General features: G+C 43.5%; 2 protein-coding genes across 2 annotated transcripts; both read right to left on the bottom strand.

The window, feature by feature from the left end:
• Positions 1 to 36,612: 36,612 nt before the first annotated feature.
• Positions 36,613 to 46,751, bottom strand: LOC148515282 (uncharacterized). Its single transcript, XM_088480265.1, has 4 exons — positions 46,725 to 46,751; positions 44,208 to 44,239; positions 41,717 to 41,765; positions 36,613 to 37,661 (listed from the first exon to the last, which is right to left on the bottom strand). The coding sequence occupies exons 3-4, from the start codon at positions 41,760 to 41,762 to the stop codon at positions 37,288 to 37,290; spliced, it is 420 nt and encodes a 139-aa protein (XP_088336391.1). The 5' UTR covers positions 41,763 to 41,765; positions 44,208 to 44,239; positions 46,725 to 46,751; the 3' UTR covers positions 36,613 to 37,287.
• A 4,015-nt stretch (positions 46,752 to 50,766) lies between these two features.
• LOC148515283 (cadherin-related family member 3-like) lies at positions 50,767 to 112,011 on the bottom strand. The gene is made up of 16 exons (XM_088480254.1): positions 111,932 to 112,011; positions 99,563 to 99,750; positions 93,424 to 93,592; positions 88,053 to 88,144; positions 82,287 to 82,381; positions 82,093 to 82,197; positions 80,336 to 80,484; positions 79,693 to 79,882; positions 73,972 to 74,143; positions 65,703 to 65,805; positions 65,481 to 65,579; positions 60,541 to 60,770; positions 58,522 to 58,693; positions 56,772 to 57,016; positions 50,903 to 51,078; positions 50,767 to 50,833 (listed from the first exon to the last, which is right to left on the bottom strand). Exons 1-16 carry the CDS (start codon positions 111,975 to 111,977, stop codon positions 50,767 to 50,769), a joined length of 2,298 nt encoding a protein of 765 aa, XP_088336380.1. The 5' UTR covers positions 111,978 to 112,011.
• Between the last annotated feature and the right edge of the window lie 16,029 nt (positions 112,012 to 128,040).

The following is a 128,040-nucleotide window of genomic DNA, read 5'->3' on the forward strand; positions in this document are numbered from 1 at the left end:
ACGTATAGTGACCCAAACTAGATGTAAAACATAACTTTTATTACATCCTTAAAATAAGGCCAACGAAATATAAAAAGAAAAACCTAAATTAATTACATTTTTATTATAACTAATGTACAAGTGATTTAAAAAGTGTTTTATTCACTATTTGTGTCTCATTATTTGTTCACTAGTGTCTTTACACCACACTGTAAGCGACATACTCCAACAGATATCTGAAGTGTTATCCAAGTCCCATGTCACTTCTAGGACTCACTGTCGAAATGTGAGGATAAACTCTAATTGACATGCCACATAATAAATTGTTGTAAAAAAGAGACAATATGTTCCCAAGTGTGATATTTGGTATTACATCCTCCTTCAATAGCATATAATTAGGAATTTAGAAAATCCCACATTGAACTGTACAATATTCATTTAGAGCATAGATTCATATCTCATGTATATTTAATTACTCACAAATCAGGACCTGATACTTAAGGATTTGAAATATAATTGCTCAGGGCAAGTATACTCCCGGTGTTATATTCCCTCAAATTCCACTGCTTATAGTACAGTCCTACTTGGTTTCTAATATCATATCACACTGTGGGTCATTGTTACAGAGAGAGAGAGAGAGATTACCCAATTTTATAGTTCCTGGTATGTCAATACAAATGAGTCTTTCAAAGTTAGGAATTTAGCAACTCCCATAAATTTATATATATAATGATTGAGTAAGACATTGTCGAAGCTGGATAATTGGCTGAGACAAGATCAGTTTAAAATTGAATCGCAGCGACGCCATCTTGCAACTGGCCGCAAGACACCATCTTGGAAATGAGATCGCAAGACGCCATTTTGCGAATGGCTGCCCAAGCACCATTTTAGAAAAACTCACAATTAAGTACATATGGTGATATTACTATTAGCACCATGCGATTGCATCTTTCATCATTTCTCATACACACATTAATACGCACAATTGCGCTGTTAACTAGTCGCATATTAGCGAATGCATAAGATCTTGTATGAAAACGCTGTTTTATTAGCTTCATGCGCACGCATCTGCCCCAAGTTAACTAGCATCTTTACATCACACCCCGCATACTTACACATTACATATCCACATAAAAGGTTTAATAAGCTTTAAGGTATAAGATTTAAGTTTGCTCAGTTAGTATAAATGCTGTGAAATAAAGATTATTTGGTAATTAAGGTTTTATACATGATAAGTAAGCCGTGTTTGGTATTGTACTGATGCGTACTCTTTCAATAGAATTCCGGTATTATCGGTGTGGAGATCGCATCATGCATTCTCAACTTATGGACCGCAGAGACTTCAAGCAACAAAATGTATATTGTATGAACAACTGTTAGGATGCTGCATGGGGCGGGAAACCAGAGACCCTCAGTTGTTGGAGGCTGGGTTGTGTCTATTTGCATCAGCCTGTTAAATGCTCTGTAACAGATGGATCCCCCTTGAGCACCAATGACATCAGCAACAAACTTCTCTATTGTGTTGTTTATTTCTGGGGGGTATAAATATGTGTGCTCCAACACTGGGTCTTAGTCTTCTTGCTGAATGCTGATTGACGAGGGGTTTCTTGCTGATGCCTACATCTGGACCAGAAGCGCTGCGTATGTATACTGTACTTGGGTCTGTATAATTCCTTTGCGCTGAATTGTGTCTGGATCAATAGCGTGTAACTGACTGTACTTTTACTTGAATAATACTTTGTGCTTTGGAACCACATGTTCTAAGTCTGGAGTCTCTATTTATAGTATGACTGCGTATGCAAATTAGCGTCATCCTTAGAGGTTTATAGGTAGGATATTAGAAGGTATAGACAGGGGTATATAGAGGTTCAATTTCAGTATCGTTAGTTGGGGGCTCGTAGTAGTGAGGTCACTTACCTGCTCACACGGCACATGCGGCTATCGATATCTCAGCAAAGGGTGGAGTGGCCACATGCAGGGTTTACCTGCAACCGCTTTGTGCTGAAAGATCGCTATCCGTTTTTGTGTGAGCCAAGGAAGCTGACTAGAATCCAGGGACAAGAGAGGAAAAAGTTTGTTTTCCTTTGTTGATAGAACCTAACGTTAAAGGGGTGCCGCAGTATTGAGCACGCGGCTGAGTCGCAGTTTTGCGCACAGTAAAGATGCACTTTTGCATACGCAGCTAAAAGTTGTCATACGGTTGTGTGGTAGTCGCATTATTGTGTATGCGCAGGGCCGGCCCACCCGTTACGCGGACTACACAAGCGCGTAGAGCGCCAGCCGGCAGAGGGTGTCGTGAAGCCGCCGGGCCACAATTCAGTTCCCGGCGCTGCCACATCCGCAAATACATCTAATTAATGTCCGCCCGGTCAGGAATAAATTTGCTGACCAGGAGGACTATGGCTGCCTTGTAACTCTGCAACATTGCCTCCTCTGGTTGCGCAACGTGGCTTGATGACATCACGCCGGCGCAGCACCCCCGCCCACTCACTTGCCTGCTTATGCGCTTCACTGCTGCGCAAATGATGGAAGAGCTGCACACAAACGCTCCAGCATCATCGTGGGACGCCCACAAGGTGAGCAGTGATCAGCACCTGTCAGGCTGCCTGTCACTGGCCTAGAGCCTGGAGCATGTTGCAGCCTTGGGGGAGGGGGGGTGCATTATAGTTTTAGTTTAATCACTCAGTGTAGTGTTTAATGAAAGGATAATAATGATAAGATATTTTTGTTTAAACTCCCAAATGTGTAGATATATATATATATATATAATCCAATGCACAGGCACTGCTGCACTCTGTGTGATGGGGCATATAGCCCTAGCTTGCTCCGGTGCCCTCCAAGGAGGACAGCACCCCCAAATTATAATAGCCACAAGAAACAGGCAGCACTCGGAGTCTAGTAAACAGAATACCCTCACCGGAGGGATTTAATTGGTCAACGTTTCAAGGTGCAGTTCACCCCTTCCTCAGGACAACAAAACATGTGCCGTCTGTTTCTTGTGGCTATTATATATATATATATATATATATATATACACACACGTTCCCAACAGCTTTTTTTCCCAATAAATATGTTAATGCCTGGTCTTTAAAATATATACTGTGTCTCTCTCTTTCTCTTCTATATACACATTTTTAGTGGAAAACAAGCTATTGGGATATATATGTATAGATATATAGAGTGTTGTTGGACTGAGACACTTGATGGTGTGTTCGCCCACCAGGGGTTAGAGCACTGCACGGCACTACAGGACTTTGAAGCATATAAAAAAATGTATTTCCAAGTCCTGTAGTGCCGTGCAGTGCTCTAACCCCTGGTGGGCGAACACACTATCAAGTGTCTCAGTCCAACAACACCCTATATATATTTGTTTTGAAAGTGGATAATGTTTGTTGATATCTTGCTGTTTTTTGTTAGCTATTTGAATTTGAAGTGGACATATTGCTATGTATTTCTATCACAGAAATACTTAACTTCAAATAGAGGTATTCTATAGTATGTATGTTTTCTATGAGGTAAATTTACATATTATCAATTATTTATATAGCGCACACATATTCCACAGCGTGTTTACAGAGAATATTTGGCCATTCACATCAGTCCCTGCCCCAGTGGAACTTACATTCCCTAGCACATGCTCACACTAGGACCAAACAGCACTTTTCGCACTGCAGTCAGGACGCTTTGTGAGGCTAAACCTGATGCTTTTGGGTGTCTCTAGGGGAGGCCATCATCTCCGGGAGTGCTGGGCACATCCCCAGAGTGAAGAAACGGTGTTTCGAGGCAAGGCCATGCTCCCTTTGCGGACGGCTCGCACTGTGTCCAGAGATTAAATGTATGGCTCGTAGATACAGCTTTTCCCACAAGACCATGCCCCTTTCCTTTTTTCAAGCTTGTGTCTTCTGTACGCGCATAGTCCACCATGGGGCGCCAAAATCTATCTTCGCTTACCAAAAAAATAACGCTCGGGCCGGCCCTGTGTATGCGACTGGTCGCACAATAGCGTATACGTACTTCCGGTTGTGCTGCCACGTGTTTAAATAAAGCCGTTGAGGTTTACATTTTTCAATTGTTATCAATATCTGGGTTAACGTGTATTTTTCTGCGCAGGAAAAAGTGTGTAACAGTGAGTATTTGTTGGTAGGGGTAACTTGTTCCCTACAGTTAGAGGTACCGTATGACCTTTAAGGGCTAAGTGCTAGTCGCTCGGTAAGCAGCTTACCGTTCTATACACAGTAGCAGGTGTACATGTTGTCTTTGTTGTAGAGAGGTGCGTGGAAGTAGCCGACTTAAACTTCCATAGGTGTGGAAGTTGCCTTACTAAATCTTATCCGGGTGTGGAAGTTGCCTTTTTCAAATCTTATCCAGGTGTGTGGGCGCCGCCACTTAAATCGTCCACAGGTAAGTGAAAGTATCTTGATTGTCTTTCACCAGTTTAAATCTTTATTGAAAAGCGTAGGAGTTGTCTCAAAATGGGAGCCGCGCAAACAATAAAGATGTTAGACAATGATGTGCTGCTAATGGAGGCGTCGATCGGATCGGCTCATCGTATTGTGCATACTAAGTACGGTACTTATGCAATAAGGTATTGTGATGTATGGTTTAAAATGATGATGAAGAGTGTTAGACCGTTTCCCAGAATTGGTAGTTTTGATAAGGATGTATTAGATAATGTCCGGGATCACATCAGTTTGATGCACTCCTGAGAGAAAAAGGTAAAATATTATGAATGTTTAAAATTGTGGCAGCATGAAGGGGATGCGTGGCTTAAAATTGTACAAGCGATGCAAACTAGCGTTGCGAGCGCATTGCCAGAAAATACATCCGCAACGCTAATTGCAATACGGGCGAGCCGAAAATGGCACGCATGTGCGGCAAGGTAGCGTTGTGGAGAGTATTGGCAGCAGTTCATGCTCACCTCCCCCATCTTATGTGGATGGAGATGCCAGTACAGTTACCAAAAATACCCATAAAAATGTAACAAGCAATTTGTACCCTCTCTTAAGCAACCATAAAGAAAATGTTTATGATGTGGATGATGAGCCTATTGTAATGTCTGCCATTTCCCATGCTGTGCAAATGATAGATGCTGCATCACCACAATCACGAGTGGTGCCGCCATCTTCATCGGTAACAGCAAGGGAAGTGTTAACACACTCTGCACCCGTAGAGGAAGTTGTTAATACTATACGTAGCAGCAGCAGATTAAACCCCCAGCCAGGTAACCAGGTCAAAGGTAGCAGCGCTGCCGGTCTGCGTCCCATTCGGACTACAACTGTTCCGAATGGAAATGCAGATGCGAACGGTTTAGTGCCCACGAGGGAAGTAGTAATGCATTGTCCCTGGACAAGAGCAGAACTAAATTCCATCATAAATGATTTCCCCGATCCCAAAAAGGAACTAGCCAAATGTCAAAGATTTTTGAGAAATTTGGGTAGTTCACATGAACCAACTAATAAAGATTGGCGTGTGGTGTTAAGGGTCTGTCTGCCATGCAATACCGACGTGACAAAATTTATCAGGGATTGTGTATTGGATGGCGACGTTCCTTTAACAGATCAAGTAAACCAAGGTAACATTTCCCGCATTATAACTCAATTGGGTACATATTTTCCAGTAGTAGTTAACTGTAACAAAATTTTCACCATTAAGCAAAAGGAGAGTGAATCTGCAGAGGATTATTGCGACCGGGCTCTGCAGGCTATCACCCAGTACACTGGGATAGAAGATATTAAAGATAGCACTCACCACAGGGGAATGATAGTCACGGTACTCATGGACGGTCTGAAAGAGAATTTAAAGACTCGGGTTCAGACCTCGCAGCCTGGCTGGAGGGGATTCACAATAGATACCCTCATAGAATCTGCCATAGAACATGATAAAAACATCTAAAAAAAGAGAGAGACCCAGACAGAAAAACTTATGGCTGTCGGTATCCAAGCTCTGGAGGGAATGACGGTAACAGCCAACGGTCACACTCGCACCTGCACACACACTTACACCTGAACAGTTATATGCCCTCACTAACCCCATGCAACAACAAACACAGCTCTATTCCACTAACCCAATACAACCACAGGTCCCATACTCATATCCCCCACAATACCCTTACCCTCCCTATCCTTACCCATATCCACCACGTTTACCCCCTGCTCAAACCTCACAACAACACATATTACCCGATCCACGGACATGTTTTAATTGTAAACAAACAGGACACTTAGGTAGAAACTGTACAGTAAAAAGAGTAGGAACCCCAAATCAGGGAAGACCTGGATATCCCCATAAGGAATATGCACAGAGACCAGCAAATGTTCAACAGGCACCAGCTCCAATTGTGGCCGTAAATGCTTTATTGGAGAATGGTAGCCAACGCTAGGGGTCAGGTCATACCTGTAGTCTACAGATAGTCAGGTTAACGGGAAGTACTAGGGAAGAACCGGTCATGATGGTTGATGTAGCTGGTTCTGAATATCCTTTTCTTGTAGACACAGGGGCGACCAGGTCAGTGATGAAATCTGCCGTTAATTTACAGGTGACCAACGAGACAGTACCAACAATGGGTTTAACAGGTAAAGTGGAACATTATCCTTTAACAAAGTCCACAGAGGTTACTATTGGGCCATTGCATACCAGGCATTCTTTCCTTCTGGCTGCTGTGACTCCTACTAACCTGCTGGGCAGAGACTTGTTATGTAAGATGGGATATGTTATATATTACACCCCTGATGGTGTATTTTTAGATATCCCAGAGAGAGTTGCACACGAGGTGCGGGATATGTTGGACACTTCTCAAAGGATAATGTATCACTCTACAAGTTTAAATGAAAAACCATCACAGGTAGATGAAATGTTGTCCCAAATTCCAGATTCCCTTTGGACTAAGGATGGACAGGACACTGGATTAATGGCAAACGTAAGCCCTGTAATGGTAGATTTAAAAAGCAGCAGGCAAGCTCCAAAAATTCCCCAGTACCCACTAAAACAGGAGGTAGAATTAGGGGTTTTTCCAATAATTGAGCGATTATTGCAGCAGGGAATTTTAGTTCGTACCGCTAGTGTAGCCAACAGTCCCATCTTTCCAGTGAAGAAGAGTATTGGGAGGGGTTATAGGCTGGTACAAGACCTTAGAGGTGTTAATAAGGTAGTAGAGAGCCAATTCCCTGTAGTGCCAAATCCAGCTGTCATCCTGATGCAGATCCCACCAAATGCAACCCATTTCACTGTCATTGACCTCTGTTCTGCTTTCTTCTCTGTGCCTCTCCACCCTGACTGTCAATATCTATTCGCATTTACATACAGAGGTGTACAATATACATGGACACGGTTACCCCAAGGTTTCATAGACAGCCCCAGTATCTTCTACCAGGCATTGCACGACTGTTTACAATCTTTTCAGCCTGCCAATGGATCTGTTCTAATTCAATATGTGGAGAATTTATTGCTATGTTCTGACTCGTTTATGTCATGTTTGAATGATACTAAACTTTTGTTGCTTCATCTCTCGCATACAGGACACAAGGTGGCTAAGGACAAACTACAGCCATGCCAATCCAGAGTAAAATATTTGGGACACTGCCTAACCCAGGGGTTACAACATCTTACAAATGGTGTACAATATACAAGGACATGGTTACCCCAAGGTTTCATAGACAGCCCCAGTATCTTCTCCCAGGCATTGCACGACTGTTTACAATCTTTTCAACCTGCCAATGGATCTGTTCTAATTCAATATGTGGACAATTTATTGCTATGTTCTGACTCATTTATGTCATGTTTGAATGATACTAAACTTTTGTTGCTTCATCTCTCACATACAGGACACAAGGTGGCTAAGGACAAACTACAGCCGTGCCAATCCAGAGTAAAATATTTGGGACACTGCCTAACCCAGGGGTTACGACATCTTACAAATGATAGAATCCAAGCCATACAAAACATGACACTGCCGCAGAATCAACAGCAAATTCGTACCTTCTTGGGAATGCGTGGATATTGTAGAATGTGGATCCCAGGTTTTTCTATTTTGGCCTTGCCTTTACAGGAATTAGTCTCTTCCTCAAAGCCCGATCATGTCATACACACAGAGGAATCAGAGCAGGCTTTCCTTAATCTTAAGGATAGCCTGACAAAAGCTCCTGCATTGGGAATACCTGATTATGAAAAACCTTTTGATTTGTATTGTACGGAAGCCGATGATTGTGCTGCAGGTGTCCTTACACAAAAACATGGTGATGCCAGTAGGCCCGTAGCATACTACAGTGCCCAATTGGACACTGTAGCAAGATCACTCCCCACTTGTTTGAGAAGTGTAGCAGCTACTGCTCTATTGGTGAGTAAAAGTGAGGACATAGTACTTTGTCATGATATGATTATCTACACTCCCCATGCTGTATCTGCTTTGTTGAACTCAGCTCAAACCAGACACGTCTCTTCAGCTAGGTTTACCAAATGGGAACTAGCTCTAATCGCACCCGCAAACATCACTGTTAAACGTTGCAGCACGCTGAATCCAGCAACGTATTTACCATATGTACAACATGATGTACAAAGGGTGGAAGGAGGCGAGTTGCTGGCGGGAGGGGAGTTCAGTGGACATAATGATACGCACGATTGTATGAAATATCTGAATCAGACCTTTACTGCTAGACCTGACATACATGAAACACCTTTAGAGAATCATAGAAGCTAAACCTCTTGGTCCTCCTCACTCAGCCCAGGTGGCAGAGTTAGTAGCACTAACTAGAGCGTGTGAACTGGCAGCAGGCAAATCTGCTAACATTTACACTGACTCGAGGTACGCATTCGGGTGGTGCACGATTTCGGAGCTCTATGGCGTCTGAGAAATTTTATGACAGCAGCAGGCACACCAGTTGCACATTCCCGACACATAAAACATCTTTTAGAAGCAATCCAACTGCCCAAAGCAGTGGCAGTAATTAAATGTAAAGCCCATACATGTGAGGGTGATCCGGTGTCACTGGGCAACAACAGAGCCGATGAAGCTGCAAAATAGGCGGCAGGGTTAAAAATGTTTTCTCCAACTGAAAAAATTATGTCTTTCCAAACAATTGATATGCTGAAATTTATTGAGATGCAAAATTTGTGTTCAATTCAGGAAAAATCCATTTGGAAGTCCAAGGGATGTGGGCAAGAGTCCTCAGGCTCTGGAGGGACGGACAAGGTAAACCAGTAGCCCCCAAGGCATATTACCCCAGCCTGGCTGAGGCAGCACATGGTCTGATTCATCTGGGAAAACAAGGTATGTGCAAGTTGGTGAGAGCATACTGGTGCGCACCAAGTTTTTCTTCACAAGCAGAAAAGATAGCAATGTCCTGTCTGACCTGCTTGAGGAAGAACATAGGGAAAACGATCCCTACCGAACCGTCCCACATTCCATCGACTGATGGACCTTTCCAGGTGATACAAATTGATTTCATCCAATTACCACCCTGCAGGAACCTTAAGTATGTATTAGTGTGCACTGATGTATTTTCTAATTGGGTTGAGGCCTACCCAGCGGCCACTAATACTGCTGCGTTTACTGCCAAGAAAATAGTCTAGGAATTTGTATGCAGGTACGGTATCCCTAAAATCAACGAGAGTGACAGGGGTACTCATTTCACAGGTGATGTTTTTCAAAATATGTGTAAGCTGATGGGTATTAATAGCCGACTTCATACCCCCTACCGACCGCAAGCCAGTGCCAAGGTAGAGAAGATGAACGGGACTATTAAAAATAAGTTAAGTAAAATAATGGCAGAGACTGGACTAGGATGGCCAGAAGCATTACCTTTGGTCCTACATAGCATAAGGACCACTCCTAGACCCCCTCTAAATGGTCTAAACCTGTCCCCATTTGAAATACTGTTTGGTAGACAACCAACCTCATTTGTTTATAAGTCCACAGGAAGACTTGAAGGGTAACAACGAGGTAACTGTAAAGTATCTTATATCAATGGCCGAGAGAGACACCTGGGTCCATTCCACTCACTGCAAAAAGGTCAATCAAACGGTGGAGAAACAAGTCGGAGACAAGGCAAGCTTGTTCCGGGAGGATTGAATAGGTTGTAGTGAGATACCTGAACTGAGAGAAATTTGCAGGTCTTGTTATGACAATGGACGGGCCTGCTATGTTCATTTTCATATTCTCTTTTAGAGTGTTCACCATCCTGGTCGGTTCGGGGATATCCAGTGTCTGTGATGGGGGACCGATTGAGGAAACGGGAGCTGATGGCAGTGCTGATGGAGTGGGGTCAGGAGGAATGCAATGCCAATCAGGGGAGTGTCTGACCAATCTTAGTACTGTTATTGTTAAGAGAGCTGTCATTCCGGATACTCGGGGAAGGTGTGGAGGTTTATCGTCTGAAGATTCCTGTATTTGTGAGCTATGTGGGTCCCTATTTGATGAGAACTGTATCCAACGGTGCCAACCTAAATATAACCCGTACTGGGGTGGTTATCCTTTAGAGGATTATCATAGCATGGTAGGCAAAGTGTTAAATCAAACTGATTGCTGGGTGTGTTCACACGTGCCACAGGGACAGCATAACGTAGGGTTGGTGCCATTTCCACTGAATATCACGGAAATTTTAGAATTACAAAAAGGGAAAACATTGGATGGAAATTTCCTCTCATCCAAACCACCTCATTTCAAACTCTATCAATTCCAAGTAGATAGATCACTTTTGTGTTTAAACATAACCAACCCCAATAAACCCGGGAGTTGGGAAGTGACGGGGAATAATCAGATGATGACCTTCTCACAAAGAGCCGATAATGAGTCCATAAACCATGATCTGTTACGCTCATGTAAATCTAGTGGGAAACATTTTAGGTATTGGTATACATTGAGTACCACCAAAGAAATTATTGGTAAGGTGCCAGATGGTTATTGTGCTAAAATAATATAGCCAGAGACTTGCATGAACCAGATGGAAGACCAGAAATAGGAATGTTTGCAAGAGAAATATGCTTATGTGCTTAATGATAATGATGCATACCATCCCTTATGTTCTCCCTGATAATGTATATTTTATATGTGGAAGAAAAGCATATAAATGGCTCTCCCTGAGTTCCGAAGGTTTGTGTTACCTGGGAAGAGTAGTCCCAGAAGTTATGACCCTCACACATGTTGAAATGCTTGGTATACATAAAAATACACCATCACCATATCTTCACACGCAATATGAACACAGAGGCAAAAGAAATATGATACCTGGTGACGTGCATAAAGCCACTCAGTTAATTAGTGAGACAACTGGCTTTCAAGTTTTAGTCGCACTGGATCCCACCAGGATTGCTCGGGGTACATTAAAAAGAAAGAATTGGTGCAACACAGGCTAGTGTTGAATTATTTAACTGCTGTTACCTGAGGGTATTGCATAACGTTGGCCACCCAATTTGGAGTAAAATGTTGCACCTATGTCACCAATGATACTAGCGACCCCAAGGAGGTGATAGACCGGAAGATGGATGAAATCCTGCAGCTAAAATGGGAGTTTTGTAAGAACTATAACGCTTCAGTGGCTGAAGTAGGGGAGAAGATAGAAGGATGGGTTTCATGGCTGAACCCAGTAAAATGGTTCTCAAGTCTAGGGGAATGGGTCCAGGAAATGATCGCCAGTATAGGCAAATTCTTGATCCTTATACTGATTGTCATCATAATAATTGGCATATGTGTCCGGTGTGTTCTTATTGTGTTGAAGTGTGGAAAATGTAAAAATAGAGTAAAACGAAAGAACGAAATTATGATGGTGGCCAGCATGAATACGGAGGTAAATACAGAACTGCATTAGAACCCTGAACTAGGAAATACCATCATTTAATGTATCATATTTAGCCATGCATAAAATGTATTATTGAAATGTTATTTTTAAAACACCTCAGATAATGTAAAGTCTCAATTCCCCTTCAAGACTGCTTTTATAAGACTGGTGCATTCCCACACCTTTCACATGATCTTCCAAGATCTTCCAGTGTGCGTATAATAGTAGTTTTATGCCCCCACTTAGAGACACATTACTGATGGATTAAGAACCACCTTGTGCCATCCCATAATAACACTAAATAATATGTAAATGTAAGCCTAAATTAAATTCCAACAGCAGATTGTGATAGCATGTTGTTTGCTATCAAAGGGTGGACTGTCGAAGCTGGATAATTGGCTGAGACAAGAACAGTTTAAAACTGAATTGCAGCGATGCCATCTTGCGACTGGCCGCAAGACGCCATCTTGGAAATGAGATCGCAAGACGCCATTTTGCGAATGGCCGCCCAAGCGCCATTTTAGATAAACTCACAATTAAGTACATATGGCGATATTACTATTAGCACCATGCGATTGCATCTTTCATCATTTCTCATACACACATTAATACGCACAATTGCGCTGTTAACTAGTCGCATATTAGCGAATGCATAAGATCTTGTACGAAAACTCTGTTTTATTAGCTTCATGCGCACGCATCTGCCCCAAGTTAACTAGCGTCTTTACATCACACCCCGCATACTTACACATTACATATCCACATAAAAGGTTTAATAAGCTTTAAGGTATAAGATTTAAGTTTGTTCAGTTAGTATAAATGCTGTGAAATAAAGATTATTTGGTAATTAAGGTTTTATACATGATAAGTAAGCCGTGTTTGGTATTGTACTGATGCGTACTCTTTCAACAGAATTCCAGTATTATCGGTGTGGAGATCGCATCATGCATTCTCAACTGATGGACCGCAGAGACTTCAAGCAACAAAATGTATATTATATGAACAACTGAGGATGCTGCATGGGGCAGGAAACCAGAGACCCTCAGTTGTTGGAGGCTGGGTTGTGTCTATTTGAATCAGCCTGTTAAATGCTCTGTAACAGATGCATCCCCCTTGAGGACCAATGGCATCAGCAACAAACTTCTCTATTGTGTTGTCTATTTCTGGGGGGTATAAATATGTGTGCTCCAACACTGGGTCTTAGTCTTCTTGCTGAATGCTGATTGACGAGGGGTTTCTTGCTGATGCCTACATCTGGACCAGAAGCGCTGTGTATGTATACTGTACTTGGGTCTGTATAATTCCTTTGCGCTAAATTGTGTTTGGATCAATAGCGTGTAACTGACTGTACTTTTACTTGAATAATACTTTGTGCTTTGGAACCACGTGTTCTAAGTCTGGAGTCTCTATTTATTGTATGACTGCGTACGCAAATTAGCGTCATCCTTAGAGGTTTATAGGTAGGATATTAGAAGGTATAGACAGGGGTATATAGAGGTTCTATTTCAGTATCGTTAACATATACCTATTGTCAACTCTATTTAGATAGTGATTCGGGATTAATAGTTTGTACAGATGTGTCCTCTTGCATCTTTGCTGCGTACACGACAAATCGCACCCACGAGCAGATACGCACACTGAGTTCGTACCCGCGACTCCATAGGATTGCATGGTGTGATCGCAGTGTGCGCCATAGCGTACCTTAGCGTATGATGCTGCGGGTAATCGCATGGCGCAATGCGTGCACACGTTTGTAGTGTGATCGGCAAAGATGTAGGACACATCTGTAGGTATGGAGTATTGGTATTCTCTCTCCTCAGAAATATACCTCTTTAAGTATAGGAACAATTAGTTATCTACACCAATTAGTATTATGTTATTAGGGATTTAGCAAATCTCATATATTTGATGGTTAAGGAAAAATTCTTATTATCACCTTTATTTAAATAGTGACTCCCATCAGGGATCTCATTCAATTAGATAATTAGTTTATCAATATATCAGACAGAGTGAAATTGTGCATTAACTTTACATCTCTGTACTCAGAATAATTAACACATCTGTTTTTACTTTGTTTGATACTTAGCATATCTTTCTCCTTTATATCCTTCCTTTTTTTTCCCTTTTCTTTTACCTATATGATTCCATGTATTACATTATTAATATCACTCTAACTAATAGAGTATACTTGGTTAGAATTTATCTAAATGCTCAAATATTCGCTCAAGTGTGTACGCTTACACACTGATTTGGAGATCCAGATCCTCTATTCTTTATTATACCTGTCAATCTCACCATACAGGATGATGATTGGCTAGTTGTGAGGATTTAACACACCACCAATAGGCTCTAACTGGTGAACAAGCCCACTTTCAGAAGGGTGAAACACGCGTCCAGTGAATACCGGAGCTCCCACCGGTGCCGATGGGGACTCTTTTCTAACCTGGGAGAAATCAGCCTATTCATTGATAAAGCACAGGTATCCTTTCCTCCCTTTCTCAGTAGTTACTCTCTCATTCGGTCCGTGCGCAGAACCCTGCAAGGCATTCGCAACAGGGTCTGCACCAGTTAACTATCTACACGAAAAGCAGAAGTGACATTTCTTTCTTCCAATGGCAACTTCTGCATTACTTACCTTGTTAAGGCCTGTTCACTGCTCATAGCACACAGGCGCTACCTTGGTCTAGCGTGCAGTGTTATTGCTCTGTTCTTTTACTGAATCCTTCAGCATACTTTCTATGTGAGTATACAGAGACGTCTGGCTCACTTACTAATTGGGTTTATATTAAGCCTTATCTTTTGGTCTTTTAAATAATCTTGTTATTCAGATGCCTTGCACACAATAATATATCAATACGCTGTTGATACCATTTCCATGATTTTAGCAACACCGAGGTGCATATCCTGAGGGGACAAAATTCCTTTTTCCCCATGATATATGTATGATACACTGTATTGTTGCTATATTGACATTGCTAAACACCAATCATTGTGCTGACAATCTTTTGAGAATTATGTTGCAATTTTGAACAGCCTATTTAATTTCTGATGTGCCTTACAGGTGGTCATTTATTCTATTACATTGGGGATAATAGGCACAAAACTGCCAACCAATCTTTATTGTATTGTATTGCGGAGTTTTATTCCTCATTTACTCCTTGATTCTTTTAAATCATGTTCATACCACTCTGTACTAAGTTGCAAATACTATTATCAGCACACATTTATTTATTCAATGGTAGTAGCTGACCCCATGATGATCTTATTTGCCATAGACCTCTATTCTATGTATATTCATTGAGAAGACAATTGTGTGAGGTCTCCCTTTCTCTCCCAGGCATGATCTATTTACGATTTATTTGGCTACAAACGGTATTTATAACCTGAGTATAGCCATCATGTTTTCACCCATCAAGTGGGCAAATTACTATCTTCATATCTAACGTTTTGAGATAGGACTCAAGTACCTATTATGAGAGATATGAAAACCTAAAAAAAACGTTTCCTGCTTACAAAAAGATTTGGTGATTTTCATCTTAAGTACACACGATTGCAGGCTGATCGGGTAAAACTGTCCCAATCAGCCGTGCAGTCTGTCACCAGTGTGACCCCCTGTCAGCCGCGTACACACTGTGTAGATATAGCACACTGTGTACGGGCTTCTATGGGAACGGGAGGTCGACGCGTTAAATATTAAACCGTACGTAAGATGCGACCTCCCGCTCCCGACCATTGCAGGAGCGTTAAAAGCCGTTTATCGGCTAACGCTCCCATCAGGACAGCATACACACCTATGCAATCCAACGGCTGTTCTCTCGATATTGGATGAACGGCCCGATGATTGTATAGGTGTGTACCCAGCTTTAGTTGGTGAAATACTGTCAAGGGACTAAGCCTACCATTACCAAACGGAAGTCCTGATTGTTATATATTATCTGTGTTGCAGTGAATTTGATTATGTGTTTATTTGTTACTTTTATTTTTTATTTCTATTATATTTCTTGTACGTTAAATATTACTTTGTTTGTCCCTTTTAGAATATATTGATTAAAAATTATATTTTACACTCTACTATCTTTCTAACCTACAAGCTGTGCCCCCAAACAGAGTTCTTCAGCAAAACAAAGACCGGAAGTGAGGCCAATCACGACCTATTAGTACAGGGGCTGGTAACCAAGGACACACACCCACGCGTAGCTTGGCAGTCTTTCCCCTGATTATCAAAGGGACTATGGCAACAGAGAAGGCCCGAACATTTCCATGCACACAACAGATGCGGACTAGTTCGTGGGGCAACAACAACTCTGGGGACAACAAATCCCTTTGTATCAGGGTAGTAGCAGATCTACAGTCCACCAAGCCCTCGACCAGTCTGTTATCGACTTGCACATGTACCTATATTCTAGGCGGAAGAAGGCAGGTCTTTATAGCCATAAAGACACTGGAAAAAGAGCAATTCTTCTGTGGAAACACTATTCTTGATGCCCACCTTGGCCACATGAGGAACACATTTGAACTGGAATTATTGGGGAAGTCCTCAACTCTGGAATTCCATCTTCTGGAAAAAGATTGGCTATCTGTGTGGGGTATTGGTGCTTATCCGATTCCATACGTGGGGGCATGTTATCCCAAGACAACACCCACTGTGGAGACAGATGGGGAGACTCCAGCGTAATTAGAGATGAAAGTTTCTCTATACCATCCTGTGCCAGCAAGGCATTTTCCACTAGCCAGACAGCGGGAATCCAAATTCTCAACTTGATGCAGCTGGACCCAGTGAGCAACTTTAGCAGGGAGAAGTGCAAAAAACTGTCCAAGAGTGACCAACTCTACCAGCTGGGCGGAATTACGTAGGTCCGGCTGCAGACATTTAACTGCGAGGTTGTCCAGTTTCTGGGCCAGGACACATGGCCTTCCATCAGGATCATAGGACACAGAACTGAATTTCCGCTGGTATGCTTCTGGATGGAGGCCAAACCAAACCGCTATGGCAACCTTCACTCAGTCATATACTGTATTTTTGCATATTCCAGTGAGAGGGCAGTGTATGCAGCTTGGGCCTCCCCCGTTAGCAGAGGAGCAATCCGTATGGCCCAGGAATCTTTGGGCCATGCATGCAAGGTAGCAACCCTTTCAAAAGTGGTAAGAAAGGCCTCCACATCATCTCAAGCCTGCATTTTGAGAAGTACTGGATCAGTTACCACTGCTTGCTGTTGTTTAAAGAAGTCCAACATTTGTTGCAAAACAGCTAACATTAGCGGACGCTCATTGGCTGGGACCCACGTGGAGGAGCCGCTCATTGGCTAAGCCCACGTGGGTCCCAGCCAATGAGCGGCCACTAATGTTAGCCGCCACTGATTGGCCGGCGTCCCGGGACTGATGTGAACTCGTTCCCATGAGCAGACATTAGTGCAGTGTAATAGCATGCAGAAGCTGAGGTTTGCTGGGACTTGGGAGAATATTTGAAAAAAAGAAAAACGCAAATTTACAAAGAATCGAGTTTTGCCTGATACGAGTTTCCCGATGGTGAATTACATCGAGTTTCCCCACGAGTTCACTGTGTCTAACCACAGACAACAACACCCGTACATGCAGCATGCACATATCAGTGAGATACGTGCAGGCTGCATCTGTGTATTCTTTATTAAAAATTGTTAAAATATAGAAAACAAATGGTGTGGGGCTTCCCCCAAAAGCATAACCAGCCCTGGGTTCCTGAGCCAGTCCTGGTTCTAAAAATACAGGGTACAAAACATGTAGGGGTCCCCCATATTTTATGAACCAGTACTGGGCTCTGTGAGCCTGTCCTGGTTTTAAATATATGCAGAAAAATTGTGTGGGGGTCCCCGTATATTTAAAACCAGCACCGGGCTCAAACTAGCCAGAGTGTAATGCTGCAGCCAGGGGACCCTTTTACCAGGTCCCCAGCCAAAGCATTAACACCTCAAACTAGTCAGCCCAGAACGGGGATCCCAGGGAGGTGGGAACCCCCCGATAAAGAGGTCCTCCCTCTCCCTGCACCTCTAGTCGGTGTGTGCATGGGTAATAGTGTTAATAATAGATGTATACTATTGATTATTTACAGCTGGACTACTACCTTGGCACTTGTGAAACTACAAGTGCCAGCAGGCGGCCGGCACCCGTACTCCCACTGTAAAAAAATATGAATAAAAAGACAGAACATACACACTGTAGAAAGTATAATTTTATTACACACTAAACACAATCACACATACTTACCTTCTCCCCGGTAATCTGTCCCCTTCTCCAGTAGAAATCCAAGGGTTTCACAAAAACAAAAATTAAATACTCACCTATCTCCTGGCGCAGGTCGGTCCTCTTCTTCATGCTAAAATACAAACCGAATAGCGCAGACCCCTCGGACATGGAAGAGATGTATTTATTTCCCCATATATATCTTCCCCGGTAAATGACGGAGCCCTCGTGGTTCACATCTTTTGCCGGGCCACCAGCCAATCAGAGGCCGCTCTAGATTAAGCGGCCACTGTAAGCCGTCTGGCTGTCAATCAATATTGCGATCGTGGCTGAGATTAAGCATGCAGGTAAAAACATGCTAATGAATGCAATCGCAAAGTCGTCGCACAGCCAGCATAGAGATGCCCACTACCGATATCTCACATCCGTAATACCTTGCAGTCCTGTGTATACATCGGGAACATCGAGTAACATCAGCCCCTAAAGCACAATTACAACAGGTCTGACCTTACTCAGAAATTGCTAACCTCATCGCACGCAGTGAGTACGCAAGCTGCGTACACCGTCGCAGTGGTTAATTTATGCATGCCCATGCAACGGCATTCAATCGGACAGGCACGCCTGCGTTTCTGCAACCACTCCCCCGTCACCACCCGCAAATGCTGACATCCTGTCTCTAGGTCTGCGATGGCTTTGTTTCTGCGTAGGTGATCGCAGTGCAATCTCAATGCTAACTGATGCACGCGCACTGGGGTGCATACACAGTACGCACCATCGGCCGATCTGCATATGCTGTTGCAGTTATGATCCGTGATGAATCAGGCCCACAATCAAGGATGTATCTAGAGGCCTGGCGCCCCTCACCCCATTGGCAGTTAGTAAACAGACTTCGTAATGGCTGTACGAGTGTCAATCGCCCCCCCCCCCTCCGTCGCTGTCCAGCAATGATGCTTACCACTGGGAGATCAGACTTTTGACAGAACTGGCCAGTGGCGAGTGCAGGATCTTTAGTGGGGGGTATATATATATAAAAAGAGGGGGACAAGGACAAGCACCTTATAGTGGCAGAGGCAAGTATTAATAAGGAGGCAGAGCACATACAGTATATATATATATATATACACATAAACACTGATCATACACACACAAACATTCAGTACAACACGCATAGCATTCACAAAGCATACACACACACACACACAGAGAGAACATACTTACATACACACGTGTGGGCTCTGCTGCTTGGACCTCCTCCTGTCGGGCTGCTGTGCGACCGTGATCCACCTTCTCCCACGACGATATGCTCCCTCTGAAAGGTCTTGAACTGCAGCACAGGCACGCTACCCTGACCCTGCCAGTTCAGCTGTCAGTGCTTCCGCGTCAGGTGGTATGACGCGGAAGCGCTGACAGCTAAACAGGCATTGGCCGGGCAGCTCTGATTATGGTGGGTGGCCTGTGCCGGTGGAGTCTCTAAGAAAACAATTTGGTCCGTCAAGGGGGGTTCCGGTACTGCTGGCCGCGGGTGGCACTGCCGGGTGGTGCCAGCGCCCCCAACCGGCTGGCGCCCCTGGCAAGTGCCATCCTGGCCAATAGGGAAATACGCCCCTTCCCACAATACGGAACATGAAAGATCTTCCAGAATGTGTCCAGAAGTGCAGAATATTTATGTGGAAGAGGAGTACTGCTTTCCACTACGGGTGAGGCTCAAGCCAGGACTTGTCCATTCTCAATGAAATTACAAATGCTACCTTTGTCAGAAAAGATAAAGGCTCAAAATAGATAGTTCATGTTAGCAACAGCAGATGACGGCATTTTGTTTGTGAATATTTAGATTCTCTGTGGCTGATGCAGAGTTACGTGCAAGTCGGCTGCAACTGCACTTACAAACGTTTGCTATGGGTCCATCAATACCTACATACTCCCCTGCGTGCACAGAACTAAATGTGGGTATTCGCCTGTATATTGAGTTGAAGGCATCTATGCGACTATACTGCTCCTATCCATTCAATTGTCATCAATAGCAGCGCACACTTTCACCAATCCTATCTGTTTTTCTGAATGCCATCAAGTAAGTTTGATCTCGAAGAAACTCCTGTTTACTCAGAACCATGGGTGTAACTTCCATAGGTGTATGGGGCGCAGCTGCTATGGGGCCCAGAGCTAAGGGGGCCATCTTCCTTGTCAAAGTTACATGTGTTATTATATACATATGGCTGGTACATAGGGGCCCTTACAAACTTTTGCTATGGGTCCTTCAAATACCTACATACTCCCCTGCTCAGAATCAACTATTCCTTCTCCCAGATTTTTACTGTAGTGCAATTCAATATATTCACACATTTACTACAGCACAAATGTCTGGGTCAATGTCTCAGAATATGCCTCTACGCAAAACAGCTGTGCCTTATGCTGGTCCATCAAATCATTTATTGTGGGTTCATAGATCCAATGCCTAGGGATTTAAGTTAGGTACTTTCAGGGCAGAGAGATTCACACAAAATATGCTACGCAAACTGCAAAAAGGAACACTGGTGAGTACTATGTATCAGCCTCAATGTCTTTTTCAACTCCTATTTTCCAGTGTATTTTAGGGGCCTATTCATCATCATAGGCTGTATGGCCTCCGATGAAGAAATTTTGAACTCACTGCGAGGGATACTTAAGTATCCAACTCATAGCGGGGGCAGCGTGACACCGGAGCAATTTATCATAGCACCAATGCGGGGACTACTGCTCCGAAAAGCAGTTGTCCCCGTGGTGAGTATCACAGCTACTTCTGTAGCTGTGTTACTTACCTCCTCCCCGTCATCCTGGATACGCATGCATGACCTCGGGTCACACATGCGCAAAGCAGCCGGGGAGGTAGTGAGGAGGCAGCGAAGTGATCCCTCTTCGCATCCGAGAAGGGGATCCGAGAACGGAATCAGTATGTAATACCGCCGGCCGCAAGGCCGGCAGTTCGATTCCCGGCAGCGTCACGGCAGCCCGACAGCGCTGGAAATCCCGTTCGTCCCTAGGTAAGTATTAACTAACCTAACCTACCTCCCTAACCCTAACCCTCCCTTAGGGGTGCCTAACGCTAACCTCCCCCCAAGTGCCTAACCCTAATCCCCCCTCTAAGTGCCTAAACCTAACCTCCCCCCTTCCCTGCTGCCTAAACCTAAGTCCCCTGGGGGAGTGCCTAACCCTAACCTCCCCCCCGGGAGCCCTAAACCTAACCCCCCCCTGCAGCTGTCTGCTCGCTGCGCCCGGCATCGGTGAATTAAGCAGCGTCTACATCTAGACGCCGGGCATTTCACCCTTGCCGGGATATGACAGTCGGGAAGCTGGCTGTCGGTATAATGTCAGCCAGCTTCCCGATTGCATCCCCTGAGAACAAGCGCCGTCTTAAGATGGTGCTTGTTCTCAGCAGCAAACTTCGCTGAATACCAAGGGGGTCCTATCGGACCCCTGATAATGAATGGCCCTGTAACTTAAATATGCTGAAACTAGCGTTTCCGCATGGTTACCGCATGGCCATTTATCGTTTGATGAACAGGCCCCTTAGTCTTCAACACAATTGATTCATCCTAGCCATTATTCTGTTCCAGGGGCTGAATACCTTTTAGCAAGATACAGTAGGAAGAAAGTTAGACAAAATTTTGTGTGACAAGTTTTGATAAAGGAACAAGACATTTTTAAAGTTCCTACAATTTTAGATTCCAGTTAATCTTGTGAAGTGGAAGTGGATCCTGATTGAGAACCTCCATGCTCTTACCAAAAACTTTTGCCTTTCAAGTCTAACTGATGCGCTGATTTGACTTTCAAGAATTGAGAGTTAATATCAGATTTCAGAATGCTCCAGCTTCCCAATACATTCTCTTACGCCACTAGGTGTTGCTCTGGTTCAAAGACTGCATTAAGAGCCGGCCCTCTGGGTTTGCACTATTTGCTGTCATTTTGGTTTGGCTTTTAAATCCCGGCTAATTTGACCTTGTGTGTGGATTATTATTTTGCTGTGCTGCCTTAATGTTCCATACTGTACATGCTGAATTTTCAAAGTGAAGTTCTCTCAGTACAAATTCCTCATTTCGGGCACAAGCACAAAGTAACAGGAAGTTGGCACCTCAGATGGCTAGCCAAAATAATCACATCACTTGTATATATCAATATAAGGCCAAAATTGGTTTTAGATGCCAACAAGCAGGAACATCATTGCTCCCTATGAACAATGGAGTGTATGCTTTGCTCTGCCATGTTTGTCCTCTGTTTTCATCACTAAAATAGTGCAAGGAAAAGTAGTTTGGACATAAATATCTGTGTATTTCTATTGGGGGAAGCAAACAACAAACTGAAGTCTGATTACAACACAAGGAGTGTCTGTAATGATCAAGCATGTTCATTCATGTGTGTGTTTGAATTGCACTTGTCTTATGAGTGGGAAGGTGTTTTCTGCAATACAATAGTCAAAGATAAAAAAAATAAGCCTTAAATCAAAAAGGTGTCTGTGTGGTGTAAAGTATGACTGTTTTAGCCATGCAAACAAAGGTTGGTCAAGGACGTCATGCTGCAAATACTTGTTACATAGTTACTATCAAAGCATCAGTCCATCCATGGCAACTAGAAGTTTTTAGTAAACTGGTTGCATGCAGTCTGGATTATACATTACTATAAGATCTTAATTATTAGCTATACAGTCTTGTAAAGTTTCATTAAAACTCTCTGAGGTTATATTTACACAATTTGTATAATTAATACTCACATTGGGGGAGATGCGCTAAGCCTTGGAGAGAGATAAAGTGGAGAGTGATAAAGTACCAACCAATCAGCTTCTGTCAGCTTACAGTCTGTGTTTGAAAACCTGTATAGCATTAACCAAACTAACTAAATTTCCAAAACATTTTTGTTATTTAAACTTGCCAATCTGAAAAACAAAGGTCTGGTATAAAATGTATGTTGCAGCTACTTCAAACTATACAATTGTTTAGGTCTTCTAGATATAGTGCAAAACCACAATATTATTTTCAGGGTCTGGAATTCTAAGATGGTGCTATTCATATCATGCCACAGAAGACAGGGGATATGTTTCAGCTGAGGTCCCAACCCAGTGTTTATACTCTTTTTCTCCGGAAAAGTGATCTTGTAAGTTAAACGTAAAAGGTATATCTTGTAAAGCCATTGATTTAGTAATTTTTTAAATTAATGTGTCTGCAGTTTCAGGGTTAAAAGCTCTTCAATTTTCCCATCCTATCAGATGAGTCTTCACTTAAATCAATAGTTCTCTCTGAAGAAACTCTTAATACATTATCCAGACCTATGCCTACTTGTGATCTTGTCCTTTTAACCTAATGGACAATTTATTTTCCCCAAAACCTGTCAGAAATTGTCGGGGTTTTTTATTTAATAAAGTTTAGAAAGTATAAATTTTTTTATATATTTCAATATTTTATTGAAAAAAAAAATATGCATAGGCGTGTCTCACATTGTACAATTACTTCCCACCCCAATTGGCAATAGAACCCCCAGATTGCAATTGCTCTCCATTAGCATTACCCCCAACTCCCTTAGTGGTAATAGATCCCCATTTGTGTAAACCAACGTGTATTAAGTTGCCATTTTGCACATGGCAATCAGTGGTGAAAGCATTTGGATGCCAATTATGGCTTTTCAACTTTTCAACATAAACGTGCAGTAATTTGCAGAAAACGTAGGCTCACAGCAAAATTAATCAAATTGTGTCAATTGAAAATGTGGGCTCATTTCTTTTGCATGTAATATGAAGAGGGGCACTACACTGTGGCATAATATAAATTGTGGGCACTCTGACCTATGGGCATAATGTGAACTAGGGGCACTGTGATGCATAATGTGAACTGGGGACACTACAATATGGCATAGTAAGAACTGGGGACACTGTATGGCATAATGAACAGGGGACATTACAATGTGGCATAATGTGAACTGGATGCACTAGAATGAGACATAACAGGAGACACTATAATGTAATACAATGTGATATGAGGACACGTTGTGGTATTATGTGAACTGAAGGCACTGTGGCATAATGTTAAATGAGGGCATGGTGTGGCATAATGTGAACTGGGGCACTTTCTGGCATAACATGAACTGGGGTACTTTAACAAAATGTGAACTGGAGCACAGTAAGCATAATGTGAACTGGTTGCACTACATTGTAGTGTAACGTGAACTAGGGCACTACTATGGGACATAAAATGAACTAAGGCACTATTATGGAGCATACAATAAACTAGGGCACTACTATGGGACATAAAATGAACTAAGACAATATTATGGGGAATACAATAAACTGAATGAATGACTGCATAGTGTGTGTCTGTCGGCTCCTCTTCTCTTTCAGTTTAGAAATCGATTCCCATGGACACACTCAGCAATAATAAAGTCAGCATTTAAAAAAATAACCAAGTGTTATAAGAAAAGCATATCATGTATATATCTGCACATACTGTAAAAGGTTTTCTTTTGCTTGTGTTTTCAATGTTTCGGCCTTGGCCCTAACTTCCTGCATTCAGTTACATACCACTGAGACAATAGCATTAGTGCTAAGTCTTAAGTACATTAAATAGACTTTCATGTTTTCAGAGCCTAGAAGAGTCAAAACTGGATATGCCTGTCCTTGGAAGTATAGAATTCTGTGGTAACAACTCACAGGAAAGTATTCGGTGTCTGGTAACCTGATCTTAATATTACTAATTGCCTCTTCTCTTGAATAAAAACCAGTCACTCCAGTACTGATTGAAATGTTTTGTTAGATGAATCTTTTCAAACATTAAGGAACAAGCTTACAAGATGGCAATATACATTAGATACTTAAGATTATAATAGAAGAAATAAAATGTCAGCAAACACATATTATTATTTACTTGTGAAGCACACGTCATTTTAAAAGCTACTTTATATCCTAATTATTTAATCATTATGGAGACATGACATTAAAGTATATACACAAACAAACACTGTGGCAAAAAAATAAAAAACCGCTTTGAATAACCTTGTAACATTATCCGAATACCAACAAAGCAGGAATTCAGGGTGATAGACTGGGGATTGACATTAGCTATAAAAAAATGAGCAACCTCAAACACTGGCACCAACTAAAACAGTACAGTATCTACTACAGACCTTATTTCTTTTATTAAAATAATTCTATGGGGGCAATTCAATTGAATTCAATGTTGAACAGTGTCAGAATGAGTTCCCGAAGCTATTCATTTGGCCGCACAGTAAACCCACGACCATAGGATTTCTGCTAAACTAGTGCCCCAATGCTAGTTGCGGGCTTACTGCGTGTGCTAACAGCATCGCGTCCCGCACAAGTCAGAAAATGCAATTTACCGTGACTAAACTCATGCTAGTCGCGACGTGGACAATTGAATAGTCTGGGCACTCAATCCTGGCACTATTCAACATCACATTCTGTTAAATTCTTCCCTATATGTTTTATTATTTACACAGACATATGTTTTAACTGTAAACTGTCTATATAATAAACTTGCAATATTTTAAATTAGGCTACAATTTAATTTAATAAATGCAAAGCACAAATGGAATTTGCAGAACTTAAAGAATTAAGGCCCTCATATAGCAGTGCACTCTAGTGCATTGCTGAACGCAGATTTCCGATAATCGATAGAATGCGATCCCGCACGTAGAGTGGCAGCAGACTGTCATTGATGGACAGTCTGCTTCTGTTTGTGGGCATGACGGCACCATTGGGGGGGGGGAGGGAAGAGGCCAGGATCTCCGTCGACTGACGGAGATTTCCTGGCTTCTTCCACTCATCTGCCGCAGCCGGCTGGCCCCATGGGTCACCTTAGCTGGCCGATGTTCCGCAGATTATCTGATGCTGCGCTGAACAACGCAGCTTGGATAAATAATGTAGCAGGAGGCGTGATGCCTCCTGCTGCATCACCATATATGCATAGACGGAATTGCAAAGTTTCTTGCGAGGAGCTTTGCAATTACGTCCGAAGCTGAATCAGGCCCTAAAGCAGCTACTTCTAGGATATCTAACCATAGAATATTTTAATTTTTTATAAATGTTTACTAAACTGTACCAAGTGTTATAATAATGAGTGTGAGTTTCCATACAGTGTATTAGTGGGTCTAAAGCCAAAAGAAATAAATAAGCAATGAAATGCTGGATATATTTTGCTGTAAATAAAATTTTTGAATAAAGCATTTGCTAGACATGTGAATTAACTTGTATACAGCAAAAAAAATGACCAAACATATTTTGTGAAATTTATTTTTTAAATATAAGTACTCAGACTTCATCCTTCAGATTTTTATGTTTCCATGTTTGAAAGAAAAACAATATAAATTTATTTAGTACACAAATTTAAAAAAAAAACATCTTCATGTACCCCAATGATATACTGATAAGAGACTCATGCACCAGGGCATAATTTTGTTTGGTTAATGACCCAGAACATTAAATCCATTGAGATCCATCCCAGTTACTTTTATTATATGTTAAGTAATTTGCAATCGTCCTAAAAGTAATTTGGGATCAAGGTTTTACAAGCAGAGCCATAACTAGACTTTTTGGTGCCCTGTGCCAGAGAGAGCATTGGTGTCCCCCCCCATTTTTTTAAATAGGGACATAACATAGTGCACCTGAAAAAAGGCCATGGCCTCACGGGGAAGGGCCAGGGAAGAGATAGGGGAGGCCAGGAGATGCTGGGGATAAAAGAAGAGGAAGCTACAGTACAAGTGAGAATGATAATAAACAGGAAAACAGGCCCAAACAGCGCCCCCAGCCCTGCGGTGCCCTGTGCCATGGCACTGGTCGCAATACCCTAGTTACGGGATCCCGGCGGTCAGAATCCCGATGCCGGTATCCCAACTAGATTACCATCCTGATGGCTGTATGTAAGTGTCCTAACCTAACCCCTAACCCTACTCCTAACCCTAACCTCTCTCCCCGGTGCCTAAACCTAACCTCCCCCTCCCCGCACCTTAAACCTAACCCTTTTCCCTTGGTGCCTAACTCTAACCCTCCCCCTAGTGCCCAGCCCTAACTCCTAAGCCACCCCCCATCCCCGTTATTTACCTTCGGGATTCTGGCGGTCGGAATGCCGGCACCTGGACTCCGGCATCGGTATTCTGACCGCCGGAATACACGCTATCATATTCCATTATTATGCACATGTAAGCTCTCACGAGCAGGGCCCTCTTCCCTGAAGTGCTTTTCCTTCTCTCATTTACAGTATGCATACCATCATCTCCTCCCCTCTTCCAACAACAGCACCAAACCTTTGGGACTGGCTGTCCTGTTGCTTATTTGGTCTTATGACTACCAGTGGCGTAACTAAGGGGAGTCGAGCAGGGCGTGTGCCCAGGGCGCCGTAGGATGGGTGGCGCGGGGGGGGCGACACTGGCCACAGTACTGGCCCGCCCTATTTAGGCAGTGTAGAGCCGACTGCAGTGTATGCGGTCAGCGCTACACATTTACACAGGACCGGCGCTAGGCTTCCCTGCTCCCAGCGCCGGCCCTGTGCTGCACATCTGAGCACCTTCCCTCCCCCTGAGCGCTTACCCAATAGCGCCAGGAGGAAGGTGGGAGGCGGGCTCAGGCTGTGCAGTTTAACACACACATCGCCGCCAGCGCGGCAGCGATGTGTGTGTTAACCAGCAGCCAATGAGAGTCAGACAGACTTTCATTGGCTGCTGCACACACATCACCGCCTCACGACGGCGGAGATGTGTGTGTTAGCCAGCAGCCTATGAGTGTCAGACAGACTCTCATTAACTGCTGCAGCGCCCACTGCAAGAGCTGGGCTGGAGCTCACTCACGAGCTCCGCCTTCTGGCTCTTGCAGTGGGTAATGGGAGAGACGTCATGACGTCTCTCCCATAATGCAGAGCGTGCCACCCAGGAGGACTGACGTGCGGCGGCGGGAGCAGTGACCGGAACGTGGATTGAGGTAAGTGTATTTTTTTTTCTTACTTGTGTGTCTGCACTACGGGGGGGGGCACCATTACTGGGGGGGGACCTCTATTGAGGGTGGGGCACTACTGGGGTCTACAACTGGGGGGCTACTACTGGGGCACTGCATCAGGTGGGGGAACCTCTACTGGGGACTACTACTGGAGGGGAGAACTACTACTGGGGGCACTATATAAGGGGCTTACTACTAGGGGACCACTACTGGGGGCACTAAATAGGGAGGACCACTACAGGGGGCACTGTATAAGGGCACTGGATAGGGGGGATCACTACTTACGGCCTGCATAAGGGGAACCTCTACTGGGGGCACTGCATGGGGGGGACTACTATTGGGGGCACTATATAATGGGCTTACTACTAGGGGCACAAGGGGCACTGCACTGGGGAGGACCACTACTGGGGGCACTAAATAGGGAGGACCACTACAGGGGGCACTGTATAAGGAGCACTGGATAGGGGGGATCACTGTTGGGGGCCTGCATAGGGGGTACCACTACTGGGGGCACTGCATAGGGGGGACTACTACTGTGGGCAATATATAAGGGGGACCACTACTGGGGGCACTTCATAGGGGGGACCACTACATGGGGCACTGCATAACGGAGACCACTACTGGGGGCACTGAATAAGGGGAACTAATGAGGGGCTGCATAAGGGGGACCACTACTGGGGGCATTGCATACTGGGGGTACTGTATAAGGGGAACTAATGGGGGGCTGCATAAGGGGGCCACTACTGGGGGTACTGTATAAGCAGCACTACTATGGGCCTGCATAAGAGGGACCACAACTGGGGACATTGCATACTGGGGGTACTGTATAAGGGGCACTACTGGGGTTAAGGTGCATATGGAAAGGAATGTTCAGTGACGATAAAGGGGTGTGTGTCATGTTGACACGTCCCATTTTTAAGTGACCACGCCCAGTTTTCGCTGCACGCGTCTTCGGTGCACGCACATGGGGGGGGGCGTGGGGGCTCCATTTTTAAATTTGTCCTGGGCTCCGAATACCCTAGTTACGCCACTGATGACTACTGCTTATGTTTATAAACCTTGTCCATGTTCTGCTATGTTCTGTATTGTAAGTCACTTTTATTGTTCTGTTCATATTGTTTTTGTACTTTGTAAAGTGCTGCGGACCCCTAGTGGCGCATATAAATAAAGGATAATAATATTATTATTATTATTATTATTATTATTATTATTAACATGTTTATTGCACCTGCTATCATTAGGCACTGATTACTGTTACATCACTATTATATTGCCTTCATTTTCTTCTCTACAATCTTGCTTGCTATCTATTTGCTAAAGCACTTTTTAAAGAGTTGAATGACTACAAAGAATAGAACTTTGCCACTATGCCTATAACACTTTGTGTTTTATTATTGTTTTCAAAAATTAGAAATAAATGTGTGGATTTTACATGACACTCTAGAAAATCTACCTAGGGCTGCAGAGAAATAACTAATACTGGACCTGCACTTTTAGGTGTAAAATGTCTTAATTAACCAGTGACTGTCACTTACTGTGTCATATGTGTATTCTAAAGTTACATGCCACAATAAAATATTTTGAACAAACTGGATACTGCGATGGGGCTACGAACGCAGCGGCTACGCAGATCCATCGCAGAGTGATTGACAGGAAGTGCCGTTTGTGGGTGGTGATGGGGTGTGGTCAGGGAAATGCAGGCGTGCCAGTGCGTTCGCACGCCGCTGCAGGTGCGTGCACAAATTAGCCACTGCTATGCCATACGCAGTCTGAGGTCTCATAGTGTGCACTAAAGTAAGCAATTCCTGAGTGAGTTCTAACCTGCCTTAACTGTGCTTATGGGTCCGATGTTACCGATTATTTTGCTATGTTGCCTTAGTATACAGATGTGAGTAAGGGGAAGTGGGCGTCCTCATGTTAGGCTGCAATCACAATGCAAATGCAGACATTTAAATTAAAAAAATCTTGATTGTGGGATAGCGCTGGATATAACAAACTATATGGTTAAGAAACGATAAAAGGAAAAAATGAATGATACTCAGTCCTTAATATAATATTTGTTGATAATTGGTTCATATAATAATAGAGTAATATCCGTAGCACGTTTAAACCTTCCCGGTGTTCCTCTGAGAATATATGTAGAGCAAAATACATAAAACACAAAACAAGAAGGTTCTTAGTGAAAGATTATTTCTATCAAAGAAAAAAAATGTCTTCCAATTTTTAAGCAGCAATTTTCAATGAATAAAATTATAACACACCCGACTTACAACATAGCAAGTGGGGGATAATCACATCAAGGTATCTTTAGGGTGTTTTATGCCTCCCAATCTTATCAAGGAGATATTAACCAGATAACTCGCTGGGGAAATCAATGATGGATGCGTACCCTACTTACAAGCAGGGTGGTATGTTGTTTCGTATCAAGGTTTCTTTTAACACCTTCCCAGGTTTTTCCAATTTTTCCCAATTTTTCATGGACAAACTTCAAAATTTCATCCTCCTCATAAGTGATGCCATACACAAATAAGGAGAAATGAAGTCCGTGTCAATGACGTAAAATTTTAATGCAAAAGAAAACATAAAACACATAAAAAATGGTATACAAGATGGAAGGTATCGACCTGTGAGTGGAGTTAATGGAGTCCGGAAATCCAAAGTCCATACACAGACAAATGGTTCCAAAGGGTGACTTGTGATACAGTTCATATAGAAAAAGAATAGTCCCGTTAACCAACGCGTTTAAATCTGCTATCAGCTGGTCTTCCTCAAGGTGTATGGGACAAGTGCAATCGGGGCATCTTAAATATCCAAAACAATCTAGGCAAATTATGTATAATGACCTAATTAAATACATAGCCCCTGCCTATGTGTATATATAATATAACAAGGGGTGAGCCTGTCTAACTCAGTATGGACTATACGTGTTTTTATTCCACGTGTTCCTACACTGACCGGGTTGATGATGACATATCCTGGGTGTCACTAATCCAAAGTTTAGCGGTTCCATACAGCACTGGATGGGTAAACTAGTCAATTACCCCTGTTAGCCAATGATCGGTTCACTGACGGCCTTCGTCAGACTTCCGGTGGAGGCTGGTGTAATTCTAAAGTCAGAGGAAATGTGTGTAGAGACTATCTCTCTCACGCGCCTTCCTGGAAGTAACATCCTGGGTTTGCTTGTGCGTGTCCAGAGTTTAGTGATAGGTTATTTGGTTTGTTGCCATGGTTACAGCGGAAATTATGTCCTAAACAGCTGACGTACTTCCGATACTGGACTGGACTTTGTTGGTCTGAATGCAGACATTTTCATATCACTCCTGATATTAGCAACTGCGTTGCCTACGTACAAGCAGAATAGCGATCCTTGCTGAATCAGGCCCAGAGACGGACGGTAATGCAATTGCGTATTCGTACACAATGCAGTTGCGAAAATATGTCAATGTCAGCAAAGATCACCTGAGCATTAAGACACCCACTGCTACCTTCTTACTTGTGTGCAACTATGCATACCTATGTAAACATCAGTAACATCAGCGGCCATCTTACCCTTGCAGAATGTCTGACCTGCCGCAGCCATGGGAGCTCTTCTGACACGCAGAGCTGCGTATGCAATCGCAGTGACTAATTTATGCACGCCTATGTAACGGCATTTAAACGGACAGACACATCTGCGTTTTTGTGACCACTCCCCATTACCGCCCCCAAACACTGGCAGTCTGTCACTCACTTGGCGATGGACTCTTCTGTGCATGCATAATCGCAATGAGATCGCAGCACATGCGCAGTGCGGTGTATACACATGCACAATGGCAAACAATCGCTCGATTGGCAAGAAAATTGCATTGGCGTCCGTCTCTGAATCAGGCCCATAGCAAAGTAAATTACATATATTCTCTTGTTTATGAACCACCAGAAATATGACAGATGTAACAGAGCTATTACATTGCATATACAGTACATCCCTGAATATACACAATAACCCTCAAGGCTACTTTGTCTGCAATGCCCTCCTGCCACAATGTTTCATGGTCCAAATCACCAAGACCATAAAAGGTATAAAAATAATGCAAATAATTCAGCCCATATTAAAGTACGTATTTGTGTATAATCTACATTACAATTTTTTTTAAATACATAAACAATACAATAATTTTGATGTACAGCAGAGGGTCACCCCTGCCGCCCTAGTCACAATTTCAGGCTCTTTCATTTGCCATTTCTTCTTTACATCCCTTATAATGCATGGAAAACCTTAGCAAATGGCAAAGGCTCAGTAAATCCTTCTAAAAGGAACATTTCATGTATTTTTAAATTTTTTAAATTTTCAGGGATGCATGAAAACTTGTAGGCAATTCATAAACCATAGAGTACTGTGACTGCTTATATTGCTTTATTGGAAGAATCATGTGATACATCCACCTGTAGTAACTATTGACACGTGATATATACCGCTCAGAAGTTGGTCAGGATTGGTGGTCATGTGAAATGCATCTATGGATAGCCTTCTCCTGAACAGTATAGTGCACATTTGTACTGTTAATAGATCCCAGAGCTATGAGTAGGACTAGATTAACATTGGGGCAGATGGAGCTATAGATCCAGGCCTCCACATAAGATAGGCATTTCATCATGAGTATTATAGTTGTATTTCTAAGTTTCTAACAAAATTATGAAATGTTACTATTTTTATGTATTTAGACATTGGTGCTGATAATGTAGGGGGGTACACACCTACATAGCACTGGCCACACCCACACGCAGGGGCTGGCTGGCAAATTTAAATCTGTCGGTAAAGCCCACAGCACAAAAAAACAAAAGATATAGGGAAGGCCACCAAGCGCTGACAGATGTACTATTTCTTATTTTTGTAAGAGAAGAAATGGGGAGAAACTGAATAACCAGTAAAACATGAAATATGTATGTATAAATCCATTGTTCAAAAGGAGATGAGATCTTTATGTTCGAGGTATTTCTCACCTTAAATAGGTGAAATACGTGCACATAAAGGTATCTTTCAAGAATTTCCACTCGTTTCCTAGGTAACACTTTATCCCAAGCTGTGAGTTTTCTTGATTAACTTCAGGGTTACGGAATACCTCCAAAAAAGCTATCACAGACAAGAACGGCCTCTCATCGTGTAAAACAGTTTGGCAAAAATGTATTACTAAAAACTGAATATCATATATAAACAAGAATACATAAGAAAACTTCCCCTTAGGGAATGTCCACGTACCAGAAAGGGCCTAAAAAGTAGGCACTATAAGTAGCTTGAGGGAATAGTTGTTATGCCTGGGTAAATCACCTCCGGCTATCAGATAGTGGTTGTTCCCCTCAGGTCCAAGGTGGCAGCGCTCTCCACACCAACGCGTTTCGGAACAGTCTTCCTTTTTCAAGGTGTATGAGGATAGAATAAAGGAGGCCCTTAAATTCCCCAACCAAGGGGTCATGTGATCTGATGGGCATGATCTATTGAATCCTTGTTTTAAAGAATGTACAAGGATTCAATAGACCATGTTACCACTATCTGATAGCCGGAGGTGATTTCTGCCAAACTGTTTTACACGATGAGAGGCCGTTCTTGTCTGTGACTGTTTTTTGGAGGTATTCCCTTACCCTAAAGTTAGTCAAGAAACCCCACAGCTTGGGATAAAGGACCATCATTCAGAGTCTCTCGCTAGATGCGATCGCTCGCACCCAGTGTATGCAAATTTGTCAAAGTGACACCACGGGAAGCGATTGCTTGCCATGGCATAAGCACGCCCACGATGTCTTAGCGAGCGGCCAGCATACACCCAATGGCACAGGCAGAGCCGCCCAGCAACACATGTCATCTCCAGGAAGTGTATTAAAACATTGGTACATCAAGGACAAGCAGAAGCGATCGCAGCACTTGTGGTTGCCTTACCCTACTGCTAGCACTGCAAGGACTTCAGTGTAAAAAACAGGCATGTGACGTGTACTATGACGCTGCGTGTTAATTATGCACGCCTCTAAAACGGCGTTGAAACACTCAGGCAGGCCTGCGTTTGCACCTCCACTCCCCCGTTATTAGTGTCCTGCCCCTGTTACCACCCACAAACGGCCTCTCCCGTCACTCATTTCACTGGGCTGTCTTTGCTGGGCAAACCATCAGGCCGCTTGCGAGCACACAGTGCTAACGAGAGACTCTGAATGAGGTCCAAAGTGTTACCTAGGAAACAAGTGGAAATTCTTGAAAGATACCTTTTATGTGCACGTGTTTCACCTATTTAAGGTGGCTATATGGAGGGGGTGAGCCAGCTCCTACAGACTAACTCATTTTCCCAGGATCCCTCTTACCTTGGATGCACTGCTGGGCTCCAATGCATGCAGTCCCACTTCTGTGTCACCCCACACCCCATGTCCCGCTGCCTGTCTCTATCTCGAGAGGCCAGAACAATAAATGTGTGTCACTCAGAGTCCCTGTCCCTTGATATAAAAGGCTCCACCTCCTCCATGCTCCATCCTTCTCCAGCGGCGCTGTCTCCCCGGCTGCTGATTCATATATTCTGTATTACTGTCACCCGGTCCCCCACTCTCCCCGCTGAAGAAACAAGGTAGGAGTCCCTGCACTGTGCCCCTCCACATAGTGCAGCAAGCCTTCCCTGCCCTATCCCTCTACTCCAGCCAGCTTTCCCTGCCCCATGCTCACCCTAAATCAGCAAGCCTTCCCTGCCCCATCCCTCTACTCAGCCAGCTTTCCCTGCCCGTGCTCACCCTAGTGTACCTAGCCTTCCTTGCCCCCCCCTAGTCCAGCCAGCTTTCCTTGCCCTGTGCCCCCCAATTAAGGTGCAGCCTTCCTTGCCTTGTGCACCCCCAGTCCAGCCTTCTCTGTGCCCTCCTAGTCCAGCCTTCCCAGCCCTGTGCCTCCATGCCCATCCTGCCTTCCCCACCCCAAACTTTGAGAATTTTTAAACTGGGTTTAGGACTAATTGATGTCCAACCCCTCTGCGTAGCTCCTCCCACATTATACATAGCGTCACCCACCTCTGCACCATTCCCCGGAGGGCCCGGCTTTCATTGTCAGTACCGGGCCCCATGATTTCTGATGGCAGCCCTGGATACTGGTGAGATGAGATCCAGAGAGGTTATGGAGTAATTGGATTAGCAGCAGCTGATGAAATTAAGTGGAGAGTTGTACTGAGATGGTTCAGTGTAGAGCTAGGTAAATGGAGGCAGTGCAGGTTCAGGGTTAACTGTAGACATAGATCCTTTGGGATCCAGCAGGAGCACAGGCGAGCACTCAAACAGACAGGTTTATTCAGAAGCACAGAAACTCTCTCACAGCTACACTGTGAAACACGTTACACTGGCAACTATGGGAAGCTCTGAACTCCCTTAACTACCCAGTGCAGAATCGTGATAGGTCAGAGAAAGCATGTGACATTGCCAGGAGTGGAGCAGCTAAGTCGCATGACCAGAAGCAAGATGGCGGCGCCGACACACCAGAGTGGAATGGAAACACCACCAGGCCTACCCTGGCCAGAATGTCACAGTGCCGTAGAACACTTCGCACAGCCAATTCCCACTGCCAGACACCAGCCCTTCCATCAGAAGGACCATGCCACAGCGCCCTCACAGTTAATACCCGTCGTCCCCTATGCCGGGAAACCCTGGTCGTGACAAGTAGAATTCACATTTAGCAAATAGATCTATTTCCCCTAATGACCCAAACATTACACTGATAGTTATGCCTATACATAATACATTGTACATCAATACCCTTTCCAAACACAACACTCTAGCAATATCATCCCCACACTACAAGAATACCACTGCTACTCCTACATCACAGCAATAGCACCACCCCTCTATCATACTTACCAACTTTTATTATCTGCTCCCCGGCAGATACCCGGAGAGCAGACACAGCTGGCCACTTTGGGGGGCGGGGCCGGGTTCCTACGTCATTAGGCTCCACTTTTACATGTCATTTAGTCCCAAACCCGCCATTATAGAGTCACGATTAACAGCATTTGTGACGTGATTCCCGGAAATTATCTTCACTAGGAAGTGGGCAATACTCTTCCGGGGGTGCGGGGGGGGTTCTCCGAAAATTCAGGAGCCTCCCGCAACTTCCGGGAGAGTAGCTAAGTATGCCTCGATGGACATTACACTTACTGTATATCTTTGCTTGAAACTTGCAACTAGGCTAACTGATAAACACAAATTCAACACTATTAGGCAGTTATACATTATACTTATTACTATTGGAGCACTACAATGAAGGTAAGGAATACGGTTGTGCCAGATCACTCTGATTAGGTTGGACAGTTTACCCCTTATTTCACAATGGTGCTGATACACAGCATATACTGTAATAGATCACACTGGCACAAATTAGCTTGAAATAAAAGTTAAAGAAAATAAATAATAAAAAAAATGCGCTAAGCGTCCCAATAATGTCATGGGGGGTGACCGGCCTACCAGGAAACTTCCACTGATGCTTATGTCAATATGACGTTGATTATATTGGGCAATGCTTTCCTCTATGATATGAAGTGACTGGCTGGATAGGAAAATTAAACTATTGGATAGATGTAAGCACACTTATTATACTGCTTTATTATTTATTATCTTGATACAACATAAAATTAAACAAGAACAGATCCCCTCAAATGGCACATTCATACATATACATATAAATAACAGAAATCAGTCCGTACATCTAAAAGTTAATTCTTTATTTATATCAGAATGGATCTCCAGTTTCTTTAAAGATATTCCTTTTGCGTTTAAGTAAGAATACTTCAGGCAATAGGAAAAGTCCACGCTCTTATTCCCAATAGTAATGCTTAATCACTCAAAAGCAAAAGGAAAAGCGAACATAGTGCAATATTGCCAATAAAAAAAGAACAAAATTTATTTTGACATCGCACTCACATATTATATAAGGTCAAAAGCATTTAACCACAAAGTAGTGGATAGGGGTTTACAGTCGCTCCATCATCAATAAATTACCCTCCCAGATCGAATTGGGAGGGTAACCCAGGATTCTCTTTCCTCCTCAGGGCAGCTATGAATCACAGCAGCGATTCCCCGGCCATAGGTAATCAGCTTGTCACCAGCAAAATTAACACAAACATGTATGCCATTCATCTTGATTTTAAATATATTCAGACCCATATATTTGTAAAAATAAAACATGGTAATGTGCCATACCTATATAGGCAAGTAACAGAAAAGCGCCATGTGCAGCCCAGTTGAGTATGACATATATCTCATGCAATGCTCATTCCGTCATCTTAGTTTAGCAGCAGCTGGAGCGATGGTGGTTGTCCATGACAGCATTTACCATGTTGAGTAATGCACTAAGAGATATTGCTTCATGAAATGTTCATTTCACGGGACTGGAGTTTTTGACAGTTTAGGAGATACTTTTGGAGAGAGCCTTGGAGAGAGCGGAGACCTGCTAGGAGGACCTTTATTTTCAGACTCCATATTGCCAGTTGTTTTTTCAGGGGTTTGAAGTCTGCTTGGGGTTACAGGTTTCGGGGTTACAGGTTTTGCAGTATTCGTCACTACTGCTTTGCTTGCACTACTGGGCAGCTTCTCCTTCTTGCTGGGGGTACCACTTGAAGTTACCGGAGTAGATGTTTGTTCGTGGGGGCTTGCTGCCATTTTCTGAGATGCAGGTTCTGGGTTTACTGGCTGCTTTGTGTCCTTCCATCTTCTGGCCCCAGACTTTGAATTATATTCATAGATACTACCTGTAACTATATAACAACAATTGCAGGTTTTAGTATATAGTAGTGTGGAAGTAGCTGTAGATACTTTGTGTAGGGCTTGGTTGTTTTACATAGTAGTGTGGAAGTAGCTGTAGATACTTTGTGTAGGGCTTGGTTGTTTTACATAGTAGTGTGGAAGTGGCTGTAGATACTTTGTGTAGGGTGCGGTTGTTTTACATAGTAGTGTGGAAGTGGCTGTAGATACTTTGTGTAGGGTGCGGTTGTTTTACATAATAGTGTGGAAGTGGCTGTAGATACTTTGTGTAGGGTGTGGTTGTTTTACATAGTAGTGTGGAAGTGGCTGTAGATACTTTGTGTATTGGGTGGTTGTTTTACATAATAGTGTGGAAGTGGCTGTAGATACTTTGTGTAGGGGGTGGTTGTTTTACATAGTAGTGTGGAAGTGGCTGTAGATACTTTGTGTAGGGTATGGTTGTTTTACATACTGTAGTAGTGTGGAAGTGGCTGTAGAATTGCATAGAGGCTGTAGCTGTTTTCATAGTAAGGAGTAAGAGGCTGTTTATGTTATACATTGTAAGGTGGATTAGTCTTTAGAAAGTACACATAATAAGATGACATAGCATTATGTTATACATAGGTCATATTTGTTTTATATAGTAAGGTGGAAGTGCTATAGTATTTTGCATAGTGAGATATTATATATACTGTAGTAAAGGTAGAGCTGTTTTTCTCATCAACACATTTTTAAGCAGGTAAATATGGCAAACAGAAGGTAGATTTGTTTTTTTATAGTGAGATAGATACAGCTGTTCTGCATCTGTAAGATGACTGACTTGCAATTATAGTACATACATCCCAATGTAAGGACAGTCCCGATTCACAGACCTAGAAGTGAGAGTTTCTGTGTGTATGTGGGCAGTCCAGGGCGAGGCTTATTTTGTCCCAATTTCATGTCTAAATGATGGGAGCTTTGCATTATATAATGTATTTAAAAATTCTTGGAGTAGGTTTTCATAGGCTGTGTCTATTGATCCCCACATCAAAACAAAGAAAAACACAGTGGTGATCATGGCAATTCTGTATTCTGGTATTGCTGTTAATTCAACACTTTGACTCCTCTCTCAGGGCTCTAATTATAAGGCAGAGATGATCCCTTTTTCCGTCTTTCTGGACAAAAAAAGGGCTAATATCTGTTTTCTTCCCTGCGACTATCATGTCCTCATGAGCTATGAAGGGGACAGCAGTGTCAGATCAATTCCGAAAGCTGAGAAAATCTCACTTTATCACAGATAGCGATTGATAATGTACGACATCCACAGTTGGGGTAGTTGTTCAGAAAAGGCTGGTATATGCTTCTACACCTGTCACTGTGCCAGTCAGTCACTGTCCCGCCTGTCACCGCACGTCTGCCCTGTTGCATGCTTACCAGTAGCGTATCAAGGGGGGTCCGGCATGTGCCCTGTGCCCCGTCGGACTGGCTGCGCACATGCTGGGGTGCCGCCGCTGTCCAGGACACTGGTTTCAAGTCAGTGTAGTGCAAACTGCACTACACAGTAACAAACACTACTGTCGGTGCCAGGTAGTACACTCGTACCACTTCCATACTACTTACTCACTGCATAGGGGGACCACTACTGGGAGCACTGTATAGGGGGACCACTACTCTGGGCACTGTATAGGGGGACCACTACTGGTGGCACTGCATAGGGGGACCACTAATACTTTGGGCACTACTGGGGGGCACTGCTTGGGGGGACCACTACTGGGGGCACTATATAAAGGGGCACTACTGGGAGCACTGCATAAGGGGGACCACTACTGGGGCACTGCATAAGGGGGACCACTACTGGGGGCACTGTATAAGGGGCACTGCATAGGGGGGACCACTACTGGGGACACTGTATAAGAGGCACTACTGGGAGAATTGCATAGGGGGACCACTACTGGGAGCACTGCATAGGGGAGACCACTACTGGGGGCACTGTATAAGGGGCACTGCATAGCGGGGACCACTACTGGGGGCACTGTATAAGAATAGAGGATAAGAAAAAGGTGCTGGGGTCAGAGGAAGGTAATGGGGGCTGGGGATGGAGGAAGGCAAAGGGGGGCAGAGGAAGGTGATAGTGGCTGGGGCAGAGGAAGGTGAAGGGGCTGGGGGAAGAAAGTGACAGGGGCTGGGGGCAGAGGAAGGGGCTGGGGCAGAAGGTGACAAGGGCTGGGGCAGTGGAAGGTGATGGGACTGGGTGCAGAAAGTGATGGGGGCTGGAGGCAGAAGGTGAAGGGGGATGGGGGCAGAGGAAGGAGAAGGGGACGGTGGATGGAGGAAGGTGAAGGGGTCTAGGTACAGAGGATGGTGATGTTGCAGAGGAAAGTGATGGGGGCTGGGGACGGAGGAAGGTGATGGGGCTCTTCTGGGCTGAGGAAGGTGATGAGGGGCTGAGGACTGTGGCTGGCTGGCTGGCTGGCTGGCTGCAGATACCATCCATTCTACCCCTGAGGCATCCACAGCACTGTTATCAAGAAGACCTTGCAATGGACGGCAGACAAGAACTACCACATGCATCGTCAGTGTCAGAGAGACAGTGTGGTAAGTCATAGTGTATTTTTACATTATTTAAAGTCTGGCATATCTTTCAGTTAACATTATCATGCTTCACATATCACACATGCAGGGGAGGGATGTGCGGTATCGGGGGTGGTGAGAACATGGGGCCCCCAGAGACATCAGTGTACGGGGCCCAGAGATTTCTGTTGCCGGCCCTGGATATAGGATATATCTAAAGAACAGCTGCAGCTTTTTAGGAATGTGCAATTCCTATGTGACCATAAAGGTCACCAATATAAATAAATAGAAATAAAGCTGTGATCTTAAGCAGATGTATTAAGAAAATAAATAAAACGTAAATGCTGCAGAATGCAGTTACATTGTTCCAACTGCATAAATGCACATTCATTAACATTAAACATTGGAAGTCATCAGGGAGTCCTATGACAGTATAAAGGATGAGGTCACAAGACGTGCCTTTCTAAAGAGAATGGAAGTTTGAGATGACCGCTAATATCCTTATCATCTATACAAATGGACCTGTTATACATTATAATACTAGCATTTTATTTTTAAAATTATTAGCCATGGAGATATTAGTTGGGAGGAATAAAATGATTTAAAACTTTGTGACTGAAGAGAAGAAAATGTTAAGTAAGGTGAAGTAATGTGAAAGATAGCATGATACATTCAGTTTTCACCTCTTCCTTTCCAATAGTAGGTAAGAAAAACATCCATCACTTTGAAACAGTTGTACCTGTTATGATGTAAAGCTGGGTACACATTAAACTAAGTGTACCCAGCACGATATCACAGGCGACGGAATCCGTCAGGGGTGCTGGCATTGGTAAGTGTGTATAGCTTACCAAATGGCCACTCAGATGGCGGATTGGTTTTCTGACCGAACCAACATATAAGTGTCTACCCAGCATTAAATTTCATTAATACCATTCGCTCACCATGACCGATAAAGAGAAACATACACGCATATATCAGCCATGACATTAAAACCACCTGCAGAAAATTGTGTAGGTACCCCTGTGACGCAATACAGCTCTGACCTGTCGCAGAATGGACTCCACAAGACCTCTGGAGGTCCAAAAACCTCTAAAAAGCTGCTAGACCCTTCAAAATAAATTTCCATTGCACAACAGGTTGTGTGTGTCCGTGGTATTCATCGCTGCTGCATTGATGTTTTGCCTTGCTGTTGTGTTTCTCTGATTGTGTTTCCAGCTTCTGTTTTTTTGTACTATTATAAGAATTCATCTAAAAGAACAGTTTTCAATGGGCACTATTTTTTATTTGCCCCGGGCGCCATCACTCCTGGTTATGTCTCTGGCTATATGGAAAATGTAAGTGAATGGAATTTCATAGTGCTGGAATCAAATTAGTAGGATAAGTCAATACTAGGGAAGGATAAGTGGTGGTATGGTACTTCAACCACTATTTCTAAATACAAACACATACGCATACTGTATATTATTAGAATGTTAATTTTTGTTATAAAGCCTTTTACTTAGCAGACAGTAAAACTTACCTGGGTCTAGAGCTTCTCCATCAAATACAGTGTTGACCTTGGTCATTTCCTGTGGAGAAAGTAAATTATCTGATGTGATTATTATGTTACTTTGTGCAAATTCTTAAAATATGGTTCAATGGTTTTTTTTAAGGGGCCTATCCAGTAGGTGACCTGAAAGACTGAACGTCTAGCATTCAGACCTTCAGGTCGCCAAAGTGCGGTGCCCGCACTGAACGGCGTTCACTGAACGTCATTCAGTGCAGTAGCCCGACCTCCTAACTCTGAACATGCAGAACCTGACACAAACAGCGTGCACGCGCATCGCTGGTCCTTGCCAGATATCCATTACCCGACTTTGTGAACAATGCGACCAAAACCTCCTGGTTTTGGTCAGATTGTTCACAAAGTTGTGTAATGGATAGGCCCCTGTACTGATTGGGAAATGTAATGAGCATAGATTATGTAGGAATTGGATGCCTGTCAAAGCCAAATTTATTTACATTACTGTATACTAAGTGGTAATATTTCCCTTCACTGACTAATAACAAATACTTCCAAGTATTGGAAAAAAAAGTATTATGATTATTGAACTTTATCTATAAAGTGTCAACATACTATTGTGCTCTTTACAGAGAATATTTAATCATTCACTTTGGTCCCTGTCCTAGTCTAAATTCTCTACCACTCAAAACTTTAACATATAGGGGCCTATTCATCATCACTTATTTTTTACAAAAGCAGGTGAAAATGAACATTTTCACCTGCAATTGTAAAAATTAAGTATTTGGGCCATTCATGACGAAGGTACCTTCCTCTGGCGGATTGGCTCGCTGTCCCCACACACTAGGATGAAAACACAATATTTTTGGAGCTTTAGTGCGGGAGCATTCGCCATCTTCAGATGGCAAATGCTCCCGCTTGTGGATCGCAACCCACTCCTTCCATATGGGACAGAGGTCCGTGTTGCGAAGAGTCCTTCCGCCGGGTCCTTCCGCCGTACGTCGGGCTCTAATGCTGAATTGCTCTGGATTTCGCGGTGAGCTAGAATGTTAATTATTGGGGTCCGAAACAGAACCTGATAATTAACATCATGAATAGGCTCCCTAGTATGTTTCTGGAGTACAAGAGGACACCCGGAGCATCTGGAGAAAACTTGCAAAAACACAGGGAGAAACTAAAAAGTCAACATATATAGACTTCTGGTGGAAATAGAGCCAATAGCTCCAACACTGGAAGTCCGTAATGTTTCAAGTTATACTGATGACAAAGTTTAAATGCTTTACTATAGTAGCATTTTACCTGTGTTGGCATCATAGTGCCGGCATATCGCTGCTGACAGTGACATTGTCACTGTCGACCTATTGAATCTTATATCCCATAGAATTTGCACTGCTGAATGGTGTTTGCTTCCATTGTTATGTATGAGATCGGAAGCGCTATAGTAGTCTGTCAATGAGTTGTAGTAGCAGTATTGAGAGGCCCACCTGTAGCTTTGCAAATCCAAGTATCTGCGTAAAACGTTGCAGCATCTGTGTACAAAGATGCAGCATTGGTTGCAGATCATTCGACTGTTGCAGCCTTGAGTAAGCCTATGGTCCTGCAGAATTAACGTGGGAACTGAAATGCCAGAGCCATATTTTTTGCATACGGGATCGCAGTCACAGGATGTAACATGTCCGAAAAGGTTGTGACTAGCCTGCGTTCTTTCCCACCACTCCCCGTTACCGCCCCCAAACTGACTATCAATTACCATGACGCAAGAGCTGTGTGAGTTAGATGCATACATGGTTTACTGACAACTCAACTGCGTAAACATCAGCTATACGTACATCCTTGAATCAGGCCCCTATAGAGGAACAGTACAATATATTTTACCTTATATCCTTCCAATTTACATAGCAATTTCATTATTATTTTTTTAAACATACGCATATGCCGATACAAACTCCTTCCCTTGTATACATACTTGCGGCCAAATGTGCAAGGAGACTACATGTTGTAATAACGATTGTTTTTCACTTTTCCCTATATTTCTGATTCTGTTCGTACCGATCGCAAAAGCATCTTTGTGTGTACACTCTGTGTTACGAATGTGCCATACTAGTCTTTAGAGATTTTGGTACATGTGCAGATCCAGAGGTACTGTAAGTGTGGCATACAGCCGTTCTTACTCACAGTAGCAAGTCATTTGTGGGTAATTGGATTGACCCCATAGACTTCATGGTGCACTAGTTGCAAAATAAAAATTTATGTCGTAATGTAACACCATGGTCAAGGTCAGACTTTCAGAAAATGATAAAGCAGGATTATTCAACATGCGGTTCTCCACCTGCTGTGGAACTACACTTTCCAGCATACCCTGCCACAGTTTTGCTATTAGGGCATGCTAAAACTTTGTCAGGGCATGCTGGGATGTGTAGTCCCACAGCAGCTGGAGGGCTGCATGTTGAATATCCCTGTGATAAAGCATTTTAATTCACTGACTATGTGCAAGGAGGACAGAACTTACCCAGAGAATATCTTTCTTAACCTTTTTCTTTTCTACAAGAAAAAAAATATATAGACATAAGCTCCATATCAAATAAATATAAACTTTTTATAACATTTCACACTGATAAAACAGAAATGATGCATCTGTACTTAAATGCTGCCTCTCCATATATTTATGCTTTGAGAATAATTATATTTGATCACATGTTAATAACCTATAGTTCTAAGGAACAGCAGATATCAAGCGATAACAATATCTGATATACAAAATAAAATAGAATAAACTAAGGCTAAAAGTATTAATAAGTGATACTGAATTATATGTAAGCTAGAATAAAGAGTTTAAGGAGAGTTTAATAAGAGTAAAGTAGAAGCTTAATTATAGAAAATGCACTATTTAGAAATAAATGAGCTTTCAATTCTTAAATGGCCACTGCTAAATTATTTACCAGATCGTACATATAGATACTGACGAAAAGCAGAAGTATGATGTTTTGATTTAAGAATATTTTAGTAATTATTAGAGAAATGCAAGGCTTGTACTGATAACTAAGATATACGTCAATAGCATTTATATAGAGATCTTATATAATAATTATGAGTTAAATATAAGTTAATAATAAGGGTGTGAAGAAAAATAAAGTATATTTATTGGCATTTGTGTGAAGTAAAATAAATATATTCTGAGATATTATATTATGGCCACAGATGAACAGATGTGAGCCAATGTTCTCGCTTCATAAGGAAATGGATTTACTCATAAGATGGCTAAAGTAGAAGCACATGACATTTACAAGTGTACTGAGTTTTAGCCACAGGTTGCAGACCTGACCAAATGAGATGGGAGACCACAACCACAAGATAACTTGGAAAAAGGCCCAAAGAGACTTGGCATTTGGGCCGGATACACTATGCAGAAAACTGCAGTCAAACCTCCGAAAATACAAATTTCGGAGGTTTGACTACATTTCCCGTATGCCCCAAGCTCCAGAAAGCAAAAATTTCCAGAGCTTGGTGCCGATAGGCCTAATAGAAGCCTAATAGGAACTAATAGGATCCCTCCCAAGATCCCCCGCGGCTCGTACATGCACTGGCTGACGAGCGTGCATGCACAGAGGAACCCCTGGGTCATAAACTCGGAAGTTTCCACACCGCAAAGGACAACTCTTATTGGGAGAGCTGTTTGCTTAAACCATCATGCATTCAGCGTTACTGAATGCCAGTATGCATGCAATGATTGGCGGGAATGCATCACATCCAAAATGCAATGCTTCATACATCCCGCCCTCTTTTAGCTCAAACCCATCCCACCTATAGACATTATCAAGATCAATTATTGATGGTGGGCTTTCCTTAACGTCTCCTGGACATTTACCTTCAAGCTATGATATTAGAGGCCTTCAGCTTTAAGACATTATTTTTAAATCATATATATTTTGTGATTTTTGTCAATGTTTCTACACTGCATAATTGATGAGATAGTGAATAAAAAGACAATGCACAGATAGAGTTCAGGATTGAAGCTTCACTGTAGCTAGCTAGATATGTATTGAATGTATTGTATGTACTGATGTAACCCCCTTTTAAAAATAAATCCAAGTAATTATTTTATTTAATCAAGACTGGACTAGAAGTTCTTATACTTTAATACTCTCCCTGAATGTCCTGAAGGCTCCTAAGTTTTGGGGAGGGGGAGACGGTGTGGCTTTGTACTGTGTGGAGAGGGAGTACAATGAAGCAATCACAGCGCCATGGACCCCCACAACTCCCACCTAGTTGCACTATCTGATAAATATCATCAACATTTTGCAGTTTATGGACATACAGCTCTATCACACTTTTCTTCCCTATTACCATAATGGTTTATGATCTCCTTTATCTTGACTGTTATACTGTATAACTGCCAAAGCTGCTTTGCAAAATCAGTATCACCTTACCATGCCAGGGTTTTATTGGGAGTGTGTGTCATTTTTTGTTGTTGTTGCTTTTCTAAAAGCCTTTGCATAGTAATCTGTGTTTTATGTTGGTTTGTGTTCAAATGTTTAGTGATTGTAGCTATTTGTTTAGCTGAAAGACATACAGACATAGTTGTGTTTATATTAATCTTAAGGAGCGTGTTCAACCAAAATTAAATTTACACAAAGAACTAGTCATTAGGATGTAAGCTGGTTTGCAAATTCCCATTGCTACAGTTTTGACGTGGTCTTCTGTAAGACTATAACTAAGTATCACATGGAGATAGGGACTCATTAACATTTATAGACATATCTGGAATAGGGAAAACTGTTGTGGTTTAGATTATCTCCAAGTGTAAAAACCAGTGTGGTGGTTTCAATAAATTTGGTTTGATTTTCTGTTTGGCCTTTGGTAGATCTCACGTAATACAAAAAGTATGTGTTTTGACAAAATCACACTTTAGTAAATATATTCCTAATCATTTCCAGATTCAATTTATACTTATTTTTTGTCAAGTAGATTTTGTTAACATAAATTGTAAAACTAAGATAAATGAAAAGATAACTCATCATTTACATACCTGTAGGTTGTATCCTGGAAAAGAAAGTTACATGTGTTAATGCAAGAAAAGAATATTATGTTAAATCATGTTTCAATCATTAACTTTGACGTAATGTCCTGGGCCAAAATGTATTTTGCTTAAGGTAAGATTTATTTTAAAGGCCCGTTTGAGGGCCTTCTTTTCTATATATAAAAATATATATATATGTATATTTAATATTTAAAATATGTATGTATATTATATATCTATACAAATTAGTTTTTCTATAGCTCCACCTCCAGTAACTCCACTCACAGTTTCTGAAACTATTTTTTTAAGAAATATACAAAATGTAACATTTATGTTTAATAAAAATGTATCTTGCCAAGTGATCTGACCTAGATCAGAATATGGATGATGGTGGCTTGCTTCTTGGCAGGTTTAATCAGGAAATTTAAAGAGGTAATAATATTAAGTAAAAAACAAGAACCTCTTTGCACTTAATATCACTGCTGTTTTAAATTTCCATGGCAAACCTGCCACTTTGTAAATCTAGCAAAATCTCATTAAAAGTTGTTGCACATTTTTTTTTATTATTTTTCATTCAAATTAATCATAACAAGTGAAATGGCCTTGTACTCAGGTTTCGCTATGCTATATGAATTACATTACATTACATTGTATCATATCCAGCGTTTACAGATTTATTCTGACTAATGGCCTAGCTGTGTTAGTTGAGCATATCCAATGGTTTCCATACTATAAGGTGACTCCTCTGTTGTCTTCTAACATTGTGTTTATCCTGTATACAACTTTACCACCACATTTGCATCATCTCACTATGCCAGTGGCTTTTATACCATCATCATAAAAAGCTATTTGAGCTGTGCATTCAAAATCCTGCCAGCAAGGCAGACTACTCAGCCCGAAAGATGTAATGTCCACACTTGCTACAAGGTCATTACTCCAAATGATTGTACTGTCTGAGTATTATCACACTTAATGAATAGCAACGAGAGATGATGCACAGAGTTTAAAAGTATTATGGCAACAACTTTGAGCATATCTTCAAGAAGAATAAGGGGCCTATGTATCAAAGCTGGGAGGGAGATAAAATTGTGAGAGATAAAGTACTAACCAATCAGCTTCCAAATGACATTTTGCAGGCTGTGTTTTAATATTGATAGGAGCTGATTGGTTGGCGATTTATTTGTTACAATTTTATCGCTCTCCCAGCTTTGATACATAGGGGTAAATTTACTAAGAATCGAGATAGGTCGAGATGACCATCTCGGGTGATTTATTCATTTTTTTTCCTGCTTACAAATTTACCCAAGGTAAAGTCGGGTGAGTTAGAGAAAGATTTCTCTCATCTCACTCGTAAAACTCGGGTGAGATAGCAATCCCGAATCAAATCGCCATCGGGCCAAATCGGAAGTACTTTTCACCTAAAACATACATCTCTCAAATTTACCAAGAATCGGGATGACAAGCTCAGGTGAGATAAGAGCAAACTCTCTGTCAAAATCACTTTTCAAACTCTCAACCCCCTGAGCTGCGAGATGGTCAGAAACATACAACCAAAGAAACATACACAAATCATTGTGATTTGTGTATATTTATTTCTGTAAATGGTTAAAATTGGGTTAATTTTAGGAAAAAAATGATGTGAGGTCCCCCCCCAAAAGACTTACCAGCCCCAGGATTGCAAGCCAGTCCTGATTCTTAAAATCACAGGTATCCCTTTATTGGAGGGTTACTCAACTCCCCAGGGATCCCTGGCCTGGGCTGACTAGCGGTCAGGACTGATGCTGCGGCTGGGGGGCTTGGTCAAAGGGCTCCCCTGGCTGTGGCATCAGTCCCCCACTAGAAAGGGTCCAGGGCTGGTATTAAATGTACGGTGACCCTCACGCTATTTTTTTTCTCCGTATATTTAAAACCACCTCTGTCCCTGCTGCCTGGTGCTGGTTCGTAACTTTACAGTGGGACCCTACGCATTTTTTTCCCTGTAAATTTAAGAACCAGGACAGGCTGGCAAGCCCGGAGCTGGTTAGTCTTTTGGGGGGGGACCTCACGTAAATTTTAAAAAAAATATTCAACCCTTTTTTACAAGTCTTAACACACAAGCAGCCAAGACATATCTCACTGATAAGAGCAGGCTGCTAGCTCGGGAGAGATTTGCAGAGAGAAAACACTGCAATCTCGGGTGAGTAATCTCCTGCAAAAAGAGATACTCAGGAGAGATATCTCGTTCTGCTTCACCATCGGCCAACTCGTTTAGCCTGTTGGTAAATTTGGTAAAAAACAAGGGATTAAATCACCCAAATTTTGGAGAGTTCCAGCGAGATTAATCTCCTTGAAAATCGGGACCATCTCGAATCTTAGTAAATTTACCCCATAGGCTCCTTAAACTGGCCACACACATTGCAATCTGATCATAATAAAATAGGATTTTTTTTCATCAAATTGTTAAAAATGTCAAACCTGTTTAAATAACAAACAATCCAGTAGCATTAATGTAGTTGACAAAATGAATGAATAATATGATCATTTTTGATCATTTAATCTGAAAAACAAATAGATTGAGGCGGATTTTTGATTGTCTATTGAAATCTTGTACTTTGTTACATGATGAATATACAGTATATTAGTGCCTATAGTAAGCTTTGTAGTATGATCAGACTCATTTTGTATAATTCTGATTATATACTGATATGCTGATTGTTGGGCGCAAAAAGCAAGTAATTTTGCACCTGGACAGACAATATTGCAATGCAAGGGGTGCAAATACATTTATTTTTGCATGCAGGGTAAATGCTGGCTGCTTTTGCATGTAGCCCACACATGCTGGACAACTTTATATTTACACTGCAATTTAGATTTCAGTTTGGGCACACCCCTTTCATATCTAAATCTCAGTACAGTATGGATATACCAAGGTGCAAGTCAGAATCAGCCTCAATGGGGGGGGGTAAAGTTACCAAACATCAATTTGGTGTTTTTCTGTGAATGTCCTTCGATTTTGCAATCTGAAAATTTACTAACGGCAAATCCGACAGTATTTCACAAAAAAAACAGACTGCAATAGACCATCGGCCCAAATATCGAATTTTTAATATATGCAACAATAGAAGCTGTAGATTTACTAACCATCGAGTATCTTAACCCAATAGAACCAGCATAAACATTGCAGCAAGTTAGTCAAAATCAAATAGATCTGCCTGTGGCAGGCGTGTTTGGCTGAAGCACTGCACAGATCACTGTGATCTGTGCAGGCTTTTGTTATGTTTACAAATAAAGAAAAGTTTAATGTTGAGTGGGGTTTCTCCCCCAAAATCCATAACCAGCCCTTAGACTCTCAGCCTGGGCTGGTATTGGAAAGTAGGAGAAAAGAAACAAAGTGGGATTCCTCTTATTTTCCAAAAACTGTACAGGGCTGAACAAGCGGGGGAAGTAATGTTATAGCAGGGAGACACACAACATGCGGTTCCCCTGCCATAACGTTAAACAGCCCCAAACTGGTCAACCTAGGGCTGGAAACCCTCAGAAAGTCGAGGGTAATAATGCACACGCACAACTTGTGCATGCATACCCTGTACAGTGTCAGACACAAACCCACACACTCCAGGCACACCAAGCCAGTAATATTCTGCACAGTTATATCATTCAGAGGTCTCTACCCATCATAACATCATGATTGGGGAAGGAGTGGGGGGTATAAGCAGTGCAATCGTCTACTTGAACATTTGGCCCAGCAATAGTATTGTACTAAGCAGTGATGTCCTGGGTTATACATTTAGGGATATTGATTACCTTGATGAAAAATACAGAAATGCAATCCTTTATTTGTAAAAACAAAACTTCCACTTATGCAGCAAGATAAATTAATGCCATTTTAGGAATACAGCTAAACAAAAGTCTTATAATAAGCATATTATTGGATCTTAATGCCTTCATCTGCCCAATACAAATAGGAAAATAGGAATAATGTAATGCAATTAAAGTGACAATGACAAAGGAAGTAGAGCAGTTCCCTTATCATAACAATATAAAATATAACTGTATCACTTAGAATTACATTTCAGAACATGTCTGCCTTGTCGGGGAACATTAGAATGCCAAACTCATATATCTTCAATTCTGCTGAACTGTGAATACAAGCCTGGTAGACATGTAAAAGCTGAAGGGAAATGTAGAAGATAATCCAGGATACTTACAATGGGTCGGAGTCTGGCTTGGGGCTGCTTCTACATGGAAAGTGTTTTGCAAGAAGGTAACTTAAAATTCCAAGGAAGCCAAGTAGAAGCAAACAGCCAATTGTGATTATGAATGGCACGTACCAAGCAGTCGGTGAATACACATTTTCACTTTTGTCAACATATATAACTCTAGGCTGTAAACATATAAGCAACAAAATTATTAATATATTTAAGCAGAAATATAAATAACATCTGCATTAGCCCAGTATGTGAATTCATAAAGAGATGTTATCCCTATAAACTCCATTTATACACAAGCCACAGCTTCATATTATTCAATAAATTAGCATTATCCAAATCTGGAAATAGCCACCACTGGATATAATACTACCAAGCCTCTCAATTGCTAAGCCATGAAGATCTGCACTCCCTCTCAATACAGGGACTAATTTATATAGAAAATGTGTAACTAGTGAGTTTTTGTATAGTGCCAGTGTTATATAGAGTTTATTAGACAGGCTTCCTCCTCTTTCTCCCAGGGTTACATGTTCAATGGCTTTGAACGACATTTCTTCGGGGTTGGATTCATGATATTGAGTGAAGTGTTTAGAAACCGTCCAAAAGAGAAATGTTCTGGATATTCGAACTGCAGACCCTCTCCCCTCAAGGGTTCAATGACAGCTACGAGATAGCACCCTTCATATAAAATCTTTGGCTATACACTGAATTAAGGGATGGAATATAGGTTCTAATATGCCCATTAAGGTTCCCGTATCTATAGCCATACCACACTGAATATGCCCAACCTCGTCCGATCTTGGAAGCTATACAGTGTGAGCCTGACCAGGACCTGTTTGGGAGACCAACAGATATGATCAGGTGCTGTAGATCTTTCCCTTGGGGCAGGATAGAGTACCTCCATTCCCTCTAACTCAGTGCTATACCCAAACTACTTTTATAGAACACATATTAACACTGCAATTAACATGTCTCAAACATATGGAATTTCTGAATAATGTTACATTTCATCTTGATTTAGGTCATCTTACCACACAAGAAATTCATTGTTTCATTTTACCTTGTTTCAGGTTCTTCCCTGTATACTGTGCTCATATCAACCTCAACTAAATTTGTAAGAAAAAGTGATATAGTGGTGTGCCCTTTAACCAGGGATCATAGGTGGATTATTAGCAGCTGACATAAAGGGATACTGCCAGAACCCCTTAAGAAAAGCAAATGGACAAGGAGAAATGTCTGCGCTTATAACCACTATAAAAAGTATTCCTTCAAATCTGTTTTGACAATTTATTGGCAACATAGTAATAAGAATATCAATAATAAAATAGAACTGCAGTTCCTAGGATATGGAATACAATGTTAGGTAAACTGAAAAAGTATAACAATCAGTGCAATGATTAAAAAGGAGTATCCAAAAAGAAAGTCCCAACTAATAAACAACGTGTATCTGAGGAATAACCTCATATTGCATATTGTATTGTATATGAGTCATTCCTCAGATACACGTTGTTTATTAGTTGGGACTTTCTTTTTGGATACTCATTTTTAATCATTACTCAGTGCACTGATTATTATACTTTTTCAGTTTACCTAACATTGTATTCAATATCCTAGGAAATGCAGTTCTGTTTTGTTATTGATATTCTTATGACTATGTTGCCAATAAATTGTCAAAACAGCTTTTAAGGAATACTTTTTATAGTGGTTATAAGCGCAGACATTTATTCCTTGTCCATCAACTAAATCTGTAATCCCTCTCTCAGCTGGTATCTTACCATTATTATTCAAGTAACTATTCTGGGGGGACAGGGGAGGGGGCAGGGGACTGACTCAAACTTTCTCTCAAATTACTACAATAATATACCCACCTGTCACCAGAAGTTGCCTACTTGACATCTCTATTTCTGTTGACAACAATAATAATCCTACACCTCAAGCTCTCTGACTAGGTGTTATTCTTGAGTCAGAACTGTCCTTTGTTCCCCATATCTAATCTGTATGCACGTCCTAAAAAAATGTAAAGAATATGCTCATATCTCAAAATCTGAAACAAGACACTTCAAAAATAATACTTCATGCACTTAATTTTTCTTGTATTGACTATCGCAATTCCTTTCCCAATTGTCTTCTTCTAAACAGACTTTCCACCCCTGCAATCTAATAATTACCTTTTTTTATGAATCCAATATACACTAACATACTTCTACTCACATACAAGGTCATCAACAAAACTGCACCAATATACAACAACCCTTTGATGAAGTCTGGAGGAGACGAAACGTGTTAGGGAGCTCCATTCTCTTGCCACTCAAACTTTTATTCTCCTGAACTAAGATAAGCTTTTTAAAGATATTTATTATACATTTTTTGGGCTGTCTTCTTAATACTGGTGTTTAACCATCTTAGATACATTATACATTTTTTAGCAGCTGATGAACTATTGTTGTTTTTATGTTTGTTTATCATATGGACCCTTGTTTTATCACTAATAAATTGTGTACCCCCCTTTTCTTTATATATATATTTATGATTGCACATTTTTTATTATATGCATTTTTTTATTATGTGGCATTAGCACTTTAATATATCTTTATAATAGCACTTTACTTGAGCAAACACACAGGTTGCTGTACCTAATTTATATTCTTGCACAATATACAACCACCTTCCAATCCAATCTAAACAATATTTGTGCGTTCCCAGTGACAGAACATTTTTTGGGCTGCACCCACGCTCTGGAATGACCTCCATCAGATAACACAATATTCCTGAAGCCTCCAAAACTTCAAGTGTCCTTGAAACCTCAAATCTTCAATCAAGCTTATAAAATTCTCAAACTACCCTCCTAACCCTCCTAGGCTATTCTACTCGATTACCATGCTCCCACAAACTTTGTAGAATTATTATATTACAAAATACACATTTTTATATACTAAACAAACCAACACATTTCCACAGTACACTGGAAGTCCAGCAGGCCGAAGCGTAACAGGTTAACAGTAGAAAAATATAATCTTCTGATATTTCACTTATTTATTATTAATAATAATGATTATTATTATTATTATTATTATTATTATTATTATTAATAACAAAATGTATTGATATAGTGCTAGCATACTCCATGCCGCAATTGGCCACGCCACTTTGAAAATATTTGGGACCTGAACTGTACATAGCAGCTCTGTCAGCAGGTATACAATTATCATGGCTCAGGTACTGAATGCCCGGCCATTCTGCTCTAATACCAAGCTGTGATGTGTGGAAGAGCATAATTACATTTGTCACCTAGAGAGCTCAGTAACAAATACACTATATCAAGTTTTAATAAAAGCCAGCAAATACACACCCCAAAGCCTTATTCCAACCTCAGACAGAATGTAATTGTGCAATACTGTGAATGTTAATCTTCAGGAGAAAAAGGAATTGGCTGCGCTCTATTAGTTTTATTATAAACATACAATTAATGGCTGCCATTAAAAATACCCAGATGTAACAGAGTAGAAAAACACCATTCAGTTAATTATTTACATTTACTGTGCTTTGAATAAAGGCTTTGGCTGTGCCTCATTGTTTTCTCTTTATACAAACACGGCTTATTATGACATTATATAAATACTAATTTGTATATAGACAGTACACTGAGTCTAATAAATGTACTACTGTACAGCACAATATTTTATATTCTGCTGCCACAGGAAATATTTAGAAAAGGTCTACTGTACTGGATCTATCATGAGGTAACTACTCATAAATATCTACAGGCTCAGATTGAAGGATATTCCACATCAACCAGGGCCAAGAGTAGCAGAATATTGTTGGAATCTTATAAAAACAAAAAAGGGTCTTCTGACCCCTATAAGCTACTGTAGATCTTGGCTGGGCATGGTGCTAACCTATGACTGTGTGTAACAGTACACATTTTCTTATAGCTTTGACAGTGCTTGGTGAGGATATATAAATTGTTATGAACTACAATATGCTTAGTACCACCCACACTTCCATCTATTTCGTACATGTTCTACATATATTATTGGCACTGAGAGTTTTTGCATGTCCTGGGGAAGGTGCATGGAGTACACACCTAAACATTTCTCTCCTCTTGGGCAGGACACTATACACTGTGCAGTCTGAGCCGCATTTAGCTCCATGCTGAACGCAGCATAAATTCAATCTAAAATAGGTATAAATAATTTGTGTGCTGCAAACTGCTTTCAAAGTGAATGCTGGATAAAGCATTACTGCTATTTGCTATATAGTCCTCTAGTCACAGTCATTATTATTAAAATTTCTCTGGAGATAATTAGATATATAACTCGCATGGAGTTCTACCTAATTATCGGAGGAATTCATCATCCCTCTTCTAAATAAGTATCTCTACCGAAAAGCTGTCATTTTTGCGATGACAGCTTTTCAGGAAATAGATATTTTTCCTGCCTTCCTGCACATTTCACTGCCGTTCTCCGTGTCGCCCCAGCCCCTTCAGCTTTGTGCCCCGGCGACATGCCAGGCTCCCACCCCCCGCTGTTCGCTGCATCAACTTTCTGAATTGTCCCCCAGAAACCCGGCCCCATCCCTTCCTTCTCGGCCAGGTCTGCCCAGCTGTTGTGTGCCCAAGCCGCTGGCGCGGACCCCGGGGGCTGTCACTTGTGGGTGGCTTTGAAGGGACAAGGCCAGCAGGGATATGTGAGCTGTGCAATACTTTCCTCTATTCTCCCCACCGCTGCATGCTGCTGACGGAGATGCCTCCCCTCTGTTCCCCGATGACACTTTTAAGTTCTTCTTCAATTAACTGTTCATTAGGAAATAAACAGTTAATAGAAGAAGCACTCGCAAGTTGCCACCGGGGAACGCTTCCGTCAGCAGCAGCAGGCAGCGGAGTGAACACCCAGCTGGAGGAGAGAGCGACAGAGGGAGCCGAAGGAAGACCTGCAGATAAGTATGTACAGTACCGCTGTTACACAAGCTGCCGTGTAAACTGCAGCTTGTGTAGCTTTACAGGGGCTGTATGCCATCTGAAGTTGGCATACAGTAACACCATCAAATTCCAAAAATACATAATTTTTTGAATTTGATGATTAGCCTTATTTCTACATTCCCATACTAAAGTATGGGGAGTGTGGAAATGAACACAGATGGACTTAACCAGGAGATATCAGTGATATCTCCTGCGTTAAGTGTGTTAATGAATACTAAAAAACGGTAATTAGGGAAAAATTTTCTTAAAACCATTAGGCCCCACAGTCCTTTTTAACCACCATGGGTGAAATTCAATTCAAAGCGATGTTGAATAGCCAGAGAAAGGAGCTCCCAAAGCTATTCAATTCACTGCGCTGTTTGATTGGGCTAAAGGATTTCTTCTCGCACCTCCCTGGGGATGCAAGGAGAAATCCAACAAAAGTACTGTTTGCCGGCAAAGCGAGGCGCTAACAGCTGCGCGGCAGGCACTTTAGTCGGAGAATGCCGGTTGCAACTAAACACTGAGGTTAAATTGTGAGAACCGGCATTCGCTGACTTTACAGCGTGCTGAATTAAATAGCTCCGGGAGCTCCCTCCCGAGGCTATTCAGCATTGCGCTGAATTGAATTCTGCCCCATGTATACCTCTCAATAAGGATCAATGAACATAATTTTAGATCATGTGTATGTTGTGTTCAGCATGAAACTGTATAGAGTTTAGGCTGAATGAGACTGATGAAGAGTAGTAAGATTCTCAGAAATCTAATAGTCAATGCTGGAGAGCCAAGTTGTTGATGCTCTGCCACAATCACACATTGTGACATACTAGACCAATGACTCATTGATAATTATGTTAACCTGGATCTGAATACATATCTATCTTGTGTCATCCCAGTTCATGATACACTTACTGTAGTAGTAGTTATAGTGGTGGTCAGTCCAGGAATATAAACATGAATATATAAAGAGACAGTCCCAGTCTGAATAAGCCCTGTTGATCCTGGAGGTAATAAATTGCCATCTGTGATGTAAACCCTCAGGTTATAATTCCAAGTAGTATCTCTACCTCGAGAGTAATCAAATGGGAGAGCAAGAACCAGGCTAGTTATGTTGGTACCAGCAGAAGACGAGAAAGCAAAATGGTTGTTTACATTGCCTGCAAATCACATGAACAAAGATATAATGATACATACAGTTACAGTATTCAATCATATGTATAATTTACGTAAGAGACATTAGATTGTGATTGAAGTGAACAGTTACAGATATATACAAGCACATAAATGTATATGAATGACCAACAGAAAATTAAAAAAGTGATCATTTATCAATGACAATATATTAACTGTATATATACTATGAAATAGTAAATAATATATGAGTGTTAACCAATTATAATCAGATCTGAATGACATATTAAAATCAAAGAAACAATCTTATCTCGTTGTAAACATACAGAAAATTTGCATGAAAAATAAAGCCTTGTGATGCCTATTCATCATGACATAATTATTTATCACTAGTGATAATTATGTTTTAAACTCGCTGCGAGTTTAAGAAATGTTTTGAAGGCAGTCACCATGCCTCACTAACAAACGTCTCACTTTCAAAAATCTACTCATTTGTGGAATCAGCTTTCAGGGGATTGATACTTTTCCCCTGCAGCTGAGGTATCCACAAGGATTTCCTCACTGCTGCATGTCTCTCCCCTCTCTATTCCCTGCTGTCTTTCTCCCCCCCCCTTTTCGCCGCGTCCTCCGGGTGTTCAACCTGGCCACCGCGGGTGTGATGATGAATAGTCCCCATACGAGATAATAACCATGCCACAATCTGCCGAGACATACCCAAACCCCACACGATCACACTCTGCAATCTCAGAGACCAGAAGATAGCTCAGGAGCAAGGAACATACAAACGCTCTACTGGAACCTGAATTTCCTCATACACTCCCGGGTCACACAGAGGGTGATGGAAATAAAGGCGTAAAAACGCTGCTGGCGAGTGTGAGAAAAATAAGATTCTGGAACTTGAGACAGAAAAGTGTCCGCAAAGGATTATTAGAGTGCATGCATGGTGGAGCCTGTGTTAACAACGCACGCATTAGAAGGACCACTGAAGTAAGGAAGATTACTGATATACTTATTTTTTATGAGCACCAGAATAACAAATAACTGGAGAATATTAAACTGAACAACCACTACAGAACTTATTTTTGAACTGGACTTTTATGGGACACATTGATTATTTAATCTGTGTTATTGACATGCTAGGAAAATGTTGTACCATTTTATTTCTGTATTTATCTGTAGGGGTGTCTTTTGGCGACACCTACGATTCCCCAATCTAAGCTGCTTCAGGTGCCCTGATTTTGGTGTCTTTCAATTTTAATTCTGAAGGATGATTTTCATGCTAATTGATGCTTAGCCATCCAATGTGGACACATCTCCAAATAATGCTGCTGGCTCAAATCATTCAAGTGCACCGGCTCGGGGGGCACATGGCTCCCATGCCCCTGCCTAGGGTCTACTTTTATGCACATTTTTGATACACGTAAAGTAGTCTATATGCTTTTAGCTGATGCAATACCTATATATTTTACATCCTGAACCTGTAGCCTAAAGTGAAAGACAGCCAAAGAAAGCACATAATGTAATCTTATACCTGAATTAATAGAGTAGCTGAACGAGCTTGGCCCAGAATCACGATCTGTACAAGTCAACTTGAAATTCTGAATGTTTGTTCCTGTTGCTTGATCCACAGGTACATACAATGTGTACGAATTGGGTGTACAAATGGGCTTTTCATCATTTGCTTCATATACGTTTACTGTCACCTAAGTACAAAAAGAAAAAATCAATTCACGCTTTAGTTGTCGTGACAGATGTACAAATATTTTAATAGTCAATTATTATTATACAACCATAAAGATGTCCAACGGGTAGATTAGGGGACAGATGATGCCATTGAAGACATAAAATGTGACAGAATATCATAATGAACAACTTTGTCTGAATGGGTGTACACATGGAAAACTCCCCATTAATGAAACGGCACATTTCTAGTGTGTGAGAAGCAGGGCCGCCATCAGGGGGGGACTGCCACACCTGTAGTCCCGGGCCCAGAGAGAGAGGGGGCCCGGATGTCGGAATTAATGTATTGGTCATTATTATATGGGATGCCAGGGAGAAGACCTAGCGCTACGCAGGCAGCATTCCAAATAAGTTGCCAGCCGTTAGCCAATTAAAGCTCGTGGAACGACAGCCAATCAGGAGCGGCCGCTCCTGATTGGTTGTCGTTCTGCAAGCAGCCAATCAGGAGCGGCTGCTCCTGATTGGTTGTCCTGCGAGCAACCAATCAGCAGCGCCCGCTCCTGATTGGCTACAGGTCCGCAAGCTGTGATTGGCTCGCGGTCAGGGCCATATTTGAAGTGCCACCGACACCAACGCTTTCCAGCTGGCTGCCGGTGCATAACTGCACTGCTGCGGCCCTGCAACCCAGGTCCCCGCTCTCTTCGGACCAGCTGAAGTCAGTAAACAGGTAAATACATAAGTCCTCCAAATGCGGTAGCCCTTCACTGCGCGTCCGCCCCCCCAAGTCCAGACAGCCTCCCCTGACCCTCTGCCAGTCTGCCTCTTCCCTACTCCTAACAGCCCTCCCTCCCCTGTGCCTCCCCCCTACTCTATCCTTTCCTACCCTGCCCCCCCTCCCAATAAGGTTCAGCATTCCCTGCCCTATGCTCTCCTCCAGGGGGCCCTGCCTATTTTATTAGTACCGGGCCCCACAATTTCTGTTGGCAGCCCTAGTGAGAAATAGATGGCCCAAATAAAAGAGGTGTAGCTCTGTTGTTAAATGTAGTTTTACACCTTCAGATGACGCATTTAGCAGCTTTCATAAGGTTAATCCAACTATAACTGATTACATGGATCTCTTTACAATTTCATTCTGTGCCTTTCAATCATATATTTGTATCATCATAGTCCTTAGAGATGTGCAGGCTCAGATTAGTTAATGAAAGATGATGTTTGTTCATGAAAGATGGCGTTTGAATCTTTTTAATCCAAGCACCAAACTATAAATTTTACTGAAAAAATTATGTATATGAATCTTCATAAAGATAAATAAAAAAATGTCAAGTCTGGGACAAAAAAATAGCCACTGACCTAACTAGGTAAAAAAAAATATATATTTTTTCTTTATTTCACTTCAGCTATTGGCAAGGGATTGGTTTATGCCCTACTGGAGTATAATAATATGCACAATCCAGAGAAGGCGGGCTGAAATAGTCAAACATCTTCGCTCAAATAAAGGCAGTCTACAAAGACGAGTATTAATAATAAAAGTAACAGAGGAGTACAGGCTAAGCTTACATGTGGGAGTTTTTCATGCATTAAATTAACATTCATACTTTCCATACGTTATGTTATGTTTTCTGTGCTGTACTACATCCCACGCTTCAATGTCATTTATCTCTGTAGGTCAGCTTCACCACATCCCTCAGTACATATGAATTATGAATAAAACAACTACATGCGTGATGAAAATAATTATATGGTCTTTATCTTTTTATGACAGTGATAAATAATAAGATGGACAAACAAGGGACAGCCTGCTACCAATGCAATTCTGACACCTTAGGCTGCAACCATGCAATTTTGAAAGTTCAAATTGCAATATTCTTACTGATGCTGTAGAAACCCTGGATCCAGAATCTGCAGCTTCTACTATAAATGTATATCGTGATGTGGTTTCATAATCTGCATAATCAGCAAGCTCCAAAACCCCTGTATTTGGATTAATCCAGAAAATATTAGTAGCACCCAAAGTACCGCCACCACTGACAATCTTGTATGTGATCCCAATAAAGGGGTAGTCTTTGTCTGTAGCATAGATGTAGCCAATTTTTGTTCCAGCTGTAATGACAAAAACATGCAAGCATACTTAGCATTACTAATTAATACATCCATCTCAGAGTTATTTCATTCTTAAAATATTTAATTCCAGTTAATTACGTCTAAAAATGTATGCGTTTCCATAGCTGCAGTCTTTTTCATGTATGCAATTGTAATCAGACATTTATTTTTTATTATTCTTGGGACCAAATCAAATAGGAACGTTATGTATGTATGTATTTTAGGGATGAGCGGGTTCGGTTCCCTGAGAACCGAACCCACCCAAACTTCGGGGATCCGGGGCGATCCGAGCCCAAGCTCGGATCTCCCTGTCTGCCCCGGATCCCTCTCCCGAGGCAAAACCTCGAGATCTGCTGTCGGATCTCGAGGTTTTGCCTCGAGCGGCCATTTTAAAAAAAATGCCTTTGCCTTTAATGGGCAAAGTGCTGATTAGCTGACAGAGCCGTCTGTCACGGCTCTCAGCCAATCAGCATTATGGTGCTCATTTGCATGTAGCACGGACTCGTGAGATCCGTGCAACATGCATCTGTGTGACTGACAGTGACACAGAGCACAGATGGGTCAGTGAGACCCGTCTGTGCTGCTGTGTATTTCAATGACACAGATGCACGCACGGACCAGAAGATCCGTGCTACTTGCATCTGTGTCATTGACACAGAGCACTGCCGGGTCCATGAGACCCGTCTGTGCTGCTGTGGTAATAAAAAAAAAAAAACCTGTGTAAAAAAAGAAAAAAATGGCGTCCCCCCCCCAAAAAAAGAGCAACCAGCCCCGGGCATTAGTGACCCAGTGCTGGGTGTGCTTAAATACAGGGGACAAACGACGTAGGGGTCCCCTGTACTTAAGCACAACCAGCACCGGGCTAGTCAGAACCAGCGCTGGTTGCCAAAATACGGGGGACAAACGACGTAGTGGTCCCCCGTATTCTGAGCAACCAGCTCTGGGCTCTGATCCGGTCCTGGTTCTGGAAATACAGGGGGGGAAAAAATTAGTAGGGTTCCCCTGTATGTTCCAGAACCAGCACTGGACTTTTTCTAGCGGGGGGCTGATGCCACATCAAGGGGAGCCCTTTCACCGGCCCCCCAGCCGCAGCATCAGCACTGACCGCTAGTCAGCCCAGGCCGGGGATCCCTGGAGAGCTGGGGACCCCCCCCAATAAAGGGGTCACCCTCTCCAGGGCACCCCAGGCCCAGGCTGATAGCCCGGGGCGGGTTGATTGTGTGGTGTGGTGTAAATAAAGAATATCAAACATTGTCTTTACAAGTAGAACTGCAAGTCCCAGCAAGCCTGCCCCGCATGCTGGTACTTGGAGAACCACAAGTACCAGCATGCAGGGCATTAAGGGCCCACTAGTACCTGTAGTTCACCTGTAAAAAAATTTTTAAAAAAAACACAGGACACACACACCGTGACAGTATAAGTTTATTAAACATACATACACACACACACACATGTACACATACTCACCTATGTAACCTGTAGCATCGGTCCACTTGTCCGGTAAAGTATCCATAGGGGACCTGTGAAAAAAAACATACTCACCATCTCCTATGCGAGGTTCTGTCCTCTTCGTTCCAAAGTAGGCATCCCCGGACTTGGCAAAAAAAAAAAAACGAAAATGCGATCCACGAACTTAGTACCGTTCTATAGAACGGTACTTCCCGAATGAGAGCTTAGCGGCGGGGTATCACCATGGAAACCCCGCTGCTAAGCGTTCATTGGCTGAGAGAGGTCATCTCCCGTCTCTCAGCCAATGAACGGCTCCCTCCATTGTAGTCAATGGTGGGAGCCGCAAGGTTATTAAAGTTTACCCTGCGGCTCCCACCATTGACTACAATGGAGGGAGCCGTTCATTGGCTGAGAGACGGGAGATGACCTCTCTCAGCCAATGAACGCTTAGCAGCGGGGTTTCCATGGTGATACCCCGCCGCTAAGCTCTCATTCGGCAAGTACCGTTCTATAGAACGGTACTAAGTTCGTGGATCGCGTTTTCGTTTTTTTTTTTGCCAAGTCCGGGGATGCCTACTTTGGAACGAAGAGGACAGAACCTCGCATAGGAGATGGTGAGTATGTTTTTTTTCACAGGTCCCCTATGGATACTTTACCGGACAAGTGGACCGATGCTACAGGTTACATAGGAGAGTATGTGTACATGTGTGTGTGTGTGTGTATGTATGTTTAATAAACTTATACTGTCACGGTGTGTGTGTCCTGTGTTTTTTTAAACATTTTTTTTACAGGTGAACTACAGGTACTAGTGGGCCCTTAATGCCCTGCATGCTGGTACTTGTGGTTCTCCAAGTACCAGCATGCGGGGCAGGCTAGCTGGGACTTGCAGTTCTACTTGTAAAGACAATGTTTGATATTCTTTATTTACACCACACCACACAATCAACCCGCCACCCACCGCCACCAGGGGTGGCGGGGATAGCGTCGGGCTATCAGCCTGGGCCTGGGGTGCCCTGGAGAGGGTGACCCCTTTATTGGGGGGGTCCCCAGCTCTCCAGGGATCCCCGGCCTGGGCTGACTAGCGGTCAGGGCTGATGCTGCGGCTGGGGGGCCCGGTGAAAGGGCTCCCCTTGCTGTGGCATCAGCCCCCCGCTAGAAAAAGTCCAGTGCTGGTTCTGGAACATACAGGGGAACCCTACTAATTTTTTTCCCCTGTATTTCCAGAACCAGGACCGGATCAGAGCCCAGAGCTGGTTGCGCAGAATACGGGGGACCCCTACGTCGTTTGTCCCCCGTATTTTGGCAACCAGCGCTGGTTCTGACTAGCCCGGTGCTGGTTGTGCTTAAGTACAGGGGACCCCTACGTCGTTTGTCCCCTGTACTTAAGCACACCCAGCACTGGGTTACTAATGCCCGGGGCTGGTTGCTCTTTTTTGGGGGGTGCACGCCATTTTTTTCTTTTTTTACACAGGTTTTTTTTTTTTTTTACCACAGCAGCACAGACGGGTCTCACGGACCTGTCATTGCTCTGTGCCAATCACACAGATGCATGTAGCACGGATCTCCCGGGTTCGTGCTACATGCAAATGGGCACCATAACGCTGATTGGCTTCCTGTCTGCCACTGCAGTGCCACTCCTAGATGGGCCACGTGTTTGTGCCGCCCACTTGTGTCGCTTAGCGTAGTCATCCAGCTACCTCGGTGCAACCTTTTGGCCTAAAAACAATATTGTGAGGTGTGAGGTGTTCAGAATAGAGTGGAAATGAGTGGAAATTAATGTTATTGGGGTTATTAATAGCGTAGGAACAAAAAAAGGCCCATTTTATGTGATTTTAGCGGGTTTTTTTATTTTTTAAGAAAAAATCCAGATCCAAATCACAAAACCCAGAACCCAAAACACGGAAGGGTGGTTTTGGCAAAACCAATCCAGATCCAAAACACGAAGAAAGATCCAGATCCAAAACCAAAACACGAAAAGTGGCCAGTGCACACCCCTAATGTATTTATGTATGCATTGATCATATGTATGTATGATTGTATGCATGAATGTATGTAAAAATATTTTTTTCTTGCTCCTGTAGCACTTAATTACCTTTTTGTTTTAGTTTAATGTTTATATAGTATACAAATCCATTTAAAAACAAGTTTTCATACATGTGATTGCGCTTGGGTCTCTAGCTACACATTTCAAAGCTGTTTGAGATCATCAATCGATCCAAGCACCATGTTACCATTTACTTAGTAATCGAAGGAATCCTGACCAAACCAATGTTTCTGTGTAACCAGTTTGTGTCTAAGCGCTATGGCGTGGCTTTGTCACAAGTTTTGTGACATGCCAAAGGCAGCTATTTAGCACAATTTGAGGATATGTATGTGGACACATCTATACAAGTACTTGTTAGGAGATTCTCCGTGTAGGCACTAAAACCTCTGGACCTTCTGCATGCATCTTCAGCTCCATCCTCCATGCTGAAAGGATGTGCCACTAAGAGTATCCAACTATACCTAAGAAGATACGCCATTATAGAGGCCAGTAACCTAAAATAGTTCCACTGCACCACTACCGCTATAACGCTATATATGTACAGAGCCAGCGTGCATACTGCACTGCCACCACTGTATGTACAGATACAGGTACTGCATGTGATCTTACCTGTCACATACTACCAAGCTCCCCTATACATTCCTGGCTGGATCTGGTGCATACATCATGTGCTGCGCTGTGTACCTGTTATACATACATGCTGCATTAACCATGTGTAATCCTGGAAACCTGTTCTGTCTGGTAAATAAACCTAAAACCTGTTTAAGCAGTCTACTGTGTGGACTAACCTCCATCACCGCTGCCACCCAAGCGCGCCAATAGCGTGAAGGGGTGAAGGGGCATGGCCAAATTGCGGGATGCATGACTAAGCCCCCTTAGGGAAAAAATAATAAAAATAATATTTTTGTGACGCTGCGAGTTGGGGAAAGGGTGCGCTGTGAGCCCCCTGAGTGCGGCACATAGCTAGTGGGGGGCACGATCAGTGTGAACGCTCCCCCCACAGGCAAAGGAGACTGCTATTTAGCAGCCGCGAGCAGTCTCTCAGTGCAGCCCAGCACACAGCAGCGTGTGCTGGGCTGCTGTAATGAAAGAGGGAGGGGGAGTGGGTAATAATTACCAAGAAGCCCGGGCCCTGGTAATCACACGCTCCCCCCCCCCCCCTCTTGGCGCCCCTGCTGCCACCTGTACCAACTATAGGATCTGCCAATATTACTTACGTGGAAAGATTTCAGAAATATTGAACACATAAGAAGAGCTGTTGAAAACAGGGGGATATTCATTGACCGGGATTGTTTTCACATAAACAAAAATATTCTCTGTAAAAATGAAAGCAAAGTATTTATTGTATTGAGGTTATGCATGATGTAACATTTAGTCATTAGGGGATTATTTATAAATGGTGCAAGAATCACCACCTTATACTGTATAATGTTACTTACTCGTGTAATTTGGAAAGGCAATGTCCTGCACTGAAATTTTTAAACTATATTCATTGCCAACAGCTAAATTATTTGGGTCCTCAAAGTCCAGGTTACCTGTCAACTGGGGCAAAAAAATGCATAATTACTAAAGGGATGGATTATACATAGGAAAAATGAAAACAGCAAGAGAAGAGGAGGATTAGTAAACACTCCAGAATGATAGGACACAGTATTAGGTATTTCCTTTTTAGAATATAAAAGACTTATACAAAATTAATTTAAAGTTGAAAAGGTAAATAACGATTGCTGCCTACTCAAGAATGATCATATGCAGGGTTACTAGCATCCCCAGCAATTGGCCACTAGACATGTTCAATGTGATATAGGCGTACTGTATATTTCTCAGATGACAAAACATGAGGATTATTTTTGCTTTTCCCAATAATAATATTAAACTCAGACCACAAATAAAAAGAAAATAGAATATTAAACCAAAAGATTAATAAAAAATAAAAAATACTGTAGAAAAGATATAATAGTAAGTTACATTTGGGAATCTAAATATTAAAATTACAAACTCACTGATAATGGTGCAGATTAACTAAGTAATTCAATCAGTAACTGGGTAAAGTGGAATTATGTGTATACTGTAATGTTAAGGAGAAACTGTATTGGACCCAATAATTAGGATGTGCAGTCTAACTCCTCCCCCTTTATTTGTGTATATAAATGAACGCTTGAAGCATGGGTGTAACTACTACAGGTGCAAGGGGTGCAGCTGCCATGGGTGTAACTACTACAGGTGCAAGGGGTGCAGCTGCCATGGGTGTAACTACTACAGGTGCAAGGGGTACAGTTGCCATGGGTATAACTACTACAGGTGCAAGGGTGCAGCTGCCATGGGTGTAACTTCTACAGATGCAAGGGGTGCAGCTGCCATGGGTGTAACTATCACAGGTGCAAGGGGTGCAGCTGCCATGGGTGTAACTACTACAGGTGCAAGGGGTGCAGCTGCCATGGGTGTAACTACCACAGGTGCAAGAGGTGCAGCTGCCATGGGTGTAACTTCTACAGGTGCAAGGGGTGCAGCTGCCATGGGTGTAACTACTACAAGTGCAAGGGGTGCAGCTGCCATGGGTGTAACTACTACAAGTGCAAGGGGTGCAGCTGCCATGGGTGTAACTACCACAGGTGCAAGGGGTGCAGCTGCCATGGGTGTAACTACCACAGGTGCAAGGGGTGCAGCTGCCATGGGTGTAACTACTACAGGTGCAAGGGGTGCAGCTGCCATGGGTGTAACTACTACAGGTGCAAGGGGTGCAGCTGCCATGGGTGTAACTACTACAGGTGCAAGGGGTGCAGCTGCCATGGGTGTAACTACCACAGGTGCAAGGGGTGCAGCTGCCATGGGTGTAACTACCACAGGTGCAAGGGGTGCAGCTGCCATGGGTGTAACTACTACAGGTGCAAGGGGTGCAGTTGCCATGGGTGTAACTACTACAGGTGCAAGGGGTGCAGCTGCCATGGGTGTAACTACTACAGGTGCAAGGGGTGCAGCTGCCATGGGTGTAACTACTACAAGTGCAAGGGGTGCAGCTGGCATGGGTGTAACTACTACAAATGCAAGGGGTGCAGCTGCCATGGTGTAACTACCACAGGTGCAAGGGGTGCAGCTGCCATGGGTGTAACTACCACAGGTGCAAGGGGTGCAGCTGCCATGGGTGTAACTACTACAGGTGCAAGGGGTGCAGCTGCCATGGGTGTAACTACCACAGGTGCAAGGGGTGCAGCTGCCATGGGTGTAACTACTACAGGTGCAAGGGGTGCAGTTGCCATGGGTGTAACTACTACAGGTGCAAGGGGTGCAGCTGTCATGGGTGTAACTACTACAGGTGCAAGGGGTGCAGCTGCCATGGGTGTAACTACTACAAGTGCAAGGGGTGCAGCTGGCATGGGTGTAACTACTACAAATTCAAGGGGTGCAGCTGCCAGGGGTGTAACTACCACAGGTGCAAGGGGTGCAGCTGCCATGGGTGTAACTACCACAGGTGCAAGGGGTGCAGCTGCCATGGGTGTAACTACCACAGGTGGAAGGGGTGCAACTGCTATGGGTGTAACTACCACAGGTGCAAGGGGTGCAGCTGCCATGGGTGTAACTACCACAGGTGCAAGGGGTGCAGCTGCCATGGGTGTAACTACCACAGGTGCAAGGGGTGCAGCTGCCATGGGTGTAACTACCACAGGTGGAAGGGGTGCAACTGCCATGGGTGTAACTACCACAGGTGGAAGGGGTGCAGCTGCCATGGGTGTAACAACTACTACAGGTGCAAGGGGTGCAGCTGCCATGGGTGTAACAACTACTACAGGTGCAAGGGGTGCAGCTGCCATGGGTGTAACTACTACAGGTGCAAGGGGTGAGGCTGCCATGGGTGTAACTACTACAGGTGCAAGGGGTGCGGCTGCCATGGGTGTAACTACTACAGGTGCAAGGGGTGCGGCTGCCATGGGTGTAACTACTACAGGTGCAAGGGGGCGGCTGCCATGGGTGTAACTACTACAGGTGCAAGGGGTGCAGCTGCCATGGGTGTAACTACCACAGGTGCAAGGGGTACGGCTGCAATGGGTCCCAGAGCTGAGGGGGGCCCATCTGCCTTGTCAAAGTTACATGTGTTATATACGTTTTTCACCATTGGGCAGTACATAGGGTCCCTTACAAAAGTTTTTTATGGGGCCTTCAAATACCTAGTTATGCTCCTGAAGTTAGAGACTTCCTTCTGAATGGTATCAGCAAACCAAACATCTCCTCTTATTTGTATATAAACAGCACAGGTTCCTGCATTGCATTGCTGCATTCCCACATTGCTGTCTACATATTATGGGACATTTTTATGGTAAGTCCTTGATAAAATAAGCGAATGGGCCTGATTTAGGGCCGCACACAATGCTGATGTTCATGGAGTTGACTGATTTTCTATTACGTGTGCACAAATTCCTAGAAGCTCCCAGGGTGCCTGTGTTACACAGGGTGTACACACAAAGTCACACAGAATCAGACACATCCTGTAGAAGTGCTGGATGTTCCTGGGCAGTAACTGGGAGGTGGCTAAACACATGCAGGGAGGTGGTTTGCGGGTGCTATGGGAGTGTAGCGAGGGCATGTCGCTGTAGTGTTTGCTTACTCAGACGCTCAACTGTACACTTTGGAGGCCATACTCAGATGGTAAATCTGTGCCTGCCATAGGGCTGATGCAAGTTTCCATAATGCAGCCGATGGTGGCGCCTAAAGACGCACCAGGTAGTATTGCAGCATTTACTGTCCTTGCACATTTTATACACACAGATGTACACCAGGGACTGACTTTGTAGCAGCATTTACCGTCCTTGCACATTCATGCACACAGATGTACATCGGGGACTGACTTTGTAGCAGCATTTACTGTCCTTGCACGTTCATGCACACAGATGTACACCGGGGACTGACTTTGTAGCAGCATTTACTGTCCTTGCACATTCATACACAGATGTACACCGGGGACTGACTTTGTAGCAGCATTTACTGTCCTTGCACATTCATACACACAGATGTACACCGGGGACTGACTTTGTAGCAGCATTTACTGTCCTTGCACATTAATGCACACAGATGTACACCAGGGACTGACTTTGTAGCAGCATTTACTGTCCTTGCACATTCATACACACAGATGTACACCGGGGACTGACTTTGTAGCAGCATTTACTGTCCTTGCACATTCATACACACAGATGTACACCGGGGACTGACTTTGTAGCAGCATTTACTGTTCTTGCACATTCATACACACAGATGTACACCAGGGACTGACTTTGTAGCAGCATTTACTGTCCTTGCACATACACACACAGTACACCAGGGAATGACTTTGTAGCAGCATTTACTGTCCTTGCACACAGATGTACACCGGGGAATGGCTTTGTAGAAGCATTTACTGTCCTTGCACATTCACACACACAGATGTACACCAGGGAATGACTTTGTAGCAGCATTTACCGTCCTTGCACATTCATACACACAAATGTACACCAGGGAATGACTTTGTAGCAGCATTTACTGTCCTTGCACATTCATACACACAGATGTACACCGGGGACTGACTTTGTAGCAGCATTTACTGTCCTTGCACATTCATACACACAGATGTACACCAGGGACTGACTTTGTAGCAGCATTTACTGTCCTTGCACATACACACACAGTACACCAGGGAATGACTTTGTAGCAGCATTTACTGTCCTTGCACATTCATGCACATAGATGTACACCGGGGAATGGCTTTGTAGAAGCATTTACTGTCCTTGCACATTCACACACACAGATGTACACCAGGGAATGACTTTGTAGCAGCATTTACCGTCCTTGCACATTCATACACACAAATGTACACCAGGGAATGACTTTGTAGCAGCATTTACCGTCCTTGCACATTCATACACACAGATGTACACCGGGGACTGACTTTGTAGCAGCATTTACCGTCCTTGCACATTCATACACACAGATGTACACCGGGGACTGACTTTGTAGCAGCATTTACCGTCCTTGCACATTCATACACACAGATGTACACCGGGGACTGACTTTGTAGCAGCATTTACTGTCCTTGCACATTCATACACACAGATGTACACCAGGGACTGACTTTGTAGCAGCATTTACTGTCCTTGCACATACACACACAGTACACCAGGGAATGACTTTGTAGCAGCATTTACTGTCCTTGCACATTCATGCACACAGATGTACACCGGGGAATGGCTTTGTAGAAGCATTTACTGTCCTTGCACATTCACACACACAGATGTACACCAGGGAATGACTTTGTAGCAGCATTTACAGTCCTTGCACATTCATACACACAAATGTACACCAGGGAATGACTATGTAGCAGCATTTACCGTCCTTGCACATTCATACACACAGATGTACACCGGGGACTGACTTTGTAGCAGCATTTACCGTCCTTGCACATTCATACACACAGATGTACACCGGGGACTGACTTTGTAGCAGCATTTACTGTCCTTGCACATTCATACACACAGATGTACACCGGGGACTGACTTTGTAGCAGCATTTACTGTCCTTGCACATTCATACACACAGATGTACACCAGGGACTGACTTTGTAGCAGCATTTACTGTCCTTGCACATACACACACAGTACACCAGGGAATGACTTTGTAGCAGCATTTACTGTCCTTGCACATTCATGCACACAGATGTACACCGGGGAATGGCTTTGTAGAAGCATTTACTGTCCTTGCACATTCACACACACAGATGTACACCAGGGAATGACTTTGTAGCAGCATTTACCGTCCTTGCACATTCATACACACAAATGTACACCAGGGAATGACTTTGTAGCAGCATTTACCGTCCTTGCACATTCATACACACAGATGTACACCAGGGACTGACTTTGTAGCAGCATTTACTGCATACTTACCTACATTCCTGGGCAGCTTTCCGGGAGCAGCAGGAGGGGACCTGCTGCTATCCTCTTTGAGGGGCGGGGCCAGACGACAGACTGCATTAGGCCCCGTCCCCTTTACAGAAACCCCCCGCGATTTGTGGGTCCGTGATGAGGAGGCGGGGCTAAATGATGTGATTTAGCCCTGCCCCTTCCCTACGGACCCGATAATTTCAGGTAAAATCTCCCCATCCTGCCCACTTCACTAGGAAGTGGGTAGGATGCGGGAGATATGCCTACTCTTCCGAGATCGCGGGGGGTTACCCGAAAAATCGTGAGCCTCCCGCGATTCCCGGGAGAATAGGCATTTATGATTTACTGTCCTTGCACATTCATGCACACAGATGTACACCAGGGACTGACTTTGTAGAAGCATTTACTGTCCTTGCACATTCACACACACAGATGCACACCAATGATTGACTTTGTAGCAGCATTTACTGTCTTTGCACATTCATACACACAGATGCACACCAGAGACTGACTTTGTAGCAGCATTTACTGTCTTTGCACATTCATACACACAGATGCACACCAGAGACTGACTTTGTATCAGCATTTGAATAAAGTCATAGATGGGGGAACACCTAAATCAGGCCTGCCTACCCTCCCGATTTGGTCGGGAGCCTCCCGAATATCGGGTGCCGCTCCCGACCCCCCGGAAAGGCAGGCAAGCCTCCCGGCTGCTGCCTACCCCCCCAGACTGCTAGCAAAAACCCCCGCTGCCGGGGGGCCCGATGACGCGATTCGCGCTGAATCGCGTCATCGTGGCTCCGCCCCCTGCTTCACAATGCCTTTTTTCCGGCATTGTGAAGAGGGGGCGGGGCCACGATGACACGATCGTGTGGTCACGCCCCAGTCCCGCCCCCAAAACGGCATCATAGCCCGGCCACGCCCCCCACACAATGCAAGCATTCAGCTCCCTCCCGGAAGGAGGGAGCTGAATGTCGGCAAGTATGACCTAAATACGCATCCATGTCTGTGTCCACCTCTGAATCAGGCCCAATGTGTAAGTATTAGACATGTTAGAGACTCATGTGCTGCAGATAACCTTGACGGTGGATGGGCTCATATGTTTGGCCCAATATGCGCTAAAAACCTCAATTATACTCCATGTTATTTGTAGAGTGTATTATATAAGTGTTGACTGTGTTCTTTGTGCTTAGACTTTGCACCGGCATCTTCCTTTTCCTGGGTGGCACTACAAGTCTCAGCATGGTAGCACCTCCTATTACAATATTTTTAAAATTAGTATGTGTGGTCCAGCCGCCTGTCCCCTTCCCCCTTTACACAATAGTTGTAGTAAGTGGAGAATCTGAATAGACAAAAAAATAACAACTATAAATTAGGCAAAGTGATGTTATTGAAAGGGCACTCACCAACTTTAAAACTTCAACAAGCTTTAATGCTGTTTCACATCTTTAAATACAGGGTAAAAAATACTCCAGCAATAAGCAGGGTACAATACATGTTCCTTTTTCAAGACATATAGGGGCCTATTAATCATTACTTAATTTCTACAAAAGCAGGTGAAAATTTAAATTTGAACCTGCATTTTCACAGATATCTTCTGCTTACCTTCCTCTGGCAGAATGGCCCGCTGTCTCCATACACTAGTATGGGGACAGAATTCATCAAGCTCCGAAAATCTTCAGAAGGCGAGTGCTCCCGCTCCGGGCTCGCCACCTGCTCCTTCCCTATGGGAAGGAGTCCAGGGTTGCAAAGAGGGATCCTTTCGCATCCCTCCGTCCCTGCCCGGCTCCTTCTGCCTAACTTCAGAGCTCTTGAGCGCATGCGCGACCTGTAGGTCACGCATGCGCACTACCATCACCGCTCCGAAAGAAACACTTCGGGGAGACAGCTGATTTTCAGATCAGCTGTTTCCGCGCCAGGGCAATTATGAATATGGCGCTCGAATCGAGTTAGAATGTTAATTATCGGGGACCCCTATAATTAACATCATGAATAGACCCCCATAAACATACATCATAACATCACAGCAGAAGCATTGTATTGGCACTACTCATCCCCTTTTTAGTGTTTCCTTATATCACAGCTGTAAGTACTTAATTCACTGCACCTAATGCTTGTCAGACGTGCCGTGGCTCAGTTACTTCCGGCGGAAGTTATCACATGTTGCTCCAGAAAGACCTGCAATTACCTGTGACCTAAGAGCCCTTCTAGTGATCCTGCTCCACTACCTGCTAGCTTCATCATACACTCACCAGCTGGTGAGCTGTATGACACCCCACTTCCGCTGAATAGGAAGCGCTTATAATCACTGGCCTTGTCCACGTGGTAAGATAGTATCAAGGCTAAAAATCCATTTAGCTTCCCTTTGGAGTAAAAGTTTATCATGGGGGCTGCACATGGTCTATGAGCATACATCTGATTGTAGCTGGTTGAGGTTTCTTTTCCAGATACTGCTTTGCTACTGTTTACCCATGAGGATGGCCTGGCGTATGTTACAATGTTACCTGATACCAAACTGAAATGCACATAGATGGAAGGGGATACCACAATAATATTCAACATCTCATACTGTACATACAGCTATATAATTAGATGCGGTCACCTCACATCTCCCCAAGCTGCATTAGTGTCATGCTGCCATTTCTAAAAATAGGGTCTTTCCAACTCACAGTCACGAACTCCAGGACAACATACAGTACTTTCTTATGGCATTGTCACAAAGAAGAACCCTCCTCCCCATCTTTCCTAAAAATGGCAACATAAGACTACCCACTAAAAAAATAGAAAAAAAAATCCACACCATTATCATTCCAGATCCAGATGGGATTAGTTGAAATCGTTCATTGCTTCCTAGTCCAGAAAGTCCTGTAAATATTAATGCTTTGTTTTGGGGATCAACGTCATTATCGTAGCACTGATTAGTAAGATCTATTATAAGGCTGCCATTTGCTTGAGTTTCAGGTACAGCTACACTATAAAAAAAAACAAAAAACTGTCAATATAGATAGAGCAGAGACCAGAAAATTACCCATCTGCTCACATTTCAGATGAAGCATACAAGTGGGTAGTTGTTATTTATGTATCACATAGACACAAAACACTCATTTGAAACCAATGAATTATGAATATTCATAAAGGTAAATGTAGAATATGTTATGTTTAAAGTTGACATGCAAAGTTCATATATATATATACATACATATATATATATATATATTTGTTCCTATATCATGTCAGATTTAATGGTTTGAAATTACATGTGCTAAACTAGATGGGTACTACAGGTTGAGTCTCCGATATCCAAAATGCTTGGGACCAGGGATATTTTGGATAATGGAATATTCCGTATTTTGGAATATTTGCATATCATAATGAAATATCTTGGGAATGGGACCCAAATATACACACAGAATGCATGTATGTGTTATATACACTTTATACACACAGCCTGCAGGTCATTTTATACAATATTTTCAATAATTTTGTGGCTCAAACAAAGTTTGTGTACATACATGAAATTCATTTATGTTTCATATACACCTTATACACAGAGCCTGAAGGTAATTTTATACAATATATTTAATAATTTGTGCCTTAGACAAAGTTTGTGTACATTGTACATCAAAAATCAAAGGTTTCATTATCTGTGTCATGCCAAAATAATTCCGTATTTCGGAATATTCCGTATTTCGGAATATTTGGATATGGGAGACTCAACCTGTATCTATAATACTCTGCCTAATCTCCGCTCTCATCCTGACCCAGTGGACGGATTCCTCTACTCATCAGGATGGCCACTGCCTTCATATTGTATTCACCAGACTATGCTCAGTTCCTTTCCTGCTCTCAGATTATAACCCTATCACCTGCGCAGTCCTCTCCATTACTTCAAGTTCAGAAGTCTACCAAGCCTCCTCTAACCCACAGAAATATTAACTCTATTAATTTTCAACAACTTTCCACCTCTCTGCAACAACTACTCTCACTAATTTCTACATTCACTTCTCCTAAGATTGCTGTCACACTTTAACCAAACTTTAGAAATAGCCCTCGATGAAGTGGCTCCATCACACTCCATGTAGACTTAGATGTCAACTGTGGCATTCTAAATTAACAAGACACCTATAAAAACGCTCACATAATGTAGAACATCAGTGGTGTAAATCTCATACTCCAAGTTCCTTCCTCACATGTAAGATGACCACTCTTATCGTAAGGTTTTGGACACTGACAAAAAAACATATTTCATATCTCTCATCTCTGCAAAAGTTTCTAACCCCAAGAGATTTTTTAATACATTTAAATCACTTCTTACCCCTCCCAAACCCAACCCACCAGCTACTATCAGCGCACAAGATCTTGCTTCCTATTTCAAGGACAAGATTGTTAAGATCCTTAATGAAATGATAGGCTCTTCTTCAGCCAGTGACCTGCTCAATTCCTTCCCTGAACCCTTTGGCACCTTCTCTTCATTTGATCCCATAAAGGAAATTGAAATACAGTATCTACACTCTTCTCATCTTCCTACTCTACTATCTCACCCTCACAAATCAGTAGAGCTCTGTCTCCTGTGCTGATCCAAACCTTAACCAAAGTCTGTAACCTCCCTCTCTCTACTGGTATCTTTCCATCAGTATTCAAGCATGCAATGATTACTCCTATTCTACAAAAAAACAAAATCTGACCCTAACTCTGTCTCAAATTATTGTCCCATCTCTCAGCTTCCATACCCCTCCCAACTACTTGAGACTTGCCTACACTCCCTCACACACTTTTTTTACTCGTACAATGTATTGGACCCACTTCAGTTAGGCTTTCATCCCAACACTCCACAGAGACAGCACTGACTAAGGTAGTAGTGAGTGATCTGATTACTGCTAAGTCTAGAGACCATTATTCACTTCTTATTCTTCTACAGTAGATCTCTATGCTGCATTTGATACTGTTGATCACTCTCTTCTCATACAAACACTACAATCCCTGGGTCTTGAGCTCTATCCTGGTTGTCATCCTACTTATCAAATTGCTTTCTCAGTGTTCATTTTCCTAAATCCATCTACTCTTCGCTACCTCTATCAGTTGGAGTACCGCAAGGCTCAGTCTTAGGTCCTCTGCTTTTCTCATTCTATACTATATCTCTTGGCAAACTTATCAGCTCTTTTGAATTTCAGTATCATCTGTATGCAATGATACTTAAATCTACCTTCCTCCCCAGATTTGTCACCATCTTAACTGGTTTGCATTACTGAATGTCTTTTCATCTCTCCACCTCAAACTTAATCTTTCCAAAAAATAATTAATAATATTTCCTTTGGCCAATAGTAGCTACCAACTTGATATCTCTATCACTGTTGATAACTCGACAACTTGACTCTGAGCTGTTCTTTGTTCCCTACATTCAATCTGTTTCCAAATCATGTTACATGCATCTAAAAAAACATATACAGAACAAGGCCTTATCTTACATATGAAACTGCAAAAACTTTAAGTCATACACTCATTATCTCCCACATTAATTATTGCAATAGTCTCCTTACTGGTCTTCCCCAAAACAGACCTTCACTACTACAATCCATTTTGAATGCAGGGGTGAGGCTGATCTTCCTTACTAAACATCCATCATTTGCTGCTTCACTCTCTCAGTCCCTCCATTGGTTACCTGTATTCTACAGAATTCAATATAAAATACTTTTACTTACTCATAAGGCTATTAACCAAACTACACCAACATACATCTCTTGGCTTATCTCAAAATATCTCCCAACCCGACCTCTCTGTTCTGCTAAAGACCCACACACACATTACCTTCTCCCATCCACAGTTACAGGACTTATTTCGGGCTGCACCTACTCTGTCGAATGACCTCCCATGCATAGCAAGACTTCCTCTAGTCTCAAAACCTTCAAGCGTTCCCTGAAAACTCACCTCTTCAGACAAGCTTATCAAATTCCAGAACCACCCACATAACCTTCATAAACTGTCCTACACAATTACATCCCCTCTATACAGTCCACACATAACTTTACAAATTTTCTCTTTCTTCACTTTCACATCCTGTGTGACTGGATCATATAGCCCACCAATAACCTCTGCAATCTGGCTGGACCAATTTGCAATAGGTAGCACCTATGCTTGTGTATCAATGCATATTTCCCTATAGATTGCGAGCAGGGCCCTCTTGTTTTATTTCTGTTTGAACCCAATTGTAAAGCGTAATAACTGTTAATAATAATAATAATAATAATAATAAAGATGCAACTATCTTGTAGAATCCTCAATTCTAAGGTTTTGAAATCTGCATTTTTAAACCTTACAATATTATTTTTTATTCCACAAAACCATGAAATGTGGCTGTCCGTGGCAGGACAATAACTAGGGTGGTGCGACATGTGCCACGGCATAGGGCACTGTCTGTTAATTTTCTATTTCTAATCATTAGTAGTAGCTTCCTCTTCTTTTATCCCCGGCATCTCCTGGCCGCACAATCTCATCCCTGGCCACCTCCTCAAGCACCTTCAGTCACGTCCTCTTTTATATAAGACACACATTTCAAAATACTGTAATACCCGGAACTCAAACCGATCACCTCTCACATGGCAGTCAGACACCTTACACATGGATTTCTGATGGCAGCCCTGGACAGCATATTTCGAGTACCTTTGCCAGTGAGTTCAGATGCCGGCGCAGGGTACATAAACTGATCTCCCTGCCGCTGATATTTGCTGTATACACATTACAAGTAGCGGTCTTTGTATACCTTCAGTCATTGATCTACACTGCCGGCTCCAGGCTTGTGCAGGGCTGATCCAATGGGCAAATCTTGCTGTAGGTGCAGCTTCACCAGCACTCTCATACGTCTAGAGCTGATGAGTTATACTGCATAATTATTGTGTATCATCACTGGAGCCATTGGATTCACACTTTTAGATGAGAATTATCTTACTTAAGTTAATAATCTTGATTACTCTTCAATTATCTGGGTGGAGCAGCTTTTACCTTGAAGCAGGGACTTACCATATATTGGATCATGGCACTGGAGACCGAAGGGACTGCACACTCCAGTGGGAGGCTCAGCTGAGCTGAAAATTAGTTCCGTAGGGCTGCAATACCAACTAACACCTTTGCTTCGCTATGCTGATTTAAGCACAGTACTCCACTATAACTGATCTCTCACAACTAGAAGATCACAGCATTGCTTTAACACCAGACACCTAGGTTCTATATGCACACACAATCTGTGAATAAATTGACTGAATATGTTTGGGCTGCAATTTCTAAGCTTAAAATTAGAGGAGCTAAATATTATTACTTGCATACTGGCATGTGAATATTCATTCATTTTCTTATTGGATTGAATTTTGTGATTGTTGTTTGATATGTACTGTAAACATTTTCAGGTTGTGTGATTTTTATTAGAAATTTGCAGTGAATCTCAATAGTAATTTGTATGGGTTGGGTACGGGATCCCGGCGGTCAGAATCCTGACACCGGCGTCCCGACAGGATTAGGATACCGACAGCTGTCGGTTGGTATCCTAACCCTCCCCATCTCCCTACCATTAACCCTAACCCTCCCTCCCTGGTGCCTAAACCTAACCTCCCCCCTGGTGCCTAAAACCTCCCCCTCCCTGCACCCTTAAGCTAACCCTCCCCCCTTAGTGCCTAACCCTAACCCTCCCCCTAGTGCCTAACCATAACCCCTAACCCTATAAAACAGCTTTCCAGAATACATTGTACAGTGATGGTGCACACAGAGTCCCATTACAATTATTATACTAAGGCTGGGAAAATGCAGAAATTAGGTTAATTTAATAGGAGTGATTTGGGGCAGGGTCTGTGTATACACAGTACCTCCTAACCTGGGAATATCCTTAAAATAAACAATTGCCACCCACTGAAACACATTGAAATATTATCCTTGAACAGAAAATCTTATTTTGTATGTGTGTGTGCACATAATGACACACTTAGCCAGACATGCCATTATCCAACCTGCTCCTCACATTGAAACAAGCAATCTTTTATATCTTCCTGCGGGTTACTATAGCAGAGTAATACCCTAATATAAGTGATTTCTGTACAAAGAATACAATTGGGCAGAAATAGGCACAGGAAGTCACAGACCAGCATTTTGTTCAGCTAAGTGACCCTATCTGTGTGGTATGCTTTTTATTGCCTGAGATATAACCTTGCCTGCTGCTTCAATGACCGGACCAATAACTTGATTGGTCAACTACTGTATGTTGGTGACTGCTATAGGTTTACTCAGCCACCCTCCCGTTATCAGTCACTCTCCCTGTCAGTGAAAGCATAGGACTTTAATGTGGTGAACATTCCAACTGTAAGATACACATTTAGATCAATTCTGTATTATGACAGTAAACAACTGCAAAATGTCCTTGAACCAAAATATACTCAAAACATGGATAAATGTATTGGTGAGGCCATCCCTGAGTCCAGCTAAGCTAAATAAATCATGAGACATTTCTGGACCATCAGAGTTAATAAAGAATGACTGATACCTGTACGCATACTGGTTGCACACTGGAGGGTTGTCATTTATATCTTCAATATTGATGGTTAGAGTTGTGTAGTTTGACCGGCCAGCACTTGGAAGGTCACTCACTTTGATGTCTAAAGTTATAGTGCCGTTAAGCCTTAGTGGGAAAGCATCACGGTCTATTCTCTTGGCGATTTGAATCACACCAGTTACTAAAAGATAAAATGTAAAATTGGAGATCTGTGAAACGCAGTGGCGCAATACATTTTACATTTATATTTTGTGTAAAACATTCATGGCAATCTCCTGCTATTGGTGAAGCAACATCATAACAGCAATATCATAACACATTTCCTTAAACTGTCCTACAGGAAGATAAAAAAAAATAAAATAAAACCCAGCAGACTATAATGCCATTCTATCCTTCATACTAGTCTAGACAGTTCCCAGCAGTGAGCATTCTGCTTGTCTGCAGATATAAGTTGGGTGATCTTTAGTCATTGTAAAGTAGAATTGCAACATGGGAATAGTTATTTTAGCATCAGGATTTTGTCCCTGTATATAAAATAAAATGTTGTGGTAAAGAAATAATTTGGCTCTGTCATAATATGGGCAGAGGTGCTGCTTACAAAGAAGATATAAATCACTGAAAGTACTGGTCTTACACTGATTTATTGTGAAGTACTGATTTGGCGTATTGATGCTATAGTAAAGTGTATTAATGAAACCAACACCATCTGGATCGGCAGCGGTTATAGTGGTGAGAATTTCTCCTGGATTCTGTTCCTCAGGGATGGAAAATATTTTATTTGTTCTAAAATAAAATAAATTAACATAAAACAGTTAAACCATTGCTCAAAATACACATTGAAAGCTAGAAATGTAAATAATTCTATATAAGAATGAACATTGATAAATATCTTCTTTTGCACACCTATGGACTAAGAGGGGAATTCAATTACAAGCCATATTCGCCTGTTTTTTTGTGAAAAATTTGCCTAAAAATAATTCGCCAAATTCAATTCCAGGACAATTTCGCCTAAGTGGAAACAATTCTCCACAAATGATTCTCCAATCAATAGCTGGTGAAAAGAAATGCAACATTTTTATTTTGGGGTGCAAACGTGGGGAAACAACTCAGACCCCTTGGGACAGTCCCCCAAAAGACAAATCTGCAAAAAAACAGAAACAAAAACCTAAGAACACCCCAAAAAAGACATGTCATTTTTGGGGTGAAAATTTAAAATGTGGGGGGATAAACATTAAAAGTATCGAAATAGACTTCTTGGGGGTCTCCTAGTATGGGTCAGGTGTTTTTGGGATTGCAGGTGCATGCAGCAGGTGGATTTTTCACGTTTTTTAAAAGTTCACTTTAGAGACATAAAAACATGCTAGCACCCATTTTCAAGCACCCCAAATTTGAAAGGACTACTTATTTTCACCAAAAAATACAGCTTTATGCCATTCTTCACCACTTTTACCTAGACGCTAATAGAAAGCAATTTACACAACTTAAGTACCCAAAATAGTCTTATTAGGGCTATTAGTACACATCTATTCCCTATGTTAATATATCTTTTTCTGGGGTACAGACTGATTTCCCCAATTCTTTCAGTACTTTTCGCCTGTTCCGCATTCGCCTATTTCTGTTTCCGCCTGTTTTGCAATTGAATCAGGCGAAAAGCGGGGACGAGCATGGAATAAATTTGCCTCTGAAACAGGCGAATGAAGCGAACAGTCGGACAGGCGAAAACTTCGCCTCTAATTGAATACGGCTCTTAGTGAGGCATATTTAGACCTGTATTTTAAAATGCTAAAAGTTAAACATGTCACATGTGATCTGGTGTTTGTCTTAAAGTAACATTATCATCAAGTGGTTTATCATCTACAGTATATGTAAATATTATTTGTCTAAATATTTGTAGCTGTGCCTAAGGTTAGAAGAGAGGGAATAAAATAAACATGTATCTAAGCATGTCGACATTTAGCTAAGCATGTCAACATATTGTATGCTGACATATCGACCATGTCAACACTATCATGTCGACCTGATGCATGTCAACTTTTGTGCCATAAGTGCCAGGGGTTATGTTTTAGGGTATCATGAATGCAAACATTATGTGAATGAACTTTGAATGTGAGCATGAATTGAAGGTTTTGAATATTGTGCTAATGTGATTTTAGACCACCTGGTTGTACAATTCAGAGTGTTTTTAAACAGGTGTTGCTTAAACCCTCCACTAAATATAATTAATTCCATGTCAGCTTTTCTAATAATATAAATGTGTTTAGTTGTATTTCATTTTGTACCACATTGATAGCTTTATGTGTATTTATAATAGTTCTGCACACAGACACCTGTCTTTTCATAGTATGGCCAAATAACTTTGAAAACTACAGTGCTTTTTGCTGTCATACGTACATGGTGAAGTATGGTGTTTCGTCATTGATGTTTGTTATCATGACTACCAGACTTCCATTCACAGACAATCCTCCCGTGTCCGTCACTACCACAGTCAATGAGTAACTATTAAACATAAATAGTATATTTATTGTGCTGCTATCCTGAGCTTTTCTAGGTTTATTTCCAATGTAAAATGAAGTCTGAATTGTTACCTGTGTGGGTCAGTCTCATAATCAAATATTTTTGTAGACTGTATATCTCCAGATGATGAGACAGAAAATGAAGCCACAGTAGGAGTCATTGAGAACTGCAAAATATATGTACATTAGCAGCATTTATTGTCATTGGCACTAATATAGGCCAGTTCTGTATGAAGCATTAAAGTCACTTTAACAAGTAAATAATATGATTTGCCTGACATTGTCACTGCATATTTTGTCATGCTTTTCATGGCTTTATAATTGTTATGTCGCACAGTTTAATGTGAAGTATGAACGAAACGCAGCTTAAGCAGAAGGCAACATAAGGTGAATGCCTATTTGCGTTACTTAGGGGTATATTTACTAAAGTGCAGGTTTTTAGAAGTGGAGATGTTGCTCATAGCAACCAATCAGATTCTACTTAACATTTATCTAGCACCTAAGATAATAGCTAGAATCTGATTGCTTGCTATGTGCAACATCTCCACTTCTAAAAACCTGCACTGTAGTAAATATACCCCCTAGTTCCTAAAGTAAAATCCCTACAAGCCACTGCAATTAGTGCAGGTATATATCTGCATTCACAGAAAATTAGCTTTAACATACAAATCGATACATATTCTCTACCTAAACCTTATTACCTAATTAACACAAGTTCAATTTAATATATATAAAAGTATATTGTCACATATAATGCATTTATTTAACACTAACAATCAAATAATTGCCAACCTGACTCATCTATCTATATATAATATAAAATAAAGTGCCTGGTAGGCGTCTAAAACCACTGGATGGATTTTGAAGCAGTTTTCACTATTTGTCGAGGAAGGTTCGGGTGAATGATACATTAATGTATGACAAAAGGGAGCTGAGCAGTGACAATTTTAGTGAAGCAATCAATGAAAAAACAGACATCCAAGTGCTTTCTTGGCTTACGCTGCCTAAATTGTATATCACATCGATGGACTTTATTTTATACCATGTAGAGCTTGATACGTGTTATCCAGTTTCTCCAGAAAAACTGATGTAAGCCCTGTTTACTGATATAAAAGTTTTTAGTTTTTCCCTTTTTTGCTGTTCCTATTTCATTTATGTGAAAAACGATTCTTTAATTTCAAACGAGTCCAATTCCCTGTAAGAGTCTGTTTTGGCATGGCAATAAATAAAGCACAGGGACAGACACTTAACGTGGCTGGAGTTGACCTACAGTAAGTGGAGACTGTTTTTCTCAAGGACAACTTTACGTGGCACTTTGCGTGTCCTGTCAAAACTAAATCTATTTGTGTTGACGTCAGGAGGAAAAACGACTAATGTCGCCTACATGGCAATATTATAAGACCTCGGTTAAACAAGATATCGCCGTAAATTAAAAATTGCTCCCGTGCGAAGCTGGGGAGGGTCACTAGCTCTTTCATAATAAGGTAATACGGTTTCTGATTTTCACACATATTTACAAATGTAACCACAAGTCATGTTTTAATTATGTGATATTAAAATTAGCTTTTAACATCAATTAATCCAGTTGGTTGCTATTTGAAAATGAGTGTGCAAAGCAGAAACAGAGAACATCTCTATCGATTTGTGTATACAATGCACAGAGCAATATAACAGACTTGCTTCAATAAAGAAGAGAAAGCAGAGAAAGCATTTTTGGCTTTGATGCCCCACAACTGTTTTGTTAAGCATAACATACAATACATTTGGAAATCATTATGACATTCTATTCTTACCTTTCAACAATACAAAACAGCAATCTAACAAATTTCTCTAATGTTCTAATATATATTCTTGTATTGCAGGACATTTATAAAAAGCCGGCTGAACATTAAAAAGATGGTGTTGCCCATAGCAACCAAGCATTACCTTTCAAGATCTGCATCTCTCACCCCCACGCATTACTTGCTCCCATTCATGGCTACAGGACTTTTTTCGGGTTGTACTCACTCTGTTTAATGCCCTCCCATGCAAAATAAAACTTTCCTCTAGTCTCCAGTCTCTCCTTCAAGCTTTCCCTGAAAACTCACCTCTTCAGAAAAGCTTATAAAATTCCAGAACCGCCCACATAACCCTCATAGCTTCCATATTTAATTACATCCCCTTTCACAGTCCACACATAACCACACACATTGTCTTTCTTTCACATCCTCCTTACCTTTGGCTGACATTCCTGTGTGACTGGATCATACAGCCCAACAAAGAAACTCTGCATTCTGGCTGGGCCAAAATCCAATATATATCACCTTTCCTTGTGTATCAATGCCTATTTCCCTATAGATTGTAATCTTGCGAGCAGAGTTTTCCTACCTCTATGTCTGTCTGTTATTGTCCAGTTTTGTTCTATTAATGTTTCCAATTGTGAAATGCAACTGAATATGTTGCGCAATATAAGAAACTATTAATAAATAAAATAAATAAATACATTTATAAACTGCACTAGAATTATTACAGGAACTGATTGGTTGACAGGACAACACCTCTTTTATGTGCACAACTTTTCTTAAATGTACCATGTAGAGTTCAGAAATAAACATACCCAGCGGCGGATTGGGCCGCTGGGACGCCGTGCTAGTTCCCGCGGGGCCGGTCACCTTGGTGGCTGCCGGCCGCCCTGCCCACCTGACCCGCACCCTTCAATGACCCAGCTCCGGCTCTCCCCCATCGCGCTGCGCGATCAATTCCGATCGGGCAGCTGAACTGTAATATGGCGACCGCCCGGCCCTTCCACATTCTAACGCTGGCCCCACATCCCACGCAGACTGCTAATCCCCGGCCATCTCGCTGCCGCGATCGGAGCTTAGTTCCGATCGGGCAGCTAAACAGCACAGCGGCCGCCTGGCCCTGTCTAACCCCACCTACCGCGCAGTCACTTCACTCCTTCCCTGTCTGTCCCACTGCCGTGATTGGAGCTAGGCTCCGATCGGGCAGCTGCACTGTGCAGAAGTCTTCAAGCCACTGTGACTGGCTTTAAAAAAAAAAAAATTGGCCGACGGGGGAGCTGCTGCGCATGCCCAGCCGCAGCAGCTCCTCCCATAAACCTTTGCGGAGACCGGGGATGTCAGTCAATTCTGACGGCCCCGCCTCCAGCTACAGGGAGTCAGGGACACACGACACAGGCAGCAGATGCAACTGCTACACAAAAGCAGTCGAGGAGGTGGTGGCGACTGGGCTGGGGCTGGAAACTAATTTTGCTGCATCACCAGCAGAAAAATAATATTTTGTAAAGTAAGTTTATATTTTAGATTCATGATATACTGTGTAAATATATATATATATATATACACATATCTGTATATATATGTCTTTATATTATACATAACTATATATGATATTGATATCTATATATAGTGATATATATATAGAGTCTGAGAGATATATAGTCTCATATATAACATATATATATATAATACTTATACATATGAAAAGTAATATATAATCTATCATATGTGTATATATATATATATATATATATATATATATATGAAAAGTTATATATAATCTATAATATGTATCATGTATATATATTTTATATATATATATGTATATATAGATATATATATATATATACCAAATTCCTATAAGGAGGCACTCACAGGCTGGATGAACATGAAAAAATCTAATGCTTTATTGCATTAGTACATCAACGTTTCGGGGTCCATTCCCCGTCATCAGGACAACAATAATTAAAGAAAAACACAGGTGATTTATACTTACAGACAAGGTACCACGCTGCAGGAAATTGCACCTTGTCTGTAAGTATAAATCACCTGTGTTTTTCTTTAATTATTGTTGTCCTGATGACGGGGAATGGACCCCGAAACGTTGATGTACTAATGCAATAAAGCATTAGATTTTTTCATGTTCATCCAGCCTGTGAGTGCCTCCTTATAGGAATTTGGTATATAAAGGGGATCTCAAACCCCAGGGTGAGCACCACAGCAAGGTATTGATTGCTCAGAGTGCAGGAGTGCCGGTAATATGGATTGTATATGTATATATATGTGTATATATATATATATATATATATATATATATATATACGGGCGGATTGGGCCGTCGGGAAACCGGGCTGGTTCCCGCTGGGCCGGTCCCCTCAGTGGCCGGCAGCCACCCAGCACTTGCCCACCCCCCGCTGCCGCAGCTCCAATCGGGCAGCGCTATAGTTCTTCAACACATGCGCAAACGCTAATGGGGGGAAAAAAAGGCTGATGGAGCTGCTGCACAGCCGCAGCAACTCCTCCCACAAGCCTTTGCGGAGCCTGTCAGTTACCACTGACGTCTCCGCCCTCGTTCATCCCTTTTGCGGCCAGGCCCGGCTTCCCATCTCCAAGCAGCAGACTGCACAGCAGCACAGTGACTCCGCGCGACCGAGTCAAGCTGCCGGCAGACAGAGGAGCTGTCTGTAAGTAAGTGGCGGTGGTGGCTGCACAGGGGAATGGGGGGGGGGGCAAGGTTAAGAAAACACTGGGGCTGTTGGGAATGAGCCTGACACATGGGCTGGGGCACACGGGCTGCTGAGACACACACTGGGGCTGGGGGGAATGAGACTGAGACACACTGGTGCTGGGACACACACTGGGGCTGGGACACACACTGGGGCTGGGACACACACACTGGGGCTGACACACACACTGAGGCTGGGTGGAATAGGACTGAGACACACACATAGGGGCTGGGGGAACTGAGGCTGACACACTGCGGCTGAGACACACACTGGGGCTAGGGCACACTGGGGCTGAGACGCACAATGGGGCTGAGACACTGGGATTGGGGAATGGGGATGAGACACACTGGGATTGGGGAATGGGGATGAGACACACTGGGATTGGGGAATGGGGCTGAGACACACTGGGATTGGGGAATGGGGCTGAGACACACTGGGATTGGGGAATGGGGCTGAGACACACTGGGATTGGGGAATGGGGCTGAGACACACTGGGATTGGGGAATGGGGCTGAGACACACTGGGATTGGGGAATGGGGATGAGACACACTGGGATTGGGGAATGGGGATGAGACACACTGGGATTGGGGAATGGGGTTGAGACACACTGGGATTGGGGAATGGGGTTGAGACACACTGGGATTGAGGAATGGTGATGAGACACACTGGGATTGGGGAATGGGGATGAGACACACTGGGGCTGGGGAAATGAGGCTGAGAGCTACAGGTGGGCCTGGGTATGGGGAGGCACAGGGGGTCCTGAGAGACATATGGGGTCCTGGAGAGAGACCTGGATATGGAGAGACACAGAGAACCTGGAGAACCACGTGGGACCTGAGGATGGAGAGACGTAAGGGGGTCTGGAAAGACACAAATTGTTTGATCAGGGAAATTCATGTTTTTCCCTGCACAAAAACTTCTGTTACCATACATTATTTGGTTATGACGATGACATTGGTTATATTTTTACGTAAACAGGCATCTTCCAGACAGTGTGATCTACATGAATAGTGAATACCGGCTGAAGACGCTGCCCAGAGAGGCTCAAATTCGTCAGAGTTTCCCAGTTGCAGGGAAACCACAATATAGGTAAGAAAATAGACTTCCAAACTGACTGGCCTGTACCTAGTTCAGAGGGATGGGGTCCCCAAAAAGAGTGCATCATTCACCAAGATTTCTGTTGCCGACCCTGCAACCCTCAGTGGTTTGCCAAAGCCCCTCCAGGCCCTAAGAGGAGGGAGTATCCTGCCCTCCTCCACAGACCCCGCCCCCATAAGGGCTACTTCCAGAAATTCCCGGGCTGATTTTCCATCCCAATCCGCCCCTGAACATACCTTTAGTGCAGCAGTTGCATCTTCAGGATCAGATGCTTTAATATGATAAATTATACCCATTGGAGTTCCTTCCGTGATATAAAGCATTACAACTACAAAAACAGAAAATAATTATAGACACATAAAAATCCATTATTCACCAAAAAAAGACAAACAAACATGACTGAGACTTACATATCCAAACAAAGGGTTGTCTGTGCTATTCTATCTATGAGTTTACATATATCTATGTGTGTAAAATATATGTATGATCTTGAAATATCTTCTTATATATAAAATTCATTGGTCTGTTTGTTTATCTGTCTGTCTTTCCATTTATGCATTTGCACACTACTGCACCGATTGTGATGAAATCAAAGTGAGGTGGTCCAGTTGGATCCTGGCCGGGTATTAGGGGGGTTAGGGCCCTGGTCGGACCTCCCATTGGTGTACGCTTGGCATAACTTTGACCCGTGGAGCCTGTTCTGAGCCTTCAACTGGATAGGTTTGGATAAAAACTTCACAGAGTGGTAAAATTGGATCCCAGAAGACATACTAGGGCAGATAAATAGAGGACACAGCTCAGCACAAAGGTATGCTAACTGAGGAAGCCGCCGATCTCTGAGGCGGAGAACCGTGTTTTTATACAGTGACACCGGCTGTCATTTTCCTGCACTCACCAAGCAAAATACAGAGGGTGCTGTATGGCTACATCCCCTAGAAACGAGCAATGGAAACCAACAGGTAGCAGCGTGAGAGTCTCTTGCTAGATCCCCTGAGACTGCGAGCTCAACATCTCGGTAAAGAGTTGCATTTTTTTCCTATATAACCACATGGCCATGATGATTAAATTACATATATTGCAGACTGCAGAGACTTTTAAAAAAGGCATGTATGTTCAGAGGAACAGTTAGTTAATCAGTGTTTTTTTTCCTTGGAGACTGTATATGATTTTTTTATATAAATATTGCAGCACCAAATCATTTTTATTTCAGGAGTGCAGCAATTGAATAAGCATTCATGCTGCTGTGAATCAGTCTAGTGCAGGGGCGGGCAACCTATGGCTCGGTGGCCGTATAAGGCCCCCGGAATCATTTGGTCTGACCCTCTGAGCTTTATTCTGCTAGTCTCATCTGGCTAGCTTTTTTTTACTAGATATATTTTGTGGATATATTGATAGCAATCGGGCTATAAATATTGCCGACCGGCATTAAGATAAATTTGATCGGAAAGAATCATATTTATATATATATTTGTGTGTGCGTTTATAGGAAAATAAATTATTTGTATTAATTAATACTGTTTAATGCGCTCCTTTCCCATTTTCCCATTATATATGCATATATGAGATTGTGAGTAGATCTCTTATATAGTGAGCTGCAGATTCAGTATATAAATTTTTCCTGACTTAAATAGTGTTTTGGAATAAGATTAGCACCAGGTGCATTTCTGTATTTTTGTGTATATACTAGGGGGTTGAAGTCCTGGTCGGACCTCCCATTGGTGTATGCTGTGCAGAATTTTGACCTGGGGAGCCTATTGTGGGCCTTCCACTGCATGGATTGGATAAAAACTTCACAGAGGGGTGGCAATTGATCTGGGATGCCTAATGGAGTGGTTGGGGTCCTGGTCGGACCTTAGAGCAGAGTGCATTGGGCAGAACTTTGACCCAGGGAGCCTGTTCTGGGCCTTCCACTGGATGGAATTGGACTACATCCTGACAGGAGAAGCCCAACAGCAGCAGATCCCGTGTCTGGGTGGTAAGTACCCTAACCCTCCCCTCTCCCCCCCTAAACCTCCCTTAGGGGTGCCTAACCCTAAAACTCCCATGGTGGTGTCTAACCCTAAGTCCCCCCGGGGGTGCCTAAACTTAACCTCCCCTTCCCGCACCCTAAACCTAACCCTTCCGGGAGTGTGCCTAACCCTAACCTACCCCCGCGGGTGCCTAACCCTCCCCCCTAGGGGTGCTTAACATTAACCTTCCCAACCAAAACCCCAGCTACACTCCCTAAACCTAACCCTTCCCCCCGCGGCTAACGCTAAGGACGCCCCGGACTCACCTCGTTCAGGCTGTCATCCTTCGGCGTTTCGGTGTCGGTATTCAGATAGTCATTGGTATTTTGACACCTATCTGAACACCCCCGTCACGCTTCTCGTGTCGGGATATAGACCAGCGGCATTCAGTCTGCAGGTCTATAAACTGCATCCTCATATAAATATATATATATATATATTCCTCAAGTCTGCTATATAGAATAACACACATGGCACTCTGAATAAGTTTTAGAAAGACGTCAATATTTGTTGTGTATCAATTGAAAATAATCTGTCCAGAAGCATATACTTCCAGCAGCAGCTCCTACCCTCTTGCATGAGGGGGGCTGCTGCTGCCAGTCAAGCTGGCCGTGTCCCAACACCTGCGCAATGGATCTGGCAGGCGTCGGAACCAGCGCACAAGCGACTGCAGCCCCTAGAAGCTGTGTAGGGCTGCCCGGGCTGCTAATTGCAGTCTGGACTGGCAGTCCAAGGGGGAGAAAACACTTCCCTCTGGGGAAGCATGTCCTGTATGTAGGTTGCACTTCCAATGGGAAACCCCTGCCAGTACAGTGTAGCCAGTGCAGTCACAGACTGCAACTGGCTCACTGAGGTGGTGGATTTTACTGGGGGCGTTGCAGCCCTGCAGCCACTAGGTAAAATGCGCATCTGCTAAATTATCTGATGCTAGTCTAGAGATGGAAACAATATAACAGATACGGTAGATACATTGTTTCCAATCCTTCTAAACAATCTGCACTCTTTTAAGATGGATATACACCCGGCTGATGGGTCATGCGCGGGGCTTGCCCAGGTGTGATTTTAAATCAGAAACCATATTGAATAGAAGATACAAGGTACGTAGCCATAGGCCCAGTCATCCCACTTTTGGTGGGACAGTCCCGTTTTTCATGCACTGTCACTTTTATTTATATTTAAGATTAGGATGTGCAGCCAAGACCCCCTTTTTTCCTCTGTGTATGTGTGTATTTCAGGTACATTTGAAGTGGAGACTCCTTCTATTGGGCTAGTACTCCACCCACCTGCCCCAGGTGACTTTAATTGGTATGGGTCCTTTACATTGCAGTACACACATTTAAATGGGCTCTCTTACAGGTAAGTCCTAGATAAATTTATTTAATGTCTTATGCTGGCCATACACGCTGCAATTATCGGGACGATCCGCCGATATCGGCGGATCGCCGCGATAATTGTAGCATGGGGGGGGCGACCGAGGGTTAAATATTGCTCGGTCGGGCATGCTGGATTGTCCAGCATGCCTGACCGATGCGATATTTACCCGGTAACTGTCGGCCACATCGGGCAGTGTATGCCCAGCGCGGCCGACAGACAGACATTTCCTGTGTTCCTTCCTACGGAAGGAACAGGGAAATGTCTCCTCCCCCGGGGGCGGAGCGCAGATGTCGGGCTATACACTGTGAGATTTCTCTCACAGTGTATGCCGCGGACATCTGCGGCTGGCAGCCGGCCAGATAAAATGTCTGTCGGTCTGACAGACATTTTATCTTAACGTATATGCCCAGCTTTAGGGATGTTAAGGATCCACCTTATGAAGTTCACCATGACATGGTAGGTGGGCAAACATCTTTGGCCAAACATGTAATAAGAACCTTACTTAAAAAAACATGTTATCTGTTGAAGTTTAATATAAATATTTTGATCATCAGAATTCTTAGTGCTTAGAGTGTGCACCTGCATTTACATTTTTTTCTGCATTAGAACTACAGGTCTCAGCATGGTAGCACCTCTTATTTATGTTTAAGATTAGGATGTGCAGCCCAGACCCCATTTTTTCCAGAATGTGAATATATCAATATCAAATGTGGGTTACACAGCCATAGTATTTAACACTACTTGGAAAAATAAAAAGACACATTAATTGCTATCCCTTTGTATTTTTGTATCTTATTAAAGAATGTTAAAAAATATATTTATATATAAAATTAAGAGTAAAATTATTTTAAACCTATCACAATCCCTAAAGTTGTGGGTCTAGGTGAGCTCCAGCTGCCAAGGTACAGTACCATACTGTCAATTCTAATTCCTTCTCCAAAAAACTGGGTACAGGTTGAGTCTCCCATATCCAAAATGCTTGGGACCAGGGGTATTTTGGATATCGGAATATTCCGTATTTTGGAATAATTGCATACCATATTGAAATGTCTTAGGAATAGGGCCCAAATCTAAACACGGAATACATTTATGATTTATATACACCTTATACACACAGCCTGCAGGTCATTTTATACAATATTTTCAATAATTTGGTGGCTCTAACAAAGTTTGTGTACATATATGAAATTCATGTATGTGTCATATACACCTTATACACACAGCCTATAGGTCATTTTATACTTTATTTTTAATAATTTTGTGCCTTAAACAAAGTTTGTGTACATTAAACCATCAAAAATCAAAGTTTTCAATATCTCAGTCATGCCAAAAATATTCCGTATTTCGGAATATTCCGTATTTCAGAATATTTTGATATGGGAGACTCAACCTGTATAAGCAAGCTTGCCATATCACCCCTTTAATTTGGGACACATGAATTACACAGGTTTTGTGGCTGATTAAAACCAGGTGACATGGAGATTTGGTCAGCCAGTGACAGAACCTGTGTAATTCATATGTGTCCCAAATTAAAGGGATGATATAGCAAGTCTAGGTATAAGTAAATATTGCTCCCACATCTAGAAAGCTGCACATCAGTGTTGTAGTTTTATTTACATAATTTTATATTATTATATCGCCTAGTGCAACCTGGCAAGCAGAGATGTCAACCTGCTCTAATACATGCCATATTTTGTACTGCTTTTTAAATATATTATTAACTCAAGTGTAATTAATTAATGTATAGTTTGCATTTGTCAATTGATAGTCCAGGTTAATTCATTGAAAGATCTGTGGGTACTTGTGTACTTTACGGACTCATTGCAGAGAGAACCCAATGAATGTTTTAAATGGTACTTGTGTACTTTGCATACACAAGTACCGAAAGTTGTCCCCACCTATAGAAGAAAGATGTGCCCTCGTGGGCTCGGTGGCTTGCTACGCTCGCCACAAGGTTATATTCCCCCTCTATGCCCACTTGGATGGTAGGTAACGACGCTGGACACTGGCTGATGATGTCAGGATCCTCTCCGTGAAGGGGATTTAGACATTACCATGATTGATAATAATAATGAGTGTAGGACACTTGGGTTCTCTCTGCAATGAGTCCGTAAAGTACACAAGTACTGATCTGTGGCAAGTACGAGAGCAGTTAAGTTTCTCATGAATGAAATGGGTGAGTATGACAGGTCTATGCATCTTTGTGGCTATTGCTAGTACATACCTTGATTTGCCAGACTGTCCTGAAACACAGGAGGTTCATTGACATCAGTGAGCCTCACAGTTAAGGTTTGCAGATTGGTGGCACCTGTTGTATCTTGCATATAAATCTGTATATCAAAGCTGCTAGGCGTTGTTTCAAAATCAAGTGGAACACTGCCTGTGGTATAAACCTGTAACACATTCCATTAACACATACTGTTCAATCATTCAGAAAGTTTTGTTTATTCAGAGTACAACTACTATGGTTCAGAGAGAAACAGAAAAATATATTATAGAATGTGCTTGCACAGTTAAATACGATAATAATACTATAAAGCTAGTATCTAAAAAATAGTTGAATAAATATATTTTTTATATCTGAACCTCGAGTTCTCTAGGTAAACGTTGCTGATCTATTTGCCAGATCCCAAAAACGTCCAATATTCTCACAAGTAGCGTATTAAGGAGTCCTGGTGCCCTTGGGACTTGCCCAGCTGTGTTTCGACATGATGTTACGCACAATACAATTCTAGGAAGTTAGTGATGGAGCCAAGAGCTTGGACCGAAAGTTAATACTGAGCCAGGAGGTGCCCCTTACTAGTGCCATCCCTTCCAACCAGTAGTTATGGCTCTGAGTCTAATGCTGCTTTTCTGTACACCCGTCTTATTTGTTCAATTCAAATCAGTAGCGGTGTTGCTTATGAATCCTGTTTGTGTGCTTTGCAGTGCAGAAATATGGTAAGTACATTAGTATTATGGATCGGTATGAATGACCGATCCCAACAATTCCCGACGCCGGAAGACCAGCAGCAGTGAAGATCCCAACAGCTAAAAAAGGTAAGTATAACTAACCCTCTCCCCCCCTAACCCTAACCCTCCCTCAGGGGTGCCTAACCCTAGCCTTCCCCCCTAGTGCCTAACCCTCCACGTAAGTGCCTAAACCTAACCCCCCCTCCCCGCAGCCTAAACCTAAGTCTCCCAGGGGAGTGCCTAACCCTAACCTCCCCCCGGGGATGCCTAACTCCCCCTTCCCCTAGCCTAACTCTAACCCTCCCAGAGGGGGGGTTGCTTAACCCTAAGTCCCCCTGGGAGCCCCTAACCTAACCCTCCCCCCCGCGGACAGTCCGCGCCCGTAGCCCGGCTTACCTTCGTTCGGTATGCTTCGTTCGTCGGGCTCCTGGCGCAGGGATAATGATATTCATCAAGATTTTGATGCCTATCATTAGACCCCTGCCGGGATTTAACAGTCGGGAAGCCGGCGGTCGCCATTTCGACCGTCGGCTTCCTGACTGTATCCCAGTATTATTATAAGTATTGCTTAAATAGCAACTCTAATTATGCAGTGCTGCTCAGAGAACATTTGTCAATCACATCAGCCCAAGGTTACAGCCTAATTCCCTAACACACAAGGGTACTTTTTAGTTTTTTTGTTTTATTTTAAGTTTTATTAGTTGTTTTTGGAATGTAGGAGAAAACCAAGTACCCGCACAAACATTGGGGGAACATACAAATTCCACACAGATAGGGCCCTGGTTGGGAATAAAACACTTGGCGCAAGTGCTGTGATGCAGGAATGCTGACCACTGTGCCACATGTTGCCCAATGTGTCACTGTGCTGTCCACTGTGCTTCTACCTGTGTCATTGTGCTGCCCTCAATTAACTGGTACTAATTTAAAATAAAATGCCTCAGCGGTGAAATAGACAGCAAGACGAACATATTTTGATCATGATTTCTAACTTTATTGTCTTATTTCACACAATTACTGTTGGTATGACCTATCATTTTATATATTTCACTGGTGAGGCATTTTATTTTAAACGAATTCAATAAAAATTATATTTTACATTAAAATCTAAAAGTGCGCCAGCCAAAAAGGCAATCCTTATCCTTTTTCTCTTTTTTTGTGTTTAAGAAAATGTATTGTCTTTGGCAGCACCCCCACACAAGGAGATGTATTGTACATTGTAAATGAGAATTCAGGGTTTAATATCAATATAAAAATAAAATACCTACTAGTGCAGAAGTACATTCCTCATCCCCAATCCCAATATCTACATGTGCTCAATTAAATGATCCAATGTTTTTTCTTTTCCGGGATATATAGACCATTGCATGACCATTCAGGGGCATATTAAGGGAGGAGGGGGCCCGTGTGCATTCTCCATCCGGGGCCCCCTCCTCTCTCCCCGGCGGCTGGCACGGGCTGACCGCTGCAGTAGACTCTGGGCCTAAGTCTGTGCCCAGAGTCTACTGCGTATGCACAGGTCACTGGGAAAATGGTGGCCACTGCGCATGAGCAAAACACCTGGAAAATGGCCGCGGTGGCCATTTACCAGGCATTTTGTGCAGGGCTTTGACACCCGACGCAGAAGTTTGGAGCGGTAAGTATTAGACAATATGGGTGCAGTGTGGGCCCCCCTGGACCCGCACCCTGCACCCATTATAGATACGCCCCTGCTTCAATTCCAACCTAACTGCATTGTCAAATCCTTTGTCTTATCATCCAGCCTCAGGTAACAGTATTGCACAGGTGGAACTCATTGGTTGAAGAGGATAAGCTGAGAAACAAACCATTGTAATGCAAATTCATACACACAGGGTTATAGTATTGTATAAAACCCAGACACCGATCAGCCATAACATTAAAATCACTGACAGGTAAAGCAAATAACATGAATTGTCTGATTAAAATGGCACCTGTCAAGGGGTGGGATATATTATGCAGCAAGTAAACAGTCAGTTCTTGAATTTGATGTGTTGGAAGCAGGAAATATGGGCAAGTGCAAGGATCTGGGCAACTTTGACAAGGGCCTAATTGTGAGGGCTTGATGACTGGGTCAGAGGGTATTCAGATTGCCCCTCGCAGCTCCATAGCCGAGGCCAGGAAGTCCGCGTTGGAAGACGCAGGCCTTGGCCTCAGCATTCCCAGAAAACGAGGGATCTGGATAATTTAATATCAGAATCACCTTTCTGTTGTTTCCTAGCTGTACTAACATTGACCGCTTTTTACATCCTTTAAATTTACATGTTGGAAAACAAATAGGCTCCTAGAAGACAGGTAAAAGACAGTGGCCCTCATTCAGAGGCGGTCGCAAGAAGCGAGCGCTCGCTCTGAATGAGGGCGGCCGCTTTACTTTTCTAGTGCGGCCTCCTGGTCGCTAGCTAAGCTGTGGGTTACCACCCACAGCTTTAGTGACCGACCAGGTTGATGGTCGCAATGGTCAAGACCATCGCGACCATCGGGGCTTGCGACGAGACCCTAAGGTTGGGTCTCGGCAACCGCAAGCCCCAGGGAGCTTCCTGCTCTGATCGAGCAGGAAGCTCCCCACTGACATCACTGCTGATGTCAGTGCGGCTGCCCACAAAACGGCAGGCATTCCTTAAGGAACACCTCCATTTGTGAAACCACCCCCCAGCCATGCCTACAAAACGGGGGGAGCTGTCGATCGACAGCCGCCCCTTTTGTAGAGAGCTCCGAAGCTAGAGAATTTCTCTCTCACTCCGAGGCTTGTGCACGCGCAGTGCGGCCGCTGCACGTGCGCAGGGCCTAAACATCGACCCGGTTGCGAGCGCTCTGCGCTTGCGACCGGGTCTGAATGAGGTCCAGAGTTTGGGACAAAACTGGTTAAATCTTTACCCAAACGTGCTGCTTATACAATAATTGGGTGTTATTTGCACATGTACTTTTTAGTATTTTTTTTCTTTCCCTTTTAATGTTCTTATTTACTTGTTTCAATGGAACTGGTGTAATTTTGGTGAGTTTGCTGCTAAATTTAAAGTGGCAATCAGTTATAAAGCAAAACCAGTCTTGTTACCTGAGTGCCGCTTTAAATTTAGAGGAAAACTTGCCAAAATCATGCTGGTTTCAGAATCTCAGAACCTGCTATAACCCTCTTGGTTTATCAAATTAACTGACTTTTTTTTAATACACTATATATATAAGAATCAAAGGGTATCTGTCCCATCTCCATCATGGTCGCACCACAATGACAAAGAAGGGACAGACCCTGGACAGGAGGTGAATGGGACTGTTGTGGTGCAAAAGAGTAAATATAGCGGGTAGAGTGTGGGGTTGCATATGCCGAGTCCATAATACTAGTTATTTATTACCAGTTATTTATATAGCAGAGAATATTTGTCCATTCACATCAGTCCCTGCCCCAGTGGAGCTTAAAATCTATGTTCCCTTCCACATGCTCACACACACATACACAATAGGGTTAATTCTTGTTGGGAGCCAAATAACCTACCTGTATGGGGATTTTTTTGGGAATGTGGGAGGAAACCCACGCAAGCACAGGGAGAATATAAAAACTCCACACAGTTAGGGCTTTAGTGGGAATCGAACCCATGACCTCAGTGCTATGCCTCAGTAATGCTAACCTTTACACCAGTGATTTTCAACCTTTTCAACTCGAGGCTCACTACACGAGATTTTAAAATTGTCAAGGCACACTATCCAGCTATGTAGTGTGCGTGACCAATGAAAACATTGGCTCCCACATAAAAATACACACACATAATGGCCTCCACAGGAATAAAACACACTACATTGGCCTCCACAGGAATAAAACACACTACATTGGCCTCCACAGGAATAAAACACACTACATTGGCCTCCACAGGAATAAACCACACTACAGTATAAGTGCCCTGAGCTGACCACCGCGGCACACTTGACAACCGCTAGCGGCACACTAGTGTGCCACAGCACAGTGGTTGAAAAACGCTGCATTACACAGTATGTGCTGCCCTAGTACTGTACTAGTTAGCAACAAAAACATACCAATCTGATGGATTAAGTGTACTAGACCTTTACTTAACTCCTGATATACCAGCATGCTGATTTGATGGATTACGGTATAGCAGATCCTGACTTTACTCATGACAAACTGATCTACGTGATTACAGTTTACCAGAACTTGGCTTCTCTCCTGACAAATGCTCTTCTGACCTACAGTGTTGCAGTCCATGGCTTGTATTTGACCAGCGCTGTACTGTGTACCAGACCTCTTGGCTTCAAAGTTGAACAATAATTCTGACCAGCTTCTGACCAGATCTGCACTTTACTCTTGCCTTTACATAATTGTATGTGTATACACATACTGGTCTTATAATTGTGGGCACATTAGTATTGAGACTTAGGGCCTGATTCAGACCCGTTCGCAAGCGCTGTGCGCTCGCAACTGGGTCGATGGTGGGCCAGTGCGCATGCGCACGACGGAGCCGGCTCCGTCATGCGCATGCGCGAGACCCGGATAGCAACGGGCACTCTGTAGCTGAGGGTCTCGCAACAAAGGGGGCGAGCTGTTGATGTTGAGTGACAGCTCGCCCCCTTTGGTGGGCGGGCCGGGGGAGTGGCTGCCCAAACGGATCCCATGTGAATGCCTCCGTTTGGGGCGGCCCCACTGACATCACGAGTGATGTCAGTGGGAGAGATTTCGGCTCTGTTAGAGCCGAAATCTCTCTGGGGCTTGCGGCAACGAGACCCTACCACAAGGGTCTCGTCACAAGCCCGATGGTCACGATGGTCTTGACCATCGCGACCATCTTCCTGGCCGCTCGCTATAGCTATGGGTGGTCACCCACAGCTATGCGAGCGGCCAGGAGGTCGTTCTACAAAACCAGAAGGCCAGCCCTGATTCAGAGCGAGCGCTCTGTCAGAGCATCCGGCTCTGAATCAGGGCCTTAGTTATAACATCATACATTTGCCTGCAGCCTCAGGCCTTCATCACTACCATTATCTGTGCTAATTAATACATTTAGAGGGTGATAACAACCATAACTGTGATATTATACAATATTACTATTATTATTATTACTATCATTATCATTTTATGTAGGGAGATGTGACGTGTATTTATATCCAAGGGAGGCACACATACGTTGGCTGTTGGATTGTGTGAAAAACAGCTTATTTGTTTAGTACTGTATGTGAATATTGAAGGTGTATTATGCAACATGGATAGAGCAGGAAAAGGTAATGTTTGTGCAGGATACTTACATTTACTGTATGATAATAATACTTCTGTTATTGAACATTCATTCACAGGGGATAGAGACATATCTTAATGCATATTTTGGAGGAATAAATAATAGTAATAAATAATATATTTTAAATGCAGTCATAATTATTTTATGATATATAACAATACTTACATAAAACACGGGGGGGTTGGGATCAATTCTGAAGGCTTTGGTAAGGGGATTACTGTTCATTATGTTAGGATTTAGAGATAGGTTGGCTGTGGAATACACAGAGAACGTGTACACCAGGGTTCCAGCTGGTTGGTTTTCTGGTAATGTAGTTGTATTAGGTAGTCCAACAAACAGCAATGTGCCTCCACCTATAAAGAGAGCATTAGGAGAAGTTCTTATTAGCATGACAGAACACTGCTAACTACAGTACAATGAAATGATGATACTAGTAACTGTATAAAGCAGGGCTGTGGAATTGGAGGCAGACACAATTTTGGATAAAGTACATACAGTAGGAGTCAGTAGAAATGATTCAAAATAAAAACTTACAGAAATGGCCTTGGGGAAAGGCACACCTTCCGTTTTAAAAGGAAGTATCAAAAATGAACGTGAATTGGCGCTAATTTCAGTACCTCTTAAAACCTAATCAGGATGTATTTGGTATAGCTGTCCAATTAAATGAGGTGTGCACTCCTCCCAAGAAAAATCCAATAAAGATGTAATAAAGACTGCGTGTCCTGTTTTCATCACTCTGGCTCACACAACCTTCCCCCCCCACCTGCGGGGTAGCTGGACTGTGTCCAAAAAGCAGGACTGTCTCACTGAAATCAGGATGGTTGGGAGGTATGCATGTACAGACATCTGTGACTCATCATTCCCCTAATCCCAGATCAGGTCTCCCATGGGTAGTTAATGATCTCCTACCTTTCTACATTTCCATGGTCAGTTGGACCCTGTTTCTCTCATATCAGTTTGTGTCTTATTAGTTTTGTTTTGTTGTTACTGCGCAAATGGTCCCTCCTACTACTTCTACCTGCCTAATCCTTTGTTTTCCCACACAATTTTTCCCTACGACTTTCTTCAACAGGGCCGTAGCTAGGGTAGTGCGGCCGGTGCCATCGCACAGGGCACCACAGGTCAGGGGGTGCTGTTTGGGCCTGTCAAATGTCTGTTTATTATCATTCTTGCTTGTAGCTTCCTCTTATTTCATCCCCAGCATCTCCTGTCCTCTCCTATCTCTTCTCTGGCCCTTCCCCATGAGGCCATTCCCCTTTTTTGGCTGCATTATGTTCCTTTGAAAAATGAGGGGGACACCAATGCTCTTTCTGGCACAGGGCACCAAAAAGTCTAATTACGGGTCTGTTCTTGAATATAAATAAAACAAATTTACAATAGACTTTTATTGTTATAGTAAGTAAGATGTGACATTTCCCACTGCTTTACTGAAGGTCTTTTTCTGCTTTTTAGTTTGATCTGTTATTTGTCACTGTTTTTATAAATAAAGAGATTTAAAAAAAATAAACTAGCAGACAGTATAACCTGAACCATAGTAACTTGCTCACTTTTGTCAGAAATATCCCAACCACAATTTTATATAATACACATTCTGTCAGATGACATATTCCCTCTTCTCTGATTTCTATATTTTTCATTTACATTAGAAACTCTTTATTGTTCCTGTTGTGTCTCCATGTATGTGTTAACATGTTTGTAATTGATATCCCTGTATGCACTATGGGCCTGATTTAGATTTGGGATTAAAGTAAGACAGAGCAAGTAACTATGTACCTGGACAAACCATGTTGCAATGCAAGGGGTGCAAATACATACCTTTATTTTACATGCAGGTTAAATACTAGCGGCTTTTGCATGTAGCTCACACATGCTGGACAGCTTTATCTTTACACTGTAATTTATGTCAGTTTGGACACGCCCCTCCCAAATCTAAATCTCTCTGCACATTTTACATCTGCCCCACAGGCAGTGCAGCATGGTTTTACCCAGATGCACAGTTACTTGCTCTCTCCTACTCTATTCCCAAATCTGAAACAGGCCCTATATTCTGTATAGAGCTGTGGGAAAAGTATGTGCTTTATACATCAATAATAATAAGCAAGTATTCTGTACTATTTTTTATATGTTGACAACTTGTTCCTTTGGAGTTCCTGTGAGTTATTTATAAAGCCAAGAGGTAGCTATACATAATAATATGCCATCCTGCAAACAAGGCCTTGTATTTTATAATAAGGTGAACTATTGGTGATATCCCGCAAATCATATGGACCTTCCCAGTCTGCCCATGTAGGCTTATGTCTGCATAACATATTAAAAACAGACTTGCCGACATTCAGCTCCCTCCTTCCGGGAGGGAGCTGTCAGGTTTACAGAGCAGGGGGGCGTGGCGCGTCAAAGGGGGCGGGACCCGGCAGCGACTCGTCATTGGGGGCGGAGCATGAGGGCGTGACAGCGCGACCGCGTCATCATGGCTCCGCCCCCTTTTCACAATGCCGATATTAATGGCATTGTGGAGCAGGGGGCGGAGCCACGATGACCCGATTCAGCGCGAATCGCATCACTGCCCCCCCGCTGCCGGGCTTTATACTTACAAGTCCGTGGGTTGCAGACACGTCGCCGGAGGTCGGGAGACTTGCCTGCCTTCCCGGGAGGCCGGGAGCGGCAACCGATTTTCGGGAGGCTCCCGACCAAATCGGGAGGGTAGGCAAGTATGATTAAAACTGATCCCACAATGAGCACCATACTGCTGCACTACCACTTGTGCAAGTTCAACACTATAAAAGTAATGCAACCGTGCAAAGGTAGGCACGTAATGCCATAAAGCAAATAGCTACAGAGCAGCTGGATTGCATTTTTCCCACTCTGTGAACAGGGTGCACATCACAATGGGGCATGAACAACCCTCCATTCCCATCCTCATTCCCTTCCAAACAGCCATCATTGCCACACACACCAATGGCAGGGGCAGAGAAACTTTCCAGCCTGACGTTCAAAGCTGTCCATGGGAGGGACGGCGGGACAGAGCTGTCAAAGGGTAGCAAGTATGTTCAATAGCTAATATTTCAGTTTAGGTCAGCTAAGTAAAAAATACTCTCATCAGTGTTCTCTGTATGCAATGACATCACTATAAGATTCTCTGAAGATATGAAGAAACATAAGAAGTGCAATAATGTGACACATGTACAAGGCTTTCGAATTTTATTAGGACCAAAAGCACTTTAGAAACCGCAAAGTAATCTTAATCCTTAGGATTCTTGAAAATGAAAAGCTAGGGTTATAATGAAGTACTTAGATATCTGTGTACACTTAAATGAACTGGGGAGTAAATAGAAACACTTCTGCTTCTTGCCCAGTATACATTATGTAGGAGTATGCACACATTGGCAGATGATCAAACACGGCAGCAAGTCTTAACATAAAAGGCATTAAGTTAAACCCATAATAAAACAGAATGAAAATGTGTTCTGTTCCACTAGCAAGATTGAGTAAATAAACTCTAATAAAGCCTTTCATTCTCTTTAGATTGTAAACCCTCTCTGGGGAGTATCCACAATAACTGTTCAGAGTTTCTATTGCAGACAGTTGAATGTCCTGACACATCTTTAAGTTATACTATTCTAAAGGGATCTCGTACAGGTCAAAAGCTGCTGTATCAACATCAAGGGTCCTGCCCCAGTAATAATCAACCAATCCACACTGTGCATTCCTGCCGGTTACTTTCTGTCTGTTCTGCTGGGAGCACCTGCCTCCTAACCTGGTAACCTGCTTTAGAGTAGTGAAGCAGGTAAGAACATACATTTTTTGGGTAACCCCCCGAACCCCTGGAAGGGTAGACACTTCTCCCGCATTCTGCCAATTTCCTAGTGAGGTGGGCAGAATGAGGTGCTGTAGCATGTTGATACAGTGTACCTGGGGCACTATTTGGCTTACTGCGGAGAACATCGTGGGACAAAAGGTGAGTATTGGATCTTTTTTTACAGGTACTTCCATTGAATACTTTACGGTGAGAAGGTGACGTGTCTTGTGTTTTTTTACACAATTCTTTACAGGTGAACTACAGGTACCAGTGGCCCCTTAATGTCCCGTTTGCTGGTACTTGTGGTTCTCCAAGTACCAGCATGTGGGGGAGGCTTGCTGGGACCTGCAGTTCTACTGTAAAGACAATGTTGTTATTTCTATTTTTAACACTACACCAACATTATCAACCCGCCACCCACCACCCAGGAGTGGCCGGGCTATCAGCCTAGGCCAGGGGAGCCCTGGAGAGGGGGACCCCTTTAATGGAGGGTCCCTAACTCCCCAGGGATCCCTGGCCTGGGCTGACTAGCGGTCTGGACTGATGCTGCGGCTGTGGGAGTGAATGGGCTCCCCTGGCTGTGGCATCAGTCCCCCACTAGAAAGGGTCAAGTGCTGGTTTTAATTATAGGGGTAGCCCTATGCAAATTTTTGCCCCCTATAATTAAAACCAGTACTGGCCCTGCAGCATATTGCTGGTACCAAATTTACGGTGGAACCCTACTCATTTTGTTCCCCGTAATTTTAGGTACCAGGACAGGCTGGAAAATTCTGGGGCTGGTTAATCTTTAGGGGGGGGGACCCTATGTAATTTTTTTTAACATAATTTATCCAGTTTTTTACAGGTCTTAATTAACCCACAAGCAGCTTACACATATCTCACTGATATGTGCAGGCTGCCTGCTCGGGTGAGTTTGGAAGAGAGAAAACATTGCAATCTCGGGTGATTAAACTCGGGTGATTAAACTCTCCTTAAACTCCCTTCTAAATTCGCAATTTGGAGGAAAAAACTCGATCTGCTTCACCACCGAAAAACTCACTTTCAGCTAAACTCACTTCTTAGTAAATTTGCGAGTTGTTAAAGGGAAAACTCACCCGAGTTTTGGTGAAGCAAAGTGAATTTAAAAACAACAAAACTCGACCAAACTCGAATCTTAGTAAATTTACCCCAAAGGGTCTCTCCTCTCCCTTTCTTAAGGTGCATACACACTAGATGATTTTTTGCATGATTTGGGCGATTTTGATGCATCGGAGCAACAAATCGTGCAGTGCGTACGAACGATAACGATGCCGATGCACGTTCCTGCTGGTCACTGGTGGCATCCTCAGATCTTCCCTGCATGCAGGAAAATCTGGCAATCTCGTTAACAACCCTATATCTATAACAACCTATGAGCCATATTCAATTAGAGGCGAAGTTTTCGCCTGTCCGACTGTTCGCTTCATTCGCCTGTTTCAGAGGCAAATTTATTCCGTGCTCGTCCCCGCTTTTCGCCTAATTCAATTGCAAAACAGGCGAACACTGAAATAGGCGAATGCGGAACAGGTGAAAAGTACTGAAAGAATTGGGGAAATCAGTCTGTACCCCAGAAAAAGATGCTCTAACATAGGGAATCAATATAAATGTGTACTAATAGCCCTAATAAAACTATTTTGCGTACTTAAGTTGTGTAAATTGCTTGCTATTAGTGTTTCTGTAAAAGTGGTGAAGAATGGCATAAAGCTGTATTTTTTGGTAAAAATAAGTAGTCCTGTCAAATTTGGGGTGCTTGAAAATAGGTGCTAGCATGTTTTTATGTCTCTAAAATGAACTGTGAAAAATCCACCTGCTGCATGCACCTGCAATCCCAAAAACACCTGACCCATACTTGTGGACCCCCAAGAAGTCTTTTTCGCTACTTTTAATGTTTATCCCCCCACTTTTTAAATTTTCACCCCAAAAATGACATGTCTTTTTCGGGGTGTTCTTAGGTTTTAGTTCTGTATTTTTTGCGTATTTGTCCTTTGGGGGGGCTGTCCCAAGGGGTCTGAGTTGTTTCCCCACGTTTGCACCCCAAAATAAAGATTTTGCATTTCTTTTCACCAGCTATTGATTGGAGAATCATTTTTGGAGAATTGTTTCCACTTAGGCGAAATTGTCCTGGAATTGAATTTGGCAAAAAAAATTTTTTGGGAAATTTTTCACAAAAAAACAGGCGAATATGGCTTTTCACCTCTAATTGAATTCCCCTCTAAATCGTTAGGTCGTTGGTCAGATTGCACACTGTATATGCACAATATCGTTTGTCCGGGAGCTTCAGGGAGTTCAAGGGAAATCGTTGACAACATCGCATCATTTGCAGGTAGTCTAATATGTAGGGACTTTTATACCCCTGCAGCTGGAGCCATTAGTGGGTGTAAGGGCCTGCTCCTACTACACATGTCTATCTCAGTGACATGCCATCCTTGACTATTAATATTTTTTTCTATTTTTTAATACTTCTTTTTTTAATACAGATTGAGTCTCTCATATGCGAAATGCTTGTGACCAGAAGCATTTCTTATTTGGGATATTTCAGAATTCTGAAATATTTTCACGGTGATTCGTTTGAAATGCTAGGGATCCCTATAAGATGCAGTGCGCGGAGGAGGAGCGGGATCTGCCACCTGTCGCGGTGAAGGAGAATCCCAGAAAGTTCACCTGACCAGTCAATATTATTATATTGTTGTAAGTTTAAATCCAACATATATTGTAGCCAATCCAAGCATCTGAATGTTTACTACAGCACATAGTCAGGCTCTTGTCAAAATGATACAGAGAGAGATGGGAAAGATGTTGTGTTAAATGCACCTCCCTTGAACCCATCATCTTACAGTACCTGTAACTAGTTTCCATGTTGTGACTTTACCAAGCTCGATTAAGTAACTGATGTTTTTTTGTTGTTGTTTTTGTTATGTTTTTTTGTTACATGAATCATTTGACTAAACCATTTTTATCATTTGTAATCAGTTAGGAAGTGACTAATGTCCTTTGGATGGAATGGGTCATAGTGACATCTTAATAAGGCATTTAGCAGAAGGTTACACACACTGCATTGGGACATGACGTAGCTCATTATCAGCAATTCAATACTATTCAATGAAATGGAAAGAATTTAAACTACGACATGTCAAATATTTGTCTCCATCACAATTGAGAAGCAATACATGAAGTGATAACACATAGTTGCTTCATACAAACATAACACATTATGTTCCGCACGCTGTGTAAACTAGCAAATGGTAACTGCACCCATGTCAGTCTTTGCAAATTACTCGAATTGTCCTTTCAAACATTTATCAGAAGCAGTAGAATACAGTACAGTATGTGACATCAGGTCTTGTGCCTCTCAGTTGTCACTGACCACAACTAACAGGTGTCAGTGGGGACGATTTCTAACAGCAGTGGGAAATGAGGTGCATAGGCAAACGCAGGGGCATTAAGGTTGCCTGGAAACCCCCCTCCCCATCTCACACCATATTGACCACATTAGAAATAGCATATGATACTAAAGTAGCATGTTTTCCAGATTCCCTCAGTGTCACAAATGAAATAATTAGCACCACCTGTTGATGTTTTCAAAATGTGTCAGCCAGTAATAAATACTCTTGTGCACCAACTAGGAAATCTGGAATACATGCACTGTTAGTAGTGCACTGATATAGCCAATCTACAGGATCAATTACTAATAGTGTATGATAATACCCTATTCAGTACATAAGGAAACCAATCTGTACATACGTCCACGGCAGTCCTAGGTTCTTTTGCTGTTCCCCCAGACTCCCGAACTTGCTTAAATGATCTGAAATGGAGCCCACATCTGATATAAAAACAATCAGCTCAGGCAGGATGGTCCTACTGCCGCATATAATGGCATACTGAGATTGTTGGTTGTCACAAACTCATCCGCACTCAGGGCCTGATTCAGACTTGGGAATAAAGTGAGATACTCTCTCAACTGATCATCTTGGTGAAACCATGCTGCACTGCAGGTGGGGCAGATTTAAAATGTGCAGAAAGATTTAGATTTGGGAGGAGTATTTCCAAACTGACATCTAAATTGTAGAGTAATAATAAAGATGTGCATTATTTGTGGGCTACATGCAAAATCAGCCAGTATTTACCCCACATGTAAAAAAATGTATTTACACCCCTTGCATTGCAATATGGTTTGTTCAGGTTCACAGTTGAGAGAGATATCTCACTCTATTCCCAACTCTGAATCAGGCCCTCAGATCGCTAGCTAAGACGGATGATCATGATGGTTGATGTTTGTGGGTTACCTTATTACCAAAAATGTAAGTCCTGCCACCACCAAGAGTTAGACTGGGAGATGTCCATCCCACTGCGGCTCTTCGGGTCTGCTTCACCAGAAAATATACCTTTAAGTCAGTAGTATGTGGCCATCGGAGGCCATGAGTTTAACAATCACAGAATATCAGAACTAAAAATTAGGTTGTAATTTTAAGTAATCACTTCAAAGCTTATAGTTACAAAAGGATACAAAGATTATAATAATTATTAAAAGTTCACACAAGTTACTAGCAATTTCAAGAAAAAAAATAAAGAGGAAAACAAAAAAAGTTCAGGTCACCTGTGCAGGGTTGAACAATGGCAGTGAGGTCTCTTCTTGGGTATGGTGCATTCTGACCCTATGGCCTCGTCATGAAAATTAACACCGGCTGATCACTGGACTCAGCTAATATACTTTTTGGACCCTGTCCCCTTTTACATAGGGAAAGCTTCCCCTCCCTCTGGTTTGAGAGTATGGGTGGGAGGGGACAGGAGATCTTGGGAGTTTGGCATCCCGACTGAACTGGTACAGCTGAGAGATTGTTTCACACCTTGCTACAATGAAATGTCCCTGACCCCCCTGGGGCGTATTCACAGGTTGCTGGGCTTCACTAAGGTATGACTGTCTCCCAGCCTTTTGGGCTAGCAGCTTACGTGTGGCCTCTCTGCAGGGAATATCCTTGCCTTTGATCAGCATCTCAAAACAGAATAAACTCCCAATTTGTATATGCAAGTGCCTGGCTGCTCATTCCAGATTATATAATTCCTGAGCAGTTATTATTATACATTGATCATACGCCGGTCCGATGACACCCAGGGCACGAGCCCCGGCCGACCCCCCTGATTACGCCACTGTGGTCTATGGTTCACTCATGTTCTAGAATCACATCAATGAAGTATTAACATGATTATGGATGTCATTTTATAGGACATTGTGAAGACTCTAGATCCAGAAGAGTGGCTTAGCATTACAGAGAATGTATTCAAAAGCTCAATATGCATCAGAATAATTTCTACAAGTTAATATATAGGTGGTGCCTTGCCCTCAATTGTTTCTGTGTTATCTCTTCAAACTCTCTGGGACAACAAGATGGATAACAAGTCTAAGTGGCACCATTCAGCACTTGAAAACCTTCTCCCTTGCTTATATATGCATGGCTTGAGAAGTTTACCATACAAAAGTATGTGTCTTTTGTTTTATTTCCCATATTTCCAGCAATTATTTAATGGGCTGATGCAGATAGTGTAACTGTCTAATGTCCTTATGTAAATAGACACATACAGGAACGAAGTTTAGCAGGTGTACTCCTACTGTATATACTCTCTATTCTATCTCCTGTAAATATTAGATCACACCAAAGTGCAGTCTGCATCTCATCATGGTTCTGTGAGAAATGGACCAAGAATGGTCTGATGGAGATCACAGTCCACAAACCATAATCATATAATTAATATGTACTGATCTCTATAGATAACTTCTTATACATTTAAATGAAGTATCTCAAATCAATGATTACTATTGTTTTTATTACTATTTGATGCCTGTAGGCCATCGGCCGAGCATGTGCAAATATTCAGAAATGGACGTTATTAATGTGATCGCAGCTGCATTTTCACATGCAATGCAGCTGCGAAAATATGCTAATATTTCAAAGAACACCCGAGCCTACGCTCACTGCTGCCTTCTTACATGTGTGCGAAGAAGCATACCTGCGTAAATATCAGTTCCATCGACGTACATGGGCAGCCATCTTGCCCTTGCAGTAGATCTGACCAGCCGCAGACATGTAGAGGGCTCTCATAGTGGCTAACTTATCCATGCGCATGTAACGGCATTTAAATGGACAGGCACGTCTGCGTTTTTCTGCCTTCCCCCTGTTACCACCCCCAAACGCTGACTACCTGTCAATCACTGTGCGGTGTATTCCAATGTGCATCCGTAATCGGAATGCAAACGCAGAGCAATGCGGCTTATACGCATGCACAATGATAAAATAACACTCAATCTGCGCATGGAATTGCATTGCGTTCATCTCTGAATCAGGTCCATAGGCTACACATCCGAAGTTCCCTCTGTTGAAAAAGTAGCCAATGGGCTATAGTGGCTACTGGGTGCCAGCTCTAAAAGGCTATGCTGTTTTGCAGTTTGTAAACTGACCATTTTCATAGTCCCAAAAGAAAGTTATAGGGACTGCTTTTGCTATCAAAAAAAGGAAATCCACAAACACAGGATTTTTATAGGGGGGTTTACACACACTCACACACACACTGTATATGTCACACATACATTAAACACACATACATATATACATTACACACACACCCTTACCTTGCAGACTGGCACCATGTCATTAGGCCCCTCCCCATAGCGTGAAACTGGCGCAATTCACGGGTCAATCGGGAGGGGGTGGAGCCAAATTACACGATTCTAATGGAATCGCGTCATATTGGCTCCGTCTCTTCCCGAGAGACCCGCGAATTGTGGCATTTTGCTGTGAGGGGGCGGGACTTAAGAACATTATGCCTGCTCTCGAGTCTGTCAGGGGGGTTTCTGGGTACTCAGAGGGGGTCATTCAGACCCGTTCGCGAGCAAAGGACGCTCGCAAATGGGTCGATGTTGCCCCACTGCGCATGCGCACGACCATGGGAACGCCTACCGTCTGAAGCCGGCCCCACTGACATCACTAGTGATGTCAGTGGGAGTGACTTTGGCTCTGATAGAGCCAAAATCACTCCAGGGCTTGCGGCAGCGAGACCCTACCGCAGGGTCTCCGTCGCAAGCCCGATGGTCGTGATGGTCAAGACCATCGCGACCATCATCATGGACGCTCGCATAAGCTGTGGGTGGTCACCCACAGCTATGCGAGCATCCAGGAGGACGCTCCAAAAACAGGTAGGAGGGCCCTGATTCAGAGCGAGCGCTCTGGTCAGAGCGTTCAGCTCTGAGTCAGGCCCAGAAACCCACCTGCGTGCGCTACTGGCCCTGATACTACTGGCCCTCATACTAAATAATTCAGCAATCCTCCAAAAATGTTACTTTTCAAATAATTACCTGCAAATAATGCATTAACAAATATGCCCCTAAATACATTATGTAGTTGTATAACAAACATGCACTAAAGAATAGGTCACCAATACAAAGCAAAATATAAGTATAATAATATTGTTATGCGTTTTAAACTTATTTAAACATTGGATACTAATGAAACTTTTTTTTACTTTCATCCATGAAAATCATACTAATATTCCTTGTTCATCTCATTTAGTTAGGATCCCTCTCTGGCACCCTCGACTTGCACATGCGCAGACATCAGACCATGCCTACGCAGTATTGCGGCAGGCCCACAAACCTAACGGTAAAGTGACCACATTAGCGATTACTCTTGCAATATCGCAAGAGTAATCCCTGTCCCTGGAATATTGTGAATATTGATCTTTAACTTTCTATTGTCGCCTTGATAGGAAATTAGAATTATTGGGTCTAAAACCTGATAATAAATAGGCTCCCATGTGTGTAAAGCCTCATTGTTGCTGAGGTGTTATTGAACCCCTTAAACACTTGCATGGCATGGTCCCATGGTGGCCACAGACTCCATGTGACTGCAGGTCCACAGAATATTTATGACCCCGACCAGCCCGGAGTCTGTCCTACGGTATGTACGAGAGGAATTCATCTCCTCTTCAGTGAGGGGCCCAGCTGTGATATCAGAGGTATGTGACCGCCATTATCATGTGTCATTAGTTCGCCCCCAGAATGCCTGGCAATTGGCATTCTATCGGCATAGTTCCCAGAACTGAATCCCCCTCAGAGAGCTCTGGGATCGCTGCAGGGTACTCAGAGTGGACTGATCGAACCTCTATGAGCTGCCTGTTGCACCTTTAGCTGCACTCTGCCATGGCCCCTTGGACAGGGTGGGAGAGGAGTTATACTACTGGGGGTATCAAAGCCTGCAGACATGTCCCAGAGTCGAATGAGGGTAATATTTGGGGGCACCAACATTACAGGGGGAGGGGAGATGCATTCGTGACGGTAGATTCTACAAAAATGAATATGAATAGTTAGATTGTGGGAGGAGCTAGAAACCCATTGTTTGCGTATTTTTGTTTTTACAAAAATATTAAATATACTTTTAAATAGCTATTATAAACATAATTAATTCATTAAACAGTATGTACATTTCTGAGACAGTTTTAAAAAGTTGTATTTGAAAATATGATTTCAAAATTGTACAATGTTTCCATATTATATTTGAAAATATGAATATATTAATATATTAGTTTCTGTATCCAATCAGCATAAACCTGCTCCTACAGTACAAACGTCTGTGATTAACACTACAAATAGCTTTAGGTGGCATTTCAAGGATCAGTCTAGTACTGCAGTTATTAATACTGTAGATTAAATGTATTAAAAGAAGTGAACTTACCATGGCCTAAGACAAGTAAGAAAAAGAGTAGTCTTAGTTGCTCCATCTTCGGCTGAGAGTCTGCATTGTGTGTACAGTAACACAGGACTGACTAGTGGAATGTCTTGCTTTACCTGCCTGGCTGTTCACTAATCTCCTCCTCTGCCTAGAGAGAAAGTTGTCAAGGAAAGATTCACACAGATTAAAGCGTATCTAAGGGAGAATTTAAACACCACTAGTTTGTTTGCTTCAGATTTTCTACCTTTCCCTACAGTTTTCAGAAGTTACCTAGCTAACATGCATGATTGGAGAGAAGGTACTCAATCCTATGGTGCGTACAGACGTAGCGATCAGCCAGCGATACGATATCGCTGGCTAGTCATCATGCACCCTCCCTGGTGTGCTGGGTGATTGATATCGATCACCCAGCACACCACATACTTACCATCGACTATTGTGATCGCGGGTCCCTATAGTAACTTGCTCGATATCAAGCAAGTTAACCGGCATGCACGGCCGATGGACGATATTGCTATCGTCCATACGTGGCCGTGCATCTCTTGTCGCTGGTAAATTGGTAGGGTCATTTTTAATGACCCTAGCGATTTGAACGATATCGTTATCGTTCAAATTGCTCTTTAAAATCGGTACGTGTGTACACACCATAACAGTCTTATTAAAGGAGTGCAGAACTATCCCCTCATAAACCATGTCCTCTAAATGAATAACAGGCTACAGTAACCTCTAATCTGGATATCTCTAAAACCTGAACTTTTGGGGAGCCTTGAGGACTGTATTTGGGAACATCTACCCTTAAGGCAACTGGAAGTTTTACTCCCAAGTCAGACTGTGTTATATTGTTACCTTTTTGTATTTTTATTTTTTTTAAACAAAACTTTTTTTTTTCTCTTTTCAACATTTACATTGTTACATCACCCTTCAGAGTCTCTGTGTCTATTGCACAGTACATTATTTAATTGCTGTAGAGGTCATTGGTATCAAATTCCAACATTACTATATTTAACCATGTAATATGTTTTTATGGAATCGATATTTAATGGCGGTGGCTAAATAGCCACCGGATCAAATACCGACAGCGGAACTCCGACGGACCTAATTCCCGACTGGGGCTGGTAAGTAACCTAACCCTCCCCTCCCCCCCCCTAACCCTCCCTTAGTGGTGCCTAACCCTAACCTCCCCCCTAGTGCCTAACCCTAACCTCCCCCCCGTTAATGCTTAAATCTAACCTGCCCTCCCCACACCCTACTAAACCTAACCCTCCCCAGGGGGGTGCCTAACCCTAACCCCCCCCAGTGGTGCCTAACCCCCCCTTTCCCTACACAAACCCTCCCGGAGCGTCCCTAACCCTAAGTTCTCCTGTGGGTCCTTAAACCTAGACCCCCCCCCCCCCCCGCAGCCAGACGCTAAGACACCCGGCTTACCTTTGTTCGTGTTGGTATTTTGTAGTGGGGATAATGATAGGTGTCTGAATTTCAACGCCTGTCTTTAGTCCCCGGTTGGGCTGCCAGTGTCGGAGTATCGGTGGGCGGGATAGCGCCTGCCGGTATCCTGACTGCATCCCTGTTTTTATATGTGTTTTGTAATTTTAATCTTTTTTGCATTTGCATTTATTAAACAGATATTTCATCTGATTGTGCTCCCAATTGTTATTTCTCTTGTTTTAAATTCTTAGGGGTTAGCTACCCCTAAAGCTGCATACACACACAACGATTTTGTTACCAACGATTTTAAGAACGATTTTTATGAACGATTTTCTGTCCGATTATCTGTCAGATTTTTTAAAGTGTAATGAACGATTTTTATGAACTACAAATGATTTTCGCATATTCCCTTAATGAAAATCGTTCAGTTGACATGTCTGACTGAACTACAAACTACAAACGTGAACGCGCATGAACGATAATCGTTCATCATTTGACTCAGAAATCGTTCAATAATCGTTCAAAAAATCATTGTGTGTGTATGCAGCTTAACTGGTGAGCAGCTTTCAGATTCAACTACTAATCAGAAAGAAAACAGAAGTCCCTGGAATTTTCTTGTTTCTATTCACTCCAAAAGGTTTATAAAAGTGAACTGAGGGGGTCTATTTACTAAGAGCTTGGATGGAGAAAAAGTACCAGCCAATCAGCTCCTAACTGACATTTTTCAAGCACAGCTTGTGACTTGGCAGTTAGGAGCTGATTGGCTGGTACTTTATCTTCGTTCACTTTATCGCCATCCAAGGCTTAGTAAAAAGACACCTGAATCATTAAGAGGAAAGAAGACGTATGGCTACTGGTACGGGCCTGTATATTTCAGTAAGCAAATTTCCTGGGGAAATAATTGTCAAGGCGGTATCATTCCATGATGTTAAAAACTTCACACTATATATAGTAGAACTATTAAAGCATTATAATTTTTCCATTTAGGACAAGTTGTCAAACTATAGTTTAACAAAATTCACAAATATGGGACCAATATTAATTTTAACATTATTTTCATTTAACATTTAGGTTAAAATAATTTTACCTTAGATTGTGAGATGTAGAAGAAGCAGACACAGACAAAGCGTATAATATACAGCTTACAGTCAGCTGATAACTGACTGTTCTATACCAGCAGTAAATTGCATATCAAAGCTAAATGACATCACAAAAGCTGTTTATGATGCAGTTAGTCACATGATCAACGTAGTCAGCTGTTCCATCTCAACCTGCCTGCACATCAGCATTAGATATCACAGGTTCTCAAACTCGGTTCTCAGGACCCCAAACATTGCATGTTTTCCAGGTCTCCAGGTAATTAGCTCCACCTGTGGAACTTTTAAAATATATCCGTGAGTAATGAATACACCTGTGCACCTACTGGGTGACCTGGAAAAGGTGACCTGTGTGGGGTCCTGAGTACCGAGTTTTAGAACCTCTGAGATACATGCATAATTATCGTATTACCTCTGAGGGAAACAATGAATGCTCCATAGACTTGAATAGAGGGCCTGATTCAGAGCCGGACGCTCTGACCAGAGCGCTCGCTCTGAATCAGGGCCCTCCTACCTAAAATTGGAGCGGCCTCCTGGCCGCCCGCATAGCTGTGGGTGACCACCCACAGCATATGCGAGCGGCCAAAAAGATGGTCGCGATGGTCAAGACCATCACGACCATCGGGCTTGCAACGAGACCCTGCGGTAGGGTCTCGCTTCCACAAGCCCAGGAGTGCTTTTGGCTCTATCAGAGCCAAAAGATCTCCCACTGACATCACTAGTGATGTCAGTGGAGCCGGACCGACGGTAGGCGTTCCCATGGGAACGCCTCCGTCTGGGCAGCAACGCCCCCGGCACGCACACCAAAGGGGGCGTGCTGTCACTCACCATCGACAGCAGGCCCTCTTTGGTGCGAGCCCCATAACGACGGCTACCCCGTCGTTATTCGGGTCTCGCCCATGCGCACGACGGAGGCGCCTCCGTCGTGCGCATGCGCACTAGGGCACCATCGACCCGCTTGCGAGCGCTCAGCGCTCGTGAGCGGGTCTAAATCAGGCCCAGAGTCTCCAATCACTATATTTTTTGGTTAATTATGACCTAAAGGCTAGGTTTTTACATATTGGGTTAGGCGTACATACATCCACTCTGTTATAATATTAAAATTAGTATTGTTAATATGCATACATATTTTGAAGATATACATTTGGCTACTAGTAACTATTAAAGAGAGTTACACAGCTGCTGCTTCAGAGTTGCATGCAAATCGGCTGCAGATGTGGCTGCATTGAGTGATCAGATGAATGCAGACTTCTTACTATATTCAAAGTTGACTGCCTCACTCCTATTGTTGTGGTATAAAAGATAGACATTTAAAAGGTCGCCAATGTCTAGACAGACACCAGATGTTAGACAGGCAATAGGTCAACAGGGACAAAATCAGGGGCATATCTATAATGGGTGCAGGGTGTGCGGGGAACACGGGGCCCTGGGTCCAGGGGGGCCCCGCACCGCACACCCTGCACCCATAGAATTACTTACCTCTCCAGAGTCCCACGTCGGCGCGGGAGTCCGGCGCAGTAAAAACGACTGGAAAATGGCCACCGCGGCCATTTTCACGTAGTTTGCGCATGCGCAGTATAGGGAAATTGGCCGCCATGGGGTCCATGGCCTCAAGGGGTCTGCACCGCACCCAAACCCTACCATCAGGCCGAAACAACGGGAATTGTGACTCAGCGGACCCCGTAGCCTAGCCGGTGTTCAAACTGACCCTCGAGATGTCACATTACAACTGATGCAGGTCTGGGCATTTCCAAGACATCACAGTATGGCATAGCCACCAACCATTACCTTTACATACTGTTATCCCATGGCTTTTTGCACTTCAGTGTATATTGCTGATATAAGGTCTGTACGAAGACCCTGATAAGGATTTTAAACATGGCATTTTATAAGGATCAGATATTAGACCTGATTCTGAGGTGGGAGCAAAGCAAAATAAGATAGTAACTCTGAATCTGGAACAAACTATGTTGCAATGCAAGGGGTGATGTTTACTTTTGCATATAACACAGAAAAAAAGGGATTTGCCCTCCAGCACACTGCAGCAAAATCAACAAAAAATACTTAAATCCTACATGATAATAGAGATTCAGGAGGTATTAGTTACATACATTTGCAAATATATGAATAAGCACCAGGCCATCATCAAGGCTCCTCTATACTGGCATCCTTAACATTAAGGGGTTCACGTCCGAGAAGCAAGGTACCCCAAAAAATTCAGGCCAAGGACCATCCCTAGGGCACCACACGAAAAGGGGAAAAAAGGTGATAGTGAAGTGTAAAGAAGTGTAAAGAATAGATGTGTAAAGATTAGAGATGAGCGGTTTGGATTCTGTGGAATCCGAACCGCTCCGAACAGCGCAGGGGTGTTCCCCGCCTGACTCGGATCCCTGTTCGAGGCCGAGCCGCAGCTCCCTGACGTTGGATTCTTGTGAGAGAATCCGACGTCAGGGCTCCTCTAGGGCAGACCGCTGTGATAGACATGAATCTGCTCAGTCCCTGACTCCCTCCACTATCTAGGCTGCTGCTAAGCAACAGGGCACATTGCTACCTCTGATTGGCTGTCACTGTCTTAGAGAGCCAATCAGAGTGTAGCCCATGGTCCTGCAGCAGTGGTCAGTTACTCACGCAGCACAACAGTTTTTTCTGTGACTTGCTTCATTCAAAGCCACAGTTTCAGATGCTCTCTTGTTGTTTCAGCACCCTGGTCAGCTCCTACAGCAGCTTGGTGCAAGATTTTTCTGTCACTTGCTTCACTAAAGGCCTGATTCATTACTGATCGCAACTGCGAATACGCATGCAATCTGCTGATTGTTGTGTTCTGTGGATCACAGTGCGCATGCACGAACCGGCCACTGTGATCGGGACTGCGAAACGGCGGTGTGCCAGTGCATTTCAATGCTGTTGCAGGGGCGTGCAGAAATTAGCCATTGCGATGCCGTACGCAGCCTGAGGGCTCATAGCGTGCGATGAAGTTACCAATTTCTGAATAAGGTCTGATCTTGTCTAAGTGTGCGTGAGGCTGCGATGGTACTCGATTGTATCGATGGTTTTGCAGTCTTGCTAAACATTACAGATGTGTGTAAAGTAAAGTGGGCGTCCTTATGTAGTGATGTGACGGCATAGCGATTGCAATGGATTAGCATACTATCACAGTTGAACTGCGTGCGTAATCGCAGCTGTGATCGCAATAGCGATCCGTAGTGAATCAGGCCCTAAAATCGTACTGCTCAGCTCCCTTTTGTCACAGAGGTTCATACACCTAAACCTTCCTCAACCAGTGCAGTATAGAATAATGAAAACCCCATCAAAAGAGATTAGCCCGAACCAACAGGCAGACCAATATACTGGGGACTTTATTTGATATATATATATATAGAGATATATCAAACTCTGGGCCTGATTCATTAACGATCGCAACTGCAACAGCGCTTGCAGTTGGGCGATTGTTGCGTTCTGCGAATGGGTATGAATCTCAGTGCGTGTGAGTGAAGGGAACCACTGCGATTGCACTGCGATCACAGAGACCACGCAGAGCCATCGCAGAGTGATTGACAGGCAGTGAGCGTTTGGGGGTGGTGACGGGTGGTGGTCGGAGAAACGCAGGCGTGTCTGACCGTTTGAACGCCATTGCTTGGGCATGCATAAATTAGCCATTGCGATGACATACGCAGCTTGAGTACTTACTGCATGCAGTGAAGTTAGCAATTTCTAAGTAAGGTCAGGCCTGCTGTAATTCTGCAAGAGGGGTCGATGGTACTCGATGTTACAGATGTTTGTGAAGGTTTGCAAAGTATTGCAGATGTGAGATAGCGCTAGTGGGAGGCAGGGGGCATCTCTATGCTGGCAGTGCGATTGCAATCATTAGCATATTTTCGCAGTAAACCTCTATGCGATTACGGAGCTGCGATCGCAATAGAGATCCATGATGAATCATGCCCTCTGGGCCTGATTCAGAGCCGTTCGTAAGCGGCCGCTCGTTCGTTCCGAGCGATGTTTGCCCAACTGCACATGCGTACGGATCGTAATACGCATGCGCGAACCAGTCAGTGCAGCCGAAAATCGTTTGTTCGCTAAATAGCGAATGCCTGCTATTTTGAGTGACAGGAGGAGGTGTATGTGGGTGATAACAGGGGAAGGTGCTTGAAAACGGGGAGTGGAGATCCGAACGCAGGCATGCTTAAAGGTCAAAACGGGCATTTTATGGGTGTGCATAATTAATACAGCAGCGTCATTGACCACATCACTGGGTTATTTTATAGTCAGAACTGCTCGCAAGATTGTGGTAGGAAAAACCAACCACAAGAATAGTGAGCAGTTCATACGCTGGTCGATGTACTCGATTAATCTAATAAATAGCGGACATGACGTAGGATGCGAACGGCCAGGGGGCGTAGTTATCCAAAAAACGACCGCAAGATTTGTTCGCTCATTCAGACATGGAGGCGTGAACAGACCGCAAAGAGTGAACGGTTCATTTGAATAGCCACCCCCTTTTCCTGAACGACCGTCCGCAAATAGCGTCCAGCTCTGAATCAGGCCCTCTGTCCTCAGGACCCCAAACTGTTTTTTCCAGGATACCTAGCAGGCGCACAGATGTACTCATTACTCAGCGACCAATTTTAAAAGATCCTCAGGTGGAGCTAATTATTTCACTTGTGATTCTTTGCCGAAACCTGGAAAACTGAACTGCTTGGGGTCCTGAGGACCGAGTTTGAAAACCCATTGTCTATTTAATGCTAGTTTGTTTAATAATTATTTATTGCACTGTTTATTGTAACCGAACAAAATGGGTAAAATGTATCCATAGAACTGAAGCTAAAGCATGCGAATGCTAGAATAAGCATGAGAGGACATAAGCACCCTGTTTTTTATTGTGCTAATACTGGTTAAAAATAAAACTGGTTTGGGGGGTTGCAGTCTCGTTATAGGTTAGGTTAGTGGGTCAATCAGTAGTGACAGCCTATCAGGGACCTGTTTGGGCGGGCTCTGTTTATGAATATTAGGGCGCTGGGAGGAGTCAGCTTTCTCTTTTCCAGTTGTGATCTCCTCTGGATAAGTACCTCAGTACCTCAGTGTCATAATATTTATCAGTTATTCTTGCCACTGTTTTGTTTTACCTTCCTTTGCTATCCTATATATTCTGCCTCTCCTGTATTGCATCTCCTCTATCTTTCATCCCTCCTCTGTCTCCCCCCCCACACGCTCCTCAACTCCCTCTGCCTGCTCTTTGCCTTTGCATCTCTTGATACCCCCACTCCTGTGCCCCATCTGCCATGCCGCGCCTGCGCCGCAATGCCCCCCCCCCCCCCAGCGGCTGGCAGAGGCAGCCAGGCCGCTTGCATTAGCCGCTACCTCCCCTTACAAGCGCGGTGCGCGCACTGCACCCGCGCGTGTGTCATCGCGGACGCCGGGGGCGTCCTTGCGCCCTCACCATCGGGCCTGCAGGCATGGCTGGCCCGTGGTGGGGGGCCTTCCCCGAGCCCATCCCAGGCATCAGGGGTTGGCGGCGGGAGCGTTGCTGCAGCAGCCGCGGCTCCCGTCACTGGCCCCGCTCTGTTGGCGGTGGAGGCCATTTTAGGTGCGCAGGGCTTGCAGAGCCCTGCGTTAATGGCCGCTGGCCGACAGGACCCGGCTGGCAGCGCCGGGATGGGGGGATTTGTGCCCTCACCGCCGAGCCCGCAGGACTGGCTGTACTGCCGGGAGGGCCCTTCTCCCCATGCTTTCAACGCAGCAGGGGCTGGCGGCGGGAGCGTCGTCGCGGTGGCCGTGGCTCCCGTCGTTGGCCCCGCCCATATTACAGCGGTGGCCATTTTAGATATGCAGGGCCGGCAGAGCCCAGAGTTAATGGCCACCGGCTGTCGGGATTTGGGGAGGGCGGGATCGCTGACCCCAGTACCCGGCCCCGCATGCTTTAATCCACAGGTGCCTGCAGAGCCACAGTATCTGCGCAGCCCTTTTTCCGCGACCTCCACTGCTTTAGGGGCAGGGAGGACAGAGCGCAACACCCCTGGCAGAGCGCAAACCCCCTCGGGTATTGTGCTTTTTTCCAGCCCGGCTGGGCTGCAGGCGTCTCCTATTAGGCGTTGTGCTGCGGCGGATGGACGCGGTGGTGTCTCCGCTCGCAGCACCCCCATTAATCAGCAGTATGTGCTACCTCTCGCTGCGCCATTGCCGCAGGCTCCCAGCATCACGTTTTATGGCCCTGCGCGGCATAATTTGCCTTTGCACAGCCCGGCATTGGGGACGCAGTGGTCCCCTTATTTTGCTCAGGGCCTAGCGCAGCAGGTGCTTCCAACCGTCCCGCCAGCGTTTACGCAGCAAGGCTTCGACCCGCGACTGTCTCAGGCCGCGGGTCAGTTCATGCATCAGGTGATGCCGCCCTATGCGGGGCAGCATTTTTATTCTGCCCCTTCATGGTTCCGCTTGCAACATCCGGTTTCACACCAGGCGCCAGACTATTTTGTAAGGCAGGAGCCAATCCAGCAGCCCCCTCTGCCGGCGGCCCCTCCTCCGGTTAGGCCACCCACCCCCCATGCTCAAACCACGCGCAGGCGAGGGCTTCCCCGTCAGCAGTGGTCCCAACCCAAGCCCCTGCAGCAACCGCTGTTGCGCACAAGATCGTGTCTAACGCTGTCGTTCCAAGTCCACAGGGTTCATCTACCTTGGCCGTCATTGCTGGTGATGCTGTGTCTACAGAGGATGCCCAGCCGTCGTCAACCCCGAACGTGATGGGCGTGCCACGCGACGCAAGCCAGGAGGCGGTTTCCGCCGTGGTGTCAGCTACCCCGTCGACTTCTGGAGCAGGTGAGATACCATTGCACCACAGCCACATTGATTTGTCAAACTCTGAGGATTCCTCCGACTCTTCCAGTTCAGCTGATAAACCGCGAAAGCTAATGCGCTATTTCGTTCAGCAGTTGAAAGGGAAGCGTAAAAGCCTGAATAGAGCGCGTAGTTCTGCAAGCAGCTCGGTTCCGGATGCGACGGGTGATGCCGTACACTGCTCTAACACTGCCATTTTAAGAGGCGTTAGGTCGAAAGTGAGGGAGCGTATTAGAAAGGGCAAATACGTAGACATGTTTGCCATTACGCATGACGCCAAAAAAGCTTTGGATACAGCTAAATCTGGGGGGGCAGCAGCGGAGGAGGCGTGGCGCAGCTACGCCAATTGGCTTTGTGGGATGTATATTTTTGCGGCTTGCTATACCGAAACTAGGCCTGCCGAGTTTCTGAACATCCTGAAGTACTTACACCTCGTGCACAGTATTCAGTTGTCCGCTAGGCACAATGTGTGGCGGCAGTATGACGAGGCTTTCCGTAAAAAGCAGGATGGCCAGAAAATTCTTAGCTTCGGCTTTAAGGACGTGGAGGTCTGGCTTGAGGTCACTCAGCAGAGCAAACCCACCACGGAAGCACCAGTGGGCCGTAAGCAGCCCTTTGTTGCCCGTCCAGGTTTTAACACGGCAGGAAAGGGAAAGTGCTTTGCCTTTAATAACGGGCAATGTAACAGAGGAGCCAGCTGCCGTTTTAAGCACATTTGTCTGTCGTGTGGAAGCAATCACGCAGTTAAAGAATGCAAGCACACAGGCGGGCAGACAGCGGGGCAGGGCGAGCAGCGAAATGCTAATTAGAGCCGTTTCACCAATACAGTTAGATGTGTTGGAACGGTGGTTGGGCCGCTATCCGTTTAGGGCGGAAGCAGCCTTTTTGTTGCAAGGTTTTCGGGAGGGTTTTCGTTTACCAATAGTTAGGTCAGTTGCGGCGTTAGCAAAAAGGAACCTTAAATCGGCTAGGGATTATCCTGATATTGTGAGGGCCAAAGTAATGGCGGAGGTGGAATTGGGCCGCATGGCTGGCCCTTTCTCATCTCCTTCTTTAGTGGATTTGTGCATTGCTCCCTTGGGAGTTGTTCCCAAGAAGGAGGTAGGTAAATTTCGGTTGATCCAGCACCTGTCCTACCCGGAGGGAGGATCAGTTAACGACGCTTTGGACCCAAAGGACTGCAGCGTCACTTACCAATCTTTTGAGGACGCCCTCCGGATAGTGCAGGGGTTTGGTAGGGGAGCACTATTGGCAAAAATAGATATAGAGTCGGCTTTCAGGTTACTTCCATTGCACCCCGACTCTTTTAGATTCATGGGTTTTAAGTTCGAGGGTTCATATTTCGTGGACAAATGTTTGCCAATGGGTTGTTCCATTTCCTGTGCCTTTTTCGAATGCTTTAGCTCATTCCTGCAATGGTGCATTCGAGCGGGTTCAGGAAAAACTGGGATAGCCCATTACTTAGATGATTTTTTATTAGTTGGTCCAGCTGATAGCGTTGTCTGCAGCGAGCTGCTTTTATCAGTGCAGGCTCTTTTTCGCGTTACGGGCGTGCCCATTGCGGCGAAAAAGACAGAGGGGCCTACCACAGTTTTATCCTATTTAGGTATCGAGATTGATACCGTGATGGGTTTATGTCGGTTGCCCCAGGATAAAGTCACTAAGATGCACGAATACTTAGGGCTCTGCCTCTCTGCAAAGAAAATTTCATTGAGCAGTTGCAGTCGTTACTCGGCCTACTTAATTTCTCTTGCCGAGTGATCCCTATGGGTAGGATCTTCTGCCGTCGGTTGGAGAGGGCCACGGCGGGCGTTAAAAAGGCGCACCATTTAATTCGTTTGACTAGGGAGCTTAAGGAGGACGTACGTTTGTGGTGTGCCTTTTTACGGGATTTCAATGGTGTGAGGATTTGGTTACCCAAATTGGTGGCCAACTCTGAACTCCAGCTTTATACTGATGCGTCCGGAGCTTGCGGTTTTGGGGCCTTTTTCGAGGGGCAGTGGTGCGCTTAGCCATGCCCAAAAAGCTTGCAGGATGCCGGTTGGACATCTAATATGCTCCTTTTGGAGCTTTTCCCGATTGTGGTGGCAGTGGAGATTTGGGCTGCGCAGCTTAGCAATCGGAGCATAAGTTTCTGGTGCGATAACTTGGGGGTAGTCCAGGCCATTAACAATCAGAGGTCAGTCTGCCCTCAGGCTCTCAGTTTACTGAGGCATCTGATACTTTTGTGTCTCCAGGGGAACATTGATTTCAGGGCGCGGCACATCCCTGGCGTTGATAACGAGATAGCGGATGCTTTATCTCGTTTTCAATGGACTAGGTTTAGGTCATTGGTGCCTGCAGCCAGCGTTAATGGCTTATCTTGTCCCGCTCATGTCTGGCAGATCATCGGGCCGGCATAGATGGACTCGCATTGAGAGCTTTGGCACCGAGCACCTTAAAGTCATATACGGCAGCGTGGGATTCGTGGCTGGCTTTCTTAGCCGAAGTAGATCGGGGTATTGAGGATAGCATGTTGCAATTTGTTTGGATGTGGCATGAGCGGGGCCGGTCTAAGGCCGCAATGTCCGGCGCCTTAGCCTCGTATTTTTCGCGCTTGCGGGGATTGGTAGATCCAACCAAGTCGTTCCTTCTGACCAAGGCTTTAAAAGGATGGGCTAGAGAACAGGCAGGGCCAGGTGATTCTCGGAGGCCGGTTGACAACGGTTTGTTGAGAAATCTACTGGTGGCAGTAGCGGGAGTAGCCTTGGCACAGTACGAGGCATTTTTGTTTCAATTAGCTTTTGTTTTGGCTTTCTTCGGAGCGCTGGGGGTAGGCGAGTTAGCGTCCGCTAGCAAGAGGGCAACAAGCTCGGGGATTCTGTTGAATAACGTGATGGTTAAGTCGGATTTGATCTTGCTAAAAATTCAAAGATCAAAGACCGACCAATTAGGTAGGGGGCATTGGCTGTCGATCCCTGCGCTTCCGGACCCGAGCATATGTCCAGTAAGCATAGCTAGGCGTTACAACTTGCAGCGTCCGCAAGGCGGTTTGCAATGGCTTGTTCATGAGGACCTTTCGCCACTGACACGTTTTCAGTTTGCTGCAATTTTTAAGCGATGTTTGGTAGCGCTTGATTTGCCGGTTGAACTTTACGGCACACACTCGTTTAGGATTGGCGCGGCTACTTGTGCGGCAGCAGCGGGCTCTTCCAGCAACGCAATCAAACGGTTGGGTCGTTGGAGGTCTTCCGCTTATAAAGGTTATGTGAGAAGCGACATGCTGCCAAATTAGACAGCGCTTCTGGCGAGTTTGTTTTTTGGGAAACCCAGTGCCTTAAGCTACCCGCCGCTAGGGGGGGTTGGAGTTCTTTTCACCTTTTGCCCTCCATTGAGGTTTTGGTGTTGTTCACCTCCATCTGGGTCACTCAAATAACTCAGTTTCCCCGACCTGTTGTTGGTTATTTGAGATTCGACTTAAACACTAATGTTCTTTTAAATAATTTCCCCTTACAGGTGGTGGTAGGGTGTTTGATAGAGTGTGGATTGTAGGCCATTCGTATGTTTTTTGGGCTTGCAGGTACCCCCTTGCTCGTGATAGCCCCGGTAGGGTGCGAGGATTTCATTGGAGTGGTCTTTTGTCTCTTCTTTGGGACTCAGAGAAGAAATGGGGTGCCCCGGATTGCTTGATCATACATCTAGGCGGCAATGATTTGGGCACTTGTAAAGGCGTTGAGGTTATCATGGCCATTAAAAAGGATTTCCAAGTAATTGCCGAACGTTGGCCGCAGGTGCATTTGGTGTGGTCGGAGGTTATTCCTCGTAGGTTTTGGCGAGGGGAGCAGGGTGGCGCGGCTTTGGATAGGGTGAGGAGGAAATTGAATGCCGCAGTGTCTCGTCATGTAGAGGGTTTGGGAGGGCGTGTCATTAAACACCCCCGTATACGTTTTGAGGAGGTTGATTTCTACAGAGAGGATGGAGTGCATTTGGCAGGGGAAGGTTTGGCATTGTTTGTTTCGGCTCTTTTGACGGGCATTGCTAGAAGTTAGTGGTCCTGTTAGCTGGTGGCGGTTCGTTGTCTAGGGACACCGTTTGGCGGAAAGCAGTGCTCCTCGGCGGCTCAATTTAGTGCAGCTGAACTTGGCTAGCATCCCCCCTTTGAGAGAGGCGAGTCGGTTGCTGCCTTAGGGGAGGACCAGGTCTCCATCTTATGGAGGGATCAGCACTGTGCTAGATTAAGGGGGGATGGTACTACTCAAGGCAGCTCACATCGGGTGGTGGATTATCCACCTCCTTCTTAGTAATACTCTTAGATGGGCTGTAGCCGAGGTAGCACTGCTTTTTCGCCACCATGCTCGATCATTACAATTTTAATTCATAATCTGATTTCAATAAATTTGGCTGCGACCTCTTTTTTGCAAATCTATATCGTTGTCAGTGTCTTTATTTTAGTTGGATAAGTTTAAGTTAAGTATGGTAAAATAATAAAACTATGGGTGACTTAATATTCACCATGTGAGATGTTAATCTTGTCCATAAAAGTAACACTAGTATCTAATAGTTATTTTTAAGCGTCTGCTTGAAAATTTGACTGTAATGCCATCTAGTGGACCAAAGTGATACTTTACTGCTATATAGATTTTTTAAAGTTGACGACTTAAGGTTCTACTAGGTCTACAACAAATAAATAATAACCTATTTCATCAACGACAAATGTTCTGCACTTGTTTTTTTCTACATATTTTTCAAATTGAAAACTTCACTGAACTATGTAATTTCTATAATAAACAAAAAAAACAATATTTGAGCTTACAGTACATTATTTAAGAAGATACGGAAATTTGATCATTAGAGATAAAACTTCTTACATACAGTATAATGGTTCATTTATCAGCTATTGGAACAGTTAATCTCATGTAAACATCATTTATGGCTGTTGTTCACATAGGGCCTGATTTAGACCCGGACGCAAGTAAAATACTGGGCACAAGTGCCCTATGTATTACTTATGCGCATTTGCGCTAGATACACTGCACATGCCTCCTGATGGTCACATCCAGCAGACGCAGATCGGAACTGCATGGAGATCAATGCAGTTGAATTAGGTGTTCCTGGGCGGTGATAAGGGGGTTGGCTTGAGGTAGCAGATGTGTCGGGGGCGTGCTGGTGTCAGGGACTGCATCCTAGACACAGTTCCTCTGACCCTGTCTGCCAAATTGTTACAGATATTCTGAGGAACCATAGGGTTGATCAGAAGTCTGATGGTGAGACCGATGTCCACTCGATGGTGCGCCTTTGTTCGCACCACTGCATATTATAGCTGGAGGTGGTGGGTGAGAAAATGAAGACAGAGGCAGAAATGGGGGCCAAAAGGTTTATTGGAAAAAACACAGTACTAATCCTGTTCGGTCCCAGGCACCCAGGTGGGGTGAGCGATCCACTTGGGGGGGGGGTGTGGGTGGAGACTGGGGAGGTGAGTTGACCCTTTTAAGGGGCTCCTTTCCGTGCAGTTCAATAGACCGGCACGTTACCCCTGCTGGACCTTTGGTCAACAGTCTTAGGATGTCTCGGGGGGAGGGGAGTGGTGGGTTGGCAGCGGGTCTGGCAGTTGTGGATGTACACTCTGGCGGCGTCCCGCGCAGGGGTATAAGTCTCAAAGTCACTTACCTACCGGTAGGATTTGTTGGTGAAGATAGCTTGGGCTGCTGGTAGCTGGTGTTGGAGTTTCCTTTTGCAGATGTGGTGTTGGATGGCTGCTGCGATGTCAGCGGTTGGAGGAAGCTCTGTGTGTGGTGGTAGCTTGCTGTGGGGCTTGGTGCACCGCGTTGCTGGCATTCTGCTCCCGCTGCCTGGTGGGTGCCTGTTTGTGTGGATCGCTTAGGAATTGCTGCTGGATGAACAGCTGCGAGTGGAGCTGGTGTTGGTTGCTCCCGGGGGGCGGTGCGTGGTCGCCTGGGTCAGGCAGGCGGAGTGGTGAGTCCTGATCCCACAGCCAGCTTACACCAGAGCTCTTCATTCCCGCGGAAAACTCGGTCGAGCCTTGCTGCATCCAGAACCCTCTCTACCCACTACCCGCAGGGCCGCGCTGGGCATCACACCTAGCAAAGCCCTGCGCACCCCTCCTGATCACCACTCCGCCTGCCTGACCCAGGCGACCACGCACCGCCCCTGGGCTGAATGTATTATAACAAAATTTAAAAAACTCACTAATCATATTTTGTTGATAATCTGCTGAACCGCAATTCAAATTTCTATATTTTTCTGCTACTATCTCATCTTCAAAATGTTTCAAAAGGGATTTAATTTCATCTAACTGAGAATCATAATCTTGAGTGTTTTTCCATTTTCTCAAACTCATTTCTAATTTATAACTCTCAAGTTCCATTAATTTTAGTTCCTTTTTATTAGTTTACAGGAATTTATTTATTTATATTTTAAATCGTCACATATTTCTATACGCTGTCATATTCCGAAAAAACATAAGAGTTTGTATAACCCACCTGGTCACTCGATTATTTCTGGCATTAAATCCTGTCATTTTTCCTCTCTATGATGACATCCTCTGTTAGCAAATAATGAGATATACTGTACTATGGAGGGGAATGAGAAGCCTCTGGAAGAGAAGGCTATAGACGTACAGTTGCTGAGAGAGATCCTCTCCAGGGTGACAAAGGAGAACACTGGTCTGTACGAACAACCCTTCTGTAATGTGAATGTGGTATCCTGCAACCGCAAGGTACCAATTCACTGGCTCACTGGCACTGCTCAGGCCACTGCACTGCGTAA

This window comes from Taudactylus pleione, unplaced genomic scaffold (assembly GCF_031769625.1).
Source record: "Taudactylus pleione unplaced genomic scaffold, aTauple2 ptg000251l, whole genome shotgun sequence".
In the NCBI taxonomy this organism is placed as follows: domain Eukaryota; kingdom Metazoa; phylum Chordata; class Amphibia; order Anura; family Myobatrachidae; genus Taudactylus; species Taudactylus pleione.

Coding starts and splice junctions, on each gene's coding strand:
- LOC148515282 (XM_088480265.1), bottom strand. CDS start 41,762: ATGACCAAGGTCAACACTGTATTTGATGGAGAAGCTCTAGACCCAG. Junction 37,662..41,716: donor TGGAGAAGCTCTAGACCCAG/GTAAGTTTTACT, acceptor GTTGTTATATAG/TTACAGGTAGTATCTATGAA.
- LOC148515283 (XM_088480254.1), bottom strand. CDS start 111,977: ATGGAGCAACTAAGACTACTCTTTTTCTTACTTGTCTTAGGCCATG. Junction 51,079..56,771: donor CCACTATAACTACTACTACA/GTAAGTGTATCA, acceptor ATATGTTTACAG/CCTAGAGTTATATATGTTGA. Junction 50,834..50,902: donor AAGCCAGACTCCGACCCATT/GTAAGTATCCTG, acceptor TTGTATTCACAG/TTCAGCAGAATTGAAGATAT.